Raw genomic sequence first — 144179 nt, 5'->3', positions numbered from 1 at the left:
CGAACAAGGAACCGTAGAAGCATTGGGGAGGAGAATACAAGTGGAAAGATTGACGACGAAGGACAAGATTCATCAACAGACTCTGACATGAAGAACAATTCAGTTCGGGCTGCTATCGACTCTCTGATAGAGTCATGCCTTGGAGTCAAATCAGATGAGTCTGAGACGGAAGACTCAAAAAAGGATTCCGAGGAAACCAAGGCGAAAACCAGTCCACCACAGACAGCGGCACGAGACGGGGGAAGCCAGCCTGTTGATGTTGTGTTCAGTTTCATGAAGGATCGTATTGTCGATATGATCAAGAGTGACACAACTGAAGAGGTGACAAATCAGATACCCAGTGTTGACCTGGCTGTCAGTTGCAAACCTGACCCCAAGCCACTGACCAGTGAGAAGAGCCAGACCTCTACTAGACGAGCTTGTATGAGTCTCTCAAGAGGGATGACAATCTTCCTAAAAACACAGTGAGACTGCAGACTTTGATAGACAAAGTGTTAGATAATTCGCTGGGAGAGGACATGAATTCTTCTCTCCCAGATATAAGCCACAAAAGTCAAGTTTCCATGAAATCCCTTGCTCAGAACACTCCTGTTACCGAGGCACCCATGACAGTGTCAACTCCATCGTCCACGAACACGTCAGTGGTGTCCACTGTAAGGGAAAAGAAAAGAAGTCCAGAAATGGAGAACTTGCAAAACAATATGGTTTGTCTAATGGATCACATTGAAAGAGTTCTGGAAAAGAGCTTTGTCAACGAGGATCGGTCCACTACTAGCCCTGAACCAGCTGTAACAATTAGTGCTCCTAAAGAAACAACAAGCACAAGTAGTGGGTCAATAACTCAAGGCAAACCTGTCACTAGTGTATCTGGTAATGCTGGCTTAGATGGCACTATCAGTGTGCAGGACATTGTTGACCGAGTCATTAGTCAAACTGAAGTGATAAGTAAACTATTGTCCCCCAGCAGTTCAGATGAGGCCCTAGCAGAGAATCATGGTACTGCTACGGACAATAAGAAAGGCTATCCCCATGAACATCCTCGGGATAATGAACGTCCACATCATCGGTCACCTGTGCCTGGTGCTAGCAAATCCCCTTCCAGGTATTCTGATGCAGGATCCAGCTCTCACTCTGATGGACATTCTGAAGCACATAGAAACTGGTCCCAGAAGCATCAACAAGACAGTCACCATGGGCTACACCCAAAACATATGCCCGTGGATAAGGTTAAGGACCCAAAGCAGTACGAACCTGCTGGATACTCTGTTAGTAAGTATGCGACAATGGCAAAGCAAAATGAAGCAATGATGGCTCGTTTCAGCCCAAGAGCTTTAGCTCCATACCTGAATGGTGCAATCCCTCGTCAGGGGATGCTACCAAAGGCTCAGATGTACATGTTGCGTGGCCACCAAATGTACATGCCGCCAAGGGCTTTTCCTCCTCCTCTGATGAGGGCTGATGGTGTGTTAGCTTCAGAGAATGATCCTTCCTCTTTTCCTCATATGCCCAGTAAAAACTGTCGATGTATAAGTTGCCGAACATTCTTCCAATACGAAGACAAATCTGCAAAACAAAGCAAGCCGTCAGCCAGCAGTGCATCCCCGATGATGAATATGCCAATGTCACAGGCTGAATCGTCTTTCTACCAGAATCACCTCCAAGTGCCAGTTCAACCTCCCCACAGTCAAGGTATGATGGTAAAGCAAGATATGGCAAGGATGCAAGCGACATCCCCCAGCAAATTTCCCAACACAAGTGCAGTTCACATGGCAAATATGATTCAGTATCCAGTTCAGCCAATTAAACCCTTGCCATACGCTGCTACTCTAAGTCATGGAGTACAGATGGTTGGTGATGGGTATAATCCAGAAATGGCAAAGTCTGATAGAAGACAAGACAGAGGCAACTCTCATGCAAGGCAAGACGTTTATCATCACAACGAAGGAGGCCCATACCCTTGCAAAGATTTCCCAAGAAGCACTGAAAACGTTCAGCAGCCAGGTAGACATGGCCAGCCCTCTGTTGCCAGTATTGGAAGTCGGCAGGATGTTGTGCATCCCCACAAACCGAACGTCTCCCTTCCACATCCAGGAAGAGGGGACAGGTATGCCTCGCCCCAGGCACCAGTTCTTGATCTCACAGTTAAAATACCAGAGAGTGTTCCTATTGCTCAACCGGGACCAGATATAGCGGATAATGATCAGCCCCTTGATTTATCCCAAAAGCCTTCCAATCCTGTTAGTGTGCCTAGAGATGTTGTACATAGAGAAGGTGGTGCAACTGTCCATGGTCAAGGAGACTACAGTGGTCGTGGTAACCACCACCTGCAGCATCTGGAGAGCAGTGTAGACAAGCTCTTCCAGCAGACCCATTGTGGCTACCCACGGAAAGACATGATGCCAATGGACAGAGGAGGTGGTGATACTCCTGGCAATGCTATAATGGCACCAACAGTTGTGTCAGGTATGATGATGTCACCCGGTGGGCACAGACCTCAGCTTCATCCTATTCCAGCACCAACATTCTCAACAGCTCCTTCTACAATGTCAGCCCTTTCACCAGTCAGACCAGCAAATCAGGTTTCCATTTCACATGCTCAAGGTCCAGCTCCATACCCTTCAATGACTCAGGAAAAGTTATCACCTAAAACCTCAACATCAGTTACGTATCTGTCTCAGACTCCTACTCATCAGTTCAGGGAATCGCCCCAACCTCTAGCATCTCCACAAGGATCAGAAAAAGGGGACCTATCTCAGAGGAAAGGCAGCGTGTCCAGGCATGAGCCCATCCAAAGTATCATTGGAAACCATCCTCCAAATGATATCCTGTATCTCATTTGTCGGCTTTGTAGACAAACCTATGGCAGTCCTTATGGGTTTCGGAAACACTTCAGAAATCAACATGGGTTTGAGCCAAGAGCTGAGCATACGATTGTCCAAACAATCTCAGCAACTAAATCAGCACTGCAGAGTCCTTATGTGTTAACCCCACAAGATCATCAAGGAGAGCCATTGATCCCGACGGGACGAAGTTCAGCACCACCTGAAAGGGAGGTTGTTTCTACGCCAGGTTCTGACTTCTACAGGGGCAAGAAGGAAAGCTTGTCTCCACTGGACCCAAGGGGTGTCTCCCCAAGTCAGCAGACCCAGCAGGACTGGAACAATAGCAAAGCCAGGGCATACAGACGTGCCAGTGATGGTCGTCCAAAAAGTTCCCTTCGGGAAGACTGTGAAGATACAAAGTATCTTCAGTGTCAACAGTGTAATCAAACATTTCAGCTCAATGATTTTGGGTCATACAAGCGTCATTGTCGTCAGCACAACCAGGCAAGGCCGCCAGGACCATTTATTGGTACTGAAAGTCAAATGAGTGACTCTTCCGCTGGACTGGAACAGAATGATAAGCACCTTGGAAGAGTGGGATTGTGCAGGTTTTGTGGTTGCCAGTTCTCAGCGTTAGCCCTTGAAGAACATGTACAGTCAGTTCATTATAAAGAAATGTGTTCAGATGGACAGCCTTCTGAAGCCAAGAACCCTCACTCAAGCAGTATTTCAAATCCTACCTCTCCAGAAGGTCACACTCAAAGATCAAGGATAGATTCTGGTGTTGGTAAATCTATCCCTGAGTTTCACAAATTCCTCTCGGAACCTGTTCCCAACCCAAATCTGGAGGTTCAACGCTTACCAGCAGATCAAATAACTGTTAGTGCTAGTCCTGATAGCAGTAGTGACAAGCCGTCTCAATCTGACTACACTCATCCAACATCTACCACTTCTCAGACCACCTGTCCTCATGACTCTAACACTAGTGTAGATTCTAGGCCCAAGCAGGACCAGGCTAGCAATGAAAAAAACAACGATTCAAACTGTGTTGATTCCAAAGCTAAGGAGTTCATGTATCTCCATGTGGAAGACGATAAAGATTCTGGCTTTTCAGGAGAAAGGTGTTCATCATCCGAGTCAAGGTCGCTTTCAATAGAAAGCACCCAAGATGGAGGACCTTTGGCATCACCTGCAGAAGGTGAGGACATGCAGGCCAATTTTTACAGACATAAAAAATTTGGAAGTCATCGCAAGAGAAAAGAATCTTGTGAAAACCCAGAGTCAGAGTCCAAAGTTCCAAAGTTGGACCAATCTTCTGGTGCTAATTCAAAAGTAAAAGATCCTTGTGCTCAATCCAGTGGTAAGGAGGAGAAGCGAGATACTCCCGTGTCAGCAAACAATAGTGGCAAAAGAGCAGACAAGGAGGTTGTGTCAGAAACTCCCAAGAAGACTGGAGCTAAGCAGGAGGCTCGTCACCAGTTGCCTTTCGTCTGGGATAGGGTGACTCGAATCCAGGCAGGGAAGAACATAAAACCACCGGATTATATGACATAGGGTTCCTTGTGGAACTAGATTTTTCTGTAATGTGCAATTTGCATGTGTGAGTGATGGGAGAAAGACTAGAATGGTATTAGGAAGTGATCAACTCATTCAGTGATATATTTAGCACAGGAAGTGACATCAGGTCTGGACGTGTCAAAGTGTGAGTTCTCAGGTCATATCTAGTATCTGATGCACATTGCATCATATATCAAATCAGGTCATTATGTGATGAGTTGAATACGGCAAAAAATCACATAATGCTGACAACTGTAGTATTTGAAAAAGGCACATTCATGGAATTTATCATATTTTGCTTTAGATTCTGCAAATCATTCAGTAACCATGGTAACAATTTCATGGCTGGTGATTAAGTCCATAATTCATCGCTCATGTTTAAGTTACAATGGCACCCTGATAATCTGGACACAGCCCAATTCTTGTGAATCTTGTGCAAGTCAGCAAGGGACAGTGTGGTAGCCAAGTGGATAAAGCATTTGCTTGTCACGCAAAGACCTGGGTTTGATTCCCCACGTGGGTACAATGTGTGAATTCCATTTATGGTGTCCCCAACCGTGATACTGCTGGAATATTGCTAAAAGCAGCAGAAAATTAAACTCACTCACTCTACAAATCACTGGTGAAGAATAATGGTGTATTGTATATTTTACTAATACATACATTTTCCCAACTGGATGGTCAGAATGCCAGGTTTCCAGACTAACAGGGTTTCATTGTGTCCATCTTCCAATGAAGTTTAAGAAGTTCATTATTATGACAATGAGATTATGATATTGCATAATTAGTCACTGTATTACATATCTCTCCACCAGAGTACGGAGTTAAACCTAACTCACTCACTCTATCAATAGACTGACTGACTGAATTTTTTTACGCCGCTTTTAGCAATATTCCAGCAACATCACGGCAGGTCTATCAATAGAAGAGGAACACGATGTTTGTTTTAACATAGGGAAGAAGTCCATTTTTCTGTGACAAATAGCTTACCTGTGAAGCTAGGTTGTATTAAGTGTCTTGCTTCAAGAAATATTGACTGGAATACTGAGTACCAAATACCTTCAAGCACACCTAAGGAATGAGCAGGAGACCCTTCCTTAGTACCTATTTCAGAGATTTTTAGTCAGGTCACTAAATCATAACAATAATAATAATAATAATGGTCTATTTATCATGCGCATTGCTCCATGCACAATGCATAGTCGAATTGCCCAAACAATCTGATTATTATTACCCCATATAAACCAAGCTGCTTGTTAGGCGCTAGAGGGTTATAGTCACATAACTTTATCCCACTGGGTACCCATTTTCTGCTGGATGAACAAATGTGATCGCAATTTAATGTCGCCAACCTATTTTAAAATACTGTCACATGCTGCTGTATGCTGCCATTTTAACAGCATCCAGTGAACAGATAGATAATCTGTATTCTATAGGTATTCCAGAATGTTATGAATAAATAACAATTAAAATGTTCTCATAAATCTGGAATATAAATCCTGCTATTCATGTAACCCTGATACTGTGAAATCAATAAGACAACCTTTTGTTGCATGGCTTGTTGCATGTACAAAGATTCTATATGGAAATGTGACCGCCTCCGTGGTGTAGTGGTTAGAGCGTCCGCCCGAAGAGCAATTCCTGACCGCATCATACCAAGACGTTAAAATATGGTACTTGTTGGTCCCTGCCTGGCGTTCGGCATTAATGGGTACAACAAGGATTGGTCGGCTCGGAGTCAGTATAATGTGTCTGAGTGGGGTATTCATGCTTCACTGCGGCATGGTGTCTGAATGGGCTAGCACTATAAAACCAGCTTCACTCTGGGCTAGTACAAGCAGCCGCACCTACACATACACATACACACTTATGCACGTTGTCATATGAGCGAAATATTCTCAAGCACGACGTTAAACCCAATTCCACCTCACCTCATATGGAAATGTAAGTGCAATTCCATGATCCCAGAGGAGTGGTGGAGTAGCAAGGTGATTAAAGCATTCGCTTGTCACGCGGAAGACCCGGCTTCAATTCCCCTTTTGGTTACAATGTGTGCAGCCCATTTCTGGTGTCGATATTGCTGGAAAATTGCTAAAAGCAGCTTAAAACAAAACTCATTCACTCACTCACTCCATGATCCTAGGACATTATGCTCCTTCATTCTTGTGTAGCCAAAGAGTGAGTGAGTTTAGTTTTACGCCGCACTCAGCAATATTCCAGCTTTATGGCAGCGGTCTGTAAATAATTGAGTCTGGACCAAACAATCCAGTGATCAACAGCATGAGCATCAATCTATGCAATTGGGATACAGAGGCATGTGACAAGCATGGGTTACTGAAGATCAATTCTGTGTAGCCATTAGAACACATTATTCAAACAGATGTTTCAAATGAATTTTCGTTTTTAATTCTTCGTCAAACTGCTTCTCATATCCTGCAATGGTGGAACATCTTGAAGGTCTTTGGTACTATATTTCTTCTTCAGACTTTCAGACTTATTCCCATGACTCACCAGGTACACTTGTTTGACTTGGTTGTCAGAGAAAACTGACAATTTTATAACTGTCCATAAGTCAAGCCTAAGAAATAATATTTTAGAATATATTTAAATCGAGTCTTGTCCACAATATTGGTTAATCATGGTTTAATGTGACATTTTCAATTAGTTGTTAAAGACCTTTCTTCCATCACTCCCACCTTTTCATTGTAGATTAACGATGCTGTGCTGTTTAAATGCTTTCGTGTCTTTGTGACTGTTTACTAGATGATTAAGGCCTCATGGCCACACTGCGTTTCTGTCTCCAACAGCAATGCTCTTTAATCAAAGGGAGGTAACTCTTAGTATTTTTTCCCCATATCTGGGAGACTGGCGCCACTTCCAGAATGTTGTGTGTCTTGAGCCATGAAGTTTGACATACGCCGAGTCATGTTGCTCATATCTTTTTCAGTGTCACTTAAAACATATATGAAATAAGTATTTACAATGAAGAGTTAATCCAGGCAAAGCTGAATGGTTGATAAGTGTGGTGTGTATTTGGTATAAGTTAAGTATCTGTTTTACTCAAATTTCAAGGTATTCTGCTGATAATTTTTCATGATGAAGTGTTAATACAAACATATTAACATAATTTTTTCTGAAATTAGATGTGTTTTAATACTGGAACAAGAAATGGGGAAATTCATACTGAACTTCATTGGGGAAATCCTACTTCATATGTATTTTGGAATCAAATGGGAGGAGGCTGGTGTATTACAAGGCATCTCTACTTCGAAAATTATGGGAATCACCAGAAAAACACAAAACAATTTCACTTGTTTTTGCCCTGAACAGTTAACTGATTGAACAATTAATCAATTAACTTCTTTGTATATTTTATATTTGTCTCCTCACAGACAAGTAACACATATCAGGCCCCGATTTCTCGAAACAAACTTAAGTTTTTACTCAAATTTCAAACTGAGTTTGACAATTTGAAACAGTTGAATTCTTAACTCAACTGCATTTTTTAAAATAAAAAAGCCCAAACAACTTAAGTAATCTATCTACCAAACTCAAATTGTCTACTATGTTTGAGTTTAATATCGATTTCAGTTCAATCTGGGAAATGCATTTTCTCAAATTTGAGTAAAAACTCTAACTTAAGTCAAAACTCAGACTTAAGTTTGTTTCGAGAAATCGGGGCCAGGTGAACAGACACATAATAATTATTTCGGTCAAAATTCAAGTTACAGGTTCAGCAAGATGATATCCAGTGGCAGTAATTATATATGTTGTGGAACGATGATGTCCATGTTTCTTGATTCAAATTTCAATCTCCCCCCTGTGTGAATATGCAGAGACCATATACCGATGTATGGTCTTTGGAATAAATTGTCATATAAGATATGTACATGGTACAGCCAGCTTGTTTTCTTGACATGAAAATCTAATCATGCATAAACATAATCAAAATTCGGTTTACAAAAATCTGGTTTGTTTTGGTCTTTTTTTAAAGAGAGAGGGTAACCTATCCAGATTATATATAACAAACTAGTACAATGATTTTCTGTTTGGAAGATATTCTAATAAACATGACTATTGTTCATAAATGTCATGCAGTACTTAGAGGAAATGGGTCATATTTCAATAGATTTAATCCTGGATGGGCTTGTCTCCCAAAACCCATGCCTGCATTTAAATACCTAAAATCATAAAGTTTCAATTTGTTTTAGGCATGGAAAGGATATGTAACCTTGAATGATCACATGTGAAATGATTATTTTACCAATTACTTATCAACCTCGCTTGTTATTACAGAATCAGAATAAACAATTTATTACATTTTGGAACATAATCAATGTGTTCTAGTAAATTAAACGATCTGATATAGCACTTATCAACTCATCCTTGCTAGTAATAAGTTGTGAGTTTGTAAATTGTCCCAAGATGTGCAGAGAGCTGAATGTATTTTTCTATTTTTGTTTTGTTTTTTATTGTTGTTTTGTTGTTGTGTTTTAAACAAAAATTAAAAACAGATGCTCTGTGAACTTACCTTCATTACGGATTCACTGAGCGTGTTTTTTGAAAATTGATAATAACTGCAACCTGTATCACAGGCTTTCATCATCTGTGATGCTGTCTGTGACAAAAAGCAGCACTCCACACATCCGCTCCAGAAAAATAGAATCCATCAAATGCCCCACCATCTTGCTCAGCTAAGGGGAAGTAATCATAAAGAGTTATCTCCCTTTGAAGATCCTTTTTTGTCCAGCGCTTTGAGAAAATTATATTGAATTGCAAAATTTATATAAAACATTACTTTTTAATGGTTTATGACACGTTTGGATCAGTATGAAATATCCATTTTAAACTAAAAATAGTGCTATAAAATTATATGGTGTTAATATCTTGTTTGAAATTGAAAGTGTTTAGATGTTATATGCTCTTTGTATTGCATTGAATTGATCTTATAGATCAGAATTTATATGACAGACAAATTGTCTTTAAAAGAGAAAGTTTAGTGACAGAATTTTTCTTGTGCATTTGACTTTGTTCCATCAGGACTGGAAGAGTTCCAGCATGGGAGTTTCATTCACATTTCATTGTTTTTCTAAAAGCTCCTGACTTCCTATGTATGAATGGACCGGTGTTGTTTAGTATCTGGCCTTGATTTTGTATGCAGGACTTGCCGATTGCAAACTTAGATTACAGGACGAACATTGTTGTAGAAGTGTAGAGTATTGTAGTGCATCATCCAAGATGATATTGTTGTGTTTACATCACTGCCTTGTTTCAAATTGTTATTGTATCAACTTACAATGGGAAAAAATGTATTTGAAGAGTTCATCGACTTGTTGTTTGTTTTGTTTGTGGTTTACTGGTATGATATGGTTGCAGGGGATCTGTGTACCGTTGCACAGCTGCAGAGGCTGAGGATTGATGACCGACGTTTCAGCTTGACTCCTGAGACTTCTGTCCTGCCCCACACCGACGTACATATTGTTGACATGTTGTCTTCTTGAGGAAATGTCTTTGTTAGAAATATGCTCACCCAGCCAAGGTAATTCATGGCAGTGAACCGAAAGTGGGATATAGGTAGTCCATTTGCCGATTGCATCATTTTTTATTTATTTATTTTGTTTTTGTTTAACCCCGCACTCAGCAATATTCCAGCTATTTGTCGGCGATGTGTAAATAATCAAGTCTGGACCAGACAATCCAATGACCAACAGCATGAGCATAGACCTATGCAATTGGGACACAATGACCACCCGATCCTGATTGTTGCCTCTTATGACAAGCATGTGTTGCTGATCAATGTTAACACATCAGGATACACACAATGTCAATGTTTAACACATCAGGATGTTAACACACAATGTACAATGTCAATGTTAACACAGGATACACATGTCAATGTTAACACATCAGGATACACAATGTCAATGTTAACACATCAGGATACACATATGTCAATGTTAACACATCAGGATACACAATGTCAATGTTACACATCAGGATACACACTGTCAATGTTAACACATCAGGATACACACTGTCAATGTTAACACATCAGGATACACAATGTCAATGTTAACACATCAGGATACACACTGTCAATGTTAACACATCAGGATACACACTGTCAATGTTAACACATCAGGATACACACTGTCAATGTTAACACATCAGGATACACACTGTCAATGTTAACACATCAGGATACACACTGTCAATGTTAACACATCAGGATACACATGTCAATGTTAACACATCAGGATACACACTGTCAATGTTAACACATCAGGATACACACTGTCAATGTTAACACATCAGGATACACACTGTCAATGTTAACATCATCAGGATACACACTGTCAATGTTAACACATCAGGATACACACTGTCAATGTTAACACATCAGGATACACAATGTCAATGTTAACACATCAGGATACACACTGTCAATGTTAACACATCAGGATACACACTGTCAATGTTAACACATCAGGATACACTGTCAATGTTAACATCAGGATACACACTGTCAATGTTAACATCAGGATACACACTGTCAATGTTAACACATCAGGATACACACTGTCAATGTTAACACATCAGGATACACAATGTCAATGTTAACATCAGGATACACACATGTCAATGTTAACACATCAGGATACACACTGTCAATGTTAACACATCAGGATACACACTGTCAATGTTAACACATCAGGATACACAATGTCAATGTTAACACACATCAGGATACATACACAAATGTTACAATGTCAATGTTAACACATCAGGATACACACTGTCAATGTTAACACATCAGGATACACAATGTCAATGTTAACACATCAGGATACACACTGTCAATGTTAACACATCAGGATACACACTGTCAATGTTAACACATCAGGATACACATTGTCAATGTTAACACATCAGGATACACACTGTCAATGTTAACACATCAGGATACACACTGTCAATGTTAACACATCAGGATACACATTGTCAATGTTAACACATCAGGATACACACTGTCAATGTTAACACATCAGGATACACTGTCAATGTTAACACATCAGGATACACACTGTCAATGTTAACACATCAGGATACACACTGTCAATGTTAACACATCAGGATACACACTGTCAATGTTAACACATCAGGATACACATTGTCAATGTTAACACATCAGGATACACAATGTCAATGTTAACACATCAGGATACACAATGTCAATGTTAACACATCAGGATACACACACTGTCAATGTTAACACATCAGGATACACACTGTCAATGTTAACACATCAGGATACACACTGTCAATGTTAACACATCAGGATACACATTGTCAATGTTAACACATCAGGATACACACTGTCAATGTTAACACATCAGGATACACACTGTCAATGTTAACACATCAGGATACACACTGTCAATGTTAACACATCAGGATACACAATGTCAATGTTAACACATCAGGATACACACTGTCAATGTTCAGGACATCAGGATACACACTGTCAATGTTAACACATCAGGATACACTGTCACTGTCAATGTTAACACATCAGGATACACACTGTCAATGTTAACACATCAGGATACACAATGTCAATGTTAACACATCAGGATACACACTGTCAATGTTAACACATCAGGATACACAATGTCAATGTTAACACATCAGGATACACACTGTCAATGTTAACACATCAGGATACACACTGTCAATGTTAACACATCAGGATACACACTGTCAATGTTAACACATCAGGATACACAATGTCAATGTTAACACATCAGGATACACAATTGTCAATGTTCAGGATACACATCAGGATACACACTGTCAATGTTAACACATCAGGATACACACATGTCAATGTTAACACATCAGGATACACAATGTCAATGTTAACACATCAGGATACACACTGTCAATGTTAACACATCAGGATACACACATGTCAATGTTAACACATCAGGATACACACTGTCAATGTTAACACATCAGGATACACAATGTCAATGTTAACACATCAGGATACACTGTCAATGTTAACACATCAGGATACACAATGTCAATGTTAACACATCACATCAGGTTAACACATCAGGATACACAATGTCAATGTTAACACATCAGGATACACATGTCAATGTCAATGTTAACATCAGGATACACACTGTCAATGTTAACACATCAGGATACACACTGTCAATGTTAACACATCAGGATACACACTGTCAATGTTAACACATCAGGATACACACTGTCAATGTTAACACATCAGGATACACACTGTCAATGTTAACACATCAGGATACACACACTGTCAATGTTAACACATCAGGATACACATGTTTGTCAATGTTAACACATCAGGATACACACTGTCAATGTTAACATCAGGATCAGGATACACAATGTCAATGTTAACACATCAGGATACACACTGTCAATGTTAACACATCAGGATACACACTGTCAATGTTAACACATCAGGATACACACTGTCAATGTTAACACATCAGGATACACACTGTCAATGTTAACACATCAGGATACACAATGTCAATGTTAACACATCAGGATACACAATGTCAATGTTAACACATCAGGATACACAATGTCAATGTTAACACATCAGGATACACACTGTCAATGTTAACACATCAGGATACACACTGTCAATGTTAACACATCAGGATACACACTGTCAATGTTAACACATCAGATATACACACATCAGGATACACACCTGTCAATGTTAACACATCAGGATACACAATGTCAATGTTAACACATCAGGATACACACTGTCATGTTAACACATCAGGATACACATGTCAATGTTGTCACATCAGGATGTTGTCAACACATCAGGATACACAATGTCAATGTTAACACATCAGGATACACACTGTCAATGTTAACACATCAGGATACACAATGTCAATGTTAACACATCAGGATACACAATGTCAATGTTAACACATCAGGATACACACTGTCAATGTTAACACATCAGGATACACAATGTCAATGTTAACACATCAGGATACACAATGTCAATGTTAACACATCAGGATACACAATGTCAATGTTAACACATCAGGATACACACTGTCAATGTTAACACATCAGGATACACACTGTCAATGTTAACACATCAGGATACACAATGTCAATGTTAACACATCAGGATACACAATGTGTCAATAACAGGTTGTGTCACATCAGGATGTCCACACATCAGGACAATTTGATGTCAATGTTAACACATCAGGATACACACCATGTCAATGTTAACACATCAGGATACAGTGTCAATACGCCGCAGGATAATATACATTGCACCCATGTGGGGAATCGAACCCAGGTCTTTGGCGTGACGAGCGAACGCTTTAACCACTAGGCTGTTCCACCGTCCCCGCCTACTAAGAATAACATGACATCTGTGAGACAGCAGCGTGACATTTCCAGTGTTGCTAAGGATACAGATATTTCAGTTTACCTGATTAAATATCATGACGGGTTGTGTCATGGCGTGCCTGCCCTGCACCAGCAACGAAACATTCCTCCCATCGTCCAAAATATCATTTCAAAACCGCAAAAATTGACGCTGAAACTCCACGATTGTTAGCATATCTAAAAGAGGGTGCACATGTCTGAGTCGTCGAAGGCGACGCAATTATCTCTGCAGAGTATCGTCCCTTGAGCACGCCAGAAACCTATGACCTGGGCTCTGATCCCGGTTCGCTCCGATTACGTTCCTAGGTTTCTCAGCACCACACCCGTTCTGGGTTTCTGCAAAGCGGTTAACAAATACCTGTATCGCTAAAGACAGATGCGCTCTGATATTAGTGGAATACTCTAAACGTCAAAAGAAACCTTACCCTCCTTCCTTAATGACGGAGGTACCTATCTTCAGCTGGCGTTGTGATGAGTGGACGTCCACTTCTTGGTCTGTCTACAGTGACCCCAGTCTGTCTGAAGCCCTGAATATGTCTTATAACCGTGATACGGTGGCATCCGAGGGCGTTGGCAACAGCATTGTATGTCGACCCCATCTGCATCATCCCAATGGCTCTTTCTCTCTCTTCAGATGTTAATCGTGGCATATTTCTCGTACTTGTGTATCATATCATGTATTCTAGGCTCTCTTTATACCCTATAGAATCAGTCTACATGTGAAATGGATGCAAATACTGCTTGAATATTGCTGCGTTTTGGCGATTGATATTGCTATGTGTAAACAGAAAATGGAAAAATGTTACTTTGCAAGCAAAAATGTTAACAAAGATCATTGTAGATGTTCCTAAACATTTTTTCACAATATCAAAGACGCGTTTTACTTGTTTTCACTAATGCAAATCAGCAGAAAATGTTTTAAAAGACTGAAATCATAGGAATGATTATTTTACAATTTTACACACTCTACAACAGTTGTTTCTTGTTTTAATAGTTGAAAAATGGTAATTTAAATGGTTTATCTTTGTCTCAAAGCAGAATTTTATTTCAAACCTTTCTTTTGGACATCAGAATCACTGTTATTGGTATATTTCGGCATGGACGAAAATAGGACAATTTAAATCTTCTGAAAAATATGCATTTCACCTAAATATGAATGCATTTGAGATTTTTTTTCGTGATTTACATAAAGCTGTGTTATTAAGCTTTCTTGTAAACTAATACCTTCTAACATATCTTTGATAGGTTGTAAGTAATTCATAAAGGTAGGGGTGGGGGGTGTAACGTTTCTTTTTGCGTTTAGTGTATATTTCACATCGGCGTTGAACTCAATTTCCTCATCCACTCACGAAGCGCAATGGAAACCACTGGACCAAGAAGCTGAAGTTTCGCACACATGTTCCTACCAATGCTAACATGGATTTGTTGAAAAGGAGCTAATGTCCAGAGTAGCCGCAAGGTCAGCCATTTTGAAAAACCTACGAACGGTAATCTGCAGTATGGTAGCTTGAACTCTGGTTAACTCTGGTTTGTATGTTTCGTCCATAACATTCTCAGGCATCTTGATCTAAAACAATGCCAATGAAACATATAATCTCAGAGAAATTCAACAACCGGAAGAAACACTTCCGGCATTGATGGTGGTTAGGCTTGACAACTTGGTCAAGACCGAAGATCTGTCCAGTATCAATATATGCTTTCAGAGCTGTCACGTTTAGCATGAAGTACTCGCGCATCCCAGTTTCACGGGGTATTGTTAAGGACAGACATCAGTGTGGCTAGAACGAGCTAACACATGGGTCCAACGTGTGAAGCCTAATGTTTGAGTCCCTCCACGTGGTATTGCTGGAATATCTCTTAATGCAACTTAAAACTTAGTCTGCCTCACAGTCCCTGAACCACCTTATTTTCCCTACTGCCTAGCCCTCCCTGCAATGTTAAAGCCCTAAATAAAGCAAGTCTAGATTCCCTCAGGTTCACGTTCTGAATCTCTGGTCTCCCCAGAGCTCCTTTTCTATTTAAATGTGTTTGTTTGTTACTATAAAAAATATGTATATTCAGAGACTAAGCATTAGTCTACGTACAAAAATGCTCATTATGTTACAAAAATGAGGCGTGGTGGAATATAGGTATGTCCTGGTAGATTTTGTATCATCGTACACTTATGACGTGGATCGTCGTTCATGCTGCAGCGAATCAATGGTTCGTGTTCGCGGTGCATTTTTAGAGTACAGAGGAAAGGTCTCAAAACGCATCAATGACAGATCCGACTCGACTATTTACAGATTCATATGTCGTAGATGGTATAAATCCTGAGTGCGTTGTTTTACATGAAACCCGAAAGCAGCCTTTATATTAATGGCGTCATCCATCCTTTCCGCGTTCACGCAGTGGACTCCAGATAGAAACTATCTGTCCCCACTTTGATGACCTGGACAAAATGATTGTTCCTTGTTGGCAGAGATAAACCATGGCAAATTCTTTTTTCAAAACAACCGATACCGAAACAACAGTCGTAGAATTTCTCATGAACTGAAGCAGGATGTACTGATTTTAAGCCCCTGATTAAAATTCTATATGGTTGTTGAATATTAAAAATCAGATTCAGTTTATTCATAATTCAATGCCATCTAACCCTCATTATACAACATGTATTTAAACTTTACGAGCGCATATTAATATCCCCTTTTAAACAAAGAACCTTGTAGAAACATTTTAACAATATTTAAAGATGTACATAATTCTGCTGCATCCATCAGAGAATTAGAATGTGTTATGTATTCTATACAAGTACAAATTAAGTTCGACTGCATAGCATTGACAATGGAATAATACACGACTGTCATCTTTTATTACATAACAGTTTACACAGGATTTTATGGACATATAATTCACATTTAACTTTCGCAAGTTTTGTATTCTAACAGATAAAACATACATGATTTTAATTTCAAAGTTTATTATTCTTAGCAAACAGAGATGGCACCTGTTCTCATTCAAATATAGATTTAGATAAAGCCTAGAATTCAAGAGATTTGTGGTCTTACAGTCTTGTTTAGCAGTATCTACAAGATGGTGCCTAAAGGACTCGAGAAACATATTACAGTTTCCTACTTCTTGCTATAACCAACCATATCAAAAACCCGCATTTCTAACAAGAGTACCCCATTTCGGACAGCTTCTATCAGGTGTATTCACATGGAAAAAGTATCGCAACACCGTATACACCGTATATGTATTAACCCGTGAAGGTCCGGGTTAGAATGAACCTTCAGTAACCCATGCTTGTCGTAAGAGGCGACTAACGGGACCGGGTGGTCAGGCTCGCTGGCTTGGTTGACGCATGTCATCGGTTCCCAATTGCGCAGATCGATGCTCATGCTGTTGATCACTGGATTATCCGGTCCAGACTCGATTATTTACAGACTGCTGAGTGCGGCGTAAAACTAAACTCACTCGCTCACTCACCGTATATGTATTTTCATATTACCAGTATTTACCATTAACCACAGCAAAAGAACGCACCCAAATCTAAGTTTAACTTACAATCTAGATCAATTGACATACAAGGGCTTTTTAAATGGAAAATCTATACGTAAAAAGAACGAAAATCTGTAGTTTATTCATATTAGCAAACATGGCAAAATGATACTCATTTTGTAGTGTAAGCCTTTATTTAGGACCTCTAGGACAGTCTATTTGCGGAGGCTCACGAACCTCCCCTTGAACAACGCCGCATTAAACTTTTTCTGCAGTATATCACTAAATTACGTTCAAATCAGTCCAGTCCAGCATACAATTGTGTTTTCAACCCTCTCTATGGAAGCTTGTTTCCTAATCAATGTTAGCTGCAAGATGGTTCTACCACTTGGAATCGGAATTTAACCCCACATATCTGCAGCTAACATTGATCTCAATATTATAGCACCTTACCGACTTCTGTCTTCGCCACCATGGCAGATGGTAAAGCCACTGGTGGATCTGTCTCGATCCAAGCTATCTTCAAGCTATCTTCACGGCTTTGACCTACAGTAAACAGCAGAATCATTCCATTAACTTGCCTTCAAGCACTTCAAAATGTTTCTTCAAGTCACCCTATCATTTTGGACATTTTAGAGCTTTACAACGATTTTTCTACTGGCCAGTGTGACATCGTCTTCTCCTGGTTGCGGGTCACGTCGGCATAGCAGGTAACACAAAGGCCGATACTGCAGCTAAAGCAGCTTCTGACAAGCTGTTATCTCCACTGCTGATCCCGTATAGTGATTTCAAACCCGCTATCAAAAGTTATACTCGGGGCCTTGTGCAAAAAAGTAGGAAGAAATAAACTTCACGAATTGAAACAAACAATTGGTTATACCTACTTGGGTTGTCAGTCAGGACGTGATGAGGTAGTTCTACGACGATGTCGTATTGGCCACAGTCGGTTTACTCATGACTATCTGCTCAAAACGGATGGAGATGGACCTCCTATGTGTATATCTAGCGATGAAGTGTTGATAATCATCGTCACCTGGCATTAACAAGAGCGGTCAATTTCAAGATTCTGGCAAACAAGCATCAATAACCGAACGAAATGGCAACATATGTCTACCAAGTGCAGTAATATCTCTGACGCTCCTCCTCACTGGCTGTATCATACGTTGAATTTGACGTTGAGGCATTGCGCTACGTTCTTGATGGAGGGCTTGTTCCAGTATATCAAGATTTTGTACTGGAGCACCTCCCTGGCACAGTCTGCGACGCATAATGTCTGAAACAGGCTCTATGTGATTGAGGTCTGGACTCGTGGCGGGACAAAGTGGGGTTGCTACCGCTTCTTGAAGTAAGAAATCATCAACGGCGTAGCATTGTCATCCATGAAGAGGTGTGACGATACAGAAATTTCACGATACGATACGTATTGCGATATCTTGGAACGATACGATTCGATTCGATGCATATCACGATATGCTATCTTTAGTTATTTTCTTTCAAAATGTATATTTTGATAGCAAGTAACAGTGTAAATTTTGACATGACCGCCAATTTCTGGTGAAAATTATTAATTTTAAGGTCAACGATACATATCACGATACGAAAAAAAGTATCGATATATTTATCGTCAGATAAAGTATCACGATTATCGATACTACGATATATCGTCACAGCTCTAATTGTTGTTGTTGTTGTTGTTGTTGTTGTTGTTGTAGAAAGGCCATCAGGAACATGCACTGCCAGCAAAATGAAGGGGTAGTCGTGCTCGATTAAACAACTAGGTTACCCAACCCTGATATTAAAGGCACAATGTCACACATTTTCGACAATATTTTGACCTATATTTTATATATTGGGGCATATGCACTCACTTATAGATTCCTATTGATGCAATGAAAGACTTATTGTCCCTTACGACTTGCCTGAAATCTATAATTGAAACTTCGAGGCGAACCGCTTCCAAACAGATAACACTTGCCATATATGGAATGTAAACAATTGCTCCGTACATCGAAAACTGTCGCACGCGGTGTTGTCGGTGTTTGCCGAACTGGTTTCAATCACACGTTGTGCATAGGGTATTAGTAAAGAGCGCTCAAAGGGACATAACTCTATTCGGTTCGCTTTAAATGATGTTCGGCCGGTAGAGGCGCGAGAGTCGATTCAATGTAACGTTGCATTAATTCATTCGAACTTTTCAATTTAATATTGTAATGTGAATGCGTAAATTTCTTTGGAATAAATTATATGGTAGCTTCCATGTGGGCTGACAGTATTATTGAGAGAAATGCATTATGTATTTTTAGATAAGTGTGCCTTTAAGATGAAATATAGTCCGATGCCTACATACATATGAAAGACGACACGCGAGTCATGAGGCATTCAACTATACATATGCCACCCTAGCCAGAAGCTCATCTGAAATAGGGCGGTGGGGTAGCCTAGTGGTTAAAGCGTTGGCTCGTCACGCCGAAGACCCGGGTTCGAATCCCCACATGAGTACAATGTGTGAAGCCCATTTCTGGTGTCCCCTGCCGTGATGTTGCTGGAATATTGCTAAAAGCGGCGTAAAACCAAACTCAGTCAGTCAGTCAGTCATCTGAAATAATAACCCCAAACCTTCTGTTAAAAAAAAATCTCTTTCTGAAACTCGTACAATGTGAGTGAATGGATGAAGTTTTATGCCACAGTCGTTACGAATGTCCCACACCGATGGGACTTCCGCTACATCGAAAACTGGCTGTACAAAACCTCTCTGTATGAATTAAGGTCATTGTACCACAACTGTCGCGTCATAAAACATCATCATGCTTTATCACCTGGGCCGAGATTTTCGAAGCTCTCTTAGCGCTAAGATAGTCGTAAGTGCCAAACATTAACATTAACTTACGACTATCTTAGCGCTAAGAAAGCTCCGAAAATCTAGGCCCTGCTCTTAAAGGGGATTCCTGATAAAATTGAGACGGGGGATTCCAGACTACGAAAAGGCATAGGACTTTGACCACCAGATTACACAACTTTTCAACCGCGGTCTCCAACTGTGTATCCTGCTCCGTGGACGGTTGCTCACACTCTCCATCTCAAGTTGTAGAAGTCGCTTGATAATAAGTATACGTTTGTTGTATGCGTACCGTGAAGGTTCGGGTTAGAACTGATCTTCAGTAACCCATGCTTGTCGTAAGAGGCCACTAACTGGATCGGGTGGTCACTCTCGCTGACTTGGTTGACACATATCATCGTATCCCAGTTGCGTAGATCGATCCTCATGCTGTTGATCACTGGATTGTCTGGTCCAGACTCGATTATTTACAGACCGCCGTCATATAGCTGGAATATTGCTGAGTGCGGCGTAAAACTAAACTCATTGGATAACTTACCTATGCACATCCGTGAAATATCTGTAATTCAGCACTAAATTGTTTTGGCGCAAACCGAAATGTATTCAGTCCTCAGCTATGTTTTGCTATTAATTAACACAGTCACAAGAATTAGTTAACGGATCGAGGCATTATCAATGCCGTGTGATAAAATGCAAAACACGTGTGAATTTGTTTACATTTATCACCTACCGAAATACCGGGTCGGTTAATAATCTCATAGTGACATTATCACACAAACTATGTGCATCCATATCAACAAGATATGTCCACGATTGACTTGTTACGAACACGCACCACGAGATTTGAGAATCGACGTTTCAAGGGACGTAACTCTTCCGGTACTAAATTATTTTGTGTCTACCCTGAGTTGACTCTATGAGCACATTCGTGTCAGTATTAGCAATATAAACAGTATCGCATACATCAGTTTGGTATAATTATTGTACAGCAGTATTTACAATGTTCTCAGCGTTGTTTAAAGTATTATTACAGAGAGAAAACTTGCAAAAAGACTTTAAGTGGGCTTGTGTGTAGTGCGATATGAAGTAATGATATGAGGTTTTGTGTAGTGTGACATAAAGAGGGATAGATGGGTGTGTGTAGTGTGATATAAAGAGGGATAGATGGTTGTGTGTAGTGTGATATAAAGAGGGATAGATGGTTGTGTATGTGTTGTGATAGATGGTTGTATAAAGTGTGATAGATGGATAGATGGTTGTGTAGTGTGATATAAAGAGGGATAGATGGTTGTGTGTAGTGTGTGATATAAGAGGGATAGATGGTTGTGTGTAGTGTGATATAAAGAGGGATAGATGGTTGTGTGTAGTGTGATATAAAGAGGGATAGATGGTTGTGTGTAGTGTGATATAAAGAGGGATAGATGGTTGTGTGTAGTGTGATATAAAGAGGGATAGATGTTTGTGTGTAGTGTGATATAAAGAGGGATAGATGGTTGTGTGTAGTGTGATATAAAGAGGGATAGATGGTTGTGTGTAGTGTGATATAAAGAGGGATAGATTGTTGTGTGTAGTGTGATATAAAGAGGGATAGATGGTTGTGTGTAGTGTGATATAAAGAGGGATAGATGGTTGTGTGTAGTGTGATATAAAGAGGGATAGATGGTTGTGTGTAGTGTGATATAAAGAGGGATAGATGGTTGTGTGTAGTGTGATATAAAGAGGGATAGATGGTTGTGTGTAGTGTGATATAAAGAGGGATAGATGGTTGTGTGTAGTGTGATATAAAGAGGGATAGATGGTTGTGTGTAGTGTGATATAAAGAGGGATAGATGGTTGTGTGTAGTGTGATATAAAGACTGACTGACTGACTGAATATGGTTTTACGCCGTTGTTAGCAATAGTCCAGCAACATCACGGCGGGCTAAACCAGAAATGGGCTTCACAAATTGTACAGATGTGGGGAATCGAACCCCGGCCTTCGGCGTGACGAGCTAACGCTTTAACCAATAGGCTACCCCACCGCCCCTGTGATATAAAGACGGATAGATGGTTTTGTGTAGTGTGGTATAAAGAAGAATAGATGGTTGTGTGTAGTGTGGTATAAATAGGGATAGATGGTTATGTGTAGTGTTGTATAAAGAAGGATAGATGGTTGTGTGTAGTGTGGTATTAGGAGGGATATAGGGTGTGTCCAGTGTGACATAAAGAGAGATAGATGGTTGGGTGTTGTGTGGTATAAAGAGGGATAGATGATTATGTGTAGTGTGATATAAAAAAGGGATAGATGGTTGTGTGTAGTGTGATATAAACAGAGGGATAGATGGTTGTGTGTGTAGTGTGATATAAAAGAGGGATAGATGGTTGTGTGTAGTGTGGTATAAAAAGAGGATAGATGGTTGTGTGTAGTGTGATATATCAAAGAGGGATAGATGGTTGTGTGTAGTGTGATATAAAAAGAGGATAGATGGTTGTGTGTAGTGTGATATAAAGAGGGGATAGATAGTTGTGTGTAGTGTGACATATAAAGATGGTGTATAGTTGTATGAATGATAGATGAGTTTGTGTAGTGTTATATAAAGTGATAGATGGTTGTGTGTAGTGTGATATAAAGAGGATATTGACAGTGTGTAGTGTGATATAGAGGATAGATAGATGGTGTGTGTAGTGTGATATAAAGAGGGATAGATGGTTGTGTGTAGTGTGATATAAAGAGGATAGATGATTGTGTGTAGTGTGATATAAAGAAGATAGATGGTTTATGTGTAGTATATAAAAAGGATAGATGGTTGTGTGTAGTGTGATATAAAGAGGGATAGATGTGTTGTGTGTAGTGGTTGTGTGTATATATAAAAGATATGGAATTGTGTAGTGTGTATGTAGTATGATATAAAGAGGGATAGATGGTTGTGTGTAGTGTGATATAAAAGAGGGATAGATGGTTGTGTGATAGTGTGTGTGATATAAAGAGGGATAGATAGTTGTTGTGTAGTGTGATATAAAGAGGGATAGATGGTGTTGTGTGTAGTGTTATGATAATAGTGTGATATAAATAGATGGTTGATAGTGTGATATAAATAGTGATATGTGTAGTGTGTGGATATAAACAGAGGGATAGATGGTTGTGTGTTGTGTAGAAAAAGAATTGAGATAGATGAGCCACAGGTGTGTAGTGTGATATAAAGAGGGATAGATGGTTGTGTGTAGTGTGATATAATAACGAGGGATAGATGGTTGTGTGTAGTGTGTGATATAAAAAGAGGATAGATGGTTGTGTGTAGTGTGATATAAAGAGGGATAGATAGTTAGTGTGTAGTGTGATATAAAGAGAAGGATAGATGGTTTGTGTGTAGTGTGATATAAAAGAGGGATAGATGGTTGTGTGTAGTGTGATATAAAAGAGGGATAGATGGATTTGTGTGTAGTATATGTGATATAAAAGATAGATGGTTAGTGTGATAGATGGTTGTTTGTGTAGTGTGATATAAAAAGATTGGATAGATGGTTGTGTGTTGTGTGATATAAAAAGGATAAGGGATAGATGGTTGTGTGTAGTGTGATATAAAAGGATAGTATAAAGGATGCTGTATGTAGTGTGAGCATAAGAGGGATAGATAGTTGAGTGTTGTGTGATATAAAAGAGGGATAGATGGTTGTGTGTTGTGTGATATAAAAAAGGGATAGATGGTTGTGTGTAGTGTGATATAAAAGAGGGATAGATGGTTGCAATGTTTGTGTGTGTGATATAACAAGAGGGATAAATGGTTGTGTGTAGTGTGTGGTATAAAGAGGGATAGATGGTTGTGTGTTGTGTAATATACGTGTGTGAGTATGGATATAGATGGCTGTGTAATGTTGTGTGATATAAAAGAGGGATAGATGGCGTTTGTGTGTAGTGTGATATAAAAAGATATATGTTTGTGTGTTGTGTGATATAAAGAGGATAGATGGTTGTGTGTAGTGTGATATAAAAAGAGGGATAGATGTTGTGTGTAGTGTGATATAAATAGAGGATAGATATGGTTGCGTGTAGTGTGTGATATAAAGGAGGATATATGTTGTGTCCAGTGTGATATAAAAGAGAGGATAGATGGTTGTGTGTTGTGTTGTAGTGTGAATAAGAAAGGATAGATGGTTGTGTGTTGTATGGTATAAAGAGGGATAGATGGTTGTGTGTAATGTGATATAAACAGGGATAGATGCGTGCGTGTATTGTGGTATAAACAGGGATAGATGGTTGTGTGTAGGGTGGTATAAAGAAGGATAGATGGTTGTGTGTACTCTGATATCAAGAGGGATAGATGGTTGTGTGTAGTGTGGTATAAAGAGGATAGATGGTTGTGTGTAGTGTGATTTAAAAAGGGATAGATGGTTGTGTGTTGTGTGACATAAAGTTGATAGATAGTTATTTGTTGTGTGACATAAAGGTGGATAAATAGTTGTGTGTTGTGTGATATAAAGAGGGATAGATGGCTGTATGTAATGTTACATAAAAGGGGATAGATGGATGTTTGTTGTGTGATATAAAGATTGATAAATGGTTGTGTGTGGTGTGATATAAAGAGGGATAGATGCTTGTGTGTTGTGTGGTATTAAGACTGACTGACTGACTGACTGAGTATGGTTTTGCGCCATTTTAGCAATATTCCAGCAATATCACGACGGGGGACACCAGAAATGGGCTTCACAAATTGTACCTATGTCAGGAATGCAACCCGGGCTTTCGGTGGGACGAGCTAACGCTTTAACCACTAGGCTACCCTTCCGCCCTCGTGATATAAAGAGGGATAGATGGCTGTGTATAGTGTGGTATAAAGAAGGATAGATGTTTGTGTGTACAGTGATATCAAGAGGGATAGATGGTTGTGTGTAGTGTGGTATGAAGAGGAATAGATGGTTGTGTGTTGTGTGACATAAAGGTGGATTAATACTTGTGTGTTGTGTGATAGAAAGAATGATAGAAGGTTGTGTGTAGTGTGATATAAAGAAGGATAAATGGCTGTATGTAGTGAAACATAAAAGGGGACAGACAGTTGAGTGTTGTGTGATATAAAGAGGGATAGATAGCTGCGTGTAGTGCGATATAAAGAAGGATAGATGGCTGTATGTAGTGTAACATAAAAGGGGATAGATAGATGTTTGTTGTGTGATATAAAGTGTGATAAATGTTTGTGAGTATTGTGGTATAAAGAGGGATAGATGGTTGTGTGTAGTGTGATATAAAGAGAGATATATGGCTGTGTGTTGTCTTATATAAAGAGGATAGATGGTTGTGTGTAGTGTGATATAATGAGGGATAAATGGTTGTTTACTGTGATATAAATAGGGATAGATTGGTTGTGTGTAGTATTGTATAAAGAAGGATAGATGATTGTGTTTGTGTGTACTGTGATATAATCAGGGGTAGATGTTTGTGTGTAGTGTGGTATAAAGAGGGAGAGATGGTGTGTGCAGTGTGATATAAAGACTGACTGACTGACTGAGTATGGTTTTGCGCCGTTTTAGCAATATTCCAGCAAATATCACGGCATGAGACATCAGAAATGGGCTTCACACATTGTACCCATGTGGGGAATCCAACCCGGGCCTTCGACGGGACGAGCTAACACTTTAACCACTAGGCTACCCCACCGCCCCCGTGATATAAAGAGGGATAGATGGTTGTGTAGTATGGTATAAAGGACAGATGGTTGTGTGTAGTGTGATATAAAGAGGATCGATGGTCATGTGTAGTGTGATGTACAGCGAGATATATGGTTGCGTGTTGTGTGATATAAAGAGGGATGGATGGTTGTGTGTAGTGTGGTCTAAATAAGGATAGATGTTGTGTGTAGTGTGATATAAAGAGGGATAGATGGTTGTGTGTAGTGTGATATAAAGCGAGATCTATGGTTGTGTGTTGTGTGATATAAAGAGGATAGATGGTTGTGTGTTGTGTGATATAAAGAGAGATAGATAGTTGTGTGCAGTTTGGTATAAAGAAGGATAGATGTTGTGTGTAGTGATATAAAGAGGGATAGATTGTGTGTGTAGTGTGATGTAAAGAGGGATAGATGGTTATGTGTTGTGTGGTATAAAGAAGGATAGGTGGTTGTGTGTAGTGTGATATAAAGGGGATAGGTGATTATGTGTTGTGTGATATAAAGAGGGATAGATGGTTGTGTGTTGTGTGACATAAAGTTGGATAGATGGTTGTGTGTAGTGAGTTATGAAGAGCGATAGCTGATAGTGTGTACTGAAATATAAAGTTGGATAGATGGTTGTGTCTGATAAAGATGAAGCATACCACGAAACCACTCACGCCTATTTCGTTTAACAATACACACAACCGTTTTCTACTGCTGCATATCATAGTGGATGTAAGCATGTATCCACAACACAACTAGGAACATTATATACATCTGCTACTACTTCTGCTACTACTACCGCTACTGCTGCTACTGCTACTGCTACTGCTACTGCTACCGCTACCGCTACCGCTATTGCTATTGCTACTACTACTGCTGCTGCTACTGCTACTACTATTACTACTACTACTACTTTTACTTCTACTACTACTACTACTACTACTACTACTACTACTACTACTACCACTAAGCCTATCCACACATCTGATGGGCCGTGGGGTAGCCTAAAGGTTAAAGCGTTCGCTCGTAACGCCGAAGACCCAGGATCGACTCCCCACATGGGTACAATGTGTAAAGCTAATTTCTGGTGTCCCCCGCCGTGATATTGCTGAAATATTGCTAAGAGCGGCGTAAATCTAAACTAACTCTCCTACTCACAAATCTGATATATAAGAGGCTACTAACGGGATCGGTTTTTCAGGCTCGATAACTTGGTAGACACATTCTTGGTAGACACATGTCTTGGTAGACACAGCTGAAATATTGCTGAGTGCGGCGTTACACAACTAACCAACTTTTTTTACATCCCACTACAAAGTGTTATGCATAGCCTTTCTTCAGTATATCAATGCGACTTTCAAACTTTCTAACTTTAACAAATATGTATAATACCGCGAATTATGCAAGTTATATATGTGAAGAATGTGAAAGGTTTTAAAGCAGTATTATGGCGCATTTGACCCAATCACAGCAGCATTCACAATCGTCAGAATTATCTGAAACCATCCATTTCCCAAATGTCCATAAGCTTTACATTTTCGAGCAAAACTTTACAAGGTGATTTAATCATCGCATGGCTGATTTCACTGTTGGCCTATTACGATTATTCAAACGATGCCCGGGAGGATATCAGACTGGTCGATGCGCCATCCTATGGAGACGAATGTTTGGAGTCGTTGATAATGGCGCCATATATGACGATGTTTCCATGAAAATTGATGTGCGGACATTAAGAGAAGAGGTCAGCTAGGGAGTCACGAAATTGTGGATTTCATTTTATACGCTTGCGTGGAACTGTTACTATTACGTAACATTCAAAGCACGTTTTATTTATAGGTGAATTATCCACATCCACATAAGGATGGCATTGTAAATCAAAAGTGAGTGGGTGGATGAATGAGTGGGCGACTGAGTGAGTGGGTGGATGAGTGAGTGGGCGAGTGAGTGAGTTGGTGGATGAGTGAGTGGGCGAGTGAGTGAGTGAGTGAGTGAGTGGGTGGGGGAGTGATGGCTGGGTGGGCGAGTGAGTGGTGGGTGGGTGGACTGAATGGCTGGGTGGGTGGTGAGTGAGTGACTGAGTGGGTGGCTGGGTGGGTGGGTGAGTGAGTGGCTGGGTGGGGCGGGTGAAGCTGGAGTGGTGTGGGTGAGTGAGTGGCTGGTGAGTGAGTGGGTGGGTGGGTGAGTGAGTGGCTGGGTGAGTGAGTGGCTGGGTGGCTGGGTGGCTGGTGGTGAGTGAGTGGCTGGGTGGGTGAGGTGAGTGTGAGTGGCTGGGGAGTGGCTGAGTGGCTGGGTGTGAGTGAGTGGGTGGCTGGGTGAGTGAGTGGCTGGGTGGGTGGGTGAGTGAGTGAGTGGCTGGGTGAGTGAGTGAGTGGCTGGGTGGGTGGGTGAGTGAGTGGCTGGGTGGGTGGGTTTGTGGGTGAGTCAGTAATTGTGGTGGTGGAGTTGTATGATTCGGACATGAATGAGTGAGTGAGTACGTGAGGAAACGAGTTAGCATTGTTTCAGAAACATTACGGGAATAAAGGCTGTCCAACAGAAAAAGTTATATATAAGATAGTGACTGCTTAAGTCTGTTCCATATTGCTAACCCAGAGAGATGCTACGCCGCAGTTGAATACAGACGCCCAAATCTGACACATTATTACACTAACTCCGAGCCAACGGATCCTGGTCTTATCCGCCACCAACAGGCAGGGTAGCAACAAATACCATGTTTTAACATCGTCTAGGGTGACACGGCCTTGGATCGAACCACTAGCATTCTGTTGTCCGGCAGACAGTCTCTGTGCTCCGTCATTTAGGCGTTGTGGAATTCAAGGTGTAGATTCGGTTGTCAGGGCAACATATGGACTAGCTGGAAAACAGGACGTTATTCGACAATTACGTCTCAAGTTTGGACGTGTGTCGTGTTGCGTCTACGTATATTATAATAAGTAGTAGTAGTGTATGTGGTGGTAGTGTAAGTAGTGTAAGAGGTGGTGGTGGAAGGGGAGCAGCAGCATCAGTCGCAGTGGTAGTAGTAGTGGTAGTAGTAGTAGTAGTAGTAGTAGTAGTAGTAGTAGTAGTAGTAGTAGTAGTAGTAGTGGTAGTAGTAGTAGTAGTGGTAGTAGTAGTAGTAGTGGTAGTGGTAGTAGTAGTAGTAGTAGTAGTAGTAGTGAGTAGTAGTAGTAGTAGTAGTGGTAGTAGAGTGGTAGTAGTGGTGTAGTAGTAGTGAGTAGTAGTGGTAGTAGTAGTGAGTAGTAGTAGTGGTAGTGGTAGTGGTGGTGAGTATTGTAGTAGTAGTGTTAGTAGTAGTGGTGAGTAGTAGTGGTGGTGGTAGCATGTGGTGGGGTGGTGGTGGGAGAAGTGGTAGCAGTGGGTGGTAGTAGTCCAGTAGTGGTGAGTAGTGGTAGTAGTAGTAGTAGTAGTGGTAGTAAGTGGTAGCAGTAGTAGTGTGATGGTGGTAGTGGTGGTAGTAGTAGGTAGCAGGAGTAGTGGTGAAAGTAGTGGTGAGGTGACAACAGGTAGTGAGTAGTAGTGGTGGTAGAGTAGAAGAAACAATAGCAGTGGTGGTAGTGGTAAGTGTAGTAGTGGTAGTAGTAGTAGTAGTAGTAGTGTAGTGATGTGGAAAGCAGGTGACAACAGCCGGGAATCCAGTGGTAGTAGTAGTGTAGTGGCATTATTAGAGGTAGTAGTAGTAGTGGTAGTAGTAGTAGTGGTAGTAGTAGTAGTAGTAGTAACAGTAGCAGTAGTAGTAGTAGTAGTGGTAGTAGTAGTAGTGAGTAGTAGAAAGTAGTAGCAGCAGCAGCAGTGACAACAGCGCTATCAGTAGCAGTGTAGTGGTTATTGGGTTAGAGTATTAAAGAGTAGTAGCATTAGTAGTGGTGATGGTGGTAGCAGTAGTAGTAGTAGGTAGTAATTAGAAACAGCAGCAGCAGTGACAACGGCGCTATCAGTAACGCAGTAGTAGTTAGTAGTAGTAGTGGTGATGGGTAGTAGTGGTAGAGTAGAGTAGTAGTGAAACAAGTACACCCAGCAAGTAGTGGTAGTAGTAGTAGTAGTAGTAGTAGTAGTAGTAGTAGTAGTAGTAGTAGTAGAAGCAGCAGCAGCAGTGACAACAGCGCTATCAGTAGCAGTAGTAGTTGTGGAGTTAGAGTAGAAGAAGTAGAAACAATAGCAGCATTAGTAGTGGTGATGGTAGTAGTAGTAGTAGTAGTAGTAGTAGTAGTAGTAGTAGTAGTAGTAGTAGTAGTAGTAGTAGTAGTAGTAGTAGTAGTAGTAGTAGTAGTAGTAGTTGTAGTAGCAGTAGCAGTAGTAGTAGTAGTAGCAGTAGTAGTAGCAGTAGTAGGTAGTGGTGGTGGTGCAGGTGAAAGTAGTAGCAGTAGGTGGTATTGCAGTCCGTAGCAGCACCGGAAGCAGTAGTAGTAGTAGTAGTGGTAGTAGTAGTAGTAGTAGTAGTAGTAGTAGTAGTAGTAGTAGTAGTAGTAGTAGTAGTAGTAGTAGTAGTAGTAGTAGTAGTAGTGGTGGTGGTGTGGTGGCAGTGGTAGTGGTGGGGGGTGTGGTAGTCGTAGTCGTCGTAGTAGTAGTAGTAGTAGTAGTAGTAGTAGTAGAAGTAGTAGTAGTAGTAGTAGTAGTCTCTCTTTTACTCCTTTGAACAAAAAAAAATGAAAAACAATCAAACACAAAACCAGCTAAAGAGGAATATACCTTTAACGTCGGGACCCAAAGTTCGATCATTACAAACGGGTTATTGTACAATTCGTTATTTCTCCCTGCGGTTTTAAGTGGCTTATTAAACATTCTGGTGTACACAAGCATAAGGATTGTTTTGTCGATAAGTGTTTAATATATGGCTTCCTCAGAGAGACGCCCTTCCGAAGCCTACATTAACGCTGGCGCCGATTTCTCGTCTTCGACGGTTACTCCACAAAATTGTAACTCTTGAAACTAATAGCCGCAATAATACTGTAATTTAAGGAAAATTACTTTTAAATGTATCCATCCATTTTAGAAAAAAGTGTTTTAAATATAAAATTGTAATATCCTGTCAGTAAGAATAGAATAGTGAATCCTTCTGGCGCTCACTGCTGCATTCCCAGGACGTTCGTAGCGATCTGTGTATGGATTAATACAGTGAATCCCCTTTAGTGCGCAAAGTGCGACTGGGAACTGTCTACAGATTTTAAAGAGTCTTTACACTATACCCGTGTTTCGCTTATCCAGACTTGCTAATCCGAACGTTTTCACTAGAAATCGTACTGTCCGGATTAACGGGATTTACTGTTTACGCACTTTGGAAATGTACGTGAAGTATAAGTTTCATAAACAGCCGGACTGAAGAAAGTGTACGCCTATGTTTGACAGTGATGTTTTAATACGGGTGTCGTAGGCGATGTCACATACTTCATATTAATGAGTGTCCCACAAATGCCTGTGCATGACGTCTCAAGGATCGTTGGGCATGCAATTCGGTGCAGAGTGAGGCAGGTATTTTCAAGTTTATAAACTGGCGTAAAAATTACGTATATACATATACAATGCTTGTCACTTGTTAGTCACAATCAAAACACTTTTCAAAATATTTCATTTTCTTTTTTTCTTCTTTTTCACAGCTTGTCGGCTTGATGTGGGCCAATATGGATGAAATACTACCGAAGTGACTTAAATTAAACTCACTTGTTGCAGGAAGAAAGTCCCATTTGATTCTGGTTTCTGGTTTATACATGACCACGGGTATAGTGCTAATAAACCTTGAAACAAAATCGGAACAAACTGAGATTCGAACCCAATCACGCAACAATGCACAGCGCATCGGGGGCGGTGGGGTAGCCTTGTGGTTAAAGCGTTCGCTCGTCACGCCGAAGACCCGGGTTCGATTCCCCACATGGGTAAATGTGTGAAGCCCATTTCTGGTGTCCCCCATCGTGATATTGCTGGAATATTGCTAAAAACGGCTTAAAACTAAACTCACTCACTCACAGCGCAGATCTACGGGCCTTAAATGTCTTAGCCACCCAAGCCCCCGTATACCATTTCAAAATAAACAGTCATACTCACTCGCTCAAAAATGGTATTACGTAAGGCAAATTTTTCAACCATGCATTTAATTTCATAATGTAAAGCCATATTCACTCCATGTCCGATGTCATTTTGAAAGGTTACGTGCACGGTGTTTAATAAGGAATTAATATCCCCGTCATTCGCTTGACACTCGCTGATTGTGACTTCTCTTACAACACACAGTATTAACTGAGCAGCAATTAAATGAAACATTAAAGATGCATGTAGGAGTAGGAGTATTGTATTCTATTTTTAACATCCCTACCAGAAAGGGAGACCTTACGTCAAATCAAGCACAGTGCAGCTTGCCAACCGAGCGGAATGAATGTACAAGAAGCTTACCTTTACTTGAGCCTGTATGTATTGCTCTTGTGTGTTGTAAGAATGGGGGAGGAACGACTGTGTTGTAATTTAGACACGCTGGTAACTATTTTATGTACGCTGTAAACCCTAGTTTACGTCAATACACTGCTTGAGGACAAAACGTGTTCTTACACAGAAGATCCTCACTTCATGAATTCAACACAAAAGCTGGATAATTTGATTCTTGCGTTGTATTCATAATAGGACCGGATCCCGTCAGGTTTACGGTCAGGACGGCAAATTATACCTGTAACAAAAGTCAATTGAAACCAGCAGCCCGAATCCATCCCTCTAACGTAATAGCTGAGAGGTCAGGGTATTCAACGAAAGAGAGAGGGTTGGAAACGATCGCTTTGTCACACCCCTACCCGCCTCTCTGAAAATGCACAATGGATGGTCGATCACACTCATGCGACACGAAGAGTGGCTTAGATAACACCTGACACACGAGGTGCTGATTTAGGAAGGTGTCTTGTGTAACACCTGTGCAGCGAATTACCTTGTAATTTTGGAGAAGGAAGAGTTGTATTGTTTCACCTGAACACAGAACGGATGTGGAGAAACAGTTCTGCCTACTTCCCTTATTGATTGTGTGAAACACAACATCTTAAATGTGCCACACCCTGTGGTAATCGCGAACAACGCGAAGTTTGTTTTTGTGGTGACGGTTAGGTTTCGATGTCGTTTTGGCATGCTAATTTAACCAGTGACTTGTAGTTTCTTTGTACGCCTGCGATAAATTCCTTGTAAAACATTTATCACAAAGATGAAAACGTTTATAGACGTTTTAAAAGCCGAAAATGCAGATTAAGATGAAACTGCTGGACAAACAAAAATTTATTTTGTCTATGCTGTCAACTACATGTAATATAAAGAGACTGGTTTAGTTAACCATGCACACTATTGAAAGCTATTGAAGACCGAAGTGATGCAGATCTAGGAGTGAGTGAGTTTAGTTTTACGACGCTTTCAGCAATATTCCAGCAATATCACGGCGGGGGACACCAGAAATTGGCTTCACACATTGTGCCCATGTGGGGAATCGAACCCGGGTCTTTGGCGTGACGAGCAAACGCTTTAACCACAAGGCTACCCCACCGCCCTGCGGGTTAAACACGTTTGCTGAAGCTGAAGCTTCGTTATGAAGCTGACAAATCCAGAAACGTATTCGGGCAAACAGGATTCGAACCCGCTATCATAGCTTTAGTGTACCAAAGGGGCGCAACTCTCATTGTACAAGCTTTGCCATAACAGTGTTATGAAGTTAGTTTTGCACATGTGAAAATGACGTTGGGCGTCTTATCATACAGATATGGTGGTTGTTCTGGTAGTAGTCATGGTGATGGTGATGGCACAGATGTTGGTGATAGTAAAGATGGTGATGGTGAAGTTACTGACAACGATGCAAGTGGTGTTGGCGGTAGTGCTGATGATGAGGCGATGTTGTGATGTTGGGATGTAATGATGTTGTTAAGACAAACCCCAGATTGTGTGGCTAATGCTGGTGACAACGATGACAACGAAAATGCTGATGACGACGACGACGACGATGATAACGACGACGACGACGATGGTGGTGATGATGATGATGATGATGATGATGATGATGATGATGATGATGATGATGATGATGATGATGATGATGATGATGATGATGATGATGATGATGATGATGATGATGATGATGATGATGACATGTACTTTTATTGAGACGGGTCAGACAGATAGCTTGATTAACGTGAAGTTATGTACCAGATTTTGTGGCATCTGTCGCGCAGATTTGTGTTCCTGAAATATTGCCATGCTTTTCAGCTTTGTCAAATTTCAAATGGTAATTTAAAGCAACGTATTGTGAGGAAATATTGACCAAGACAGTATCAGCAGCGCGGTGCTTCCATATCATGCGTATTTTATCAGGATGATGAAAATTTACGGTCTGACATTTATGGGCAAATGTGTCAAACTTACCCCAGCCAGTTTAAAATTTTAAATCCAAACGCTATCTGTATAATCAACACGAACCTATACGAAATACGTAAAAGAAAAAAAATGACACCCCATTGCGTAATGTCTCTCGACATGCCAAATAATTCATCTTGTATGTATTTTATTCTATCATCATAAACACTAAACTTAAAGCGACTTGACATTTGGAGAGGAATCTTCCGTGGCGTTGCTACACTCCCAGCCTACATCATACCCTCGTCCACGGGCAGACGACACAACTGCCAATGGCGGGAAAAGACTCGATCAAACAACACCGAGGCGAAACCCTACTGACAAGCACAGTAATTAGTCACACCTGAATTCAGAGGCTCAAATTTCGAGGGTAGACAGTGCTCGCAAGTCTTGCCTGAAATACATCCCAGTGTAAATAGGTAGACTGAAAGAAGTATTTGGTCATCCAAGGTGGGTGGCGCACCCTAGTGGCAATTAAAGAAACATGTCCTTCGCTTACTATCTCCACTCACGGAACCAGCGCTGAGTCAGACGATAAGCATTTGCACAGGTTTGATTTTGAAGTGTGTCGTCTTGAAAGTGAAGCGAAGTGTCACCACTGAGGGCCGCGTAGTGATAATGAGCGGTAGATGTCATGAAATAGTAAAAGGAAAGCAGTAATTACTGGCGCGGTACTCGTCCATTTATACCCTGGAACACTTTCATAGCAAGTAAACGAAATTAAACAAATGTATGGTTGGCATTTGTTGCGATGAAAGGCACTTTTGTATACCTATTCAGCAGTCTGAGTGGGAATATTGATTGAAATAAGTACCACCAGAGACCCTGGTCAGCTCTATGGGAATGAGTGAGTATAGTTTTAAGCAGATCTTAGCAATACTCCGGAAAACACGAGAAATAGGCTTCACACATTGTACCCATGTGGGGAATCGAACCCGGGAGTTCGGCGTGACGGGTGAACGCTTTGACCACTTGGCTACTCCACAAGTCATGTCCTGATTGAAATAAGTACCAGCACAGCGCCTGTTCAGGGAATCCCAGAAGAGGCGAAATGGGGTTAAATGTTGCGTTTAAGATCATTGCACCTTTTGCATTTCATCTATATAAATATGCATCAACGTGCATGCACACGCACATGTGCACATATGAGACTGCTTGTAGTGGCCCATACCAATGTCACTTCGATGGCACGAGACCACTTAGAGATCATGGCGTAAACACTCTATTCACAGTATACACAGAGCCCTAGCCGACCAATATACTTCCCTAAACGCCAAGCGCCAGGCAGGGCAGCTACAAGTGCCATCTTTTAACATATGTGACACGGCCGGGAATCGAACCGGCAACCTTAAGCTCGGTACACGGTCCGGTACCCACGGTCCACTATCCCACGGAGTCGTTCCTGGAATCTTTGTAGAGATTAGATTGCAAGGCGTCTCGAGGACTGGCTGGAAAACACGACGTTATTCGACAGGAAATGTCTAGAATCATTCAGGTGTGCGGCCACGTTTTCGGCAGATGATCACTGCCGACATTCGGCATAAACCATTGCCCGACTAATGAGATTCGGGTCTGAGACGTTGACGTTTTTGGTTAACTGGCGAGGGTGTGGTTCATTTTAACCTATGACAGTAATCAGGGCTAATCTTGAGTATATAATAGGATCATGTCACGGCTAAGGGACATAACTCATCGAAATGCGGCGCCTTAGACGAGTTGTCGACCCTTGGGGGGTATATTTTTTTTGTGGTCGCGTTGCTTGCAACTATTTGATGGCGTTTGGTAGAGTCTTGAATACAGTCCAATGACCAATGAGCATGACAGCATGAGCATCGATCTGCGCAACAACAAAGCCATCAAAGCCATGTGGGGATCATCGGATCCCATACGACGCCTCTCCTGATAAAAACACGAGTTTCTGGGTATCAAAGGTTTAAGCGTATACGTAGCAAATATAACTGGATCATGCAACAAAAAACCCAATTATTTCACAAATAACTGGTTTAAAAACGTCGATTATTTCCTGAATGAATAATCAATTAGAATGATATTGTAAAATACGCTGGATCATTCTTCCTAAAGAACGGGGCGGTGGGGTAGCCTAGAGGTTAAAACGTTCGCTCATAACGCTGAAGACCCGGCTTCGATTCCCAACATGGGTACAATGTGTGAAGCCCATTTCTGGTGTCCCCTACAGTGATATTGCTGGAATATTGCTGAAAGCGGCGTAAAACTAAACTCACTCACTCACTGACTCCTGAAGAACGCTGTTTCAGTATATTCATCATTGTAGCCACAGATGTATGGAGTTTTAGACCAGCTAATTTCAGACAATTGACTAACATGGCTTCAAAACACGACCGCTGGGATCCATCAGCAAATTGTGTTTGCATTATTCATAAATATGGCAAAGGACAGCGTATGATACGACCTTTTTTCCTTAATAGAATTGCTATAGTTAAATGATGGAATTCTGTTTTTTATTGGCGGTCAACGTGACCTTCATTTTTTGCCTTTACGACTCATTCAGGTTTTCAGGATTACAATAGCAATATATAAGATGGAGCATACCAAAGAGAGCACAACACAGAAACAAAAATGTTTTATCAATCAAAAAGTACAAATTAAATGTCATTTTGGTTATTATGATTGTTGAAATTGATTAAATGAAAACCATGTTGGTCAAAGGAGGCTGGCTGGCTGAGTATGGTTTTACGCCGGTTTTAGCAATATTCCAGCAATATCACGGCGGGGGACACCAGAAATGGGCTTCACACATTGTACCCATGTGGGGAATCGAACCCGGGCCTTCGGCGTGACGAGCGAACGCTTTAACCTCTAGGCTACCCCACCGCCCCGTCAAAGGAGGCGATCAAATACATCCGGTTGTGGTCTCGGTGACTTCGTTGATTGCGCCGAGCGTTGCTCATGATATCGATCGCTTGATTAATTACAGTCGCTATATAGCTGAAATATTGCGGGGTGCGGTGGTAAACTACAGACATAAATTTAAATACGCACATGGGTACAATATGTGAAGCCCATTTCTTTGTCCCCGCCATAATTATGCAGGGACATTGATAAAGCCGTGTGAAACAAAGAAACAGCATAAAATATTTCAAATAAAGTTAAAAGCGAAGGTATTGAAACGACTTCAGAGTATTTATTCAGAGAATGAAGATAATACCCTAAATATTCGAGGATGTTGAACAGTCTGGGTTTTAAAGAAATCGTAACGGTAACCGATAAATTACAAAGAAACGATGAGTAAAATATATCTGAAGAAACCTATTCTGACACGAGGGAAGTCTAGCAAATTTAAGCAAATTATATTTTAGTCCATATTGTCGTTTATGATATGGTATGCAGTGTCGCGTTCTCTAGTCGTGTCATTGAGGTATGGCGGCAACGTCGTCTGCGCCTCGTGACTATGAACAATTCAAACTGTACAATAACGCTAACTTGCCATCCCCACGCTCCGCCAGTGTTGTCAAAAACGAATATTTCAGATCATGTTTTCTATCACGTCAACCAGAGCCCCGAACCGGAATGAACCCACAATTTCTGCTTAACGCTCCGAGTCCCGTCAACGTATTTGGCATTCGTCTCCATTCGCATCTTTCTGTAACCTATATAAAAATGTCATTCAGCTCGTCCTCGGAATACCACAAGTCGGTCGGAATGCCACGAGTGCGTTTTATTTATTCGTAACTTTTCGTGACAAATCGTGTCATCCCGGGACAAATTTGTTTCATACATCAGCAATCGGCTTTTTTTCCGTATTTTTTATATAGTGAGGCTCAATGGGGAGAGCAGAAATGCTCTCAGCCTGGTTCCCGGGGTCTACTGCGCTAACGCTTCGTAGCGTGGCAGACCCCGGGAACCAGGCTGAAATGCTCTCATCTTTTGGTTTTTTATCTCCTAATCTTCAAGAGCAGGGAAAAGGTCGCATGCCTGTTGTGTTTGAATTGAAGTGTCTCCGAGGTTGATGTATGTGTGTGAGTATTATCCAATCGGGAGACATTCGTCACCACTCGTATCTTTCCGTAACTTACAGGAAGTGGCCATTCAGAATGAAACGAGATGGCATCATATGCTGTTGGGTACAACTATTCAGAAGGCTGAGTGCAAATATTCCCGTAGCACGTTGCTATGTAAGATAAATGTAATTGAACTCGATGCTAACCCCATTCACCGCATCTCTTAGGTACGATATCAGACCAGGATGCACATGCACAAAGCGATCTTAGCGTTACGGTGATCGTAACTCCCATATTCTAAAACTGACTTAAGATAGTCGTAGCGCTAAGATCGCTTTGTGTAAGTGGGCACTCCGTTTAATCATTGGTCGTGTATGCTAAGATACCTTGACTTCTTTGAGTGGCATTTTAGAAGTTGGAAGTGAGACAGAACAAGTATATATGGATGACAACTTCTTTAATTCTAGAGCACGACGTTTCGATACAGGTTCTTGTATCGTTTTCAAGTATGAAAATCAACGATTGGGGCTCTGCTCAAACACCATTGTGTCGAACTTACGAATGTAAAAGCCTAGTCGTATTCTTTCCCAAGTCATCATTTGACGTTTGTGTCGAAAGTCGGATAACTAGAAATATCTATGTAGGTCCTTTCAACTTCGACACAACGAGGTTTGTATTTGTAAATGATATTGTGCGTTAGGGTTGTGATCCTTATCGTATAATTTTCACCTGTGACATTATAGCCAGTCGAACTATTGCCCTTTGACATTTGAATAAATATTTCAACATGTGGACTGACTAATCAGGTGTTCCATGGCGTGAACTGTTGCCAGTAGTAAGTCTGGTTTGTCTGGCCCAATCCAATTCTCACCTGGGAAACATACAACCTGTGCTGCTCTAGTGAGTGAATGAGTATGGTTTTACGCCGCTTTTAGCAATATTCCAACAATTTCACGGCGGGAGAGACCAGAAATGGGCTTCACACATTGTACGCACGTGGGGAATGGAACCCGGGTCTTCGGCGTGACAAGCGGACGCTTTAACCATTAGGCTACCCCACCGCCTCTGTGTTGTTCTAAAAAGGCAAGAAAATAGATCGGTGGACAGGCTCGCTGATGTGGTTAATGACGTGTCATCGTACCTTGAATGGTTGTTCCCAATATCGATCACTTGATTATCTGACCAGGATGGATTAATAACAGGCTACCGTCACATAGTCAAAATAGTGTAACGAATACATTTTCAGTGTATTTACAAGAAAGAATGTTCACTAGGAAATAGTTTGCCAATCAAGTTTGAGAACCAACGCATTGCGTCGATCAGTATCGGCGTTTACAATGACATTGCGAAATAACTCAATAATCACCCCAACCGATCATATCGCTACCAACACAAAAACGCAGCGTCATTGACGGCGTCTTCGCCACAGTCCTTGATAAGACGAGATCACCCTAGCACGATCGGTATCGACATAGATATGTACTACACTCGACAGACAACCAAAGGCCGTGACCTTCACGACGTCGGCTCTTTCTTGTGGCGTTTATGGTGTTTTTATGACCCCTCAGCTATCGTTTATGAGTAGCCGATAATGATACAGGTATATGCACGGTATGTCGATGCTGCGTTGATAGGTCCCGAGGTATATATACTTCCTCCTGTGTGAATGGTTTATGACATATCTGTACCATGGTTGGTTAGGTCCGTAATCTTCCTGCACGCCCCTGACATGTACATGGGTCGTACTTGGCTTACAAGGTGTGAAATGGGCATTAATATTGGAAAAGTTCAGCGAGTGTGGTATCTACCTGGCTAGCTATTCTCGAAACGTTCGTAGCCCTACGAACTTCTTAAGTCCATTCTTAACACATTGTCTATGATCAAAGTTACGAATTCTTAGGGCTACGAACGTTTCGAGAATAAGGGCCCAGATTCGGACACGAAACACGGTCATACAACTTACCTTTTATTAAAACTACCTGAATAATGTGGATACTAGGGCTGCGGAATATAACCGGTTTACCGGTATTTACCGGTTCAGACATGAAAACGATACGTATTGCGATACGCTGATCGAAAACCGGTATTTTGACTTGCAATCGGAAAACTTCGTAACACTCGGAAATCTTCGGGTATTTCCTTTTTTATTTGTGCCAAATATTATTCACATTTTTATTTTATCATGATTAAAAGTTGTTATTAAAGCTTAATCAAGCATGGTAATTTGGTTGTGTTTTTGCTCTATAAATCAAGCATTAACTCGATTATAAGTATTTTTTGGTTTTAAAATACTTCATGCAATATATTGCAATACATACCGCAATACATGCTTTCGCATCGCAATATATCGCAATATGAAAATTCCCTGCAATACCCATCCCTAGTGGATACAGATTCTTGTACCATTGTGTCAAACAGGAATGACAACGGTACAAGAAACGTCGCACTCACGAAATAAAGAAGTTGCTATCCATAAAGTTTCTTCAATATTTTACGTCCCAACTGCTGAAAATGTGACTAAAAAAAGTCGTCTACAACTGTTTCCAAGTGAGCTAAAATTTGACATCATGCCGGCATTATTTCATTCACAGAGCAATGGTGTTTCAATGATAATGTCTTTGATTCTACTTTAGCATATGTAGAAATAACCAAAATGTCCGGAGCTTGTCGTCCACCCGTGAAGATCCGGGTTACAACTTCATCAATCCGTGCTTGTCGTAAGTCCGTGGGTAAGGTGAGTGAACGAGTTTAGTTTTAAGCTGCACTCAACAATATTCCAGCTATATGGCGGCGGTCTGTAAATAATCAAGTCAGTACCAGACAATCCAGTGATCAGCTTGTCGTACGAGGCGACTAACGAGATCGGGTGGCCAGGTTCACCGACTTGTTTGATGCATTCCATTGGTACCCAGTTGCGAAGATGGATGTTCATGACGTCAATCACTGGATTGTCCTGTCCATACCCAGTGACTTACAGATCAACGTCGTACAGTTGGAATATTGCTGAGTGCCGTGTTAAACAACAAACACCCAAAACGAACGAAAGTTTTGTCGTCAAAGGCGACCATGGTAGGTATAGTGAGTGAGTGAGTTAGTATTTAACGTCACATCGGCAATATCGCAGCCATATCTTGACGAGGTAGGTATAGTGAGTGAGTAAGGTATTACGCCGCTTTTTAGCAATATTCCAGCAATATCACGGCGGGGGACACCAGAAATGGGCTTCACACATTGTACCCATGTGGGGAATCGAACCCGGGTCTTCGGCGTGACGAGCCAACGCTTTAACCACTGGCTACCCCACCGCCCCCATGGTAGGTATACGTGGTATCAGTGTATGATCTGGTGAATGGTCTTATATTGTTTCTCGTGTTATCAACCACTGGTTTGTCCTGTCCGGATTCGACTTTACAAGCCGTCGTAATTAAGGCAAATGTTGCCGACGTTGCCATCTTAGAATTAAACCAATCACTAAATGTTACTGAGGGTGGTGCAGTACATAGCCTGGTGGTTGAAGTGTTCGCTCCTCACGCCGAAGACCCGGGTTTGATTTTCCATAACATGAAGGCCTTTTGCTGGAATATAACCAGTGGGATATTCATTCACTCACCCAGTCTCTTATTAACTCACTCACTCATTCACTCACTCACTCTACCCGTGAAGATCCGGGTTAGAATTGGTCTCCAGTAACCCAGGCGACTAACGGGATCAGGTGGTCAGGCTCGCTGACTTGTTGACCCACATGTCACCATATCCCAGTTGTGTAGATCGATGCTCATGACGTTGATCACTGGATTGTCTGGTCGAGACCGCCGCCACTCATTCGCTCACTGCAGGTGGGTAGTGTCGCACGTGCTCACTCTCGCGCGTACTCACTCATGTGAATGAGTGAGTGTGGTTTTATTCCGGTTTTAAAACATTTATTTCAGCAATATCACAACGGGGAACACATGACCCCGGCTTCACACACTGCAGCCTCACTGACATGAAATAATAACAGTTGGACATGAACTCTTTTATAGAATCGCAATTATCCAGCTATTTAGTCCCCAGCTTTATTTTATTGTCTACTATTATCTTTAACTAGAATTCGTGAAACCTGTTTGATAAGATCGTTATACACTCCACAGGTTTAATAACGGCTGCCTTGGCATCCAACGTCGCAACACGCTCCACTGCTGTGGGCGACCCCAGGATCAATGAGTGATCCTTTTTAATGATGACAAAGATGAGAACAGAGGGGGTGGATATTTCTCCAGGGAAATATATTACGTAATTCACTAGCTACACAATATGTTTGGAGATTCAGATATTTGCCTTGTTATTGGTGCTTCATGCGTAAGAATTTTTAAAAGACAAATTTGTTATTTTTTGCGGCCAAATCATCATTCACTATTTAACTTTTAAGAAAAAAGAAAACAGCGAGATGAAGAGATAGAGTGATTGAGGCGCAAACAAGTATTTAATCAGTAGAGCAGGGCTGTGTCAATTTCAGTAGAACGTTCATTCATCGAAGAAGACTTCTCAGCGTTATATCCCATTCTGCCTTATAGTCCCACTGTGCCTACATCTCAATCTGCCTACAGTTTCAGCGTGTCATTCTTATCACAGTCCCTTACTGTGCCTTCGTCCCATTCTGCCTACATCCCACATTCTGCCTTCGTCCCATTCTGCCTACATCCCATTTTGGATACAATCCCAGTGTGCCTTCATCCCATTCTGCCTACAGTCCCATTCTGCCTACAATCCCATTCTGCCTACATCCCATTCTGCCTACATCCCATTCTGCCTACATCCCATTCTGCCTACATCCCATTCTGCCTACATCCCAGTCTGCCTACATCCCATTCTGCCTACATCCCATTTTGCCTACATCCCAGTCTGCCTACATCCCATTCTGCCTACATCCCATTCTTCACATCCCATTCTTACATCCCATTCTTGCCTACATCCCATTCTGCCTACATCCCATTCTGCCTACATCCCAATCCATTTTGCCTACATCCCATTCTTGCCTACATCCCATTCTGCCTCATCCCATTTTGCCTACATCCCATTCTGCCTACATCCCATTCTGCCTACATCCCATTCTGCCTACATCCCATCCCTGCCTACATCCCATTCTGCCTACATCCCATTCTGCCTATTCCTGCCTACATCCCATTCTGCCTACATCCCATTCTGCCTACATCCCATTCTGCCTACATCCCATTTTGCCTACATCCCATTCTGCCTACATCCCATTCTGCCTACATCCCATTCTGCCTACATCCCATTCTGCCTACATCCCATCTGCCCATTCTGCCTACATCCCACATTCTGCCTACATCCCATTTTGCATAAAATCCAAGTGTGCCTTTATCCCAGTCTGCCTACAGTCCCATTCTGCCTTCATCCAGTTCTGCCTTCGTCCCATGCTGCCCTGTGTGCCTTCATCCCATGCTGCCTAAGGTCCCAATGTCCCTACATCGTATTCTTCTTCCAGTCCCAGTGTGCCTACATCTCATTCTGCCTACACCCCCAGTGTGCCTACATCCAGTTGAGTATTGGAAAATAAATTGGATTGCGATTTATTGCGATTCAAGTACCCGTATTGCGATACGTACTGCGATATATTTGTAGTTTTTCTTAAGTGACAATAATTTTTAAAAAATGCTGGTGTAAAACCATACCCATTCACTGTTTAAAGGTTTCACTCTTAACTCGGTTTAAGGGTTTAACCTTTTCAACTGTCTTTCCGAATTTCATTCTTTAACACCACGGCGTGGAGAGCTCCGCACGCAGTGCACGGAATCGAACATGGGCCTTCTGAATGACGAGCAAACGCTTTAACCACTTGGCCTGGCATTGATCTGAATGAGAAAATGAAGGAACAGTGCCATAGTTTGCCATCGTAAACTACGACACCCGCACGGTACAATCCTAAGATGATCGCCACTCTAGTACAGAGACGTCAAGATCCTCCTTGCACTCGATTACTTCACAGAACCTGAACTACCTTGGAAGATCCAGGTTAGAATTGGCCTTCAGCAACCCATGCTTGTCGTAAGAGTCAGTGTGAGTGAGTTTTAGAAATATTACAGCTGTATCATGGTTGGGGACACCAGAAATGGGCTTCACGCATTGTACCCATGTGGAGAATCGAACCCATGAATCAAATGGTCAGGCTCTCTGAATTGGTTGGTGCATGTTATCGTATCCATGTTCCGTAGATCAATGACCATGATGTAGATCACTGTATTGTCTGGTCCAGACTCCATTATTTACAGACCGCCGTCACACAGCTGGAATATTCGTAAATGCGGTATACACAACAACAACAAAATAAATAAACGAACAAACACACAAACATGGAACCTGACCAAAACATACAAAGCTAGGACAATGATAATTAATTCGGATATCATTCCACAGAGCAATCTTAGGCTGAGACTGCCATACGTCCTTCGTAAGTTATTGGGCTTACGCCTGTTTCAGTTTAAGTGCGATAGTTCACTTTCGCTGCGACTACCAAAGGTCCTTCGTAAGTTATTGGACTTACGCCTGTTTCAGTTTAAGTGCGATAGTTCACTTTCGCTGTGACTTCCTCCTCCTGCCTATAATATACGCATCCGGGGTACTATTGCACCTAGCTCTCTTAACATTGGTGGGGGTAAACCCCAATATAGACCTACTTCATTCACACACGTAAGACCCGTGAAGTTCCGGGTTAGAATTGTTCTTCAGTAACCAATGCTTGTCGTAAGAGTCGACTAACGGGCTGGCTGACTTGGTTGACACATGTCATCGTATCCCAATTGCGTTGGTCGATGTTCATGCTGTCGACCACTGGATTGTATGGTCCAGACTCGATTATTTACAGGCCGCCGCCATATAGCCGGAATATTGCGTAAAACTAAACTCACTCACACACACGTAACGCTGAGGTTGTTTTGTTCTCCGCAGCATTACGTCCGCTTGCACAAAGCGATCTTAACGCTGCGTTTATTTAACTCTATGTTAAAGTATTGGGCTACGATCATCGTAATCTTAGATCCCTTTTGTAAGTGGTCTATACTAGGCGTGGAAATTTCCGTTCCACAAGGACTTGATGACAGTTTCGAAGCTTAGTGATACATATTTTACCTGAGTTTTTCAGTGCACGAAATGACTGTTTTTACCAATGTTAATGAGTTACTTTTCATAGCAGTTTCACCATTTAGAAAACTTATCACGCTGTAATCACAAAACCCAGGCACATACAACGAATGGTATTTAAATAAACTGAATAAATTTGCATTATGACCCACAAACACCTGTGGTCATATAATTGTATGAGTCTCTCAAACATAATTAGGAAGGCATAATGACTGTTTCTAATAGTGTACACAAACCATTCGTTTGTTAAGACTTTCGCTCGAACTTAATTTATTTTTGGGGCCTTAAAATTCTCACCTCTCAAATTGCCTTTCCATTTGACTGAGTGAGTTGGGTTTTACGCCGCTTTTAGCAATATTCCAGCAATATCACGGCGAGGGACACCAGAAATGGGCTTCACATATAGTACCCATGTGGGGAATCGACCCGGGTCTTCAGCGTGACGAGCGAACGCTTTAACCACTAGGCTACCCCACCGCCCCCTTTCCATTTGAACAGCTTAACTAGACAGAAACTTCATTATTCATTAATTGAAAATTAACCTATTGAAAGATGCATCACCATGACTTGTTTAAGGAGCACAAACAATATCAGGCAAAGATTTAATTTCACATTTAGTATTTGTTTTGACTGTTCTTGTGTTAAACAACCGTGAGTAAACCAAAGTGGCGTACCATCTGCAGCTAAATAATTTAATACGTTCAGTCTGAATAGTATATATAATACTTTCCGTAACATTTTTCTTAATTTGTGTGGTTTTGATTGGAACGTTCAGGATATATCCGAAGTATTGTACAGATGTCAATATCGGCAGCTGCTTGTTAATTGCAATCGACACAGTATATCTGTTATCTTCCTTAAACGTTTATCTGTACCCCTGGGATATACACACGTAAGGGGAAACGTGTCCATTTCACTTACGTAAGACGATGTCACGAGTGTTTCCTGATTTAAATTATTTTATCATTATTACTTATGTAATTTCCTATATGCAAGTAATGCGGATAAAACGAACGACATATCAGTGTTAACGACACCGTATTAATTTACATTACGTAAGATGACGTCACACATGGTTATATTGTTTATCAAAATATTTATCTTAGTTACTTTGTAATATTCACGAGTAGAATATCCAGAAAAACGAAGCACATACTAATAATTCGTGTATACAACAAATAATCTTCTTGGAAATTAATGTGACAATAGCTATAAACGTTATTTTTCCTAATATTAGCGGACATTGCCAGTAACGAACGGGTTCAAGGTCATTTGGACGTTGCTATATTGGTGTTGGGATATTAAGGTGTGTGTAGCGTGCCGGTTAAAGCTGATTAAAGAGAATTTCTTATGCGATTTGATAATGTCCAACATTTGACAAATAATCTCCGAATATATAACATTAACATGAACTGGTGAACGTTTAACCCCTATCCAAGAAATAAAAGCATATTTAAGCAAACACTTCGAGGTTTAAGAAAAACGGTTTAAGTAACGCCTAAACATATATAACTACATACGATTATCCGGTCGCATTTATCCAAGGTTTTATAGGGTCGTTGATCAATGTTTTAGAAAGTTGGTAATCTCGTCTTAGAACACCTGCATGTTTGATAACATTTAGTGAGGGTCCAGTAATAGCCTGTGACATACCACTGACCCTCTCGTTCAACTTAGCGCCCCCCTTAACAATGGTTTATTAATCCCTGTAATAAAAGTTACAGCTTAATCACGCTTAAAACCGCTAAGGAGATTATCGGTGGGACACTAATATTTCTTTGGATTTAGTTGACAGCCTACAGGCATTTCCGGTAATTAATTGTTTCGCCATATTGTACCTCGGGCGACGTTCTTGTGCATGTATGGATTATGAGGCATGGGGCATTTATTGAGCGAACTTATAGTTGGTACTTTGTAAATGAAACTTTAGGATCTACTTTGGTCGCAAGTATGTTTGTTTGCTCCGTTTTGAAGTGGATATTGTGATTTAAGAGTTATTCGTGAACCGGGCACGTTCTACACTAAACGTGAGCCCCGAACCAGCATTATATATTCCGCAGCAATTCGAGACAGAAAGCGTTATTATATTGAACAGCGTGCACCACATACACCCTTCATAAATTATGAACGCATGATTTCAGGTATCTTTATTTCATTAAGGGGGTGGAAAATCCGGATGTCAGTTTCCGACCTCTAATCAGTAAAATATCCCCTGACTCACGGAGATGTGTCAAGATTTGACCTATGGTTTCCCTATAGCTTTGGACTGTATACTGCCTTATCATCAGTGCAATCGTTTACCCTTTAGCCCACAGAGGCGTATATCGTGCAATATGTGCCGATCATCCCCAACACAACAACACTTGATTGTCTGCGAGCTATTGTTGGGTGAGACACCGACTGTATGCCACTGTGGGTTCAGCGCGCCAGCAGTCATAATGGCCATTATGAAGGAGACAACAAGTAGTTAATGGAGGTGAACTGAAAATGCAAGGTTAAATGGTCGACCCAAGGGGCATGACGCCAAATTTTTAAAAAATCCACGCGGAATGATATTTCTCTGTCATTAAAGTCGCATTGTCTAGACTTTTGAACTTCCTAACTTGTATTTGAATCAGATCAAACACGAGCGTTTGACATAGATCCGCGGCAGAATAAGTCGTGAAGTGTTTCCGCTGTTTAAGCATATCCTTCCGCGTGTCACGTGGGTCATTAGCTGAACACGCATTGAGGTTTGCAATAGATGTTAATAAGCGCTTATCTATAGTGATTTTCTGTTATATATGTTAGAGTTTTTTGGGCTGAGAACAAGTGTGAATAATTTATTCATTAGGACAAACACATAAAAAGCATTCGAACCCCTTTCACCGCGTTGCCTATTATTGGTACACTGACGGCGGAGGTTGGCTTTAGACATCGACAGTTTAAAGAACATTTTTAAACATGCCCTTACTTTGGTTATACAGCTGACAGATAGAACAGTGTTTTATTCAGTAAAGGCAATATAACTGCTGAACTGAGGCGGCCGGCGAAAATATATCTACCCATGGTTTTAAAATGACAAAAGCAAGAACTGTTTGTTGCATGGTCACATATTTGATACTTGCAATATGTTTGTGTTTCCGACCTTAACTCTGCTGTCTTTTAAGCCTAGTAACGTTTTCATAATGTTTTGGGGTTACACTATGTGTATATGGGAATGATGTCTGCCAGATGCGATGACCAGACGTTTCAGACATTGCCAGAAACTATCATCTCCCATTTTAGCCAACCAGTCTCCAATTCTATACCACGATTTTTACGTAATTTCGAAAATTCGGTAGTTTTACACGCGGGATTCGTCGAGCAGTGCCCCGTCTCATGAAACCATGTTAGCTCAACGAACGTCGTAAGTCTATGCTACTGATCTGGGCCTACATTTTCGAAGCTCTCTTAGCGCCTAAGGTTCGTAAGTTTGAATCTCTAGATTAGAGCAGATTATGATCTTAGATTAGAGCAGATTATGATCCTTGGGTTTTCCTATACGTGGATGTGACATAAAATGATGTATGTGAAATATTGTCCATGACGGGATTTAACCTGAGTCGGTCATTCACCCTCAAATGCCCCCCGGACATGATTACCAATATCCTTTCCGCACCCCGGCTGTACATCGGAAAACCGTTTATTGGCTCTACAGGCTGGTCCAGGTGTATGACCACAAAATGTGTTCCAAACATTGAAATTACTCGTCATTTGGACTGGTGGATGTAATGATAAGAAATGACAATCGACCCCAACTACCAACCCACGCCCCTCAAACATACCTGTTAACTCTCACGCATCCTGCGTGAGACTCATGCATGTTACCTCTATCTCACGCATTGACGATTTACCTCTCCAAACTCACGCATTATTTTTTATAAACTCTCACCAAGTGACATAAAAGTCATCTTTAAATAACCTAAAAACAATGTTTCTGAGTGGTATCGCCCTGGACCCCAGCTTCTCAGTCCTTGGAACTCTCAGGAGTTGAACGTTATGTTCACCATCCATGCATCTAAGATGGTGGTGGTGGAATTGGGTTTAACGTCGTGCTTGAGAATATTTCGCTCATATGACGACGTGCATGCGTGTGTATGTGTATGTGCGGCTGCTTGTACTAGCCCAGACTTGAAGCTGGTTTTATAGTGCTAGCTCACTGAGATACCATGCCGCAGTGAAGCATGAATACCCCACTCAGACACATTATACTGACTCCGAGCCGACCAGTCCTTGTTGTACCCATAAATGCCGAGCGCCAGACAGGGACCAACAAGTACCATATTTTAACGTCTTTTGGTATGACGCGGTCGGGGATCGAACCCGCGACCTTCCGCACTCCGGGCCATGCATCTAAGAGGTCTGTCTAAAGTGTGTTGGTCATACCTACCTTTTTTGCGAACACCTGTGTCATAAATAATTTTCAATAATCCATTTATACTTTTCCCCACTATTTTGCTTTTTACACCCAATGCAAACTGTTACGGCAGATAACCCACACCTATTACTCCCGGGCGTTGAGGTTATGAATAAAACAAAAAACCGTCTGACGTTACGCATTCCAGTATTTGTAATAATAATCAATAAAAGCATAAGGAAAGCTTGCCATGCAGAAAAAAATGCCCAACAATTGCCGGATGAACAGAACAATTTCTAGGACTTCGCCTGACTCACGTCCTTGACCTGCGCTGAGACAGACATGGACGAGGGCTAGAGCCTTCGCAGCGCCACCTAGCCAGACTAACCCATTTCAGCATGGTCGTTCTTAGTCAGATGTGATGGAGTCTCATCAAACCTTTATCTCCAACTATCCAGCCGCTCTCCAATGCACTTCATCTCACCACGCCGTAATCAAATCAAGAGAGTGATGCAGAAACTGCTGGCCACAACCTTCTTTCTCACCACGGAACTGGCATGACATCATGCATGCTAACTTCATTCAGCTTCTGTATTTGCTGAACGGGAACCTTCGGACGAGATGGCTTTGTGGTTACGGCGTTCGCTGGTCTGGGTTCGGTTTCTGACTTATATAAAATTAATGGAGGGCAAATGGTCTGCCTGGCTACAGAAAATATACACCAGCGTCTGGCGATGAATATAAATGAAAAGACCTTCCGGATTTCCTGTATAATATAGCCCATGCGAAATTAAGCCCATTGGCCCAAAGTCGGGTTCTTTTCCCCTTTTTAGGCCTAAGCGCTAGTCTGTCTAACAGTCCCTGAACCGCCTTATTTTCCTTTTTGTCTAGTCCTTTCTGAAATGCTAATGTCCTAAATAAAGCAAGTGTAGATTTCCTCGGGTTCTGAATCTCCCATCTGACTGGAGCTCCTTTTCAAATTAAAAGGAATGGTTTGTTTCTCTCAAAAAAAGGGGCGGTGGGGTAGCCTAATGGTTAAAGCGTTGGCTCGTCACGCCGAAGACCCGGGTTCGAATCCCCACATGGGCACAATGTGTGAAGCCCTTTTCTGGTGTCCCCCGCCGTGATGTTGCTGGAATATTGCTAAAAGCGGCGTAAAACCAAACTCAGTCAGTCAGTAAGTCTCTCAAAAAGATATATATATTCAGAGACTAAGCTTTCGTCAGCCCATGAGCCTAAAGCCTTGGTGTACATCGGTATTTTCAACGTTCACGGTGCAATCAAGGGATTCCATGTGTACAAAAGTCATTGGTCTCCAGAGACAGACCAGATACTTGATATGGAAATACAACAGCCAAATGCATACGACATATGCGGTTCCTGACAAGTTGCAAAAATGAAATCGGACATATTCCGCGAGAGCAGAATAGAATATGTCGGGAGTTTTCATCAAAAGAGTGGATGTCATTTAAATTCAAAGTTTACCACAGTCGGTCACTTAAACAATGTAATGTGAATGGCGGATTGCTTGTTTTTTAGTTGGTGCTATGGTATTTTCTGTTTGTAAATAATAATGTAAGGAATAAATATGTTTTTACAAAACTCATTTATATACTTGTGTATGAATGTATATGAATGAGGACTTGGTCCCGTCTCTATATGGCTGAAATAATGCCGATGCGACGTGAAACTCAGCTCAACTCGTCCACGAGGTGGTCTTGAAATACCAGGGTTTTTCTTTAGTGGAAGGCTAAAATGACGTCATGAAAGAAACCCATGTGGCATCACGGTTGATCTATGACTATTCAATTTTGACTATGTCGAGAAAATCGAACCAAATCCGTTCACTATGTGCAGTTCCTGAATTTAAGCCCCGGGCTTAATTGTGGTTTTATAACGTGATTACGGGAGGGGTCATTTTTCATTATTAAACCCGGGGCCTAAATACGTCAATTACTGTTAATGGTTATTCGAAGGTGATGTACCTTCATACAGATATCGGGGCGGTGGGGTAGCCTAGTGGTTAAAGCGTTCGCTCGTCACGCCGAAGACCCGGGTTCGATTCCCCACATGGGCACAATGTGTTAAGCCCATTTCTGGTGTCCCCCGCCGTGATATTGCTGGAATATTGCTAAAAGCGGCGTAAAACTAAACTCAGTCAGTCATACAGATATCATGGTTATGATCTGGACCGTATGTATTTCGCGTTTTAGCAACCCAGACACGTTTTGATAACCTTTGATCTTTTTAACAAATACAATTGTCAAGAGCGTAGGGTCCTTTACGCGGAGTTTTATTTGCATGTATGCCTTGTTTTATCACTTTTGATAGCATGAAGACCTCTACAAAACCTTCAGATGACGACCACCATTGCAAACATCAAAGTTTCAGCATTAATCGGTAAATTAGGCGCTAGGAACCTATTCCCAGTTGTCCAGGATACAATATCACACCTGATAAAATACCCGGGTCCATTCTCTACCCTAGCCCCCATTCCAATGGCATGGAGCTTAAAAATAACTGCTGAATCAGCGAGACATTATGCGCTTTGTTAGAGATACATTTGCGAGATGGAAATGGTGACAACGCTTCTTAAAGGGCGGTAGCAATGTGTCCAGGGTAAGAGGTGAGGTGAGGTGAGGTGAAATTGGGTTTTACGTCGTGCTTGAGAATATTTCGCTCAAATGACGACGTGCATGCGTGTGTATGTGTATGTGCGGCTGCTTGTACTAGCCCAGGCTTAAGCTGGTTTTATAGTGCTAGCCCACTGAGATACCATGCCGCAGTGAAGCATGAATACCCCATTCAGACACATTATACTGACTCCGAGCCGACCAGTCCTTGTTGTACCCATTAGTGCCGAGCGCCAGGCAGGGACCAACAAGTACAATATTTTAACGTCTTTTGGTATGACGCGGTCGGGGATCGAACCCGCGACCTTCCGCTCTCCGGGCGGACGCTCTAACCACTACACCACGGAGGCGGTCGTCCAGGGTAAGAATCATAATTGATAGGACAATAATACCCTGACACATCAAAGATGCTCGGAGAGTTGATTTCAGTCTTCCAAATCTCACTTTGTCCACAGAACCGACCGCTTCCAGCAAATCCCATTGTTTAGAATCAGGAATCTAACCTACATGCAGACAGGTTACAGATGACGATCTCTGGCCAAACCCTGAAACCTGGCTGGTTTGGTGTGTGATCGTACCCCAATGGGAGAAGGTAGGATAGCCTACTGGTTAAAGCGTACACTCGTCACGCCCAAGACACGGATTCGATTCCCCACATGGGTACAATATGTGAAGCCCATTTCTGGTCCCCCCCCTATTGCTGGAATATTGCTAAAAGTGGCGTAAAACCACACTCACTCACTCACCCCGATGGCTTGGTCCTGAGCCCGCACACTATATTACAGCGTGGCTTTCCTTCCCCGATATGATCAGAGTACCCATCGCTGTGACACAGTTGAGTAATGTTGCCAAAGAAGGCGTCAAATACGTTCGTTCGCTTCCTGCGGAATTTCAATCAACCAACCGCTGCTAATTCAATCCTCCAATTTTCAAATTTTAAATCCCCGACCCACCCCATCCTATCCCGTGAAGTCATAAGAGTGGGACCTCCCAACACCTTGTCCCAATCTGTTCGTTCTAACTACAGGGAGATCGATTAAGAAGAACAGTCGGTTAGCCATCTGTCCAAGGTGTAATGAAATTCCGTCCGGGGGTCCAGTAGCTCTCCTCGCCCCTCAGACAAAGGTACACGGAGCCGCAACAGCCATCCATTACCTCTTTGGATGCAGACCAAACCATCAGTATCACCTTTGGAGGATGTTTCACGGTCCCCTTGGTTTCTTTCGCCCTTGGACCAAAGACGTACATGCATTTACGTCTTTGCTATAGGGTGGATGTATTTAGTTGTTTCAACATATTTTAAGCATTACTCAGTTGGAATCGAAAATGTATATATCATTTTAATAATTTTGTGGTTTTATGCCAAATTATCGAAATTTTAAAGACGTTTTGTAAATGGTGCTTGTTGTTATCTCGCCTGTTTTCGGCATTAAGATGAAAAGGAAGGACTGGGTGCCTCGGAGTTAGAATACTGTGCCTGAGTTCGGTACCCAGGTTTAACTAAGGCAAGGTATGTCAGTATACTGTGAGAGTGGGGTATCCATGTTTAACTACGGCAGGGTGTGTCAGTATACTGTGAGAGTGGGTATATAACCATGTTTAAGTGGGGTATCCATGTTTAACTAAGACAAGGTGTGTCAGTATACTTTGATAGTGGGGTAACCATGTTTAACTAAGGCAGGGTGTGTCAGTATACTGTGATAGTGGGGTATCCATGTTTAACTAAGACAGGGTGTGTCAGTATACTGTGAGAGTGGGGTATCCATGTTCAACTAAGGCAGGGTGTGTATCTGTGAGAGTGGGATATCCATGTTTAACTAAGCCAAGGTATGTCAGTATACTGTGAGAGTGGGATATCCATGTTTAACTAAGGCAAGGTGTGTCAGTATACTGTGAGAGTGGGATATCCATGTTTAACTAAGGCAAGGTGTGTCAGTATACTGTGAGAGTGGGATATCCATGTTTAACTAAGGCAAGGTGAGTCAGTATACTGTGAGAGTGGGGTATCCATGTTTAACTAAGGCAGGGTGTGTCAGTATACTGTGAGAGTGGGATATCCATGTTTAACTAAGGCAAGGTGAATCAGTATACTGTGAGAGTGGGGTATCCATGTTTAACTAAGGCAAGGTGTGTCAGTATACTGTGAGAGTGGGATATCCATGTTTAACTAAGACAAGGTGTGTCAGTATACTGTGAGAGTGGGATATCCATGTTTAACTAAGGCAAGGTGTGTCAGTATACTGTGAGAGTGGGGTATCCATGTTTAACTAAGGCAAGGTGTGTCAGTATACTGTGAGAGTGGGATATCCATGTTTAACTAAGGCAAGGTGTGTCAGTATACTGTGAGAGTGGGGTATCCATGTTTAACTAAGGCAAGGTGTCAGTATACTGTCAGGATACTGTGATAGTGGGGTATCCATGTTTAACTAAGGCAAGGTGAGTCAGTATACTGTGAGAGTGGGGTATCCATGTTTAACTAAGGCAAGGTGTGTCAGTACTGTGATAGTACTGTGAGTAGTGGGATATCCATGTTTAACTAAGGCAAGGTGTGTCAGTATACTGTGAGAGTGGGGTATCCATGTTTAACTAAGGCAAGGTGTGTCAGTATACTGTGAGAGTGGGATATCCATGTTTAACTAAGGCAGGGTGAGTCAGTATACTGTGAGAGTGGGGTATCCATGTTTAACTAAGGCAGGGTGTGTCAGTATACTGTGAGAGTGGGATATCCATGTTTAACTAAGGCAAGGTGAATCAGTATACTGTGAGAGTGGGGTATCCATGTTTAACTAAGGCAGGGTGTGTCAGTATACTGTGAGAGTGGGATATCCATGTTTAACTAAGGCAAGGTATGTCAGTATACTGTGAGAGTGGGGTATCCATGTTTAACTAAGGCAGGGTGTGTCAGTATACTGTGAACTAAGGCAAGGTGTGTCAGTATACTGTGAGAGTGGGATATCCATGTTTGACTAAGGCAGGGTGTGTCAGTAAACTGTGATAGTGGGATGTCCATGTTTAACTAAGGCAGGGTATGTCAGTATACTGTGAGTGTGGGGTATCCATGTTTAACTAAGGCAAGGTGAGTCAGTATACTGTGAGAGTGGGGTATCCATGTTTAACTGAGGCAGGGTATGTCAGCATACTGTGATAGTGGGGTATCCATGTTTAACTAAGGCAGGGTATGTCAGTATACTGTGATAGTGGGGTATCCATGTTTAACTAAGGCAGGGTATGTCAGTATGTCAGTAGGAAATACTGTGCTAAGGAGGGGTGTGGGTATCCATATTAAACTGCGGTTTGGTATCTCAGAAATAGTGCCTGAGTAGAGTATCGATATTAAACGGTTTGATATCTCAGTGAGATACCGCTACAAACGGGCTAGTAAAAAGCACAAGCGCACATGCACGCACACGCACGTCGATATATACGCGAACTCACATTACCTTATCGCGGATGTAGATGGAGAATTATTCCGAGACCGATTTCATTGCCTGACAATACAAAATCAAAACTCAATGTTTTTTACAGGTTGCCTTCTAAAATTTACTGTAAATACCACTCGCACTGTATGCAATATATATGTCGATATTACTGGGGACACATTTACTTCTTATCCCACTAAAATTTCCTGGCAAGCCTGGCACAACACTAACGTCCACTAAGTTTCATTTGACGTTACGACAGGAAACACGTAAAAACAAAGCGCCAGCCTTTATGTTCCTCTTTTTAATTAAGCAATTGCATTTTCCGCATCACTTAATTCTGGGTGAGGAAACCTAATTGGAAAATATGAGTGAATGGGCAGAAGAACAAAATGGGCGCAAGACCCAAAGTGCATGAGATCTTGGACTTTCAGGCTTCAAGGCTTTCTTCTTAAATTAGTGTTGAAACTGCATTGAAACTTGCTCCAAGGCCTGAACACACGTGAGTGAGTGAGTGAGTGAGTGAGTGAGTGCGTGCGTGCGTGGGTGAGTGGGTGGGTGGGTGGGTGGGTGGGTTTTATTGGGTGGGTGAGTGAGTTAGTGGGTGGGTGAGTGAGTGAGTGGATCGACAGATGGTTAGATTGAATTAACTAATCATAATAAACTAAAGTTATGACCATGGATTTATGTGTGACCAAAAATCCCTCGCACATACAAACGCACGCACAAACGCGCACACATTCCTTCGTTACCTCCCGTTTTAATGTCACGGGTTTTACCTTCATGTACCCCGACAAAGTAGAGCGTACAAATCATGTGCGTTGTATGGATACTTATCGGATTAAATGCCGACGCAGTTCAACATCAGCAAACCGCATATCGACCGGGCCGACCTTCTCTGTAAACGTTCCCTTTTCATCCACCTTTCATACAATATTCTTTAATCTTCAATTTTATTAAGCACGAAATAACAAAATAGCCACTTATTTTGTCAAATCACGAAATAAAACAGACTTGCGGTGAATATAAAAAGCGAAGTGTGTCGCTATAATTCTGAACGAAAGCCGCGATTAGAATAAAAATCTAAAAAGAACTCGAGCGTTGTCTATTCATCAAGTCTGTCGGGTGCGATTCAAGGTCGGGCCTCTCGGCGATTTTAATATGAACAATAGGAAAATTCCGATGAACTCGCATTTTAAAGGAACAGGTGCACACACTGGCTCGCGCGGAGCACGCGCTCAACTCGTCCGTGATTCTATCGCTTGGCAATAAATCAAACATCAAAGAGGAATATTCTAACAAAGCTTCACTGAGGAAAATTTAAATTAGGCAGGGAGAAGCTCGTAACAGTCGCGTGCCTATTGTGTTCGGGGCTTGGATTCCCTCCGTCGTTTATTTTATATAATTATCACCATGATCAATAATTAGTCTAAGGGGCGTGGTCGCCCGGAGAGGATATATAGAGGGTGAGAAGACGGCAGATGTGCCCAATCAAACTGCGAGCTCTTGTCAACAAACAATTTTGAATCCAACCGTCAGTTATCAGAGTGATATGACGATATCGGGTGGATGTTATCAACGTGATGTGAGACGTGGATTGTGCTTATGATTCCATGATACAGATTGTGACTTGAAGAAACGGATATTTACAATGATAGCAGTGATGAGATCGCCGAGGTAATTTTTTATGTTTATATTATTCATGAATTAATCATATTAAAAATGTTAATAAGTTTTATGAATTCATATATGTTACAGGAATGTGTAACTCGGTACATGCCAGCATTTTATATGTGTTTTAAATATTTATATCTTTAATTTGTCGTGTAAGCTAAAATTTAAGTTAATTGTGTTTGCTATACGTTTGTAGATAATAAAGTAAATAGTGAACAAGCAATATGCGCTTAACTTAAACTTTTCGAAATCATGACCGATGTGTGAACGGTGCTCGCTTTGTTGAAAAATCGTCAGCGCCTCATTACAAAGCGCCCATGTTACACTGGCTAAGGGCAACAAGAGCACGTGTTTTCGGAAAACGAAATAGTTTTCATCAAATGCTTTTAGAGAAATGTCAGGAGCAATGCCGTTCTGCATCGACAGCTAAATTTGTTTACATTCACAATCTGCAACCGGAGATCCCATTGGCTATACCTGCGATCTAATTACGGAGGGGTTCTTTGTGCGAGAGTTTCGCGGGCTTTTTGATAGGTGACTTCCGGGGAGTCCCCGATGTCGATTTCTCTCGGCTCTTACGTCACAGCCTGCCATTCACCGCCATCTTTGAACGATACAGGCATGAAGTAGCCGACTCTCAAGAACTGTGCAATACACTGAGAGTTTTTCGAACAGGGATTAAGGATATTCCTCACAGTAGATGTTGGGTAGGTAAAGTTTTTGCTTCGGCCGCTCTTTGTTACCGTAAATAGGTCAGCGCCCCCTGTGCATTCCTCTACATGCCGATTCGGGGCTCTCGCTCGCCTCGACTGACAAACCTTACCGCTTGGCATCCGATCGGAAAAAAACTCGGGTAAGAATTGTTTTGTGTTCGTATGTCACCTGAAACTACTGAAACGGTATGGGATTTATACAACCTTCCTGCGTGGTATATTTTGCCATAGTATGCAACGTAAAAGCAACATAGTTCAGAACTGTTTGCAAATTGTTACATTGTTGACTTTTGGACAGTGTTTGTTCTATCTTCGCCAGTGACTGCTCGCGGGGCAATCATTCCGACAGATAGGGTTGCTGGGTCACATTTATTCGACATTACAGAAGCAGAAACATTTGTTCTCAGTTGTGGATATTTAAGTACGCCTGTCACAATTCAGAAGTATACGAAGTTCTGTGAGAACATTACGGCTAGAGTCTAGGTTCGGCACATGTTTTGGACAGGTGCAATGCATACTTGCGCCTGAGATTTTGACATTCAACACTGCGTTGAAGCGAGAGGCAAGGGCCCCCAGACCAGCTTTTTACCCCATACTAAACCTCTGGCCTGCTAGTGAGAATGCTGTCTATTTTTAGGAAATAATGGAGCTCTGTTTCAACCTGGTTTTCTTCTGTATCTTCGAGGTGAGATTTGTGCGAAAGGAATACAATTGTTTGTAACTTTTATGTTTTCATACATGCACCATTTCATCTCAAATTCGTTCAACTTAATGCACTGGAGAAAATCTGAACCAAGTTTATGTTTCATAGTTTGTAGTGCATAACCTGAACTCTATAACTTTGTACAAATATATGTAAACATTTTAATTTTAAAGCAACACCTATTTCTAAGTGTTTACTTGCTTTAGTTCTCTAGATATCCCCAATGCCCAAAGTACTAAATTTGTACTTTTCTTAGGTGTATTCCAAAAATATCTCATAAAATTAGACAACCTTCTTAAAGCATTCTGGATTAATGAACAAATGTTGTTTTAAATGATACTCTTATTTATGGATAACTATTTAGGTGGAAAAAATCCCAAAACAGTAACGTAATTTCATTATTGTCATTCAAGATACTTTCAGATTATTGGATTATGAGTCACCGATAATGTGCACAACTCGTGGGTTTGCCCACTGTAATAAAACTTTACGAGTTTATTGCTCAACGTGTAACACATCACACAATGCTATTTTGAATGTTCTCAATGTCATATAAGACTTTTATCTTCATTATTTAATAACCCTTAATATATTGTAGATGTGTATACACTCATACGTTGTTGTAGGTAACTTGCTAAAGTCCTATCTATATTACAGCTAGGATTATCACTGTAAACAGTTTTATTGTTTACACTATCGTTTTAGTATTATTGCATATTGAAATCTATGGAGTGCTGAATGACTTTATATACTTAGTAAGTACCTTTAAACAAGCTTGACTGTTATTTGTGAAATAGCTTGACCTTAAAATCTGTTTTAAGTGTGTAGTTCTATCCAAATCTACATTGCATGGTATGAGTTTTTCAAGATTCTCATCACATAATATTTTAAGGAAATACAGTTTTCTCCTCCAATAAATAACATCTTTCTTTTTTGTAAAGAAACAACGTTGAGAAATTACTCTTTTATGCTAAAGTTCTATCATAAGTGTAAAAGCTTGTTATGTAAAAGCATTAAGTAACACGAGATCTGCAGCAAGTATGACATAGTGATAATTACATTTTAATAACTTCAACATCAAAATCAATCCAATGCTCCCCTCTGATGTTACTCCATTGGTGGTATCAGTCCATCTGATTTCATCTGTATCGTTTCGTTTGAACTTTCCCTGTGCGGCTAAAGACATCTGTTCTCTCAATAAGGAGGTATTGATTGATATATCTATCTGATCAGTGTTGTCGTGTATGATTGATGTTAGTGTTTTCTGTGTCAGTCTCGGTATAAAAACTAATGTTTGACAACCTTTTCCTGTGTGTGGTAGTTTTCTTGAATTACTTTCATTTTGCCACATAATGATTCAAGGCACCTAAATGGAAATTGCAGTTTTTATGAATTTATTGTGTTTTATAAAAGATAAAGATGCAAATGCAAGCCGTTTTATATCATATTTTTAGGCCCAAATAACAAGGTTAATTTACTCATCTATTCTGACAAGCTGCCGGGGCTGGCTTTCATATTGGAGTTGCTTTGAGGACATATAAAATCATGCTAGAATTGTCACATTGTGTATTCCACAGTATGTGAAGCACACATTTTTAAAATCAGAAATTCAATAGGTCATAAATTTGAATTTTTCATGGAAATTAAAATTATTCCACTGTGAATGGAATATTAAGTTTTAACACTGACTTTCCAGCATTTGATATATGTTGTATGAAGCTGTTTTTCTCTCCTCTTGAATCTTCATAGTTTTGGCTTTGAAAACTTACAGCTCCCTATCCTCAAATATACATAAACGTATCGATGATGAGAAGCCAGAAAGTCTGCAACATTTTTGTTTAGATCCATACAAATAGTGCATAAATACTATAAAAGTTGATAGCTTTTCAATTTAATGCCCAAGAGTAGTTAGCTTGGGTGTTTTCATCGCGCAGTATCACTCGAGTGAATTGCTCTCCACTTTTGTTTGACCGCGATCTTTAGAGGGTTACATTTTGATATATTTGTTTTCAAATTCGGCTTTAAAAAAATCATGCTTTGCGAGAGAAGCTGTTTTTTAAATTGAGGTATTTTACAGTCTATGTTCATCTGTTCAATATACAGTTTTGTCATTCTGAGAAATTTTCCCACACAAATTTTGTTTCTCTCTTTTTGAATTAATCGACACTACACTGTCGGACAACTGTCGTTCATCATGCATCTCAGCTGATAGGAGCTTGGTGGTTACAAGGTATTGGCTTGAGTTCAAGAAAGCACTAAGATGTTTGTGAAAGGTTCCTAGCATAGACTATTCATATCCAGCTAGTCAACATATTTCAAAACTCATGAGTTTTATAAAATAGATTTTAGTATTTAACATTTGGTTCCTCTAGGTTTTACAGGTCTTGAACTTTTGGTCATGACTGTCCCTGGTCAAGTCTTAGTCTTGGATTGTTCTAGAGAATAATAGTTCAGTGCATCTATTAGTTCAGTGCATCTAATAGTTCAGTACATCCTCTCTGATGCTTGCCACATCAGATGAGGCAACATCCACTGCATCAAGCTAGAAGAAAGACCAATGAATCTTTTGTTATCGATGTTGCGTTTTGAGCAAGATTCAGGGTGTGGAGTTGGTGCATAAATATGCACGTGATTAACATTAATGCAATTTGATCTGTTTTTGACTTGTGTCCAAGACTACATTATTCTATTTGCCATCTCCAAACAAGATCACATCACCTGCCAAACAGAAGGCTCTTTATTATATGCATCAGGAATGGGTTTACTACAGTTTCAAGGTCGCCTGTGGACAACGCTGCCAGTGCCACTGGAAACTGGTACTTGTTACCCTGACTGGTCAAAGCATGTCCAATCCAACCTAAAGATTGGAGAGTCTGTAGATGTGTCCTAAGAGTTGGTATTCATTAATGCCTAAGCTAAAGAGCTTCAAAATCTAGGTTCGATTCCCCACATGGGTACAATATGTGAAGGCCATTTCCGGTGTCCAATGCCGTGATATTGCTGGAGTATTGCTAAAAGCGGCGTAAATTCATTTTCACTCACTCCATGCAAGTTGATGTTACTGTATCTGGTCATAGCGTTCCAGATATACACCAAGGACTGGTCAACTTGGAGAGGCTCTTTGTGTGTCTAAGTTAGTACCCATGTTTAACTGCCAAATGGTATCTCAGTGTTCTAGCATGATACAACCTGCAAAAGCCAGAACCACTACAAACCGGCACACACTTGCATGCATATTGCTATGTAAGTGTGATACACTTGAACATGATATTAAACCCTAAATATGATACTAATTCATAATGTCCTTTTCTCTGTCTATGAGCAACATGACCAATAGCAAAATTTCTATCCTAAAATAACATCCTCAACACTTCAGGCTATTGTTCATATCAAACTGACATAGTTATATAACTGAAATACTTTCTAAGCTGAGTTTAAACCAAACTCACTCAAATATCAATCCGTGATTGGATTGGAATCCTATTAAAGAGATCAGTTTTTTAGATCAGATAATTATAACATGTTGTAAAATGATCACATCAGTACTGAATGAAAATTATCACATATCATATTCGGCACGGCGATTCATTTCAGCTATAGCGCACCGTTGTGGAAGTTGGGTCTGCAATAGGAGTCTCAAGACATGGTTCTGCTTCAACTCTTAACAAGCTCTGTGGTAATTGCCAGGTTGTAAATGTTGTATAATCACAAGAAGAATCCTGTAATGAGGCTATGCTCTATTCATCCCTACCAGGGGGTTTATGGTCTTTTGTCTAATCTTTCGTTTATGACTTCAGCGATGGACCTAGCAATTTGTTTCTTGGGCTGTAGAATCACTCTGATGCTGGGATGATATACCAATCGAAAGAATATTAGGATCAGCCAGTTCATTCTTATTACTATAGTAACCCTATCACACCCAGTGAGAAATCCATGGAAATAAGTTTTTAATTCAAGATCCCTTGGAATGATGCTGTTGGTATACTATTGCTGGCCTTTTATGAATTGGGAACTTGTAATTTGGAATGGTCTTAGAGTGATGTCCAATTTTAACTTTCTGTGTGTTTTTGTATTAATTGGATATGTGGTAGCTTCTGAAAACCTGATTAGATGTTTCTGGAACTGGATACTGTTGACATGTTTGCTTTGAAAGGCCTTTGACTTTTATAACATTGTCCAATGTCAACTTTGTAATTGAGGGGTTTCTGGGAATTGGTTGTGAATGTTTTCCATTAAGCCAGTTTCTTTCACTTTTTGGTTTTGATAGTAATTCTTTGTGATATTCTCCCATTGTGAAGGTCCTTTCTGTACCAAGGATGACCATAGTCTCCCATTTATTTCATTTGTTCGATTTGTTTGTGTGACTATTTTTAAAGAGCCTTGACATTCACAAAGAAGTGGACACTTGAGGTGTTTTTAATTTCATTTGCAGATTCAGTGACAACAAATATAGATCCATCCATTGTATTCCTGTGACTTCTCTGTTGAAGTTTGATTAAGGAGTGGTATTGTTGAGCTAGATAACAATTTCAATGGTTTCTCCAAAAGTGGGGAACCGCTATGAACTACACAACTTTGGCTTTATCTTACACTGACCTTGAGTTAAAACTCAATACAGTTCCAATCACTCACTAACCCTGGCCTCTAAAGATTATGTTCATGCATGAAAGGACAAGAGAAAGAGCATATGTTTAACGTGAAATAGGATTAATGTAAATATACAATTTTTAGTCAAAATATTTAAAATTTTCAAAAATATTTCTTGAATCAATAGTTATGACCATTGTTTATAATCTGAGAGTTAAGTAATCATATATTCTTCACATACTGTTGTATGTGAGAATGTAGCCAGATTCACAGCAGCCGTGGAACAAGGCACGTTTCCATTAAATTTTCTCAATGGATGATCCTATTGATTCTCATGGCTATTCAATTAGTAGTTAATCAAGTGGACATTTCTGTGTTGAGGGAAAATACTTGAATCCTCCATTGAATCAGTATGGCAGTTCATAACGTAACCATATAAAGAATGTTGAGCTTTAAAAGGGTTTAAAGACGTGTTACCAAAATTGGTATGAGCTCACTGAATAATCGCTGAGAGCGTTTCATGAATGATTCCGCGGAAACACTCTCCGATTCCTCTTGGCATGGAATGCGGATTAACAGCTTGCTGACCATGTTCTGATTGTCCCACCCACATATGAATATTTGATACGCTTGTAACAGTTCAATATATTTTTTTCAAGGCTAACCAAACATTTTTTTTTCACTAGGATGAGTTCAACACCCCGATCCATATTTTATTCAACTGCAGATCTTATTTATCGGCGGCAAGAACACGCTACAGCCCAGATTTTTTTGGTTCCAGAAATGGCTTTCTTTTTCTCAGAGTGTGTATTCAATCTTGTTTGCAGAGTTGAAAGTTGTATTTCTTTCATATGCTATCAAAAACATGGGCTTTTAATTAATTCCAACAAATATGAAAAGATGTATTGTAAATATTTTGTAGGTAGCTAATTAAATATCATTAGAAGTTATATAACGTTGGTAGGTCAACAGTGCAAGTAAAGTTTGTTTTCAGGAAACATTCATATAGGACAGGCGTATATGTCGTCATACATTTCAAAACCTGTCACATTTATCTTTCTAGAATTATTTATTATTTTATGTTCACAGCAAACATAACCTTTTCTCACCAATTCCCACGGTAGAAAATTCAATAACACTATGCATGCTTAATTAAAACCAGACCGCTAATCTTGACACCGAGAGTGCATAATCTTATCACTAGTTTATACTGACATTGACTACGTAATCAGTTCTACACCTTGCGAACGGTTGTAGAAACAATCTCCGTATAAGCAGAGATTTTCCCTGGGATGTACAAAACCCTCTCCATTCATTTAGGGCCCAGTTCAAACATTTTCATTCCCATGTTATTGGAACAGTTCGGCACCTGAGATAAGTTTCAGCGTTTGCCCCGCCTCCGCAGTGCCCCATTGTTTTCATAGTCTTACCTGTTTGTTTGCAGTGTTTGTGTTGCCCGCCCATGTAAACAGTCTAGAAGCTCTGAGTGCGAGTCCCCCCTCATGGGGCTATGGTCATAGAGAGCCTCATGTGTTTTTGCTAAACTTCTTTCAGGCATGTCTGGCTTGAAGAGCTTGTTATTGTATTTTTGTTTGGGACGTTTATTAATTCTCACATCTAGCTCCTAGATTAGACACATGCCGTTCATTAGGCAAGCATCCTTAAACGAGAATGTGGGCTATATTGAATTAGGGCCTGGTATTTTAAGTGTGGTTAATCACTGCGGTTCTTTAAGACTCTGTTTTAAAGTTGCTTCCGTGAGAAATAAGATCGACAGAATTGTACTGGTTTTTTTCAAAACAGTTTCTGTTGTTTGAAGACAATTTGATAAATTTTTATTTTTAATTTCATCAATTTCAGGTTTTAAACTTTTGATTTGTAAATTGAAAATCTGAAAAAATCCTGAAAGATGTATAACTGTTCATTCATCATGTTAAAGTGTTGTAAAAAAGCAATTCATTTGTATTGCTGGATGCATAAAGCTAGGTTCATCTGTCAATGTTACAAATTCTCATTTGTTTGATAGCTAGGGTATTTAATTCAATGAGGTGTCTTTTTTTTAATAATGTAACAAGTTTGGACTGGAGCCATGCCTCTTAGTGATATAACATCCGAGCGTGTTATTATGCATGTGTACAAACACAGGCATTAATGTATATAAACTGGCCAGCAGGCCACCATCATAAATCACTCGACCCATTTTTTTTAATCGATGTTGTTAGTACATATAAATGTCAAAACAAGTCAACTTCATTCTGTTTGTGTGAACTTCTACAACAAAGGCGATGTACATTAATGATTTTCTTTGAAAGTTTTAGTTTCTAAATAAATTGAATTTGTTTTCAAAATTTGTAAATTTTGTATTCAACACATACATATTGATTTCATTAATGAAGTATTTATTCATTGGTAGTGCCCACATGGACACAATGTGTGAAGCCTGTTTCTAGGTCGTTCACCATTATATTGCTGGAATACTGCTAAAGGTGTTGTAGAACTGTACTCATTTACTGGCGCTTTGTTCCTTATAGATCATGTTGATATTAACAGATACACTGTACAGTCAAATTTGTCTATTTCTGTATTTAAATTAATATGATACAAATAGAAAGAGTCGTGATTTGCGCCAAACTTCTATTCAAGAACTGGACACCTTCATCTTATATTCATGTCCCATTTCATATGTCCCCTGCCGTGATGTTGCTGAAATATTGCTAAAAGCGTAGTAAAACTAAACTCAGTCAGTCAGTTGTATTCATGTGCTTATGTCTTTTGTACACATTCTGATCTGAAATAAGAACTTGCTTCTCCGTTGGTTGTAGCTTCTTAGCTTGTATGTTACGTATGTATTCAATGGTCAAATGTAATAAACAAAAATGTTTCTTATTAAATTATCCTTTTTGAATAAAGGTCATTTGTTTTGTGCTGAATACAAAAAAATTGAGGCTTCTCTCAAATTTAGTTAACCCTTTAATAGGCAGCTGTCCAAAGTTTCTACACATTTTCAGTTGGGGAAAAGGTCTAAGACTTCCTCGTGTTGTAATGTATGTATAGATTTCATATAACATGAAGCCAGTTGTGGACAGCCTTGACAGACATCTACAGGGGCTTTTGACTTGAAATTCAAATGAAACCCCTAATTTACATGTTACATGTATGGGTTTAAGTTTGTCTCCTAGGCTCAAGAAAATAAATTAAATAGTCCTGAATGATTTTGATGTTTGTCCAGGCTCCATTTGTGTTTTTCATTTTGAAGATGTTTTAGATTTGTAGATTTATATTTTAATAATGTAACTTTATTTCATGGATTGTCTGTTTAGTGTGACTTTGTAATAAATTCTTATGTGTTTTAGGTCAGATTTTAGTGGGTGTGTGGATGACTGGTTAGCTTAGATTCAGTTTACTATGTCTGAGTTGGATATCCATATTTAACAGTGGTAGGGGATCTCTGGGGGCTGGCATTTGAAAAAAACCCAGCATTAATTACTAGTCATAGGCACCTTGATGCATGCAAATCATTATTGTGCCATTATCTAATAATATAATATTTTTAGTATCATATTATGCAACATACACACCTAAGCTGCCTCTTCACTCACTGTCCACCGTTACGTTTAACTTGACAGTTGACCACGCTGAGGATTGAATGGTAACAATGTCTGATCTTACTAACTGATTCATCAAACCCCAACAGCATGGCTCATACAATACGAGGCAGTGAGGTAGCCTTGTGGTTAAAGTGTTCACTCATCACGTCAAAGACCCGGGTTCGATTCCCCACATGGGTACTATGTGTGAAGCCCGTTTCTAGTGTCCACCGCTGTGATATTGCTGGAATATTGTTGAAAGCAGCATAGAACTAAACTGCCTCACTCTTACTATAGACCACATGCTATTGAATTGTTTACAGCCTGACATGTTGCTGACTTGGACTAAAAACAACATTCACTTTTCTTTAGTTTACATTATCAACACACAAAAGTCAAGCATCAAAGTATCTTAGTACATGTTTTCCTGTAGTTAATTTGACACTGTTATTTACCTTCTATCCTCCTACAAAATTGATGTTTTCAGTAGTGGAAGAGTACCAAACTTGTGTAAGATGGAGATAATATCTGCACCTGCCTCCCAATTGAAACTGATGTAGATTAATGTTATCTTGAGGCAGAGCTCCTGATGCTAAACCGTTATCTGCCAGATCTCTATCCCCTCCAGCTCTTTCCAGGTCCTCTTTGGGATCTTCTTTTTGCCCTCTGTAAAATGGTAATGGATAATTAAGACCTATATAGTTTTCATGATTGAAGCAATTAACTGGCCAGGTAAAGACAAGAGGATTTATTTTCCTGTTACGGGATTAGAGGGAGCTTGAATCCGTCCCCAGGCAGTATAGATCTGTGATAGATAAATAGCCAGGGGCGTGTTCGCAGGTATGTCACCTTGGTGTGGGACTGTTTCACACATTGGATAAAGTTATAGGTATTTGGCATGGAATTTGTGTAATTTATGCCGACATAAATGAAAGTTTGTGGATCTGACTATTCAGAGTGCACAATGAGTTCAGTAAGTTAAGTATGGTGGTTTCATATTAGAGAGTGGATAACGTAGGAGAAAAGGACAGGTATGTTTCTGTAAATTGTCATGAAATGTTTCCTAATGTTTGAAATCATTTACAAATATCTCATAAATACAGCCTTATGTGCTAGAAGAAAAACTACCCCATATTCATTTGATAAATGATATCTATTTTGAGATATTTCTGAATATATTTTTTAAACTGTTTATCCTACATTCTCATTCACATAATATTAATTTAACTATCCCAGATTCTTTTAGGGTTTGTAAATACATTTCATGGCATATAATGATGTTAGGAAAGTGTTGACCTCTATGAACTTTCAAACAAATGATGAATGGTGATCAGAAGAAAACTAATTTCAGTCGTATATTTAGAAATATTTACAGGAAAAAATGATCACAAGCAAAATTTGTAATTATCACAGCAGAAATTCTTCTGTCATTCGTATTGTATATCGAGTTTATGAGACAATTTATCGCGTGACTTTTTGCTTACTTAATAATCATACAGCCATAAAATGTGGTTCCGCTACATTTACTACGACGGTTATGATTGCCGCATGTAGATCTAGTCTCTTATATTATAAGGATGACTGGTTTTTGACCTGAATGTGGGTTAAGGGGCGGGATGTTGCTAAATAACACTGGTGCTTTGTCAGTTTTCATAAATCAGGCTTAATAATGATAATAGAGCTATGAATCAAGTCTGTGATGCGTATGATTTCAGTACTGAGTTTGTATGGCCAAATTTCAATGCCGCGTCTCCTCCTAACGTAGCTGTGAAGATGGCGATCACAGGAAATGCTCCCTAAGTTTTTTGTTTCCTTTTTCAACCAATTTTTACCCCCTGTAAAGGCCTAATCCTTTCTTTTGTGTTCCGAAGCAAGCTCTGTCACTCCCTTGAATTCTTGAACACTTCGGGATAAATAGTTCCTAGTAATGCTAGTTTGGAATGCTTGGTGAGGATGGGTCTGGATTCGGTATCTAAGCAGGTCAGTCACTGGTTTCGAGCAATTGTTTTTACAAAAATCAATTTTTTGTCTTGAATTGCCATTTAGCACCAAATGAAATTCATCATTAGGCCATGTGTCTGAGTTTGGGTATCAAATATTCCTCAGCTGTGGTTTTGGATAAGGTGGCTTGTAAGCTAGGTGAAGCATCTCATTTCTTAAGATTTACCATTTCTCTTGAAAGAATGTTTAGGATTTTAATTAATATTTCAAGTATGCCATATTCTGTTCTCAGATATTGGTTTCAATCGATCTGTGATTAAGTCGGTTGTTTGTCACTGAAATAACTTGCTTGGAACAAGCTTTTAATTTATTCCAGGGCGTTTACACCCTATGAATATTGAAAGTGTCACTCTATGTCTTCAGCTTTGTTATTCACACGTTAAATGTACTGAGTATGAATGACAATATAGGAGATGGGAATGAATTCATCTAAAAATATTTAGCTCAACTGGTATCAAGCTTTCACTATGGCATACAATACCTCGACAAGCAAATGCTGTAGCATTTCGTCTGATCATGCAGTGTTTGACGAATTATTGTCTTCAAGTTTTCATCCTCTTTTAGAGACATGTCTGCATTAACATTGGATACAACTGCCTCAACCTCTGTTAGTCATAACCTAACACAACCTTCAAAGATGTAATTGAACCCTCATCTTGAAGTTCCCAAAGATTCCAGGACAACAAAATCCCTTGCATCTTGTAACAACAGCTTAATAATTTCCCTTCTGTGGGACACAAGTACTCTTGAGACTAGTTTAGGGGATATTTTTCTAACCCTGGGGGTTTGCTTGTGCCCGCCATCAATCATCGAGATTGATGCATTGAGGAAAGACAATAGGCAATCGCCAAAACATCAAGTCTCATTGTTTTACATTGACAAGGGGTCTGCTGCCAGACCCCTAGGGCATCTCAACCTGCTGCTAAGTCTCACCTTGAGCTGAATGGTATTTTCCAGGGCTTTATGTCCCTTAGGGGTCCTTCTGTTAGTGGGGTGACTATCTGTGGGTGGTACAGAAGTGTTGAATGTAGTGGATTTCTGTGTTACGACTAACTCTTTTGTCGTCTTGTTTTAGTATGTTTTAGTCGAAAAAAGAATTCCTTGAAAACTGATTCAGATGCATATTTTGAAATTCTCAAGAAATTGAACTTTTTTCATTCATGATAAGCTGAAAATAATGTTCTTCTGTACAGTAATTAGAAAAAGACACATTTCTTCAGAATGGGTCATTAGGATTTAGCTTCTTTTGTTGAAATGAGCTACATTTTTCTGACTGGTTCCCTGAGAAGTTGAAAAAATCCAGCCAAAATGTCTGCTGTCCAATATTTGAACATCTTCTCATCAGACACTGATGAACTGTATATTTGATAACCGGTCTCGTGTTCAGTCTAGCAACAATCAGCTATCATGCAAGGTGTTATGGATAGTAAGAAATATATATAAAATCATTTGTTGGTTATGTTTTCTTAATCACAAAATAAATAAACAAGTGAAATGTTAATTTTAAGCATTTCCGTGCCAAAAGTTTCCTTTCCTATAGTCGTGAATTGGACATTCGATAACGTTGAGTTTTGCCGAGTCGAGAAAGAACCTTCTTGAAAAACTGGTCTGGTCGTTTTCCGATCTGTTGGGAAGAAGCCAAACTGGGAAGGAACTATATGGGACTGTTGCTTATTTTAGCTTATTGGTTCAGAATTGTCAAAATTATCTGTTTGCTTTTGAGACTTGTTGTCTGATTCTGTGTGAGTACAACTTCTACAGGGGCCAATATAATCTCCAGATAAGCATATATTATTGCATTTTATATTTAACTTGCTGAGTTGGTGCCAAAACAGTCCACAAGATCACTCAAACTTGATTTCATTGCCCCCGTTTCCATAAAACAAGTTCTAGTGCAACGGATATAAATCTTAAGTCACAAATCACAATGGCCGATAAACATCACCCAAAACAATTATCTGGAATTCCAATTTCCTATCCAAATAGGGATTGGTATAAATTTCTCTTTTGCATTAAATTGTTCCTCGTTGCATTGAAATGGTCAATGATTCATACAAACCATGAATATGAAATGGAAAAAAATATTTCCGAATGTTTAACATTTTTATCTCCTTGCCATCACACGATTATTGATTCGTCGACTATTTCTGAGCATTTAGTCGTAAACTTCAACTTTTATTGCAAAAATGATTACTTCTGTCTCACGGCATCTATTGCACCCTTTTGAGGTGATTTGTTTGGACGTGTGAACATTTTAGTCGCTTCAGCTGATCCTTGTTAATTTAATCAATATTTAGTCAGGCCAATTTAGCATGTTTTACGACAACCCATTTTAAATTTTCCCATGCAAAGTAGAGATCCCTGAAAGTCCATGCGAAATTTCAAATGCATTAATCAAAATTGCCCTCATTGGTTCCAGCTCTGAGATATGGTAACTTTATGCAAAGATATGACTTGAATACATTTAAAGTTTGGTCTTGTGACGAATGCATGAATCATCATATTGTTCCGTCCACTGTCTTTCACGCCGAAAATGTATATTTAAGTGGTAAGAAGTTATTTATAAGGTTCTTGTTTCTCGCTGAGTCACTTGGGAGGAATTCCCCAGTCGATCATCTCGAGGCTTCGGTGGTTTTAATTAAATATATACAGTTTACTCTTTTCCCCTGTTCACAAAGTCTTCAAGCACACTGGCAAATTGAAGCTCTCCTAGACTTGCTAAGGCTGTTTGGTCATATTTAAGGTTTGAAAGTTCAACATGGAGGATGAAATTCACTGTTGATTGGCTTTTGGGACATGCTGACGCCAAGTTGTTTTTTACAAGTGATGTGTTCGGTTCATTAATGGCTCCTGTAACAGGCTTTCTGCCCTCAAATTGGGAGGGATGATGAAGCCTTGTAGATAAGGTGTTAGCTCATTGCATCAGAGATCTGCGTTTGATTCCCATTTTGTCCCTACAAAATGGAACCCCATCATTTTGAGCCCTTTAATCAGGGGTGGAAATAACTTTAAAATTGCTAGTGTACTCAGGTACAGTGGCACATGTAAAATCACTTGCCCTGATAATTTTTCCACTATTCCGTCCGTTTTCTTGTTGATTTTTCAAATAAACAACATAATTAATATTGGAAAGTCAACTGGACACCAGTACAGTGTGATATACAAATTTGCTTGCCCGACAGAAAAAAACACTGGACTCTGGCGTCGGGCAATGGGTTATTTCCACCCCTGTTTAATACATTGAGGGATATTCATATTTCATGACTGCAAGGCTCAAAACAAACCCTGAAATATGTCTTTTGTATTCCTTCATCTGTCTTCAAGTCGGCTGTTTGTCAGCTCCCCTGCTTGTTATAAAATTCATGACAAGCTATGAATGTTTTCTTGACAATTAGGGGCGCAGGGGTAGCCTAGTGGTCAAAGGGTTCGCTCATCTCGCTGAAGACCCCGGTTCAAATCCCCACATGGGTACAATGTGTGAAGCCCATTTCTAGTGTCCACTGCCGTAATATTGCTCTTGACAATTAAACAGTTACAATTTATGGAAGTAACTAGTAAGTAGCTGTTGATTGTGCCAAATGTTTTTATTAGTTTCAAAAATGAAACTTCAGAGCAATTTTTTTTTAAAATGATATACCAGTCAATGAAACAAAATCACAAAGAAGCTTTTTACCTCTCACCATATACCGATGTAGCTTGTTTATCTGATGGTATGAAGTCTATTGTACTGCATCTGTCCTGTCAAGTCTCCTCATATTTTCAGAATTTGCTACAGTGGAAATGGAACTAATCAATAAAATTATCCTGTTTTGGAATCATGTAATATATTGTACTGAAGATATATATTCGGAACTCAATGTCCAGACCAGAAGATGGTGAAAAAATAAATGCAATTTTGAAAGTTAGCCATGCCAATAATACATTGGTGAAGGTCTGGGATCAGTCTTAATATTCTGAGGAAGAACAATAAGTTTACTGTTCATCGAAGCCTGTTGAAAGTCTAAATGCTCCTCCATACATGTGTCTGCTGACTACACTGGCATGTCAGTGTTGAAGGATTGCTAAGGCTCATTATGCCCCATTGTTGAGAACCAAACATACCTCAGAAAAGCTGCAGAAATGACCCTTGTTTGGATGTTGGTTTGTGTGTGCCTGTGCAGCCTTGGTGCGAATCTGAAAGAAACTTTTTCCTGCAACGATCCTCGTCGTGTAATCGCTATGGTGAATAATTAACCCTGTGTGCAAATTTACAGTTTTGACATGTTTACTTTAAAATGAAATCACATCTGATTACAGGAAAATGGGAATTATTTTCGGGAGATGTTTTGATGGATTTTCATGGTTATGAATCGAGAATATTTGCTTTCAGACCGGGATATGTATCTCAAAATGGTTCTTAACGAACCTCTTGGATAGGTGATGGCCTTTGTCAGATGGTGATTTCTTGCCAGTTCTTGTGTTCAAACTCTACTGATGTTTGTATATTTAATTTTTTTAAAGTTCAATGTTAACAAGCAACCGAGCAAAAACAAATTCTTGAAAAAGTCCGCACATGTGGTATCTCATTTAAAAGGCAATTTTCATCTGGGGCTGAAGAAAAGGCACACTTACATGCTCATTAAAAATGTTATCTGAACATTTCGAAATTCTATCACCACCTATCCCCAACCACCCCTGGCTAAAGAAGCAGTAAGCAGTCACGCTTGGCCACCCCTGCTGTGTATAATCGCACACATCTGGGGGTCAGGCAGTCCCTCACAGCTAGGCTAGGGAGTGGGGTGGCCTTTGTGTTGGTGAGAGTTGACCCCTGGGAGGTCAGTAAGGAGGTCAACTTCCTGTGATTAGTCAAGCTGTTAATTGAATTATAAACCCAAGCATGCTGCCGACCCTTAATTGTCGATTGATGAAGGTAGGTGATGTGTTAAGCTGTCCTGTACGGGGACTTCCATGTCTCCTTGAACTGATAATTTCCTGATGAAAGGTAAATGGCTCGCATTGGCCGAGGGAGTTGTAAATTTCCTGTGTGACAGAAAATGTTCCACACTGGTGTAGATGCTTCAAATTATGGATGCGATGAATCTCACCATTAACCAGAGTTGCTGACATTGCAGTTTGTGCTTGTGTTCTGATTTGTAAGGAATATATGGGATAAGCACCATCCTGATGGTTTTGGAAATGCCTCTGTTGGGGACCATGTTCACTCAAGGGTCCAGTGACTGAACATTTCAGCATTGAGATGCTGGCTCCATGCTACAGATTGCCCTAGAGATTTTGAGAATGTTCACACATTTTCGACAGTCCAGAACAGTTTACAGACTATTGACAGAGAATTTATGGGGTTTAACTGAGGAAAACATTGATTTGAAGGGTCTGTCTTGTTGCATGAACCAACTTGATAGGCCATCACTCAGAATAGGATCTCCAAATCTGACACATCTAACAGATGAATTTTGAGAAAAAGGTTTAAGCTTCAGATCGAAGGAAGCGGTTGTTTCGAGAAGAGTAACACTTGTTCCTCGGTTCTAATGATGCTGTCCACTTGTTGATTTCTTCTTGGCATCTTTCACTGGTTACAATTCAGGATTTTGATCGGAATCGGCAGAAATAGCTGATACTGGCAACTATTGTTTAGCTTGTTTTTGTTAAAGGTTGCTTCTTCGGTTTGTGATTGTATGTGTATGGACAGTTGAAGTGCACCTCACTTGCATCGGGACTGGAGTTGGTGCAATGACTTGTCAAATCATCTAACAAAGTATATTCTGAAAGTTTTGTGAAAGTGCCCAGTGCAGGAACGTTCACGCCTTTTGTGACCACAGGTGGATTCTATACACAAAGGTGATTTTTATTGAATTTATGATTTTATCTCTACCTGGTGAGGCTGTGATTTTGTTTAGTGTAAGATTAATTACCGTACCAGGTGAGGTGAAATTGCGTACTATTCGTACTATTGTGTTTAAAAGCACACAGGTGTGTGTGTGTCTGTCTGTCTGTCTGTGTGTGTGTCTGTGTGTGTGTGTGTGTGTGTGTGTGTGTGTGTGTGTGTGTTTTCTTGTCGGTTGGTGTCTGTCTTACAGTGCTAGCCCACTGACGGAATGAGTGTGTTTAGTTTTATGCTGTTTTCAGCAATATTTCAGCCATATCACAGCAGGGGACACCAGAAATGGGCTTCACACATTGTACCCATGTGGGGAATCGAACCTGGGTCTTTGGCATGACGAGTGAACACTTTAACCACTGAGGTTACCCCACCACCTCCTAGTCCACTGAGACACCATGTTAGTCTAACATGGATACCACGCTAAGACAGACTTCTGATCCTCAGTTGACCAATGCTTGTTTTATCTTCTTATGACAAGTTGCAGGCAGGGTAACAAAAAGTTCCATCTTTTAACATCTTTTAAATTTCCTAAGTTTTGCATTTTGTCTGGGCATTGGCACTGTCTGTACTATGTGTATTTATATAAACTGATATGTACAAGATGGAGACTTTTACACAAGATCTCAAAATGCACTCTTATGGCAGACATATGCTCGATGTAATGTACGACCTTAATTCATGCTGAAAGGATACTCATGTTCTGTATTTTTTTTGTGCACAATGAATCAAATCTGTGTTCTGTATCGTTCAGCGTACATAAACAATGGGGACAGCCCATGACAACCCATGCTGTATGTAGTGTGGGTGATCTATGATAACCCGTGGTGTGTATGGTTAGTGTGTATACTACAGTAGGGATAAGCCATGTATACTGCAGTAGGGATAACCCTTTCTTTGGTAAACCCATGTTGTATGTCCTATGTCGATAACACATTGCCTGTGTTTTGTGGTTTCATTGTGCATGATACAGTAACATGAACCCATGATAACCCATGTTGCACATGCAATAGATAACCCATAACAACCCATGTCCTACATGTAGTAAATAACATGGTGTTCTAAATGCAGTAGATAACCCTTGATAACCCTGATGTTCTGTATGTCTCAGTGTAACAATGCGGTAGATGTTGATAACCCATGTTCTGTATCAGTGTGCACAAATGTAGTAGATAACCCTTGATAACCCATGTTCTGTATGTCTCAGTGTGCACAATGTGGTAGATAACCCTTGATAACCCTGATGTTCTGTATGTCTCAGTGTGCACAATGTGGTAGATAACCCATGATAACCCATGTTCTGTATGTCTCAGTGTGCACAATGTGGTAGATAACCCATGATAACCCATGTTCTGTATGTCTCAGTGTGCATAATGTGGTAGATAACCCACGATAACCCATGTTCTGTATGTTTCAGTGCATAATGTGGTAGATAACCCATGTTCTGTATGTTTCAGTGTGCATAATGCGATAGATAACCCATGATAACCCATGTTCTGTATGTTTCAGTGTGCATAATGCAGTAGGGATGGCGGTGAGGACAAACAAGGAAACCACCAGCTTTAAGCTGCTGGAGGAGGACAGCCTAGAGGACAAGCCCACCCCTCACATGAAAAAGGTTGTGGGACTTGTACTGGAGAAGAAAGACCTGAAGGATGCGGATGTTACCAACAGTTTTCGTAATGTAAGTACATCTTAAACATTCAAATTCCAAAATACAAGTTTCTAATTTGGCTCCCAATGAGCTCATCCTCAACAAGCTGCCCATTGACCAGACATGAAATGGACATCAAGAGTTTTCAGGGCTCGATTTAGTGCTTTGTTACTTGCACTGGTGCAGTCCAATATTACAAAGTGCAACCTAGATATTAGTGTAACTTGCACCAGGTGCAATTCAATTTCTAAATGGGTAAACTCTGAATAAAACATCTAAATAATTCAATAGCATTTTTCTTACATTACATATTGCAATAAAAGCAGTGGAATTGGCTGGTGCAACTTGGTTTTTATCTTAGGTTGCACCTGGTGCAAGTAGGTTAACATTTCTTAAATCAAGCCCTGGTTTTCTACGTAGGTTTAAGGGGCATGGATTAGGGGGCACTGTGGTCTCAGGCAGTGAGTTGTCCTTTGGGACAGAAAATGAAACGTTCATCCTTTGATTAGAGGCAAGTAAGTAGTTTGCAGGTGATAAAGGGACATACTGATACCCCACAAACATGTTTTTAGACATGTACACACATTTTGATAAAAGATATTATCTGATATTTTCTAAAACTTGTTGAAATGCCCATATAAAGTGGAGCACAGGCTCACATGAATGTTTAATGATGGGAATGTGAGCTACTGAATCAGTGTTTGAGAACCCTAAATGGTCCATAGCCTTGAAGTGTCTGTTCATTTGTGTTTATTGCAAATGTTGAAAGGGTGAGACGAATGTGAAAAATGTAAGTGTTCAGTTTTTGTTTTGTTCATCTTGGTGTTAAGGCTTTTAGGATAGCTAGATTTGTCAGGATTTTGTGGGAAATTGTGAAAGCAATCAGATGTTAATTTCTTTATACAAAATAGGGAGAATCCTAGGACTCAAACGCCATCTTGATGTATTGTTAAAGACAGTGAACTCAATTTTTAAATGAACTACATCAACTCTCCTTATGAGATTTTTAGTTTGATTCAAGTGAGTATGATGTATGTTGAGTCCAATCAACAGTCTTACAGTGAGACAACAGAAATCAGCTTTAAAATTTTATCCATATGGGAATCAAAGCCAGGTCGTTAGGTCTAGCAGGCAAACACTTGAGCCACTTGGCCACCCCACTACCTCTCTGCTTGATTTGAACTTTGGTTGCCTCAGTATACAGTATGGGGTCCAGCAGGCTTCGAGTTATCTAAGTATTTTGGTGAAAATTCCACTTCAGTTTACCACAATAGAGAAATGTTGAAATAGTTAGTGTAAGGGAATGAATAGCTGGAGTCCTTAAGTCTAAATGCTATTGTCGATGGTAAATGAGCATGTCTGTAGATGAAGATGAGACGTGATGGCCCACTCTACAGGTAAACATGAGCCTTTGTATCCCCTTTAGACGTTTCATGAATGCAAGTGTTAAAGCCCCCGCTCTAAAATTGTACGGCTTTCTCCAAAGTATGTAGACTCTATGCACTGTCCGTCGGTACAGGGTGAATTTTGATATTCCATATGTCACAAGGGAAAGCAGGCCTTAATCAGATAAGTTGGCACACCTGGGGGGGCCTTCTTACCTGGCTGACTCCACAGCCTTAACGAGGGGCAGATACATATACAGAGACAGGGCCCCGGAGCATTGCCCACCTGTATTGTAAACTACACTCGCTTGCTTACATTTGGAGGAATGAGAGAGGCTGAAACATATGGTTTAGATATTGCCCAAGTTTCTTTGTTTCTGCTCTCTGTGCAATTGTTCTTCTAGAGTTTGTTATGCTGAAGCCTTTTAGTCAACTTACATTTTTCGAGACTGGAGCTTATGTTCAAAGCATGCAAGAATTTTTGCATATTTGTGTAAATGTTTTATTGCTAATGAGTCATTGCATTTTTTGGAATGGGAACTTTGTGCAACACTTTACACAAGGTTGCACTTCGTGCAATATTCAAACAAGCTTGCACATTTTAGGTTTTAGAAACAGTTATCACTTGGTATTAATGCTAAATTTAATATATTAAGATACTTAACTTTTTTAAGGGTATAACCAGGTATAATACTTAATTTAAATCACACATGACTTACATGTTTTTATGTCTTGAGAAGCTAAAACACAGCCCAGTTTAAAGTGGAGATGTATGTAGTAAATAATAGTGGTTGTTCTCTCTAATTGTTTGAAGCTTGTTTTGTATGTTGAACATTATCCATTTTCATCTATCAAGGACATTGAAACTCTAGATCTGCTGTTTACAATGGCCCACATATTCTGTTCCGAACCTAATCCTTTGAGGTGACTTGCCATTTCACCCTTGTAGATACCTATACATTTAAAGCAAAAACAAGAACTGCCTTGCTCAACCAACTGCAAATCAATGCTATAACTTTCACCAAAATAAAACCTCTTGCTTTTCGGTGGAGTTAAAAACTGTGAACGTGGAAAGAAAAAAAACTTTGAAAAACGACTTCTACTTGAGGCAATTTGATAATTTTTAGTTTATGCATTCCAATAATAGATTATGGGAATAATGATACTGAGATGTTAGGAAAATCTATAAAAAGGGAGTAATATTAAGTTTGTGGTTGTGTTTTATCTCTTAAAAAGCTGGTTCCCTGGGGAAAGCATTAGTGATAAATCTGTGCTTGGTGTAAAACACTGGGGCCAGAGCCCATGGCTCTTTCCTTTGTCCTGGAAGCCTGTGATAGAAAGGTCAAGGCCTCTGCTATCTACTGCTCTGCTCAAATAGCATAGGCCTGTGTAGACTTGCCGAAGAGTGCATTTTTTAGTAAACACATGTCTTGAGAATCTGATAAATGGTCTCAATTTCACCAGAACCACTAAAATAATTTTCTTTATTGTTACCTGATAATAATAGGATTATGTCTGAAGCAGGATATAGAGATGGGTTTTTTTCTTAACCTGTGGTTAAGTTTCTGCTTTTCTTGCGGTGAATTGATCAAGTTTAGATATTGACAACAATTGGGGAAAATAAACTATGTTTTTAAGGACAGACATTTTTCAAGCTAACAGAAGACATGTGATTAACTAGAATGGGCAATTTTAGATCCTTCTTCTGAGAGAATTTGACTTGTCGGTCAATTTTGAAATTATACAGTAAGTTTAACCATTGATGTTTTAAAGGTTGTACTGCTAAAAAAAACACATTTTCTGAATGTAAAATAGATGAGAAAAACAATGCCCTAATTTGAATCATAATTTTTTAGTCAAATTAGATATAATGTTTGTGAGATTACAAAGCTAATATGTGAGAAAATCACAAGCATGATCCAAATTGTTAGTCATGAAACCAGAATTTTAATAATGCATTTCATTTCTTTTTGTTGAAACACGTCAATGTGTGAATCGTGTTTTATTAACTTAGCGCACTAGCCTGGAAGACTGGTGTTCCCAAGTCTAGCTCTCTTCCTCACAGCAAGGCCAAGCAACACTAGATAATGGGGGTTTAACTTACACGAGCTGAACAGGGGCAGTGAAAAGTAGCCTGCATCTAATCACAGGATAGCCATTATGATGGCAACATACACAGACACCCCAAGCAGGGAGTGATAACGCACCCTTAGGAAGTGCTGTGTCAGCACAAATTCACAATAAGGCCCAGGAGGTCTTCTCCACACCAGTTTTGTGTATTTGTGAATTTGTTCGTAAATCTTGTAATGTTTTTGCTAGTTTACCTAGAGAAACATACTTGTTTGTTTCAAGACCAGTAGTTTACCACCAAAACCACCGTTGTGAAAACTGTGTTTTGAGGCATTATTGTGTGATCATTGTGTATGGAATAGTTTATTGAGGCATTATTGTATTATCGCTTTGTTATCATGGTGTTATCAGTCTGGAATGTGTATCAGTGGTATCGTTTCGAGTTAAATTGCAATACTGTCAGGGCTTCAGAACATGTTTTGAGCCATGGAGAAGTTTCTTAATTTATCATCGTTCATATTGGGTATTGATAGTTTTCTTTGGGTATTCTGTAAATGTTGATTAGGTATTAGGTATTAGCAGTTGATTAGGTATTACCACATTCAGTAGACATTTTATTTTAAATAATTTTGCTTTAAACGCAGTTCCAAATTATTTCTAATTTGTATCGTTTCCTGTACAGCACCAGGGGTACCCTAGTGGTTAAAGCGTTCGCTCGTCACGCCAAAGACCCGGGTTCGATTTCCCACATGGGTGCAATGTGTGAAGCCCATTTCTGGTGTCCCCCTCCGTGATATTGCTGGAATATTGCTAAAAGCAGCATAAAACCATCTTCACTCACTCACTCACTGTACTGCACCAAGTGGGTAATATGTTGTACATTCACATAGGCATTATATTTATCTGATCATCAATAAGTGTGATATAGGGCCATATTATGTATTATTCACACCAGTAGACATTTGTGTGTGAAGCTAAGATCTATTTGGTTGAAAAGGATATATTGGTTAATGATCTTGTACCATCAGTTTTATTTTTGTCAAGCATATTTCTGTACAAGCAGCTTCTTGAGGACTACTTTTGCTTGCTCTCAGTACAACTTAGTAATTGTGGCCTGGCAGACAAGCATGAATTTCAAAGGCTTCCTATCAATATATTTCTTTATTGATCCATCAATATTGACATTGTCAACAATCCTCATATTTCACCACCCAGGCTTCAACAATACATCACCCCAAATGTGAAAGTCATTAAACTCCACTCACCCCAAGACTATACTTAACAAGAAAAGTTAGAAATAATGAAAATTTGTGAGATTAATTTTGTAAGTGAAGACAATTTTATAACATCCCCAAAATTTCATGATCCTAAACTTCCGTATAGTTTCTCAACAAATGCAAATCTTGTACGTATGGAAAATCATTTTTATACAATGTGTCTGATCAGGATACAGATTATATATCAAACATTAATTTTCTTTGCATTGATTTGTAGTGGAGGAATGTGAATTGTAGTGAATTTCGTGATTTGCAACAATGCCACTGTAAATTACCCAAATCTAACAATATTTAAGGTTATTGGGTACTCTATATATGTTTTTAAGGCAACTACCAAAGTTTTAGTCCACACGTAAGAACACTTTCCTCGTTCAGTTAAGTACAATAATACTATATCCTAAATATATTTCCTTTCAGACCTCACAAAAGTTAAAGGGTGGGGGACACCAAGGAGGATGGTGTAGAAATTTACACCCATTTTTGCGGTCAGGTTACCTCAACCAAAGATTCATTACAACTAATTGCTCCCTCAAACAATGCTAATGCTTTAAAGAATGGGTTTGCACCTGTCCAACACTAGCTATCAACTTGAAATGCAGCCATGAGAACACATATTGTCCTTGGGCTGAATGGTGTTCACGGTTCTGATTGGCTGGTTTTGAATCGTTTCCCACCTTATATGGCCAATGAGCATGTGTTATGGTTGTTTAAAGAGGAAATATGTGAAATTGATGAAGAATTTGATCTCTGGAAGGCGATTGACAATAGTGTAAAATGCTGTAATGACCTTTGTGGTTGATAGGACCTGAATGCTTTTTGTGAACTAATTGACCTGAAAAAATGTGTTAAAACTGTTGCAGGTTTTACAGCCATTGAGAGTACTTTACATTCACTATCTTCCATGAACCACCAATTTTAGTCATAGCTGCTGTTTTATGATGGGTGTAAGAAAGTTGGGCTGAAAAGTTGGCTTTGTAGAGGCCAAAAATGGAATTGAAAAATTGAGCTATGTTTGCCTTGTTTGGGAGGAAACTTTAGTGAAAGTGGTCTTGTATAAGTTGTATTGTATGAGTTTTGCAATTGCAGTTATTGTATTAAATTAGTTGTGACAATTTTAGTGTAAGTGGTGGAAATCTACACAACAACTTAAGTAATATAGAAGTTGCTCAGATCAGTTGAATGTGCACGTAGAATCAACAATCAAATTGGATCAGCTTACGGAATATTCATGAGCATGTTTACTGAGTTAAAATCATGTCATTGTTTGCTTATTTTCTCTTTTGAACATAATGACCTGTGGTTGCATCAGTTGTACTTGACCAGAAGGATTGGTCAGTAAAGTCTTGGCTGAGATCCACATCAATAGCAGGTCATCATCATAATGGCTGAAATATACAAACTAGAGCTACAGTGATAAATTCATGCCGAAGACCTGGGTTCGAATCCCCACATGGGCACAATGTGTGAAGCCCATTTCTGGTGTCCCCGCCGTGATGTTGCTGGAATATTGCTAAAAGCGGCGTAAAACCAAACTCACTCAGTCAGTATAGTGATAAACAAACACACTCACTACCACATATTGATATTATTTCTTCACAAAACTTTGCACACAAATAGTCCTTGTAGCCAACTGGTTCCATATGTTGTCTGCTAAATCTTTTTCTGATTTTCGTTTGGGCATTTTCCTGAAACCAAGCTTCAGTTGGACTGGCAGATTTAACCGACAGTTGAGTTCTCTCTCGAACATAACTCAGATCCGTTCAATGCTTCATCAGAATACCTTCCTCACATATCACACTGCGGTGAATTGTATAATCAATGAAAGTTAGTCAGTTTCTGGAAATTATCTGTAAACCATTGAATAATTCTTCCCAAACTTTTCAACAAGCCTGAGGACATAGTCCATGTGATTGTTGTGGAAATGAGTGGTTGAAAGCGAATGCATGTTGAAGTCTGTGTCTTCGTACTCATCTAGCAAAGCGTTTAAAAAACTCTGACAATAGGCTGAAGTTTCAGCCTTCACAAAAGAAAATAAGCTTTCATGTGTTTTGTATGTCTTGGTAACATCGAAGTCAGTCTGAGATCGGTTTCGACAGTTGGTCCATTGCTATTCCACCTCTCAGACAACTGTTGCCTTAGGAACTAACACCTGATTGTACTTGCTCTTGACAGGTTTTCATAGGACCTTGCCAAGTTGCCAGAGGGTACAAATAGCTCTCTGCCCAGCTGTCATCTCTCAAAATCTTTACTGGGTTGTCGATTAAATCTATGAGTTATCAATAACAGTGAGAGCTTTGTTATGTCATTTGGGTACTTCAAGATGTGTGTTTGCTGTAAACAGGGATACTGCCCACACAACGAAACTACCACATCCGTCACAGATCATGCATTGATTCGGGAAGCTGTATAGTTTATATCAATCACCCTGGGCTTGTCCTCAAGGGGAAGGTCTCGAGGAAGTGTCTTCCCTCCCTCGGGAAGACCAAACACACCATCTTCTCTCTCAAATTACATGACGTGAAAACTCTACAAATCCTTATTGAAAAGTCATGTTTCTAAACACGACAAGCAAGTCTTAGTCAAATAATGTTTAGAAATACAAATAGAAAATACACTGTTGGAATACATGGAGAGGGGACTCGAATTGAAGGAATTGTGTGGTTCTGTTTGCTCACTTTTGGGCCTGTCTTAGAGCTGCTTGCTAAGTTCAGTCTCTCGTCATTGTAATTATAATGTTTATATAAGAGTGTCTCTGCCTGTATGGCGAACCCATCTCTTGCTGTGTGTTTGATTGGAAGCCTGATGTTGCTTGTTGCCAATAGATTAAAATGATGAAATGTTCCCAAAGGTTTAAATGCAAGTATTGTTTCTTAAGCCATAACTGGCGGCCATCTTCTCGCCTCTTCATTGGGTTTGTGTGAACGGTTACAGAAGCGTCCTGGGAAACTTAGCTGAAATTATCAATCGACGTAACCAGGGTTATACAACTTGGGGGTAATCTGAAATTATTTCATTAAATCGGTTTGAACAGCTAACTACATGTTGAAATTGATTCTCCTCAGTTTAAAAGACGCCTGAATTGAGTCTCCCAGTTTGAATGAAGCTTGAATGTTTGTTATTTGAATAATATAATAATGTTTGAATTTCTGCTAATCATCAGATTTAAACAAGTGGAGACAAAGGAATATTACTCTGAAACCCAACCAAACATTTCATAAATTAATGTCAAGCAGGAGCCTGTCTGATGGGGTTAAGATTGACTGTTCAAATCTTGCTGTTGAAGAAGGCACAGTTGTAAGAGAAAAATAGAGCCCACTTGCACAAAGTGATATCAGTGCAGCATTCATAACTTCCTTTTACCAGGTCAGATGCTTGCTTTGTAGCATAGATGATACCCCTCTGACTTGTGGACAGTTTCAAGCAGCTCGAAAAGTTAGAATGGTGTCAAGCATTATTTTATTCATCCAGTTGTAGTCTAGTCACAAGCATCAAGGCTTGGCCAATATATGGATTCAAACTCATATCCATTTGCACTAAGCAATTGTATGCCAAGATGATTATAATGCCTATATGTTAAGATAGCTTTTCGGGATTGATCCAAATGCCCAAATCTATTCACTACAATGATCTAAGCCTGTGAGACTGGGAGTGAAAATACATTTGTATTGTGTTAATCACAATGTGCAAGGTGGCCTACGTTGGAATCCCTTGCCGGCCATTTCTTGGGATCTGCTTGAGGCAGTGTAACACCATTCTCCTGCTTTCCCTGTTGCGTCAAGCTCCCCAGCGAGTCCCACTTGTAACATCTGCAACGCCATTGAGGCTAACCACACAAATACAACTGCCTTTCTGATTGTAATGGGAACACAATGCTTTCTTGTAAACCAGCAGTTTGTTTCCTTGGGGTTGTATTTACGTACTGTTGTATCATGTATCGATACGTTGTGTGGTTAAGTCAGGTCATGTAGAGATGTACTAGGAAGCAAGAATATTATTAAAACATGCTGCAATGCTGTTGAGTATCTGGTAATCACCCACTTTGGTTGGTTCATTAGTTTACAAATTTCACAAAAACTGGTGAAATGTTATACCTGCTTCAATCCAGACATTTCGCCTGAAATAAGATGGGATGGTGGGTTAAAGTGGTTAATATGTTGGCTCATCACACTGAAGACCTGGGTTAGATTTTCTGCACTTCGGTTCAATCTTTGAAGCCCATTTCTGGTGGCCCCTGCCATGATATTTCTGGAATATTGCTAAAAGCAGTGTGAAACTACACTCACTCCCAATACACAGCCATGCCTTTGATATATCTGACTATGTTTCTAACTCTCATATTGGATAAGGGGCGGTGGGGTAGCATAATTGTTAAAGCGGTGGCTCGTCAACGCCGATGACCCGGGTTCGAATCCCCACATGGGTACAATGTGTGAAGCCCATTTCTGGTGTCCCCCGCCGTGATGTTGCTGGAATATTGCTAAAAGCGGCGTAAAACCAATCTCAGTCAGTCAGTCATATTGGATAAAGCAAACTCTCATATTAAAACTACCGATGACTGACAGGCAATAGAACATCATATGTTTGAGAAGTAAGAAGTTGTGTGAGGTGAAAAAGTGGCATGCCGATGCCTGACAAACATGTTTTAGCTGAAGTGGATGATAAATCATCAAATGATTTCTGAGCATCATTGTCAAGACCGAGACCAAGTGGGCAAGAGAGTATTGTATATGTCCAGCATAGAGAAAGGGGCATCCAATCGGTGTCTGTTGCGTACATTTTTCAACAACTATGCATTCCGTCTCTCCAGTAAGTGAGAGATAGATACTGAACACTCTCAAGTGTACTATAGAAAACCTTTGTAATTTCAGGTCAGGATAGGGTTAAGAAAAAATTTGAAGATTATGCAAAGTTATCTTGGCTTCTAATCTGAGCAATGTCAAGTGCTCTTGACCCAAAAGCTTTCAATGTAATGTTTGGTCAGGTTTGCATACTTGAGTACTTACAGACGTTTCAAACAATCACTTGGGGCAGGATTGTCATTGTATTGAACAATTCAGGATAAATGTAAAGTTTCAGGCACATATTCAGGGCATTAAGGGTTTACCAGGTCCAGTATTCTGGTCAGACAAAGATATTGTAATAGGAGCATATTTTACTGTTTTATCGTATTTAGTACTCCACTGCTTTATTTGGCCTCAATGACCATTGTTCCTTTACAGACCGCTATGCACCTAACACTTGCATAGTTGCAAGATTGTGTTGATTTTAAGAAATAGAAATGATTTTGATAATGTTTTTCCTCAATTTCTCAAACTTTGATGTTTATAAACCACTGAAATGAAGTTAAGAAAGCATGATTTTGTCCATGACAGATTAGCATAAGTAATGTCAAAGAATCAAATGTTTATACAACTTTTGAGTCGTATAAATGAAAAGCTAAAACGTGTTTTATGGTTTTGATGTGAACCTGTTTCCTTAAGCAGAGTTAAAAGCAATTTTTGCAGTATGTTTGAATTATTGAATATTTGGGTTTGGGTGTTTATTATAAACATGATTTGTACCATTTTAAAAGTGTATTTTAAAAATTAGAAAAAAAATGTTCCAAAATGACTTTGAATAGAATATTCAAGCATATCAATCTCCTTGTAATTCATTCTAGTTTAATGTCACAAAACAGTAAACACATTTTATTTAGACATGATATTATGATTGGAAGATGATTTGGTGAGGTCAGCTCTAAGATAAGTAGCCTAATGTTTAAAGTGTTGGCTCTGAAGTCATCCCCACATGGGCACAATGTGTGAAGCCCATTTATCCGCTTGTTAATCCAAAGACATTGGTTTCTTTTCTGGGAGATACTTCTTGCTTCTTTAATCTGAAACTTCCTGCAATGCGAATGAATATTCAGCCAAGCAATCTTCTTTCTTGATGGTCCCTGGGTTTAAATTCATAGACAGCATTTCTCATGCCCTATTGTTTATGACCAACCTGTTATGATGTATAGTTCTTGTGTTTACTCAGCATACTTGTCTCATCACACGGTTCGTCCAGAAGGGGAATTCTTCATTGCTCCGGAGAACACTAACTTTTCATGCATATCTTTACAGCAGTGTACATCATGTAGAATGAGTCAGGAATGGATATATATGTGTTTCTCCACAGACAAGTAGATTCCAAGTTGACCGTGAATGAATGATGTCCCCTCTTTCCTATTCATATAGGAGATATGCTTTAGACAATTTATGAATGTATTTCTCGTTACTGAAGCTGGTGGAGACTTGGATGTCGGAGAAGGTCCTCATCCCTCCTCCCCTTCCCTAATTCCCCTCCAAGGTCTGCTTCCTGCTCCACCCCCTGTCTCCCCTGTGGTGTTTATAGTGTCTCAGGTTTCCCGACCAGTGGTCTTCTGAATGAATGGTACTGATCCCCAGAATCCTGCTTTACTTGAGGGTAACACGATATTCATAATCTTGTAATGAGGTGAAGCCTTCTCCTGAAGTCAAACTTGACTCCTTTTTTTAGGTTTGGTAAATTTTTCTCTCCACCAAGATGTCCAGACCTGTCACTCTGATCTACCATAACTCTTGTATCTCAGACAAGTAGGACTTCTTTATGATGTAATTAAATGGTGCTTCCTAACTATGAAGGCTTGCCTATACCCTGTTACACCTACCCTCAACCCACTTATCCCATCCAACTTCATCCCACCCCTTCCAACCCACCTACACCCACCCCACCCCACCCCACCCCCACTTTACCCACTTTAACACACCTCACCACACATTCCAACAAAAACCTATCCCTACCCAGCTACTCACCTGTATCTACCAAACATGATCCATGATCCTTGAATGATCCAGTGTCCAAATATTTCTTTCTCATGAAAAGTAACTAACATTTTGTTAAAAGTGAAAATACTTTATACCTGTTTAGTCCTCAGCTGATACTTCATCCCGTTCTAACTCAACCCCAAGCCCACTCTGTTCAACCCACCCCAATCCCACTGTTCAACCCACCCCAATCCCACTCTGTTCAACCCACCCCAATCCCACCCACTCTATTCAACCCCATCCCTAACCTGCTCTACTCATATCCTACCCCACCCCCGCTCCCACTCCGCTCAACTCCCACCCCAAGCCAGCTCCTGAGTTTCAGGACACTCTCATTCATCTTCCATCTCATCCTCAGCATCTCATTCATTGAAAAAAAAACTCTGACTGGGAAAAGCAATCCCAGACTCCCCTGTCCCATCAGGTGCCCTGTCCTCTCCCCCACAGTCTATGAATGACCCTGGCAGCCACTGTGAGTGTAGGGTTACAGCCGGAATGTAGACCCTCTCTCCACTAGTAGTCACATATTTCAGAGGCCATTAACAAAGGTCAGACTCTTGTAACCCCTCGAGTGAGTTTCCTGTATTGCCCCTTATTAACCTCCTCCCATGATTCAGAAGGACAGTAACCACTTCACAGTATCTGTTTTAAAGCTCCACACCACACCTGCTGTGCCACATACATACTGTAGGATATCGTCTCAACAGCCACCATAAATTAAAGGTTCAGTTTTCATCCAAAGATGTAAATGTAAAGAATGCAAGTTCAGTCATTTCCGTTTTCAAATTCTCTTTTCCAAAGGATCCATTTTCATAAGTTTTTTAAAGCAATGTGTGTAATTTATGTCTGTAAGAAAGTTTAGATTAGATTTTCATACGATTGATTAAAATAGTGATAATGAGTAATTTTAATAGACAGAAGAACCTTTTGACAGAATCACTGCTTATTAACTATCAATATTAATATAAAGTCTGAGATAGGTTTTTATGTTCCATGGAACTCACAGTTGTGATGTGACCTGGAGGGCGATAAAGAATTTAATTTATAATGTACTAAAATCGATATTAATATATATGCACATTTTTGCAATGAAATTTATCTGACATTTAGTTCATTTTATGTGTATGCTATATTTATTTATCAATGATCCTTTTACTGTGTACAATGGCTTGGCTCTTCACTCCATGTTATTTTTCTTAGTTCTCTTATCGGGAGAATTTATGAGGTTTCTTGTTATATGTGAGACAATGAAGAGAATGATGTATGTACTCCATCACCTGTTTAAAGAAATCTGTAAAAACTGGCGTAAAAACAAGATCTTCAAAGCTGAATGAATGTATTTTTTCTCATCACTTTAGAGTGTGGTTATTGCTGTCAATGTTTAAAGAACAAATATTTGTCGTTTATTACATTAAAAAGCTGCATTGTCCTAAGAGCACATACCAATGAAGTGATATGAAATTTGAAAGTTCTCAATACTATCAAAGCATGCTTCAGTGTCTTGACACTGACATTTGCCCTGCAAGTTAACCCAAGTCAAGTCTGGTTCAACAATACAAACAGTTGTTCAACCAGCAGCATTCCCTGTTCCAGTCACTCTTCCCCTGTTCCCCCAGCTCTTCCCCTTGCTCCCATGTGGGAAGTAACCAGAAACAAGAAAAACTTCACCAGTTTCTTGAATTTCTTATTCTGATGGAAATCAGTGTTGTGCACGGTGATTGGAAGCAGCTGTAGGGAAACAGTTTTTGCTGGCACTCACACTGAGGCTCACAAGGGAGGAGAGACATTTTTGTTAGCAGCCAAAAAAATATTGACTATTTTCTATTCTATTGTGTCATTATGAAATTTAATTTTAGAATTTGTTTAATATGAGAATATTTAGAAGTATATTGGGATAAATTGTTGCTTTGGGATCAATATTGAAAGTTTTAGTTGTAATTGCAAATTTTGAAAAATATTTTTTTTCGGTGAATATTGCAGTTTTATTACTAGTAGTTTCATAGTGGTGAATGTTTTCTGTCACATTTTGTTTACTTTGTTTTCTGTACTTACTTTGTAAAAGTTTCTTTGGTTTGGAGGGAGAAAATCTGAATTTGATTTCGCCTAGGGTATCTTGCTTTGCAACCTACTGCACCTTGGGTATATTGGTTTGAAGCTTATGGCACCTTGGGTATATTGGTTTGCAGCTTATGGCACCTTGGGTATATTGGTTTGCAGCTCACAGCGCCTTCGGCATTTTGGTTTGCAGCTCACAGCACCTTCTGTATCTTGGTTTGAAGCTTATGGCACCTTGGGTATCTTATGTTTGCAGCTTTTGGCACCTTGGCTATCTTGGTTTGCTCACAGAGCTTTAGCTATCTTCATTTGTAGCTTACACCACACATTGTATGTATGTGTTCATAAAGGAATAAGGCAGTTCGGGACTAAGAACTTAAAAGGAGACAACAAGAATTTTGTGTCAGTAATGTTTTGAAATTTTTGGTGGAGAATGCATTTTCTCAAATAGATACAAAACTGACAGTTTGAGAATTTCCTTTAAAAGCTTTACTGTCTTAATCCATACACAAAATCATTCTGAGAAGACGTTCATTAACAACGTCAAAGAATTATTAATGATGACTTATACCAATATGATTTTGTTCACCTCACCACTGTGATGAAATTACTTCAGCATGACGAAGAGGCCATTGTTAAAGAGCCTCACAGTTTGCCAGTTTACCACTAGCATTAAAGGTTAAGGTTGAAAATGTAGGCCAAAATAAACTCCTTTGTTCAGTGATGTGTAAACTTCGGAGACTATTTGTTTACTAAGTTTGTTCAACAAACTACAAACTCATTTTATGTAAAACAGAAGAGCTCCCAAGTGGCAGAAAGGGACTTTTTTCACTTTCCTTAAGTTTTTGTAGATGTCAGAGTGAAATAAGACACTATTTCTTGATTGATATGTTTACAAGTTCAGTCACACTGAGTTTGGTAGAAGATGCCAACTTTTTCAGGGTTATCAGACTTCTTGCAAGAGGCAAGTAATACAAAGATTCACATCTTAGGACAGTTAGTCTACATGTGAATGGTTTTGCATAAATACTTTCCTAGCTTTTTTCCATGAACTGCATTTCCTTCATAGGTGAAATTAGCATTTATTTAATATTTGTTAAACTTTGTACCAGCTGCAGAAAGAACGTAATGCAAGAGAAACCTGTTTCTGTGTAGAAATCCAAGATGGCCGAAGGCTACGTCTGCTGATTCAAACTGTGATATACTATAAGACTGATCCAAATACAATCACAGGCAACAATAGAAGGATGTTTGCTAGCCAGCATTACATAACATATATCCACCCATTAATGCTTCTGTGCCCTCTTGTCAAAAGAAATTTCTCCTCACAAAACCACAGGATTTCTGACAACGGTTGAAAGGGGGGGCTTACTAGGGGTAGCTTTCGGGAAACGTAGTATTCTTGTATGTAGCGTTCTTAGCGTAACGAGGGAGTTTTGTGATAAATAGGGATTTGATGATCAGGAAATGATCTTGTCTGCCATTAGGGTTAACCTTTCACACATTATTTTGGAGCATAAGTGATTCAGTGATTCTTACATGGCAGTTAAGGTGACGTCGAGATTTAGCTGGGCTGGAATTTGGTAATACAGAATTAAACTAGTCAATGATTGAAATTGGACATGAAGTTTAATGGGTGTGTGTAATCCTGTTTCCTGTGTGCTTTGTGCAAACTGGATGTGTACGAAGATAACGGATGGATTTTGCCCCGAAAATATTTCACGAAATGTATGTTTAGATATATAGTGTCAGCATGCAATGCACAAGGTATGCATCATAAACAAGTTCTTTTATGTGCCGAGGCTACACCATCTGTGACATTTTTAGTGCAAAAGAAAAAAGGTTTTTTAGATTTGCTTCCTGTTGTACTGCAGTTTACAATCCATCATGATATGACAGCAAAACAAGGGCAAAACTTGGCCAAGAAACTTTATGTAAATTTGTTCAGCTATTGGACTTTTCGCATGAACAGATACGAAAGGTATCCTTATGTTTTAGTCATTCCAATAATCAACAGAAGAACTTTTTTTACAAATGATTACTATTTTAGAAAGGTTATGATCTGTAACCTTGTTAATCTGGACACTGCTGTTTCCAGTAGTATTGCCTGGATTATCAAGTGTCCAGATTAATGAGATAGTCAGGACTCCAGATCTTGTTTTACCATTAGTATTTACTCAAAGTTGTCATTCAAATTGGTATTGCTTGTTTTTACCGAGACTTCAGTATGTTTTTACACTCTTGCATCCAGTTTTGTATATTTGAGACAATCAGTAGATATTTTATTAATGTATTTAAAATTCTGCTGAAAATAGAATGCTGTTTGAATGACTTCTGTTTCGTGTCTCTGTGACCTCTGTGTTAAAGTAGAAAATGTGTTTCACACACCAAATTCAACAAATGAAGAAGATATTTTGTTTGTAATGTTTGTGTAAGTAACCTATCTAAGTTTACAGACATAACTGAATCAAAATTTGGATTACCAATTGTAAAACAGCACTCAATTCAGTGATCGTCCATGATATTTTGTTTGCTTTGTAGCAATTTGTACATCTGGTTGCGAATGTTGGATGTATTCTTTGTGGAGTACACTTGGAACTGTTGCCATGGAGACTTAACTAATCAAAACATTTCAGTGTGAAAACATTATATTGACATATGATTGTGAAACTATTATATGACTCTTATTGAGTCTAGTTAGGCCATTATGATACATGCGTTCATTCTCTGGAACCCGAAGTTCCTTTCAAGATGCCAAAAGCCATCATCTGATTGTGTCCACTGAAAATACCATTACATTAGTTGTGTTCATGTGCTATTAGACCGCCTCCTTGGTGTAGTGGTTAGAGCGTCCACCCGGAGAGAGGAAGGTCGCGGGTTCAATCCCCGACCGCGTCATACCAAAAGACGTTAAAATATGGTACTTGTTGGTCCCTGCCTGGCGCTCGGCATTAATGGGTACAACAAGGACTGGTCGGCTCGGAGTCAGTATAATGTGTCTGAGTGGGGTATTCATGCTTCAATGCGGCATGGTATCTCAGTGAGCTAGCACTATAAAACCAGCTTAAGTCTGGGCTAGTACAAGCAGCCGCACATACATACACACGCATGCATGTCGACATATGAGCGAAATATTCTCAAGCACGACGTTAAACCCAATTTCACCTCACCTCATGTGCTATTAAGCCAAAATTAATGTAAACAAAATCAAATGAACTTTTTTTTATTGAAAAAAAAAGAAATAGACAAGTTGTGATACACAATGAACACCTTTTTATAAGCAGATGTATCATATTATTGCAGCAACAGGATAAATTGTGTACTTCAGTATTGATTTGTTGAAGAAATGCAGTTAAACAGGTAAAAATGATACATTAGTTTATTTCGCATTGTAATACATATTTGAGACTATCAGCTGAGATAATGGTGGTTTATTTTGCGTATTTTACAGACACATAGCTTACCTGCAGCTCAGTAGTGTAATGTTCCTTTGCTAAACAGGGAAACAGGCTAAACTTTACTAACAGGGAACACCAGACAAGTCCCTGTCTCGGGAGCTCTCTCTCTTTTTATATACCTCTCGCTCTTTCCTTTTATTCTTGCTACATCTCTTTGTGTTTTATATCCATATATTAACTCAGTTTTCGATATTTGAACTTGAAGCTCTCACCCAACACAAACATGGCCATTAAAAGAAAATACCTTGAGGTGGAAATGTAAATTTTAACCCCAAAGATGTACCTGTAAAACGGTCAAACGAGCGTGTTTGTTATCAGCTGATACTGGGCAGGTGTGGGCGACTCGGAGCCAGGTACCAAAGAGTCAGGCCTGGAGGGACTGACAGTGTTAATCAGGTGATATCTCCAGTGCCTCCTGGCAAAGTCTGCACCACATGGAACTTCCGGAATTGATTTCCCTCACAAATGAATAAGCTGTTAGATTGTATTATTTCCCATGCAAATGTAATACCGAGCTGGTGAAATGGTTAAATGGAATGACGGTTTGAAAATTTGGGACTGGAATTTGATTTAGTTTATTATATTTGTTGGAATTTTGTACTGCTGGTGGTATCATGAATATTGTTTTGAATGTAAAATTGTGTTTTTTAATGGTCTCTTACTTTTTGGAGTATTTGTCACAAGAAATGGTCGTAGATATGTCTTGGAGTGTGTGAAATTGCCTAGCGATGTAGAAAGATTGTCTCTGTCCCTGAGCCATATTCATTTTCCTTACTATGAAGCTCTCGTCCAAAATAAAGCAAGTAAACATTTCTAAAGTCCCATCTCGCTTAGGCTCATTTTCAGGTAGCTGCTTGTTCTCTGTTTCGGAGACTAAATATTGATCTATCACATATTGTCATTGAGGTTCTTCGTACTGCTCACCAATGTGGCAAATATTAAATACCAGAAGCAACAGTTACAACTACAGCAACAATATGACATGTACCAATACTGTCTTACATGGCAGTTTACGTTAAATAATTTAAGGGCGATGGGGTAGCCTAGTAGATAAAGTGTTTGCTCGTCACTCCCCGACATGGGTACAATGTGTGAAGCCCATTTCTTGTGTTCTCTGCTGTGATGTTGCTGGAATATTGCTAAAAGCGGCGTAAAACTAAACTCAGGGTCATGGACGGCTCAAAGTTCTGGGTTGTGCTTCTTTGAAATGGCAGAAACCTATGATGTTCAAACCACAAGAATATGTGTAAGTACTTGTTATGCCAAAATCCCATACAGCTTTGGTCAGATATTAATTTACTTATTTTTAGGCCAATCTGCCAAGATTGGGGAGGCAAAATAAGAACATCTAAATGTCAGTTCTAATTTGATTTCAGTTCCAAAAGAAAAATGATTGTAAAGTGAATAACAAGAGTTCTGGAAGTTAGTTTTATAATGGTTTCAGTTTATGTCAATTTGTTCAGTTCTGAAAGAAATTAGGATACTTTTAACAAAGGCAGTTTGAAGGACTTCACTTTTGTAAAGTTTGTTGTTGCCTTGAAATGATTGTGGCCAGTACAGGATTCAACAAAATGACCTTAGTGCTGCCACAATGGAAAGCCGATGATATATGGGAGTTATGTTCACCTTAAGATTGCTAAGTGGGGACCTTGAGGTACGGATAACTTAGCAGGAATCTTGAGGTACTGAAAACTTAGTGGGGACCTCGAGGTATTGAAAACTTAGCAGAAACCTTGAGGTACAGAAAACTTAGCAGAAACCTTGAGGTACGGAAAACTTAGCAGGAACCTTTAGGTACGGAAAACTTAGCAGGAACCTTGAGGTACGGAAAACTCGGCCTTATTAGGAAAGTCAAGCAAGAAAGTTTCTTCTCGACACTGGCATGGCTAATGATGTAATGTTAGTCAGTTACTTGTCCACTGTTCAAACCATGTTATCTGTCTCGGGGTCAGAAGAGTCCACAGGGTTTCTGACCAGGATTCTCATCGCCTGTATCTGAAGTGGTAGTGAAGAGGGTCAGATTATGGAAACCTATGCAACATTGCCACAGCTGATCACTCACCATGCTCGTACCTTTCATCCAGGCCTTGTCAACACACAAGCTCGCAACAGATGGGTTGCTGTCTGTTAGGCCGACTTGAATCATTTAGCTTGCTTTCTCCATAATCCTGAATTTGTTCTGAAACAGACACAATGGTCTTGTTCATGTCCTGTTACAATCTCAGATTATGACTGACATTAATATTTGTCAATTTCAGTTGTGGATTTTATCTGTGGGAACAGAGCTTGCTGTGTGTGATGGGAATGAAATGGATTGGGCTTTGAAACTCATGTCGATTTCCAGATTATGGCGTATATACAAACGATGAATTATGGAAAGACGGTGCTGTTTATTTATATTACTCTGAAGATAGGACCACCCAGTTCTTTTCATAGTATTCTAGTAAATCTGTCATGATAGTAATGTTGAACAGTCTAGTGGTGGGATTTTGTGTTTTGGCGACATGGCTGTATTTTAGTGTTTTTTTATTCCCTGCTATGCTTTTTGTGGGGGATATAAAAATGGACTCCATCTGTCCGTTTCTCCGTCCATGCACATTTGCCTTTTCCGGAGCAGAACTTTAAAACCTGCAATATAAAACCATAGATAGGTCTAGTGGTGAACTGGAACCTTTTGGTAGTTTTGGATTTCTGAATAAAATATGTTGTTTCCATGGCAGCAAGTTTGGCTTCGACTGAATTTGGTGGTAGTGCTCCTTTCTGGAGCAGATCTTAAAAACCTTTCAGTACTCTCCTTCCACTTTGCTATATACATGCCATTGACATAATCATAACTAGTAGACATATTCATGAAGAGTATTTTACCATTGCAGGGGATATTGATGACTTTGTTTTCTTGTTAGCATTCCTTTGGATGTTTTTATATGCAGGTGCTTCTTCAGCTTATACTCATAAAGCCTCAGAAGCGTTCTGAAATCCTTGACACTGCAATAAGGAAAACCTGACATTATAGTCTCTTTGCAGTGAAAACGTACCAATGAATTTCACTTGATACAAGAAAGTAAATCGAGTAAAGTGAAATTAAGATTGCGAATCCTCATAATTTTACCTTGCCAACTGAACATTTAAATATCAGAATTTTATTAAACTTAGGATAAAAGTTGTTTAACAAACGATCATAGATTCAAATCGTTATTATTGGTTTGTATTACAAGGGGGTATGCACATCAAATGAAACACCGAGAACAAGCAGGGTTGGTCTAAGTTAACGCTCACGTACCGCACGTGCATTTGTTTCACTGTTCCAACTACTGCGCTTACCCCCTTGTAATACAAACCAATAATAGTGATTTGAATCTATGATCGTTTGTTATACTACTTTTATCCTAAGATGAATAAAATTCTGAGATTCAAATGTTCAATTGGCAAGGTAAAATTATGAGGATTCGCAATCTTAATTTCACTTTATTTGATTTACTTTTTTGTTTAAAGTGAAATTCATTGGTACGTTTTCACTGCAAACAGACTATAGTACTAGTTGAAGACCGTCCTTAAAAGCATAAATGACTGCCTGAAATAACAAATGTAATTGCCATACAAAAAGTGATCCTAAAAAGGTTAAACAAAAATTAAAAATTCATACTGCTCCCCTGCATTTCAAGGTAATTTACAAATTTCTACATAGTTGTGTTAATTCTGCACCTTGGACATGTCTAATTTAAAATTCTGTGTTACCTGATTAAAATTTAATTTGACTTTGTTCCTGACTTGAAATTTGAGTAATTGGAACGCTTGAGTTCTTTTTGACTGCAAATAGAAACCTCACTGACAAATTTGCATTGATAAATGATTTAAAAGGCATGAGATAATCATCTAAAGGACTGAAGTGTAACGTTGTCTTAAGGAGTAAATCATGTTTTGTGTTTTCGACAAATATTTATTCTCTTGTAAGGTATTGCTTTAAATCATTTTTTTATTTCATTAAATTTAATTCATATTCGAAATATTAAACATTGCAGTTGCAGCTTTTCTCAAGTTAAAACAACTGGTGAATTAATCAGAATTTATTCTCAATCTAATCAAGGACTGTGTGAACTCGTTATTTTACTGAATAAACTTTCGAGGGAGATTTATGATTTCTCACACCACACGTGCTCGTTTTGCACTCAAGGCTGAATGTATGAATAGCAAAACATGCCTTTTAATGGTCAAACATACAACACCGACAGGATGCTCGTAAATAATCCACAGTCCCGCCTGAAAAGTGACCATTCGCTGAGCAAGTTTTCCGACAAACATGTTTCAGAACATATAACATGCATAGCAGGAGGAAGCTCGTTAATTATGCGAAAAAAAGTAATTTTCAGATTTCTTTTAATATGAGGGCGAGGTCAAGAGATGTTAAAATGTACAATGTTTTCTGTCAGCCGTTTTGACAGATGTTGAGGAGGAAACAGCTCGCCAATTTGAAATATGATTTTTAGTTAGCCGATAGCACAATATTATCAGACAATGAAAGAATCGGAGGTGTTCTGTCTCGAGGTATTTGCATTTCATTTTGAATTTATTCTCAAAGAGATATATATCTCTTGTTTATTTTATTTTCTCTAGACATTCATGCTTTGCCATATGCCATGCATGAAGAATATATTCATTGAAATGACTTGTATTTTTGTCAATGCATATTTCCACATTGTAAATATGTTTAACTTTATTAAGCTTTTAGATTGACTATGTAATTTTGATGGCATTTCTCAAATTCCGCATGGTTTGAAAACTGGGATGATGGAAATACGTGTTAATCAATCAACTTTAGTTTTGTTCCAGAAAGTTTCAAAATTTGTAACTGAAAGGTTCATGGTAGTTTGCCTTATCTGTACGCTGTGTTAATTTCAATCAAGTCGGTACCATTTGTTCTTGGGTAGTTAGCTGTTTTATCTGAACATTGAGCCAAGCCCGACGCCACTGTGGTTCAGCTGGTGTACTGAATGAAGTGTCTCCCTCTTATTAACTGAGCCAATTATTTTCATTGCCTGTAATCAATTATATATTACACACAGTTTTTTGACATGGTATTTAAATCTATAGGAACTCCTGTTGTTGAACATTGAAGGTTTCTTTGGTGTGTGTGCTGGTTACATTCAGGGATGATTGATGCGGTTTCTGTCAATATTTTAGGGTTTGCTGAAGAGCCTGGGTTTGTAGTTTGGGTTTAGTAATGTATTATGGTTCCAAAGGATTGACTTTTGCATAAGTTCAAATTCAGCTCAATTTCACCCACATTTTGAATTGATTAATATGTACCAAATTGATTAATATATACCAGCATATATTTTGTTCTATGGTGAAAAAATTCTCATTTTGTAAAGTTTATTCATTGGATATTTGACAGTGTCTGTGATGATTCAGTTATACTAAGGTGTTATTATTGTTTCAGCTCATGGAGTACCGAGAGGCTCCGCCAAGTCCGTCGGCATCCAGTGCTTCAGCGCTGGAACCGGAAGGACTGGGGTCCCCAACCACCCCGTCGTCCCCGGTCCCTCAGCCTGTGGATGATGAGAGACTCCCCAACGAGCTGCTGGATGAGATCTGTGAGGACATTGGGATGAAGGAAGGGATGGAGCTGGACTTTGTGGAGTTCCTCATGGAGCAGGACATGCCCGACCCACATTCATACATGACACCAGAAGCCATCATGAACAGTAGCAGCTTCAGCTCCGGATCTCAGACCTCGATCTCGACAGTCAAACAGGTCTCAAGTGGTATGAGAGTGGAGAACTGGGGACGACCTCTGAGCAGTCCCATAGTGATGTCCTCACGGTGACGTCCGGTACATCGACTGTGGTGTCCAGCGGTGCCAGCTCGCCAGTCAGTAAACGCTTCCATCCATCTACCTCGGGAGAGTCAAGTCCCACCAAGTCCACTGCTCCTCCCCTTCCTCAATCGCCACAAGTTCTACCCTCTCAAGTGTTCAAAATGCCACAGACTCCCCCAACGCCAAAACGTCCGTTATCGTCTGGTAATGCTGGCCGCCAGTCGCCCAGCGTCGTGCCACCGTCCAGTCATTGTGATGATTCTTCAAGTCGAGATACGGTGCCCTTGTCACATTGTCCCATGACGCCAAGCAAAACTAGGTGCTACTCCCCCAAACCAAATCTGCCTTCATGTAGTCAGCAGTCCCCTCTGCATCAAAAAACATATTCCTCAGTCACCAAACTCACTGCCCTGCAATCAGCCTGGTACTTTACACTATGGCCAGACACATCAAATAGGCTCCAATAGGGCTTCCTCTATGCAAAAGTCTGCAACGGCTACAAACTACCAAAGATTGGGCAAGCCCGCCCCTCCTGTTGTGAATGTGCAGAATATGCAGCACCTACTGAATGATGAACCCTAAGGCTGCACACACAAAGCGTTCAAGGTTGTGACTCTTTGACAGTGCAAAGCGAACACTCAGTATGGTCGGTCACTGGATTCCCTGGACCAAGGCTATTTCTCCGGTGACACAGGTAGTGTGAGGAGCTACGGCTCCAACATGTCCATGAGCAGTGCTGACCAACTACATGTAAAGACCGAGGATGTGTCGTCAATGATCCCATCTATACAACAATCAAACTCTGTGCAGCCACCTCGTGTAGCAACTGTTGGACATGTTCAAATGCCACCAATGCCAGCCATACCCCAGAAATCGGTTCACTTTGCTGACATGCCCGGGTCTGAGCCTGGGTCGGAGTGCCAAAACCAGCAAGGTGTGGATTATAATGGTGGTTTTAATTCTGAATGTGGTTTCGATCTTGATCAGGAGTTCCGAGAAAATTCACAAAAATCCAAAATCCTTCCACGCATTTCAGCAAGCATGAAGTCTGAAGTGGCTCCGTACACTGTTCCGGGAGGAAGCCCTTACGATTTCTCCAATAGGAGTAGTTGTGGAGTTAACCCAGGCAGTCGGCCAGGCAGTGGGGGGAGCCCTGCTGTAAACATGCAACAGTTTGACTTTTCTGGCAAGGGCCAGGAGAATAACATGTACTATGTTGACAATAATCAAAACATGTTGAGGGTGGAGACAGGGGACTTTAACCAAATGGGGGCATATCAGCAAAACCAAACGTATGCGCAGCAAATGAACGCATACCGGGGGAATGTCTGTGACTGACTCAATGAAGGCGTCATCAATGGCGCAACTTCAACAGCAAAACGAAATGTACCGAAACCAGATGTCAATGCAGTCTGGTAACTATGACAACAGCTGCTCAGTGGCAGGCATGAACCAAGGGGCAAACCGTATGATGGGGGCAAACCAGGTAGCAGGAACGTACAACCAGCAACAAGCCCAGCAAGGTTCTTCTAACAACCAGCAGCAGTTCCAGCAACCCCCTAGTTCTTGCAGCACACCAAGAATACACACCCAAGCCAATAGCACCGTCACTGGTCCTTATGGCACCATGCCCTCAACGTCAGGGTACGATCATAGCATGTATAACAATGGCAGTCAGACACCATCACGGAACATGCATCCACAGATGTACCAAGGACAACAGCAGCAACAGCAGCCACAACAGCAGCAGCAGCATGCTGGGAACATGGCACCAGGAAACCCACAGCCCTGGTCAAACCAGGGAACACCTGCTCCACAGACCCCCCAGAACCTGCAGGATCTCTCCCACCTGAAACAGACTCCACAGAACCCCATGCAACAAATGATGCCCCCGTCGACCCCCCAGAACCCACAGTGCTCCCAGAGCATGCAACCTGGGGCGTCACCAATGGTACCATGCACTATACCAAATTGCCAGAGTTGCAAGACTGGTTCGCCGCACAGGCCGCCCATGCTTGCCTCTCAACAGACTTTCATACAGCATCTTATAACGGATCGCTCGAATGCGTTCCGGTCACATCCGTTGTTCCCTCTATTGCGGGACTTGATAATTGCCGACATGAACTTTGCATCTCCTTCGTTCCCATATCAGCTAATTAGCAACTTGCCAGCCGAGTTTGACAAACTCTTACAGAACTTTTTACATCGGAATCCCCCCACTGGAAATTATCAGGGCAATTTTGCCGTAGAAAGTGTCATAATGGATGCCCTAAGATACGCTCACCAGTGCTTAATAGGTAAGTCAAAACAAGAACGTTTTTTATCAGATTTAGTAGCTATTGCATTTAAGATGAATAAGCCAAAATTTTGTCAACAAATCACTTTTCAGACGTAGTGGAATTTCAGCAGACGTTTCTCAATTTGGTTAGTTAATAATTACTGTACATAAACTACACATTTTTTTCTCCAATTTCATAGTAGTATGCAGTATGTTTGCAGCAGATACCATATGTTTGCAGAGGCGTTTTCTAGCGACATTTTCTGGATGAATTGAAGACTACCTTCCACATGTATGAAACTTTTCAGGAATTGTTTTCTTGAATGCTATAGAAATAATTAAGACACAGTTTCAAATGTATCATCCTTTTCTGACTGATATTTCAATTGTTTTCAGAGAAAATCCGTGTTCGACAGGAGCAAGACAAGCACACTAAAGCTACATCCAAATCACTCAGTGCTATCGAAGAGTTTTGTGAGAAGTTTGATCGAGCTGTTCGCAACAGTATTGTAAGTTCATCCATAATTAACAGCTTAGTAACAGGCACAGTCGCGATTTTTCACCATTAAAAAAACAGGTCATGGAGCTACTGTAAACACCCAGTGTAAAGGCGTAGAAATTGGAATTCCACGTAGCCATTTTTTTCTCTCAACAGATCTTTACTGACAGGACATTTTAAGAAATGCTAGTGCAGTCTTATATCAGATTCTTCATCAAAAAGCAAAAACTTGAAGCATGATCCAGTATAAGTGGAATGATAAGCCCCGCATGTGGTGTACATGGTTGAGTTAAAAATTAGGAATGGGATTTAAATAAGATTGGAATCGGATTCTTGAGTGCGAAATATTTCCAGGGCGAGACTTTATTTGCTCATTGCTGTCAATGGTAAGTTAACCCTTGTAGATCTCCTATCTCTGACATTGCTAGGAAGCAGGTATATTTATGAGTCTGTGGTAATACAGGGATGTTTACCGAATGATTTATTGTCCAACTTCCTGAAGTTTGCCTCATCGGAACATTTAAAATATATAAAGCACATAGAAGTTTTCTTTTTATGAAATATATATTATTACAAGAAATTTACAAGATAGTAAATAATTTTGGTTACATTTTAATCAACTTGTGTGCTTAGTCTCAGTGACCAATATCCCCCAAATATTCATGGTCCTGAAACATTTTAGCTTAGTATGTGAGATATGGATATACATATGTATTGTGCTAATTTCTTAACCATGTAAGTTTTGTAACTGAAGGACTATGTATTCAACAATGTAAGCTATCTCACTGTCGCCTCGAGTGACTACCATTAGCTGTCTGCCGCCGAGTTGAAATTGAGTTGTGGCAAGCTCAGTCAAGATGATTGCAAACATAGTCAAGTAACCATACACTGTTACCTATGAACACTGATAAACTGTAATCAGATTAGCTGAGTGGGCGGATTAATGGAAGGTAATCATAGACGGGTCCTTAATCTCCCCTGGGTACAACATGACCACCTCTACCCAGTGGGGCCAGTCACCTGGTGTATTCATGCTTATCTGAGAAAGAAGGAAAGTGTAGATTAAATGTAAACCGTTGCTTGAACTGTCCTGCTCCTAAAATCATATCTCACCACTGTGGCCCGACCTTTAGCCTCGGCAGATCAGGTTCGGATCCCATGTTCAGTTCGTGAAGGCTATATCTTCCATGAAGGTTATATCCGAAATATAATTTGTAGAGTTGTGACGATATATCGTAGTATCAATAATCGTGATACTTTTTCTGACAATAAATATATTGATACTTTTTTCCGTATCGTGATATGTATCGTTGACCTTTAAATTGTGAATTTTCACCAGAAATTGACGGTTATGTCAAAATTTACACTGTTTCTTGTTATCAAGATACACTTTTTAAAAGAAAATAACTAAAGATAGCATATCGTGATATGCATCGTATCGAATCGTATCATTCTATGATATCGCGATACGTATCGTATCGTAAAATTTCTGTATCGTCACACCTCTAATAATTTGTTATTCCCCAAGTAGATCATTTGTCCCTTGAAAGGTTTTGCTTTTTTGCCAAGATTTGAAATAAACTTTGTTTTAATTTTTTGTAGACTAGATTTGATGGATACGGTTGTGGGAGAAAACTTATAGCTATTAAAATATTGACGATAAATTATGTCGTCCATGCAATGTTATACAGGAATGGAGGATGTTTGGATGATCTTTAGTGAACATGGTTGAGAATTCTGTTACTGTAACATTGTAAAAGAATTATATTTCAATAAGATTTTTGCATCAGTAAAACTGAACTCGATAACTTTCACAGTTTCTTCATTTTGACTTGTCATATAAACCTAAATGAAAGATGTTTTAAATTTTTATGGTACTGTTGTATACTGATAATATGTTAATTATTTACTTACAGCCAGAACAATCGACATCAGTAAACCATGGCAATCCCATGATGCTCAGCTCTGGGCAGATGGGCGGGACTCAAATGGCGGCTGGGCCAATGGGCTCGCTTGGCGTAGGCCAGGTAGTCAAAGATCCCAAATACATGATGGATCCTACAATGGTGAGCAGAAATTAAAACTGAAATTGTTTTTGACTTTCTACATGTTTTGGTATTGTGGATAATTAGCAAAACTATGTGTTGATTTAAAGTAAACGATGTTAAAATGGATGAAGTGTCCTTTAAGACATGCAGCTGTTTTGAAGTAAAGGGCAAACTGATAGTATGAACTTTCGAGGCATATTGAAAAGGTGAAGTTCATCACTGGATGAAGATGAAAAGGGCATATGGTGAGCAGTGTTACAAAGGTTACTTCCATTTCACAGAAAATCATGGATTATCTCCTTGGTAACAAGACGGGGCTGATTTTGTTCAGATAACCCTTTCAGTTACAATTCTCTGCACACAACTGTTAATGCCTCAAGCAAAGAGGGAAATTCACTTTGTCAGTTTTGGGTAAATTAAGAAAAAGGTTCGCTTTTATTCATGAGCTTTGATCTACCACATGTATATCCAGGATTTAAAAATGCAGGGTGCACAAAGTACCTATGTCTCTTCCCCCTCCCTCTTTTTTTATCTTGCTCCGTTCCCTCCCCTTTTCCTTAACTCCTACCTGGAGTAAAACTCGTCTGTACCTCATTCCCAAGCCTCTCCGGTGTAGGATACACAAGAAGCCCATTGCATATACAAATAGGTGTATTATCATAATCCCTTTTGCATATATGTCTAACACAGTGACTGTGACTAGCACATCTACCAGGAACCCAGAGTCAGTGGATCAGTGGGGTAGCCCAGTGGTTAAAGCATTTGCTCGTCACGTGGAAGGCCTGGGTTCGATTCCCCACATGGGTACAATATGTGAAGCCCATTTCTGGTGTCCCCTGCCGTGATATTGCTAGAATATTGCTAAAAGTGGCATAAAACCAAACTCACTCAGCCCAGAGTCAGGTCCTGGGGAGACAGTTGGTAAGGCACCCCAGCATGTCACAGTGTTACTGCTACATAGTAATATTCCTACATGTAATCGTAATGATGCTATGCGCCAAGTGATATTGCTACATGTCACCTTTCTGTTGCTTCAAATTACCGTAATATTGCTACACACCACATTAGTATTGATAAATATAGCACTATTTCTAAGGTATAAAAGCATATCCTCCAAATACTGTCTTAGCTAAAAAGTTGTACACTGTTTCGGAGGAAGGCCACCTTTTTTAGGTTTGAATTTTCATTATCATCCATAACAAAACAGTTTTTAAAATCTGTTACTATTTTGGAGATGCCCCCCAATATCTTGCCAAGCCCCCTGGCAGGTCTTTGTTTAATCTTGGCTTTGTGCACAACAAAAATGTTCCTGTCAGTTTCCTAAATGTGTCGAATATTGACCCCTACTGAACATGTCAACACGGTTTGTCTTGTTGCGTTGGCAAATAAGTTCTATTTTCATCCCCCACATAATGTTCACAGTTCTCTGTTGGCTGTGTTTTCCGACTGGATAAATAACAGCTTTGTTGCAACCTCGCTCTCTTAAATATCTTGGAGATGTCCTTTTGGAAGCTATGTGCCTTTTAATGACGAAAGAATTCAATCTCTTGTCTATTTTGAACACTTTTGTTTGCCCCTTTCCCACGCATTTTCTCATGACTACTTTGTCATATCTATTTCGCTAATTACTTTTAGGATTTTACTTTTTGGGTTATATTTAAAATGTATTCTGACTTGTTTCTAATCATGGCTTCTTCGCTGAGAAGTGATGCTAAATTTTCAAAGGGTGGCAGAGTTTGAGATCCATTCTCATTAAGAATGGTTGCAAAGCCAACCCCAAGACACAACTGTTTGAACCTTCTTAGAGTTCAAACCAGACTTTTTTGGCTGCTCTTTCTCAGCATAGGAATTTCCCTTAATTATTCTACTTAAGATTTACAATTTGAAGATATCTTTTCACTCCATTCCGACATTGTCATTTTGTAAATACAGATTAGAGAGTGGGGGTCAGTCTTTTCTCCCAGACCTCCAGGCTAACCACCCTCAGTCTAGCCAAGCACCAGTTCTGTCATAACCTTCTCTGCATCCATTGTTCCCCGTGAAATACAGGAGCCTGGCTTTGTTTGTGGACAAAACCTGTAGAGCTTTATTCAGTGCTCTACACCTATGAATGGGATTTATAGATCCCAATTTGTCAAGGGTTAGGAGTGTCCCTCTGCCCAGCCAAAAGTATCCCATTATCCAGAGTCCGGGGCCCTCCATTCATGAGGTTGACCTCCCTTACAATAGGCCCCCAGCCCATCAACCCTAACTGTTTAGCTATTATGTTGTGCTTCATTCATTCATTCTTTCTTTCCATCTCTCTATTTTTCCCTCTCTCTATTGCTTTGTATCTCAGCCCTTTCTTTGCTTCCCACCTGTCTCCCCTACTTTCCATCAACTTTCCTCCTCTTTCCTTCTTTCCCATGCTTTTTTACTCCATCCATCACTCTCCCTTCCATTGTCATCATATTTCTCCCCTTTAATTTTTGTCTTTCATTTGTTCCCTTGGAATCCTTATTTTTCATTTCCTCTCTCCTTCCCTCTCTACCTTTTTGTTAATTTTCTCACCTTTATCTTCCTCTTTTCTATCCCTATCTGCATTTTCCTCCCCTCTATCCTTTCACGTATCCCTGAATCTATTTTATGTTTTCAATTCCTCAACTCCTTTCTGTCTTTTCTTTCTCTCCTCTTCCCCCCTTTTTGCCCACCTCCTTCCTGTCTACCTCCTTTCTGTCTATTCTTTCCCTCCTCTCTTTTCTGTTCTTTTGCTTTTCTTCTCCCATCTTTACATATCTCTCCACTTTCCATGCTCTCTCTGAACCCCTATCATACCATTCTATATTCATTTCTCAGATGTCCGTCTCTACCCATCTGCCTTGTTTCAATAATAAGTGTAATTCTTCAAAAGTTCACACAAGAATTCATCAAAAGTACATGCAAATTCATTAAAAGTACATGCAAGTAACAGGCTGCTAAACAATACCCAACACTTCACAATGCATGCTTGAACACCAGGCTTCAGTTACTTTACCCTACAAGACCCGTTTTTACACTGACACGTCATCTAGCCACCTCATCTAGCCGTGGCAATTTTAATTTGAAATAGGAGGGGGAGCTTATGCAAAGAGGGGAGACCTGTCACAGTCAGCCTTAATACTGAACTTGAGGAGGACTGTTATCTCAGACCAAATCACCTCTGTGGGAGTTTGTATGGAAGGTAGCCTGAGGTTTGAAGACAAGGAGAGGGGCAGTTGGCTTAGCAGTGTGGGCAAGTGCAGAAGTAACTAAAGCCCTATACATCCCTCACAAGCTCCAGTCATGTGTCGGGAGAATTATTAAAACTGCGAGAACAGTGAAATATAGAAGTAGAATCTTAGCTTCTTGATAATTAGTTTGAAATTATAGGTAGCCCTTGCTTTGTTGGATAAGAATTAGAATGTCGCTTGCTGTGGATTTGGTGTGATGGTACTTCGCATTATGGCTGGAGGTTATTATTTGAATTTCATTCCCCTCACGACTAGACAACCTGGCTCACAATTTTATTATCGTCCCCATGTGTCTGTGAAGATAATCCCTCTGTTACTGTTTATTTAACGAATGAATTTTACACATATGGTGTCCTAACAATCATTTATTCTTCATTTGAATCAAGCCGTTGGAACTTTGGGTATGATTTGGCTTTGGAACCCCATAGCTGGTCATAAGGGTTTAATTTGATTAACACGTAGGTCGGGGTGGTCAGGGCTTAGTGACTTTTTCAATCTACCCTGATGTGGTATATCGTTGCTCATGATATTGATCACTTGATTATCTCATCCAGGTTTGGTTATTTGCATGCTACCAACATTCAGATGGAATAATTCCAGAGTGTGGTGTCAAACTAGGAACTGATACACTTTAAGTGTGTTTGCAATCACAATGCCTTAAATATGTTTACTGGAAAATGTTTTGGCAATACACTTTGACACACAACAAGCACCAATGATTAGTATGTGCAGACAACATGCACCTTCCCATATACACACACACTGTTGCTCAACAGAAAGAATGATAAGTGAGTTTTTGTTTTGCATTCAGTAAAGAGAATGTGTTATTGTATAAGCATGTGTTTAATAATCAATGTATTTTCAACATAGCACTTTAGTTTGCAGTTTTAATTTATGCTTTTGCTTCTCTCAAACAGAAGTACATTTCTCAGGATTCGAGACAGTTTGTCGTTTGGGGATATTTCTAACATAAATCTAGTAAATATGAAAGAATTAATGTAGGCGGTGCCGCATCCATTTTTTGTCTCGTCGGAAATGGGGTTACGGTTGACATGGCGAACATAATGTAATTGTCACAGTGTCTGTGCTTGTTTTCATTCTTAAACAGTTATGTCGCAAGTTTGCCATTTCACTTTTTACCATGTAATTCTGTACAAGTCATAAAGTGTCATGTGGGTTGGTATTTCGGCTTTTCGGGTTCATAAATCATCAAGTGTTCGAGACAGGCTATGAGTGGAACTGGTCCTTTTTTCCCCTGCAATTGAGCCTCTTCATTTATTTAGAAAACGCTTAAACACTGACACAGTGACAGTTTTAATGGTTTAACTGTCATGAAAGAAGCTAAAAGTAACAAAAGCTTGGGCATATGTGGTTGAAATTGCTGTAGAAGCAGTTAAAAAATAGTTGTGCGTCATGCGTAGAGAAGGTACAGTGCCACGGGCAAGGAAGCCAGCGACACTTATATCATTAGTTCATGCATTTGGACTGGGCTTTATGGATTCATTGAGAGACATACATGCTTCACCAACATGCTGGATTAGTTTATGTTTGGCTCAGTGCGACACTTACGAGTCTGTGATTTGTAGTACAGCACATGAATTATTCAGGAGCATACACCCCTTGTTTTGAAACCTTACCGAAACGAAACATGAATCGTGTTTAGCAGGAATAGTCAGACTTGTCAGCTTGAGAACAGTATAATTCCTGATACACTATTAATAATCTGTAGGGGCGGTGGGGTAGCCTAGTGGTTAAGGCGTTGGCTCGTCACGCCGAAGACCCGGGTTCGATTCCCCACATGGGTACAATGTGTTAAGCCCATTTCTGGTGTCCCCCGCCATGATATTGCTGGAATATTGCTAAAAGCGGCGTAAAACCAAACTCACTCACTCACTCACTAATAATCTGCAGGGGGGTATTCTCTCAAATCTTGTTTTACAAACTTGTTTGAAATTATCTGCACACAAGCCAGATTTGTCCAATGGGTTTATTCCTTTCAAGACCTAGAATTAGCCACTTTGAGTTCAGTAACTATTAATTTCACATTCACGATAAGTTGCTACCTTCATATGTCTCTTCAAATTTTTATTGAGTTGTGATTTTTAGATCACTTTGGGAAAGTCTTTTGTATTTTCGATGATCAAATTACCAAAAATAGAAGTGTGAAATTAGGTGAGCACATCTCAAGACGTTTTCTCTATTCAATCCGATCTGAACCCCTTTCCTTTACCAGAAGAAATTATCTTCCTTTCTAATGCTCTCACTTCCTAGGAACTAGAGATTTTATTGTAATTAACTTAGAAATAAAACGCTGTAAAATTCCAGTTTTTTTCCAGAATTGCTCAACAAGCAATGTGGAAAGGAAGGAAAGAAATACCTGGTTCGAATTTAATCATTTTAAGAACGTAGGAGACTGGGGTTTTAACTTGATGATAATTCAATTAAAAATTTACGATCTCTGAATCAATATTTTCGCAGACTCAGGAAGGATTTATCCCCGCTATGGGTAAAGGGATCGGACTTCCAACTCTTGCGTCACCGCAATTTCGCTCCATTAAGGAGGCCCAAGATGCCCTCAGCGAGGCTGGCAGTGCCATCAGCAACAACAGTAACCATAGCAACAAATCGGAGTCAAAGAAACATCCAAGTCTCCCCAAAGAGGTAATTTTCCAAACTCCCTCATCCAAAAGTTTGAAATTTGTTCGTCGATTGAAACAGAACATTTTCATAGATTGGAAACTCGTAAAGTTTTCATTGTAATTGATTGCCTACGTGAATAGGTTTGTTGATAGTCTGTTTTTAAACATTTTTTTAATGTGACCTTTACGTGTTTGTTCTTTAATCTAATTGATAACTTTATTTAGTATGCTTGCTACATTCAAAAAATGTACTCATGCGTGGCCTTTGTTAGACATTTTGTCCGTTGGGCCATTTAGTTTCAATTATAATTGGATTGTCGCCTTCAATGATATTACAAGGGAATTTGGTTCTGTGTTTATCACAAAGATGCGTCACACACATTGTTGACATGTTTACCTCTGAGGATTGAACAGAGATCTCCCAGTTTACATTACGGACATCAAAGATGTCTTTCAAGAACATGTCTGTAAGACAAGATAAATTGTAGAAAACGTTTTGAAATAAAATAAATGACAATTTGTTTTTGAATATGTTTGAAATTAATTTGATTATTCATCTTTTTCAGGCTGTGGCAATTATGTTGGAATGGCTCCGCAACCACAAAGACAATCCCTATCCCAATGATGACGAAAAGGCCATGTTAATTAAGCAAACTGGATTGACGATAAACCAAATAAACTATTGGTTCACGAATGCAAGAAGACGCATCTTGCCGAAATGGGCACAATGCAAATAGCCCAAACGTCTATGCAAGTGCTGATTCATATGTGCTTTTGACTTTGGGAAAAACATAGCTATATTGTGTGATGAACTCTCCCTTGTGTGGGGAAAGAAGGATCAAAGGTCAACAACTCTGACAGTAGAAACTGTTCTCCTTTGGATTAGAAAGTGCTTAAAGGGAGATAACTCTTGACTTTTACTCATGTGCCTTACCAAGGAATTACTGTATGATTCTGTTGTGAGCTGATTATATGTGCCAAGCTGAAGTTATTAGTTACAAGCAAACATGCCTTACTTACTGCTACAACCAACATGACTAAAACACACCTCCGACAAAAGGATTTTAAACATGATAAATCATTTAAAAAAAACAGTGACATATTAAATGATTTTTATCAGCATTTTTAATCTGTTGCTATTTTTGGCAAAATTATTCACAATCAGATAAAACTACAAAAAGAATATTAGTCTGGCAGTGACTTTGCTCAGATCAAAAACTTGCAAAAGGTCTTATAACTGCAGAAAGATATACCTCGATGAATGAAGTAAATTAACCACAACCCGTGAGCATGTTTACATATATTTTTGCAAATTATTAGTTAGGACATATATATATTTTGTCAGCTTTTTCTGTATGAAGATGCATTCACAAACACCTGCAAGTTGATCACTGTGTGTTGTGTCTGACAAGTGAATGTGTATTACTGTAATATACGACGTGTAGTATAGCATTATACATATGTATATAAGTATAAATTGTTGACAGTGATGTGACCATGTCACTGTTGTGTTGACTACTTACCTTTCATATATTGTTAAGTATGTACTGCGTTGTGGCATCTGTGTACATATCATTTTATTGTGGAACAAATTTACCAAAAAGAGCATGAAACAAACCCTACTCTCATCCTATTCTTTTATAAAGAGGCTATTCGTTTCATTACATACATACTGGTTAATGCACATTGCCAGGATTTTGTGGTTTTGTTTATTTACATTTTAGGATCAGGTTTCTTGTTTACCGAGAAATCTACGTTTTCGTAAAAACAAACATCGATAGTTATACACAGAATACTGTGTTTGCTTGAACCTGTGCTTTCATTGAGCGTCTAGTTGAAGTTGTATTAACTAACAGACATCCAATCGAACAGTTTCAGTATTTCTTATTTTGATCATTTTGATCATTTTGATCACAATCATATGGTCTGGCCACGTAGAACAAAATCTTGTAATATGTGATACGAAAATTTTCACACACAGTTTGGAATAAGGATATTCATTTTTTTTCAAACTTTACAGACTTTCAAAAACATTGTGTCAGTATGTATGTAAATAACTACGGTGACACAGGCGACACTGACAACGACATCGTCCCACCAGTTCAGATAGGTTTGTTTGTGAACTGTTCACTGTTCTTCTCTTGTCTTTCGTTTCCTTACACTGTAGATGACACAACACTCTCTACCCACCCACACAGGTTGTTATGTTAATTAGTGACAGGCAGATAGTATCTTGTAATACCAGGCACTTCTAAAGATTAGTTTTGAGGACAGCACCATTGAAAGTAAATTCTCATATGTTCAATGTACCAAACAGTTTTCAGTGCATCTTGTTCCTACGACTATTTGTACCTGGTGTTGCAAAATGGTATTTTGCCATGTTTTAATCTTTACAAGATTGTTATTTATTTATTGGAAAATCTTTAAGTGACTGTATGTCATGAAGGTGAATGTTGTGAAAGTGAGCATTATATTTATTTTTAGACTGTGCATGGTTTTTTAGCTCAAAGAGTATGGAGTTGCTTAGCACACCATGTGACATGGAAATCACTTCTGTGAAATCAACGAAACGTATACTGCTGACCCCCACAATGCATTTATTGTTCTATGCAAGTAGTATATCCTTTAAGAGAATGTCAATAACATCACCTATGAAGTCATATTTATATGGGGGATATGTCATAAGTATTTTGGATGAATTTTTGTCATCAACTGAAATTATCTTTGAGAAGGCAACATGTCATTTGATATTTACATTACAACAGAAAAATGACAAAATACTTTTGACACATCCTCAATAAATGACTTAAGCAGAATGTATATGCTGTGGAAATTTTGGATGAAGTGCATACTCGTTGTTAGTTCTCACTTTTGTTGGACTTTTTTTTTACAACTGCACATTTAAACCAATTACAAGCTTTAAGCAAATTCCTGCTGTGTGGAAGTCAGTGACTTAAGGTCAATTGTGTTACAGCGAGTAGTTGAAGGTGCTGGCGCTATGCAAGGAACTGTGTTTGTCTTCCACTAAGATCTTGTTTTATCTTAGATCAATTGTCAACATTATTGCGACACTTCATATTGTTTTTATTTATTCCGACACAAATGTTTGGAGAATTATCTTTTTGCTTTTAACCACCTCCATAGGAGTCACATTTTAGAAGAAAAATGTGGTTTTGGTTTTTTGAGGCAGTTTGAACAAAAACTGTTATGGCAGTGGCTTAAAAGATGATGACGACACAACTAGCCATGGTTACAAAGAAAGAGCTCTGGTGCCACAAAATCACACCCTCTAATAGAGCTGCATCAACTCGGCTGGGTTAACTTGAAAAGTTTAACCCTTCAGGGGGTAGGATTTTGTTGCGGAATTATTAAAAACATCTTAAGTATGCATTGACCATAAAAATGGTGTGCATTGTATAAATAGAATGAAGAACATAAATGCAAATATGATCTTGTAAACAAAATGATCCATCTTAACTGCTCAACAGACAAACACACAGGGTGTATTTTGATATATTTTTTTTTTCCAAAACCCCATTTTATGAAAACCACTGTACGAAGCACGAGCCATGTCTGTGTCTTATAAGGAACAATGTCTGAGGATCATTAGTATATTGTTTCATACGTTTCTTATGTGTACATTTTTATAATAAAGGTATATTTTTAAACCTTTACTTTAGTTCTTTATGCTTTTCAATTGACGGATGCGTTTCCATCATTGTAATTTGTAGTTGAGTGGCCCAGTTGTTAAGGCACCACAATTTCTGATGCAGAGCAGGATCGGGTGGCCAGGCTTGCTGACTTGGTTGACATGTCATTGGTTCCCAATTGTGCAGATTGATGCTCATGCTGTTGATCACTGGATTGTCTGGTCCAGACTCTATTATTTACAGACCGCCGCCATATAGCTGGAATATTGCCGAGTGCGGCGTAAAACTAAACTCACTCAGTCATTCATTCTGGTGCAGAGTTTTACCTCTTGGGAGTGCCAGGAGTCTTATTCATGATTTTTGATTTGTTAGCACCAAGCTTACGGAGTTCACTCAGGTGGCATTCACTGGAAACCTGCAATATTGCTGATGTTGCGTTAATCACAACATGCATATTTATGATGAACCACACTCGCATACTAGAGCATGCTGAAAGCACAACACTATTATCCTGACACATGTCATCTTAGCCAGATTGTGTAGATCAATGCTCATGCTGCTGATTTCTAGATTTTGTGGTCCAAACTTGATTAGTTAAAGACTGCGGCCATATAGGCGGCCATATAGCTTCAATATTGCTGAGTGCAGCGTTAAACAACAAACAAACAAAAACACTATTATCTGAATAATGTACCAGTGTGCACTCACATCTTCTTTCTCAGCTCCCTGGGATGTGTACAACCCAAGGTGAATGATGTAACAGACGGTTGATAGACAGATTAGAAGTAGGATATAAACTTGGGGAAAATTTATAAAGCTGCACACAATATAACTTGACTGGGTACTCACTACAGTTCAGTGGCATTATGTCACTAAGTTTCTTGATGTGACAACTGCTACTTATTCTTCAGAGTGGGGCGACCGCCTCCGTCGTGTAGTTGTTAGAGCGTCCGCCCGGAGAGCGGAAGGTCGTGGGTTCGATCCCCGACCGCGTCATACCAAAAGACGTTAAAATATGGTACTTTTTGGTCCCTGCCTGGCGCTCGGCATTAATGGGTACAACAAGGACTGGTCGGCTCGGAGTCAGTATAATGTGTCTGAGTAGGGTCTTCATGCTGCACTGGGGCATGGTAGCTCAGTGGGCTAGCACTATAAAACCAGCTTAAGTCTGGGCTAGTACAAGCAGCCGCACATACACATACACACGCATGCACGTCGTCATATGAGCGAAATATTCTCAAGTACGACGTAAAACCCAATTTCACCTCACCTCACCTCTCAGTGGGGCACTATCTCAGCCCCAGTACCCCACAGGGATGAAGCTGCAGTATGCTTTCCACCATCCAAGGAGTTGCTGTAACTCGGGTTACCCAACTTAAACCTGATTTGTGACACACTTGCTCAAACATGTTTGACCTTCATCACTTTGGACTTTACACGGGAAGCTGCCACAGGGTAAAATGTTGAATCGTGAAGCCATGTCACTTATTTTGGTGATGTCTGGGCGGCCATGGTTGTATTCTTGGGCTTCCCCAAAAGGTAAACTTTAAGTGACCTGCATCACTTGGGACTTGCTTTACACAGACGTTGGAACAGGATGACATTGTTCGAAGTGGAAATAAGGAACCTTCATGATCACTTACTTGGCATTGTTTGGCTTCCCCAAATGGTAAACTTCCTGACTTGCAAACTGTATGGGGATTCTGTATAGAAATGGTCAACACTCTGTCCTGCACATCAGGGGTGACACAGCAGACCAGGAACCTGGAACTCAGCTTGATTGTGTGTCATGTACCCTGAATACAGCTGATAATATTCAGGACTGGTTTGCTTTGACCTGACAAGAATCACTCACAGGATGCTCTCATACGGCTGGAATAATTTTGACTGCGGTGTTTGTCAACTCTGAAAGTTACTTCCGGTCCTCATTCTGTGACCCAAGAATATTTATGTAAGAACAATCCAAACGATTCTAGTTAAGTGTTTTGCGGATATGACTGAAGCATGCGTTTATACCCCCGGTGTTATTACCGAAAGAGAGGATGCCATCTCTGTACAGAATGAGAAATGAAGGAGATTTTTTAAAGCAGATTGAAACTGCTTGGCATCAAGTGCTTGGGGAACGAGACCCTGAGATGGTCATCAGGTGGTTATTTCGTGCGATCAGAACGTGGTCATCTTCAACATGTAGCAATAGCCCTGTTCTCAATTACAATGACAAAAACAATGACAATTTATTTCGGTATGGGGGGCGGTGGGGTAGTCTAGTGGTTAAAGCATTGGCTCGTCACGCCGACGACCCGGGTTCGAATCCCCCACATGGGTACAACGTGTGAAGCCCATTTCTGGTGTCCCCGCCGTGATGTTGCTGGAATATTGCTAAAGCGGCGTAAAGCCAAACTCAGTCAGTCGTATTTCGGTATGGCGGTTTTGTTATCATACATTGGTGCCACCGTCTTACACAGTTTTATACTGCAGACACTGCAAGTTTGTATTTAACTCCACTAATTTGCTTGTCTGCCGTATATTCCACGTCAAGTGCACAGAATTGTCACTATGCATAAAACGAAAACTAGCCCTGAAATTTAGATGAAAGGACCATTGAAGATCGTGTGAAGGGTAATTATGTCATGCTGTTATAGCATCAGCAAAGCAGATAGTAAGTGCCCTGATGAAAATGAGACAAGGTCGGGTTTGCATTGAACGTTAGATCTACACTGTAATGTACAGTCTACCCGAGTTCAGTGTCTGGCATGAAGAGTTCGTTTCTTCATTACACTCACATCCATGCTCACAGATGCCGTCCTTAGGATCTCTGTGTTTGAGTCGATAGAGAGCATGGGTTGCTGAAGGCCATATCTTCAGTGAAGCAGATAACAAGTGCCCTGATGAAACTAAGACTGGGTAAGGTGTTGCATTGAGCCCTAGATCTACACTGGTATGTACAACGTATCTGCGTAGAGACTGTCTCGAGCGTGAAGTTTTCATCTCCTTATTACACTCACATCCATGCTCACAGATGCCGTCCTTAGTACCGCTTGTGGGTGAGTAGAGAAAGTGCGTGTGCCTGGAGAGCGGACGGTCTGTGGTTCGAACCCAGCCGCGTCGTACCTGTCTTGGTTGGGTCATCGTATCCCAATCCTGTAGATTGATGCTCATGATTTTGATCAGTGAATTGCCAAGTCCAGACGCCGCTTGAACGCTTTCTATATCAGTCAGATAAACTATCCACGAATAGTGAAAAAAGACATGATCTGTCATTGATTACCATGGGCGAGAAGCATTGTGGTGACCGGATTGTTAAACCATCCGGTACAAATTCGTGCTTGCCGTAGAATCGCCCCTATGAAATCGGTCTTAAGCAACCCATGCTTGTCGAAAGAGGCGACTTACGGGATCGGGTGGTCAGGCTCGCTGACTTGGTTGACACATGTCATCGCATCCCAACTGAGTAGATCGATGCTCATGCTCTTGATTACCGGATTCTTTGGTCCAGACTCGATTATTTACAGGCCGCCGTCATATAACTGAAATATGTCTGAGTGCGGCGTAAAACTAAACTCACTCACCCTATAAAATCGGTATTAGTTGGCACTATAGTACAAGTAAGGCAAGCACGTCGCCATATAAATGCAATCTTGAACGCGACGTTTCAAACCTGCATTTGGTCACCTCATCTCAATTTTCAGAGATGACATCGGACAGAGGCAATCGATCGCCTGACAAATATAAAGGGAGATAACTGATATAGGTATTGCTAAGTGATGATTTAAGGCCGACCACCACGATTCTGTGAAATAAACTTCAATACAACCCACACTTAGCTAACAAAAAGTCTTGCGCAGTAATGACTGCTTACGTTAACGCTATTTTAGTCATTTTTAGTGACCACGGGTTTTACAATGTCCCCGAAGGCAAGGGAGACAACTCTTTCCGGATCCGTCTCGGTTATCGATAGAGGTCGTAAACCATCATCTAGCCGAAAAACGATCAGTGGGAGTAATCCTCAACAAACGGGGTCGTCAACTTCATTAATACTGGCTCAAATCGACACACTGCCATGACGTGAATCAAGAGATATGGTGATTCTACAGACACTCAAGATGAGGTTCCCCGTGGTATTGCATTGGCATTGTAACTTTATGAGCTGCCCCTTGACAGGGTATTTCAAGATGATCGTTGTTTAAATACAGGATTATGTTATGGTGATCTTCCGTGTAGGAAGACTCTGTGAAACATCCAGTGACCTGCTTTTACTTATTTAAATATGAAACCTGTCGTTTTATTTGATATACATCCATGTTCCTGTTTTGTTGACCATTGGAACCATCATGAGAAAAGTCATCCTTGTTTTCAAATTAGAGTTGCATGAATTTTATGTTTAATGACTCCAAACTGTCCTAAGTGATACAATTATGGTAGAATTCAATTTACAAGTCTATTTAAACACATTGTTGTCAATAAAAACAGGATATTGCTGCATGTGAAACAATTCCCACGTGTAAATTACATTTTCCCACCTAATGTCCTCAGATAGAATTCACCTGGGTAACCACGTGAGGTTGGTGCGTAGGTAACCACGTGAGGTGGGTGCGTCCGCTGGTCACGCCGAAGATCACGTGGTAATAGTGTGTGACGTTCAGTTCTGGGGTTCCCTGCCGTGATATTCCTGGAATATTGCTAAAGCGGCGTGAAAGCATATTCACTATGAAGTGTGAATCCTAAATGTGGGTAAAAGGCCAACACGTCCCTTTCAAATTAGGAGATAATATAATATTAACACATGCTATATTTGGAATTACACTTTCTCAGTAAAGTACAGATTCTATTACGTTTGTTGGGTTGAGTCCCATCAGATGACCCAACAATATCCGACACCATCCTGTCTGAGAATGAAGATATAGCATGGCCCTACAATATCCGACACCATCCTGTCTGAGAATGAAGCTATAGGATGACCCTACAGAGTCTAAAGTCATTCTCTCTGAAGAGGAAGGCGAACGATGACCTTTACAGTGCCCAACCATTTTGTCTGAAGATGCTGCAGTATGCCCCAACAATGTTCAACCATCTTTTCTGAACTAGAAGCCAAAGGATTACCCTTACAATGTCCGACCTCATTCTGTATTAATTGTTCGTACACACCGTACTTTATTATAATAGACCATGCTAACTTGATTGGCCAGCTGCGAACTATAACACTACTAGCTCCATACGTTTAGCATCACACCAAAACAACACGGATGGTCTCCTTGCCGTAGTCTTCATTAATTGTTACTGTCCCTCTCTTTCGCGGTTCCCCCGTTCCAGCTTATCCAGTCCCCGCTGGCATGTGGTCCGTCCTGCCTTAAACTGAACGAACGAAACAGTTTTCATATTCAATCAAAAGTGCCTTTCCAAGCCACCTTTTTTGTACGCCAACAAAAGAACCCTAACAAAACGCTTTAATATTCAGTCAAAAGTGCATTTACCATGCGCTCACGGAGACACACAAGGACACACACACAACTAACAATATCCATCTCCTTTCTCGCGCCTCAAACTACAGATAACACTCCAATTTGAAAAAAAGTCTTCTGTGCTTTCACTCCACTGACGGACCGAATGTAACGTTTATGCAACATTGTGTTTTATGTCATGGTTCTGGTGACATGCCATCAGAACGGCCAGTGAGTCTCATCGTACAACGCTTTTGTGCAGGAATGTATTGGACTGGTGAACGGGCCTCCAAGTTCATCCCATATCTCCACTAGTACACCACCCCTTATAGCAGGACATCCTTGTTTAGCACTCGTCTTGATTAGAACCCACGGCGAGCGGAATCTCATCCTGAAACTTCATCGACACATGTTGCGTACAATACCACTACCTCAGCCCACTGCAATCTCGCCGCACAGTTGGATGTTCCTTCGCTAATCCATTTCATGGCGTTGTGCGCAAGAGGTGTTTTAGCTCCAACACTCGACTGAAGATAATTAAAGTACTCGCAATGAAAATTGATCGCTTTGGAGCTTTTTCGATTGCTCATTTTTATTACAATTGTAAAACACCATCCGTCAATACAATTTTCACTAGTAATAACACGTGGTATAACACTAAATGCGATTGGTCAAGCATGTTGGTCATGCGAGTTTCGCCTGTTCCTTCATTCCGCTGTCAACAGCTCCTGGGATGACGAAATGGATATTTAAGGGACGCTTCATTCACTAATGAAGATAAATGTCGCAAGATCGATCCCACTCTGTTCGATAGTCGACGTGAGCTCTTGTCGCCTTCCAAGCACCATTAATGCGTCATTGGTTTTAACCAGGGCCTTCACGTAATCTTCGAAAGTAAAAAATATCCCTCTGTCTGTTCATTTTGCAAATGTGATTACGGACCCCGCTATTAATGTCGTGAATTACAGTTAATCCTGACCAACATTATCCAAATATTTTTTTAATGCGGCTAAGTTCTGGAGGTTATCACGCGAGTGTTGGCTTGGTAAATGTCTTCTGTTAGGAATAAACGTTGTATTTAGACAGCCTTAGCAAGCTATTGACATGTATGATGAGCTATTCAGCTCTTAAGTAACCTAAAGGCATGTATGTGCGTGCGTGCGTGCGTGCGTGCGTGCGTGCGTGTGTGTACGTGTGTGTGTACATTCCCAGCAACTCTGATGATCGTAAGAGACTGGTCGCTGACATAGTTGATTACAAGTCAGTCATCGAACGGCATTTGCGTGGATGGAGGATTATAATGTCCATCATCAGATTGTCTGGTCCGGCGAAGATATTTACAAAGTGGGTGTTGAACAACAAACAAACCTTTTTCTGTCTCTAAAAGACGTATTCTCCTCTATCACAATCTACACGGTCAGATATCAGTGAAAGATCGCCTTGATACTCGTGGTCAATTGTTAGACGCGTGCGTGCGTGTTTGATTGCTCGTATATGTGCTATTAGCTATCAGCGATTTTCAGTGTATTGTAAGTGTTCCTGGTCGAAATGATCAGAATCCCCGTTCTCTCTCGATCACGGAATCAGTGACTCGCTGACATACACAGTAAATAAATACCGTCGTGACTAATGCACCTACTTTGGAGGATTATCTTTATCGTATTGCTAAAATATACTGTTTCAGAAAAGAAAAGGTAGCAAATATCGTTGTTTTGAGCACTACATACTGCCTCGCCAAAACAAGTATACACCGACGTTTGTTGGAGCTTGAAAATGAAACAAACAAATTATGTCTTTTATACGGGTGTCGTAATTCAATTATGGATATTAGATATGTACTGTCTTCAGCCAAGACACGTACCCGTGAAGATTAGAGTTTGTATTGGTTTTCCTCAACCCATGCTTGTCGTAAAAGGCGACTAACGGTATCGGGTGGTCAGGTCCGAATTGTGTAGATCGATGCTCATACTGTTAATCACTCGATTGCCTGTTTCAGACTACCGCGATATAGCTGGAATATTGGCGAGTGCGGCTTTAAGCAACAAACCAACCAGCCAGCCTAGGAACGTTTTGATAGCGTTTTTATGTTGTTTGACTGATCTAGGTTTCAAACGTTTGCTTTCTTTTGCCCTGTACTGTATTACTTTTTAAGACGGCTCTATTTCAATTTAAAATAAATTATTTGTTTATGTCAAAATTGTCTATATTCAGAGACTAAGCGTTAACCTAGTGTTTCCCCAGTGTAAATTGTAAATCGATGTGATTCTGGATCCGTATGGCTGTATATGGTTCGAAAGGTAACGCAGTCCTTTGAGTAAGTAGTATGTCTTAAATGTAATCGTGATAATTCGTAAAATATAATAATTTGACGGTCTGAGGTTTGACGATTAAGGCAAATGGCGCTCTGTAGCAACAATAATGACAGGGACATATGTGTGATTTAACTAGCGCTTCCAGTAGAACTCGATTCAATATTTTGGTACCTCTTGTTAAATTACCTGTGAGGCCGCGGGCTGTGTGATGTACCGAGTTTCGCAACATGTCATCCATACAACGACGGGGGACACCAAACATAGACCACATACAGCCTGGAGAACCGAACCTGGGTCTTCAGCGTGACGAGCACCGCTTTACCCACAATCCTACCGTGACGCTAATTATGAATAAGGTGAGCGAAATAATAAAATCCCTATTATATTGTTTCACAAGTATTTTGTAAATGAGTGAGTTTGGTTTTACGCCGCTTTTAGCAATATTCCAGCAATATCACGGCGGGGGACACTAGAAATGGGCTTCACACATTGTACCCATGTAGGGGATCGAACCTGTGTCTTCAGCGTGACGAGCGAACGCTTTAACCACCCTGCTACCTCACCGCCCCTTGCAGGTATCTAAGATACTACAGCAATTGAGCCCAGGTCAAGCAAAGCAACAATTGCTAGCCAATGTGTTTGGTAGTTTAGATGGGACCTATCGTTGAGAGAATTGTTGATACAAACAAAAAACCAATGACAATCAAAGAAAGATTTTTATTTCGAAATTTACAGATCATAGATGGAACAATTTCAATCACAAAGGCAGTTTTGAACTCGTATATTGTTTTCATACACACTGGAGTTGACACACCTTTTACATCACCTCACTATAGCGCGATTGCTGGTATATAATACTGGCGTGGTACAATTGTCATGCATCACAATAAATAGGAAAATAACAACATTGCAAACAACACATCATTCGTGGGAATAGTACACAATGATACACATCCATAATAGCCTATACAACAAGCAATTGGCATTAAAGAATCCGAGCTTTAAAAGAATCTTTAACCGAAAATGAACGCTTTTTTGCAGCAACATGAATGGTCTAAAAGCAAACACTATTACACCCAATAGATTTTCCTTGTGCTAACATGCCCCTTGGTAACGATAATCTCTTAACTGGTTACTTTCAGGAAGGCATATTTGCATTAGTTACCACAAATAGAAAACTATGTGCATCTGTAAATAAAAATAAGCGACAAAAACTACATATATTACAAAGGCTCCCGTTGAAGTTGAGTCTATCGTAAGACTCTGAGCATGCGCTACATAAGCATGGGTTTATGAATGTCGGTACGTTTTCAAAAGCAATGAAATTGTTTTTATCGACACATTAGTGTATCAGTTTCGTGAACATCATTATTGATGAACAAAGTAAACGCAATGGGACAGTAACGGAGAGAGACAGCAGGGAGTAATAATGAAACGATCTTACAATATTATCAACAAGGTTTGATTACAAGTCAAATATGGCAAAATCAAATGCTTTTTGTCATCAAATAATACTGCTAATGATCCTTTTAGTCAAGAATCGTTGAGTAAATGCATTCGATATTTTGATTCACTGATGATCAAATAACTGATTTACAGTGGACGCACATTTGAAACCATTGTTGTTGTTTTATTCTGTTGTTGACCTTTCCACAGAAGTTTCTCACTTATATCGAAAATAGTCATGACGTGGTAAGTGAAAACAATGGAAAGCTCACAAACATAACAGCTGCAAAACTGTGTCCTAAGAAAACTAATTAACTCAATAATACTGAAGGCACAATGTGAAATACTGTGACAATTGCAAGAGTGAGTTGGGTGAACGCCGCTTTGAAAAGTATTCCAGTAATGGCGATGGTCTGCTTAACGTGGATGGAAAGCCCGAAGTGATGCAAGTCTCCGACATGTACCGGGTATGAAACACTATCGGGGCAAACCAAGGAAGGACTCAGAAGATGCAGATCTGTGTGCACCCCTTGATGAACCTCAAGGGTGAAGTTTGAGAAAGTATCACAACTGTGACCATGTTGAAAGGTTTTCCCCTTCCCCAAACCATAAAACATAAAACTTGATACTTCTTGATTCATGTTAGAGATTCTATGCCGATGGATGTGATATTCAAAAAAGTTGTGAATATTTACATATCCCTGGAAATCAACGTATTTTCGTCGTCATGAAATAATACACGCTGGCCCAGATACTGCCTCTGATGAACAGTGGGAACGTCTTTACAGAGTCTGCAGGAATCACAACCACACGTCAATCAGCCATGAAGAACCTGAGTATTGAAGCCACTGAAATCATGCTTCTTCCCACGGGAAATGTTTGTCCTCAGATCCGGAGCTTCTTCTCTAAAATCTCCGTGGAAGCTGCGCCTGACAGCAGACCTGTTGAAGCGGTTCTGAATATGAAGAAGAGATGTTTGTGGACGTGGCACCCCACACCCCGGCTCCCAGCCAAATCTGGAATCGTCCTTGAAGTCCAGGTTGAACTTCGGGAACTGACTATCGTATGACGTTCTATAAGCTATGGTATTTTTCAAATTTGATGGCATAAAATTCGTGGAGAGACTTCCAAATTCATCTTTGTACTCGGACAAAGCATTAGGCCTCCTCTTAAAGGTTCTGTCTGGAGTAGAAATGTCTTGTTTTGATGTCGTCAATTCTTTCAAGGGATCAAATTCGGCTCGGAACGTGACCTTGTGTCTCGGAGTCTTGGACGGTTCCATAGGGTTCTCGTTCTCCTTACTGTATAGTGCTTGGCGACTGACATACTGCGTGGTGTTCGTCACGTCGCTGTCCAGCATCTGACTCCTTCCGGCAGCACGTGTGATGCCTGCAGGTGCGGTACCCGACCTTATCGGCTGGTCAGGAACGACTGTTCTTATAGTAACGTTGTCCGAGAACTGTACGCTCTTGGAAGTCCTGTTACCGGACCTACTTCTCACATTGCTTATTCTCTGGTTTTCGTCGGACATAACTTGTTGAGGATGGTTCCTAGCGTTCCTTGGCAACTCATTCTCCTGAAGTAACTTGTGGACATTGTAGCTGTCCCCCATGGTGCTTTCTTTCAGAAGAAATTCTCCTTCTTGTACCAGAGGCCTCGCTGTCAATTCATTAGGCTGGAGCGTCTGTTTCTGGTTTTCTTTCCTGAACTGGTACGGCTGAAGAACTCCCTCGGTGTTCCTTCTGTCCCCACTGAGATTGGCCTGGGCTGAACATAGAGTCCTGCTTCCCCTCAAAGCTTCATCGTTGTCGTGACTTAATCTCGTGGGCAGTTTCTCAGCCCCGACGTGAGAGTGCAGCGTATTCATGATCTCTGGGCCGGACTCTGAAAGATTATTCATAGAATATGCCAGCCTCTGAGGATTGTAGCTTGTCTTGTACAACCCAGCTCTCTCTTCGTTGTATTTTCCTTCGTGGCCATAAAACGTCTGAGGTTTCTCCTTGTCCGTAGCGTGCTGATACTTCACGTTCAAGAGGGTGATGTCGTGATTGGGTTTCTGCAACTCCAGAAGGTTCCATCTGTTCTCAGTCTCCATCTGTTGTATTTCATAATCACGATCATCCTTTGTCTTTTTCAAGTAACTGTCCTCGGGATCCGGAGGGGCACCTGTCGGGGGGTAAGGCGCGTCTTGGCCCTCTTGGGTCGCCTTGAGGTCCTCCAGTTTCTTAATGGCTGGTTCAGGTTTGAAGCTCATGTCCATCTCTTTCCAAAGAGTGTCACTTTGAAGACTGTTACTGTCAGGCAGGTTTGTATAACCCTGGCCATTCAACAGACGATGTTCTTCCTTCTCGGTCAAAGTCATCTTTCTGCAAAAGTGAAACGCGAAATAGATTTCAACATTGCTGACCTCTCACTCTCTGAAACGTAGGCAAAACCCGACGTACGTAGTTGAATTCCTAATTGCAAAAGGTAAAGCATATTTAAGGTTAGTTTAGTTGCATACGGATTGTTAAAACCCTTCATGAATACACATTGCCTTTAAAATGTTACCTATGTTATTTTTGGGATAACACTTTCTCAGTAAAGTAGATTCTAGAAAGGTCCCATCAGGTATCCGAACCCCTACTCTTATGATTTTGTATCTAATTATATATTGGTTTACCTTTGATAGTTGGGATTGACCGGTGTTCCACTTTCTATCATCTTCTGATTGGCTGGTTTTGGAGTCAACATGCGAGCTATACGCCCTTCCATTGGCCGCGGTGGATCAAAGGTATTGCTGGATCTTGGATACTGCAACAAACAGTACAGTATGGTGACTGTTGACGCAATGTAACACGCCCAAATATAATATTATAAGTTATATGCTTCTCTCGAGGGTAATACGGTCTGATGTACGCCTCTTTGTAGCAGTGTCACCCGAGCCGCTAGGCAACCGACTGTATGACATGTAAACAAAATGCCTCTCGACTGGATTTTTAAAATCAGTGAAATATATTCTGCCAAGCTTAAAACTGCTATGAAAATGGTTAATTATGTTTAAGTTGAGTGTGCAAACCACTCAATGTATAAAATAGCATAAATAAAGCAGTGAAAGTCGGAAAAATAGTCTGTACAAAGTAAACACAAAAACAGCTGATCGAACAGTTTTCGGACCCCTGGCACGGCATGCGTCGGCGGAGAGCTTGGCGGTTACCGTGGCAGCGGGTAATATTTTTTCCAGTTGTCACCCTCCTGGGAGGGGTGACACGGAAACTTGTTAAAGCGTCATTGACCAATTAAATTAAAGTATTTTACATGAAGGTAGGATAAATATAGACGTAGCAAAGGAGTAGTGTTTCCCGATAAGTAGGAACGTGGTATTCATTATGGGCTCAATATTTCAGAGCTTGCTTGACAATATCAACAAACTCAAAGCTTCGAATATTATGGTGCATACGAAGACTGAGTCTCTGTAAGTGAGTAATTTTGACAGAAAGAAACAGCTAGAAGAAACGGAAAAAGAGTTTTGTCGCTTTTATTCACATATAAATTAGAAAGGATGTCCTTTGAGATGGGTGATTCAGAGCCTGGTGACAATGTAGACCTGTTTTATTCATAGATTTTGCATTAACCGAAAGAGCTGGATGGAATGGAAAAAATGTGGTTCCAAGGAACCCAGAGAGTGGCAGTAGAATATTTAAAATAACAAAATGATTGGTCTTGTTCCACAGAGCAAATTCATTAGAAGCAGTAAAGCTATTGGATCAGTTCCTTGTTCTGAAAGTGCCACCATTGTACGATGTTAGACCAGCTGATATTTGGTCACCACGTCGGTCAACCAGGAACTGGCCACAGATGCTGATCATCCAGATGACACACGTAATGATATACATTAATCTGTCTCACAGTCCCGAACCGCAATATTTTCTCTACTGTCTAGCCCTCCCTGCAATACCAGAGCCCTAAATGAAGCAAGTTTGAGTTTCCTCGGGTTCTGAATCTCCCATCCCACAGGGACTCCTTTTCTATTTAAATGGGATTACTGGTTACAATCAAAATGATATATATTCAGAGACTAAGCGTTTGTCTAGCTATATTCAACTGAAACTCACCAATTTATCGTCTTCGATGCCAGTGTCTAGGAAACGGACTCGCTTTTCGTCAAGATTGTCCAGTTTCTGGGTATTGCTTGGCCCTAATCCTGTATAATCTAGACTGTGACTAGTTGTCCAATGAGATCGTTCGACATTTCTCAGTGTGTTTGCCGTGCGGTCTGAAACCTTCATCTCCATTGGTCGATCCTGTAGGTTCGGTGCAATGACTTTTGGAGGGGTCGGGTAAAATGGCTGTCGGTTCCCATGGGTCTTCACCAGCTGCAAACACATATGAGAAAATAAGAGATGTTTAATGCCGCACTTAGCTATATTATAATATTAGCTATATTAAGGGGGCCCATCAATAATAGTCGTGCTTAAACAAATTAGTTTTTATTAACTTGATTCTTAATAATTGATATTAAGAGAAAGGATCTGTACCGTCGGATGCGATATCGTCTTTACGTCAATATTTATAAAAGGGGAACGAATTCTGTCCTCATGCTATATAATTTCGGAAATTTGGCAATCCGGTCAATCACAACCATGCTATTATTGCCCATATTAAAGGGGGACTGTGTTATATGCTCAGGGTTTCCAAATAAGATTGACAGTATACTTGTAAATACTTACAAACTATGGGTGTTACCCTGTTCATATGACACACATTTATGATAACTGTGACTGTTAGTCCTCGATAAAATGCTCAAAATATGTGAAACTTTCCTTCAATGTTTGTGTCTGCCGTTCAAATAATTTGAAATTTCGGATAGGTGTAGGGTCAGCTTGAATCGAAAAAAATGATAATATCATTCTGGTATGTTTTCTAAATGGGTAACAAACAGGAGCGAAGATATGTTGCTAAAAGAATGTATACATAACATGTTGGTGGCTAAATGGGTATTCGATGTATTTGATACGGTTGTCATGGATACGGAGTGTACCGGTGACTGTTTTCGTCCAATACCAATTCAATACGTGTGTACTTTTAAGTCAGATTCAACTATTATGTGTCTACTTTTTTACCAGCAGTTAAATAACCTCTGTAACTGTTTCTTTGAATAATTTACCTGATCAAAGAAATCCTCCCCGCGCCAGTAAAGAGCCTGCTTCTCTGACTCTTTGGGCAACGCCTGTACCTCGTGCCGGTCCCTATAACCTGCAGTGACAAGCATGTCATGATATTGGTGAGTGTGTGAGTGAGGTTTTACGCTGCTTATAGCAATATTCAAGTAATCTCCCGGCGGAGGATACCAGAAATGGGCTTCACCAATTGTACCCAGGTGGGAATCGAACCCGAGTCTTCGGTGTGACGAGCGAACGCTTTATCCAATAGGCTACCCCACCGCCCCCATGGAGTTGGAGTGTCCACTCGGAAAATGAACAAAGTTTTTGTAAACTTTTTAAATCACTAAAATATAGTAATGTTGAATGTGACGCTATGAATACTTTATTTACAAAACTGAAGAGAAACAGGACCACGGCATGTTGACAAGAAATCCTATTCGGTCGAACGAGGGACCACATTGTGCAGAATTGCAAGCCTGACACTGAGAAGTATGGACATAGGTTTGAAGCTTACTACAATAGGGGTTTATGCGCTACATCCCGATATCAAATTTTCAAGATTAGACTCATAGTGACGAAAACATTATGTACCAAAGCCTATTCGTCTCCCCTCGCCGCCATCTTTGACGATTTGTATGCCGTTTCGGGATGCTATGACTGCCGTGTTGGGATGCTATGAATGCCGTTTTGTACGCTCGGCGACCGTTCTCGCGCGCTCTTGTAGCTGATACGCGAGTTTTGTTTCCATTTCAAACGATTAGTCTTCCATTACAGATGTATTGTTTCGGTTTTAGAGGATATTGTTGCAGTTTTGGTGATTTTTGTTCTGTTTTGGTGTATATGAGTTCAGTTTTGATGATTTGTTCACCGTTTGTATGGTAGGCCTGATATATCCAGCATTATTCCATCTACATGGACCTGTGAAGATCCGGGTTAGTAACCCATGCTTGTCGTAAGAGGCGACTAACTGGGATCGGGTTGTCGACTCGCTGACTTGGTTGACACATGTCATCGGTTCCCAATTGCACAGATCGATGCTCATGCTGTTGATCATTGGATTGTCTGGTCCAGACTCGATTGTTACAGACCGCCGCCATATAGCTGGAATATTGCTGAGTGCGGCGTAAAACTAAACTTACTCACTCACTCGTCTCCTCTTAAAACGAGCATGGGTTGCAAAGATTAACTCTGTCAAGTTTTGCAACATGAGGTCCATTGTTTCACATGCTGCATCTATTAATGGACAACTTAACATATGAACTAAAGATAAATGCGATGTGACAACGTTTTGATATTTAGGTCTGATTAGAATATACTAGTAGTTATGGGTGGTGGAGTAGCCCTGTGTTTAAGGCGTTCGCTCGTCAAGCTGAAGACCCGGGTTCTATTCCTCACATGATTACAATGTCTGAAGCCCAACTTGTGTGTCCCGCGCTGGACTACAGGTACAAATGGTGTGAAACATCACTCATTTTTCACTCACTCCTCATGTTTATATTTTTGACTAACCACATTCTCATAAATATATTTACCGGATTTCACAGGCAAGGGTAGGTAACTCTGACCACACTCATTCTCCATTTGTTATCAACTCATTTCGGGTAAAGCTGAAATGTTTATGAAAGGATACGGACAGAGTGTTGATAAATATTGATTGATTCATTTATCACTCTGTATCACTGTCATCCTCGATAATCTCCAGGGTATACGTTACGATCACTCTCCACAATACCCTGGATGCATCAAAGGCTTGGCGCAATGATTTTATTACCTCCCTTTGCTGGCTTTTTATCCAATCAGGTGTCTACGCTGGGAAGTTGAGCGAACCAATCACAACTCACTTTCGCTTCTTAAACTAACCGTTTAAACTTGGCAACACAATTGATGCAGAAGTACTCTGAAAGAGGTAGAAGGAGTTCTTTCATATATTTTTTTAAAGTTTTTAGATCTGTCAATTTGTCTGTATGATATCCCCAAAAATATGAGTGGCACTGAGAACAAACCTTCGCGACTGCGACCGCTATCTTTGTTGACACTGGCAAGCTCGGATGTAACGGCGGTTTAGCTGATTGGCTACTGAAAGAATGTGGAGCCAGCAAGGGAGGTAATATAATTATCGGGCCAAGCTGTGGATGCATCCAGGGTATAGTGGAGAGTGATCGTAACGTATACTCTGGAGATTATCTAGGATGTATCACTGTATGTCTGTTTGAAATTTTGAATGCATTGACAAATAGCCCTGTCATTCTAAATAGAAAGTTTGGTGTAACCGTCGTTTGAAATTACCCTTGCCATTTAAATAAATGACAATGTATATATACTAGAGACGTTTACCTTTCGTTTTATGTTTGATCGTGACGTCAAACGCGGAAGCCGGCATCTCGGGGTTGATCGGCTGTTGACTCCTAGCAGCCACGCCCCTTTTTGGATCTTCCGGTGAGTCAAATTTGGGGAACACAGCAAACTGCGGCATGTGGGACGTGTAGGGGTGTTCCGCGGGGAAGGGAAGATTGATGAGTTCCTTCCTGAAATAACAACATGTTTATTATTCGAAAATGACAATTGGTACAATGGAATTACATTTCTGGATTTGCCCTACGACTTGTCTGCCATTCGTTTGTTTCGTTTTGTGTGTTTTACATGCTACCCAGCATTATTCCATCTACATGGACCTGTGAAGATCCGGGTTAGTAACCCATGCTTGTCGTAAGAGGCGACTAACGGGATCGGGTTGTCAGACTCGCTGACTTGGTTGACACATGTCATCGGTTCCCAATTGCACAGATCGATGCTCATGCTGTTGATCATTGGATTGTCTGGTCCAGACTCGATTATTTACAGACCGCCGCCATATAGCTGGAATATTGCTGAGTGCGGCGTAAAACTAAACTTACTCACTCGTCTCCTCTTAAAACGAGCATGGGTTACCAAAGATTAACTCTGTCAAGTTTGTATCAACATGAGGTCCATTGTTTCACATGCATGTGCACATGCACTTTCAGATGGACAACTTAACATATGGGTTAACTTTAGGCATGCCGAAATGTTTCCATTTCCTATAACATATTCATAGTGTAATATGCTTACCCCATTTCAGAGTCTTGTGGGCGAGGAATGCTGAAAAAGAACGAACAAGGAAAAATGTTCACATTCATAAACCATAGTCATAGTGAGCAAGTGAATATGTCAGTTATGTCTATGTCGGTGAAAGGACCAAACTGATAACCCTTGGTGACACCCCTATAGTAAAGCACCATACTCGCACACTATATAGTCTGTTTGCAGTGAAAACGTACCGATGAATTTCACTTTAAACAAAAAAGTAAATCAAATAAAGTGAAATTAAGATTGCGAATACTCATGATTTTACCTTGCCAGTTGAACATTTAAATCTCAAAATGTTATTCAAGTTAGGATAAAATTTGTTTAACAAACGATCATAGATTCACGTCGCTATTACTGGTTTGTATTACAAGGGGGTAAGCGCAGTAGTTGGAACAGTGAAACAAATGCACGTGCGGTACTTGAAGAGCGTTAACTTATAAGAACCCTTGTCGTTTTTTCGTTGTTTCATTTGATCTGCATACCCCCTTGTAATGCAAACCAATAATAGCCATGTGAAACTATGATCGTTTGTTAAACAACTTTTATCCTAAGTCGAATAAAATTCTGAGATTTAAATGTTCAATGGGCAAGGTAAAATCATGAGGATTCGCAGTCTTAATTTCACTTTATTTGTTTTACTTTTGGGTTTAAAGTGACATTCATCGGTACGTTTCCACTGCAAACAGACTATAATACATAATGCTTTTTTCAAAAACTTTTCAGATGTTCACCGGATGGTTTAGGTAGGCATACCCCCGAACCTTCGACTTGACCCTTGCGCCCCAGTCTTAGCTAAGCCCCTGGTGATAAAGTCGCCCAATGTTTAGCTGATGGTAAAAGTGTTCTACAAGAGCATATGCCACGACGCCTTGCAATAATCAGCCCTGGACGGACACACCAGGGGTCAGTATCTAAAGACACGTCATCAGTAGTCTGTCTCAGTCTTCTACTTCCTTTGTGGCCAGACCTTTCTGTAACGCCAAAGCACTAATTGAACCAAGTCTAGATTTTTTCAAGGTTGTGAATTTCCCTTCTCACTGGAGCTTCTTTCAATTTACATCGAGTTAGCTATAACACATTATATATTATGAGACTGAGCTTCACTCCATGCCATCACCCATTTGTTCATCGTTATCCAGTACTCACAGCTGATCATCTTTCCTCAAGTTGCTCCGTTTCAGCTGGGTCAGGGTGTAGAACTGCTCTCTTGGCTGGCCTCTGAAAGAAACCGCCATGTGTGATTATTTGGAGGATGAAAGACGCCTGTATATGTGAGTCGCTTATGGTATAAACTATTGGAAATTGGGATGCCAACAAAGAGGGTACTATTTTGGAGGTCAAGCCCTGCTAAGTGATATCGGAATGCCACTGTGCAGTACGATGTATGGTATAAAATGAGTATCAAATACCCGGATGCCAACATGTCATCGTTGATGGCTATTTTACGATTTTTGTGACAAACGTGATAAATTAACGTTTGTTAAATAAATAATGTTCTATGTCTTATGGTATGAACACGTGGTATGTGAACAGAAAATTTTGTAAATACTGATTACAGCACTACAGCCAGGGACAATATGTCGACGACAGACATTTGCAGCTTAGCCATAACCCCAATTCGTGGCCAATCCCGCATTCCGGAACCCACGGAAACATTCGCAACTACTCCTATCATTCCGGCAAGCCGGATGGCGACTCGTACCCCTCTCGTGACCATGTTCACGACTGGGACGAGTCTAAGCGCAAAGGGGCGGAGAGATCAAAATAGGACTATTTCCAAGGAAAGATAACTCTGAATTTTCAAACATGGCAACGCCTAAAATTTATAACACAACACGAAAGGCACTTTAAGTAAGTTTCTTATGTCGTTAACAAATATCAGTAACAAGATAATTTTACAATCAAGGAAATAATAATGAAAATCTAAAGAAACTATTTGACCTCATTTCACATTTTACTACGCGCGATTTGATTGGTTTGCCACGATTCATGGCAATAATGGCGCACTATACAGGTGCGAGTCTTCTTGTACGTCACGGAAAGAGGCGAGTAGTTACGAATGCCACGGAAAGAAGCGAGTTGTGACGAAAGCGGTAACCCCGTTGTCGTGTTCCACATCCCGCCTTGTATAAGTCACACAGATTTATTAATGTGATAAGACCTCTTATATGACGCTAGTCGTACTGTTGTAATTTATTTTGGAAATTACGGTATCGCTGCATTCGTAGTATGATGCATTAGCTCTTGAAATGTCCGATATCAATAAATAAGTAATATCTAATATTACGTGTGTATTATCTATCAGGAGTAAATACTGGGGTGAGGTGGGCAGTGGCGCTACCTGACGGTACTCATGCTGTATACGTAAACAGTTTTCTTCGATGGGAAATTTCGAAGTTGAGGTGATGAAGAAAGATGATAATGTTTTGGATATACAACTTCTTTATTCTTTGAAAGGCGACGTTTGACAACGACATTAGAATCTATGTCGAAACGTCGCCTTTCACAGAATAACTTATCCATAAAATTATCATCATTCCTCATTCTACTGTAAAAACAGTGTCTCAATGATGATGATGATGATGATGATGATCGTGATAGAGAGAGTGAGCGAGAGAGAGATGAGAGAGAGAGAGAGAGAGAGAGAGAGAGAGAGAGAGAGAGTGAGAGAGAGAGAGAGAGAGAGAGAGAGAGAAGAGAGAGAGAGAGAGAGAGAGAGAGACAGAGAGAGAGAACGAGTTGTGTTATTCATAAAGGATTGAAATGATTGTATACACACAAAGGTGCAGTCTGATCCGCTCACATCCTTCCCATACACCCCATATTTCCAAAAAGATATTATGTTACTGTCCATAAAAACCGTCAGGTGAGAAGCATGATTTAGGTTCAATTTTTCAATTCTAAATTGAATTTTACATTTGCTCCCTGTACGAGGTTATGAGTGTTGTATTTGACAGCGTTTAAAATGGGATTTAGAACACTGAATCATCGCTCTCTCTTCGCCACAGACTTTTCTTTGTGACGTAGCCTGTTGCTGCTTGGCAACAGATCAATAATTAAACAGATCAAAGAATGAACCCGATCGGCTGTGAGAGAGAAACAAAATGAAACACTGAGATCGATATTTTTTGAACGCCTGGATTCCCAATGAAGCGCAAGCAGCGTTATCTCACGTGGGCATTAATTAACGACAAGAGATCGAAAGTAAATATGGTAACCATGGATACAGTCCGGGTCAATGATGAAGAAAGAAATGCATGTCAAAAGGGTGCAATTACACTTCCGCATTTAGCGGATAGTCAATGAACCACACTACAAGAAACCAATAAATAGTTATTAATTCACAACTCATATTTATAGATGCACTTCAGCTGCAAAGAAAATCTGTATGGATAATTGGTTTTCACGAAGACAGTACCACAGTGAAAGGGGTCAGTGGCCATTATCCCTGACAAAGCACTCATCTCTGTCAACGAGACCCTTTATCCTCCCTCAACCACTACACACATACACATACACCGACCCGACCCGACCCGACCCGACCCCAACCCCGACCCCAACCCCAACTCCACCCCACCTAACACCCAACACCTGGACCTATCTGACACAAACGGGTTGCAGGCGAGTAACACCTCGGTGGAACTGTGAGATCGGATATAGAGCTGCCAAACCAAGCATCATAATCAGGGCGATACAGGCAACCACTGATCATAGGATGCTGGCATTACAAGGGGACGCAACTCTCCGCAACTAATTACGGAGTCATTGTCGCTGATGTGGATGAATGATGGATGAATGGATGGATGATGTAATAATGACAATAGATAGATACAAACTGATCGATGAAAAATAGATTGATCGATAGATAGATGGCCGATGCATAATTATATAGATTGATGCATATATATTTCAAATACATATACATATGGCAAGAGGTGAGTGAGTTGGGTTTTAAGCCGCTTTTAGAAATATTCCAGCGATATCACGGCGGGGGACACCAGAAATGGGCTTCACACATTGTACCCATTTGGGGAATCGAACCCGGGTCTTCAGAGTGACGAGCGAACGCTTTAACCACTAGGCTACCCCACCGTCCGGATGGAAAGCTGTAGTCGCGCTGTATTGATAATGATTTACAGTAAACTACGGTTATTGCGAGGTCAAGGTGACCAATAATTTTAGTTCGTTATGACCGTAGTTCGCTATGCGCATTTCGACAAGCACGACACCCAAAAATGGTTTCTTATAACGGTTTCTTCGTTTACATTCATGTTCGTTACAAACATAGTTTACAATATTATCTACAGTAACACGTGTCAATTCAAATTGATGAGAACTTTCAACACTTCTCCGCCGTGATATTGTTGGAACATTGCTAAAAGCGGCGTAAAACCATACTCACTCACTCACACACTTCAACACTTCTCCGCTGTGATATTGCCGGAACACTGATAAACGCGGCGTAAAACCATACTCACTCATTCACTTCAACACTTCTCGTGGGATTTTATAAACTTCATCTGTCACACTTAACAAACAAACCTTAATTCGCTGAATTCAGCAATGTTGGCTTAACCAAGCATTAATCCCACCGTATGCCACCAGATCGAATATATTTATCCACGATTCGTTTTGACAGCCTAAACACCCACGTATCCGCCCCAAATCTCGAGGGCATAACAGGTGACAAAAATCAACACAAGGTGATAACACAATGTGTTTGTTGACAGCGTTTGTCGTGTTATCCATTTCCCTATCGTGAAGCATGATTCGCGTCTCCAGGTCAACGCTTTTAACCTCAGCAATTACATTCTCTTCAATAAAACAAGCTTCAAGTTGTCACAGGAGACTCGGTATTTGTATCGACCGTCTCTTGTCAATAAAGCCCCCGCTGTTAACCCTTTACTGCAGGTGTCGCACGGGGTCTGACCACGTTACCAACGACGGCCTCAGCAGACTGTGGCTGGGGATTACGGCGTATTTTGATATAACGAAATATAATAAATGACTTTGTTCTTGTTTCACAACTGTTCAATACCACATGGGTTTTTCATGTTGCGTGGCTGAAATTAATACTCACATACATTTAACAAAGTTCACATCGCTATGGCCTATCGCCCTTTTCGAGAATAATTACGTTTCGTGTAAATCATGAAATGGGTTGGCCTAGTGGTTAAAGCGCGGGGATAAATCCGGGATCGATTCCGTACATTGTGTGAAACAAATTTCTGTGGTTATCCACCGTAACAGAGAAGGGCATTTCAAAATGCGACGTAAACCCCTACTCAACCATTCAGTGGTATGATATTCGGTATTTCATAGATTTGAAAACATTTGGTTGTCCTAGAACCGTCTGTTACCATAGCCACGAATCAGAATAATTCTGAATAACTGTTTCAAACGAATATAGCATTTCAAATCAGTCAAAAACTTACCTGCCTAGAATATATAGCTTCCCAAAGTAACAACGTCTTGCAAGATATGTTCCCTGGGAATATAAGTATGCGAACTTCGAGAAAAATGACTATATTCATTTAAATATATAACCTTCTGAGCTATGTTCGAAGTGTTTCATTACAGTTCAAGCATTGTTTTGATAACAATGTATAAGTGAGTGAGTTTGGTTTTACGCCGCACTCAGCAATATTCCAACTATATGGCAGCGGTCTGTAAATAATCGAGTCTGGACCAGACAATCCAGTGATCAAAAGCATGAGCATCGATCTACGCAATTGGGATACGATGACAGGTGTCAATCAAGTCAACGAGCCTGACCACCAGATCCCGTTAGTCGCCTTTTCGACAAGCATGGGTTACTGAAGATCAATTCAAACCCGGATCTTCACGGGTAAACAATGTACAATATATAAGTAAAACAATACGTCTTACGTAACATAACAGAAGTATTAATGCAAATAAGTTTCCCTAAGGAATACTCAGTGAAATGTCGTTAACTTCGAATATTTTTAACTCGATATGCCCTTTTACTCGACGTGACTAAAGGTGCTGACAGAACACTCACAGGACTGTACTTGTTTTCTTGTAGACAATGTCAACATTGCTCAATGCTGAACAGAATATGTCGGTGTTTTATTTATAATGCAAATGTATATCTAATATATGTCTATATATATGTGGTTATTATTCAATTGTAAATCTTTCGCAAAACAAAAATGATGATTTCATATTCAATGTTGGCTTATGCTTATATCATGTGCAGTAATTGATGAACTCCAGGATGTAGAGCTGCAAAGTCAAACTGCTCACTCTCATTTGCCTGTATTATGGGCCAAAGGCCTCTTTACTGAATAAAAACTGTCTGTCCATATATATTCCTTACTTAATTATTACCAAATGCATTAGGAAGGTGGAAAAACCATGATTTTTGTAAAAACAAACACCATGTCTTTCACGTGCTCTTTATGCGATCTTTTTTATGCCCCTCGAACCAGACTCAGTGCCTCATTACCCAGTGCATTATAACACTGTAAGTACGCCCTTTATTGATAGGCCACCATTACGTACTAATGTTATCAATACGGTTGATTAATTCCTCCTTGTCAATACACGCAACTTCAACTGTCATATACAACATGCACAACTGACAGTCAATTGAGATAGTATTGACTGCACAAAGCTTTAGGCTACAGTGACATTTAACTCAATAACCTTCTTCGCGCATGGGTACGTGGTCGTTGACAACGGTTGAGACGTGTGGGGAAGTGTTTATTATATGTATATTAAATTCAACGAGGAGAACGTTTTTAACGCAGCGTCACATCAAACGGGTTAAGTACAGTGTTACAGTGAATGGAAGGCGGGCTGTGGTAGGTACCGGGTTTGAAATATACATGAAGGTTGATATTAACGACATTGTGACATGTTGCCCTCTATAGATACTAGTTAATCGTTTGACATGTACACCTGTCAATCATCCTGCGAGGTCATTCATATCAAATGTACGAGTTCTACAGTACGCTTTGTGAAGTCCGGGGTTAATCGTTGGATGGAGATCTTTCCGACATGTCAATTGTCAGCACTTAAGTCTGAACAACTGTCAGTTCCGCCTAAAAGATGTACATTAAATATGTAACTGCATTTAGAATGACAGAATTGTAAGAAACGGGTAGAGATTCAATGGAGGATTAAAAGTGGGGGAGCGAGTAGCATTAATTCAACGGACATTTTGTTGTTGTTGTTGTTGTTGTTGTTTCCAACTATTCGACTGTGGTCTTTAAATAATCGAGACTGGTTGGTTGGTTTGATGTTCAACGCCGCAAGCAGCAGTATTCCAGCAATATGGCGGAATAAATAATCGAGTCTGGACCAGACAGATCCAGTGATCTACAGCATGAGCATCGATCTACGCGATTGGGATACGATGACGTGTTTCCGTTATTTGCGCTTATGACAAGCATGGGTTGTTGAAGATCATACCAAAAGACGCTAAAATATGGTATTTGTTGGTCCCTGCCTGGCCCTCGGCTTTAATGGGTACAACAAGGACTGGTCGGCTCGGAGTTAGTATAATGTGTCTGAGTGGGGTATTCATGCTAAACTGCGGCATGGTATCTCAGTGAGTTAGCACTACAAAACCAGCTTAAGTCTGGGCTTGTACAAGCAACGTCACCACACACGCATCCACGTCGTCATATGAGCGAAATATTCTTAAGTACGACGTTAAACCCCATTTTACCTCACCTCACCTCGTGCGAGTGAGTATGGTTTTACGCCACTTTTAGCAATGTTCCAGCAATATCACGGCGGGGCACACCAGAAATGACCTTCATACATTGTACCCGTGTGGAGAATCGAAACAGGGTCTTCGGCGTGACGAGCGAACGCTTTAACCACTAGGCCACCCCACCGACCCCAGCTTCGTGTGGAGTAAAACCCGAAACGATGCAGGTGGCCCCCGCGAACATATGTATAGTGTTCTTACAGATCAGGATCATAATCGTGACAAGAATAGGATTCAAACCAGGGTCAGCGGATCCTGGCACGACTAAGGAAGACGATGCTAGTCGGATACATCTGTGAAACGTTGGACAACACTTAATCTACACCAAATGCCCGACTGTGTTCAAATGGTAAGCGGTTTACAAATAACAAAGTATACGTTATACATTCAGCTTATAGAGAGATAATAGCACGTTGGCGTGACGTAGAGCTCAGTGCTTAAAGACAGGATTAGGTTAACATGTCTGTTGAACTAACTGATAGATACACGTACATTGATAGGTAATGATCAGAGGAATTGTAGCAAGAAGTACATGATATAAGAGTCGAGGTGTTGGATACAGCTGTAAAACGATCTGGGTAATACAAAGGAGTTCTAGCATTGGTCGTTCTGCCTAACTAGACATGCAAGAGAACTATAACAGATGGCGTCACCTTTGGTATTATCGATTACTTTAAATGCAACAATCTGTTCCGTCAAGTGGAACGTTTTGTCTACATACTGGCTAGGGTTAATCGTGTGAGGCTTGGGTACACAAACGTTCTTTCGTGTTGTAAGGGGATGAATGTGTTATTAGAAGTAATACATAACATGTTTACAGAGGTTTCAGGAGTTTTCTCATCACTATCATCGTTTAAGTCTTCTTTTCGTCTTTGTCTCGTCGTCTTTGAGGTGTGTTATTAGTCTGACGAGGGCCAAGACGATGTTCAGCTTTTTACAAGTTTTAGATTTGTGGTATTTTGTATTTTGGGTTAATGGTATTTGTTGACCATGTTTAAAATTAGTTGATAGTTACATGACCATATTCAGCGTAAACAGGAATAGTTTTGATGGCATTTGGCAAAAAGACCTTCTTTAACTTAAACAAAGATTGAATTGATGGCATTTGAATAGCTAAGACTTAGACAGAAAGTATTATACAGTCTGTTGTAAGAGTAAGAGTACTATATTATAGAGACAATCTGTTAGTCGAAAGACTTAGGCATATTTCAATGTATGACATATGTCCATGTCTCTTAATTTTAAAAAATCAGTCAATCAAGCATCAATCAATCTGTGTGTAACATGAACATATATTGGAAAGTAAACACTTTCCTAAGAGTAATTACAGTAAGCATCCTGCCCATGTTATGTTATAGGTTATAACACTACAGTTAATGTCATTACTCTGATACGCATGAAGGACCATCCTCCTGCCTCTACAACGATGGAAACTATCGCATCAACATTACCTTTAATCCAAAAACACCATTAATCACAAATCACCAATCAACGCTGTATGTAGCTATTTACGTATCCATGTATCTCATGACATACGGCAAGCAACATTAACAATTAATTAACTCCACAAAATATCCAATTCCTTCTCGATATCAGATGTTGTCTACCGACGTTAAATATTAATCTTCAGACACATGAGTAATATCAAATGAAGGTCACTATGGAAAATTGTCTCCAAGACAAAGATTATTTCGATCGATTACTGATCTAAAGTACATGTAACTAATGGGTTTCCATGATGTGACCATTGCAACTTACCAATAGATAACGAAAGAGACAGTACACAGAACATGTTGTCTTTATCAACATTGTTAAGACAGATCTAATCTGAGTAAACATGATCATAATTATTTCCTAATTACATATAACCGTTATATTTACATAGCACGCGTCATGGAATTGATGTATATATTTATCTTTTTAATTTTAGTTTAATTCATGCATGTATTTCAATTAAATACATATAACGCCACAATATGAATTATATTCAATTAAAAATGTAGATCTATATATCATTATATATATGAAACCATATATGTGGTATATGCATACCATTGTCATGATTTACGATAGTTGTATACGGGATCAAAGCTTTGTGAACAAATACTGAGATCATTATTGTGTACATAGCTACTCACTGACGATAATCCAGAAAGAACACAACTGATAATAATACTACTCACTCGGGTGAGCCTTTCTCTACCGCAATACTTACGAATAATGCCAAGTTGGAGTCCGAGGTATCCACGGATCTACATGCTCTTTAGCTTTCCCTGTACCCCATTCTGGTGGTTCTCTTCGGCTGTGATCGCGAGCTGGTCGAATTTCAAGAGATGTCATTTTCACTGTCTGAAACTTTCGCCTTTCGAACAGAAGTGTCCTCGCTAACCGACTGCATCCGGGCACTAGCGTCCCTAGTTACTTGGTTGGCATGCTCCGATCTCGCGAGTTGGGTTGGTAGCGAGACTCGCACACCTTAGCGCCCGTTTCAGTGCATGCTATACGATAGCGATTATGATCAGAGATTTCCGTAACCCATACAGTGCTAAGTAGGGCGTGTGAGCGGTTTAACCCGCATATCCTGTCCGACAAGTGATATTAATTTAGGCAGCATTTGATTCGGTCGAGGAACAGTTTCCTGGCTGGAATAATATCCTCTTATACATTTTCCCCGTAAACTACATTTAAATTGATCTGGAAATTATTTTAAAAGCTGTTTGCTCCTTGTGGGACTTTAGAATTGAAAAATGAAAACAGAACTATCAAATATAGGAAATTCAATTGTGAATTATCGATGTAAAATTTCTTTTGCCCCTCTAAATACTTTGTAAAATATGTTTTTTTGGTCGAAAATACAAAACACATATCTCAATTTGTGCGTGGCTGACACGTTACTTATTTAAATCAAATACCTACGAGAAACCAACATCGATGACCAGTACTAACCTGGGGGATTCAACCCGAGGATCAGCAGATCCTGGTGCCACTAAAGAATTGCAACTCTGTCTTATCCATATTTGGTATTGTTATATTTTGTCCCTTGTGTATGGATGTCATGTGTCTCCTTTAAGGAAACCGTTGCACACAGCAATCTCAGCGCCACAGTTGTCATAATTCAATGTTGAAAAATGGAAATTATGACAGGTTTAGTACCACGACCGCTTTGTGGAACAGGATTCTGGTGGGTGGGCAATACACGATGTTCTAGCGCACACACAGACACACACGCACGCGCACAAATGCAGACACACACACACGCATGCGCACACACACACACACACATACATACATACATACATCCGTGCACAGACACACACACACGTCGCTAAGTACCCGGTTCAATAACCTCACGTTATCTCTGTTTATCTGGACAAGTATCCAACATTAGCAGAATCGGAAATAATTAATATAGTTACATGATATAACTGCTACCGTCCTGTTACCACCCATGGCTCCTGTTGTCTTAATACTTTCTTGTCACGTATTCACAGTACATACGATTTCGCTAACCGTGCGTGGAGAGCCTTTCTGTTTTACGTCGCTATATAACGTCACAACAAAGGTTCAATATCAGTTTTTCTCTTCCCCATACCAGCTAAAATGGAACATATTTTAACAAAGAACATACAAGAATGCATTGTCATGCTCCTGTGACGCTATGAGATAAATATCTGAATTATTGAACTAGATATTGATCTATCACATATGGTTTAGGAATGACGGTATGCTATCTTTAAGGTTGCCAAGGGCAACGTTTTGAAGAACCACCACAAAAACGAATTCGTCTCAAACAGAAATCTATAAACCAATTATTTCTAAGCTGCATGCTTTGTATTGCGATTAGAAGTGCAAACATTCACATGCATTCGGACAAAAATACATCACTTTTATTCTCGTCCCACAACTTACAAGAAACCCGTAGACAGTGCATCAGTATTGATGTAAAATTCTTTTGTGTTTTTTTTTTAAAAAACAAAAAAACATATCATCGTACGCGTGTCCATGGAAACTAACTGTTGTCTGAACTTATTACAAGGTGCAAAGCACTTGATTGGATAAAAGTGATTCAGGCCGTTAGCAGAGATGGGGTAATGTTGCAGAAAACCAATTAATAAACTACCTTCATAATGGTTTTGGAGGAAGTAATTGAGTTTGTCTGAGATAGCTGATTTACCGCTGAATGATTATTTTGTCATTAACGACATTCTCGACAGATGGCATTGGTGATATGACAGTAATGACTAAAATATTTATTTAAGAGACAGCTTTAGGTGTAAACAAATACAATAAACCTTTATGAGATTAATGGCGTTGGTTGATATAAAATTATTAATAATTAATTTCTATGGAGATATTTTCTATAGATGGTAACCGTTCAATGTTTGGAGAGCAAATAGGTGTATGTCAATTTTCGATATTTATTCTAACATTGGTACAACTCATTAACGGCCATCGTCATTACCATCATCATCATCATCATCATTTGCCATCCATTACCACTAACATTCCTTATCATGTATAAAATGCTTTTAACTTTCTTTAAGGGTCACCCGTGAAGATCCAGGATAGAATTGATCTTCAGTAACCCATGCTTGTCGTTGGAGTCGACTAACGGGATCGGGTTGTCAGGTTCGCTTACTTGGTTGACACATGTCATCGTATCCCAGTTGCGTAGATTGATGCTCGTGCTTTTGATGACTGGATTGTCTGGTCTAGGCTCGATTATTTACAGACCGACGCCATATAGCTGGAATATTGCTGAGTGCAGCGTACAACTAAACTCACTCACTCACTCACTCCTTTATGGGTCATGATGATGATGCAAATAAGTCCACAAAGGCGTATCCATCAGCTGGCAAGGCGAGTGCTGTTGTTTTTTCTTGTTTTGCAAGGGGATCTTCACAAAGAAGGTCACAAACACATGCAAAGGAAAGTCAAATGTTCAGCTGAAAAACACACAAGCAATTGGTACAGGTCGAAATAGGAAATGGTATCGGACCTGATGTCTGTATGTCAAATATGCAAATGTCCTCAATATATCTACTATAAAAAACGTTTTGAAAGCTTTACCAAATCTGAAATGTCATAATCCTGCTAAATCAACTTTTGAGCAAGAGTCGAACGTTGAGCATGCTAAAAAACTATTCAAATGTAGACACCAAAGACCATAGCTGCTGGAAATATGCTCGACATACAGGGAAAGTTAACATTTGTCAAGTTGAAGTCGTCCCTTTTGGCAC

General features: G+C 40.1%; 2 protein-coding genes and 1 pseudogene across 3 annotated transcripts in view; 2 read left to right on the top strand and 1 right to left on the bottom strand.

Annotated features, from left to right (window-relative positions):
- Positions 1-5989, top strand: part of LOC124284995 — a 34112-nt gene extending 28123 nt beyond the window's left edge. For both annotated transcript variants that reach the window (XM_046721135.1, XM_046721136.1), the window contains exon 3: positions 1-5989. This exon is cut by the window's left edge and continues 71 nt beyond it. In XM_046721135.1, coding sequence (XP_046577091.1) covers positions 519-4376 — 3858 coding nt within the window. In that variant the 5' untranslated portion in view covers positions 1-518 and the 3' untranslated portion in view covers positions 4377-5989.
- A 51273-nt stretch (positions 5990-57262) lies between these two features.
- On the top strand, positions 57263-113775 carry LOC124284994 (annotated as a pseudogene).
- An 8425-nt stretch (positions 113776-122200) lies between these two features.
- Positions 122201-141412, bottom strand: LOC124284993. The gene is made up of 8 exons (XM_046721134.1): positions 141155-141412; positions 132345-132416; positions 131181-131210; positions 130428-130618; positions 128096-128184; positions 127044-127304; positions 125612-125742; positions 122201-125315 (listed from the first exon to the last, which is right to left on the bottom strand). Exons 1-8 carry the CDS (start codon positions 141277-141279, stop codon positions 123767-123769), a joined length of 2448 nt encoding a protein of 815 aa, XP_046577090.1. The 5' UTR covers positions 141280-141412; the 3' UTR covers positions 122201-123766.
- Between the last annotated feature and the right edge of the window lie 2767 nt (positions 141413-144179).

The sequence above is a fragment of the Haliotis rubra genome, unplaced genomic scaffold (genome assembly GCF_003918875.1).
Source record: "Haliotis rubra isolate DU_JTF1 unplaced genomic scaffold, ASM391887v1 Scf35, whole genome shotgun sequence".
Taxonomy (NCBI): domain Eukaryota; kingdom Metazoa; phylum Mollusca; class Gastropoda; order Lepetellida; family Haliotidae; genus Haliotis; species Haliotis rubra.
Note: the sequence above shows the minus strand (reverse complement) of the source record. Positions and strands in the feature narration are given on the sequence as shown.

Coding starts and splice junctions, on each gene's coding strand:
- LOC124284993 (XM_046721134.1), bottom strand. CDS start 141,279: ATGACATCTCTTGAAATTCGACCAGCTCGCGATCACAGCCGAAGAGAA. Junction 130,619..131,180: donor CCACAAGACTCTGAAATGGG/GTAAGCATATTA, acceptor TTGTTATTTCAG/GAAGGAACTCATCAATCTTC. Junction 125,743..127,043: donor GCATCGAAGACGATAAATTG/GTGAGTTTCAGT, acceptor TGTTTGTTGCAG/TATCCAAGATCCAGCAATAC.